Here is a 144,179-nt window from a genome sequence, read left to right as displayed (position 1 = left end):
CGGAGAAGGCGCTTGATCGCTTGGGATGGCCATTTATGTTTGAAACTATGAAGTCCTTTGGGACTTCGGGACCTTTCCTGACAGCTCTGCGTGGTCTTTACTCTAATCCGATGGCGGCGATTAAACTTCCGCACTCCACTTCTCCCCTGTTTCAGATTTGGAATGGTACGCGTCAGGGATGCCCCCTGTCCCCTCTTTTATTTGTGCTCTGTATTGAACCCCTTGCAGCTCAAATACGGCAATCCATAGATATAGCAGGGGTCAAGATACAAGATAAAGAGTTCAAAGTTTCCTTATTTGCAGATGACGTTCTCTTGACTATCACTAAACCTCATATCTCCCTTCCTACACTTACTGCTTTTCTTCATAGGTATGGGCGGCTTTCAGGTTATAAAACGAATACCACTAAGACGGAAGCGCTCCCTCTTAAAGAGGCTCTGTCACCAGATTTTGCAACCCCTATCTGCTATTGCAGCAGATAGGCGCTGCAATGTAGATTACAGTAACGTTTTTATTTTTAAAAAACGAGCATTTTTGGCCAAGTTATGACCATTTTTGTAGTTATGCAAATGAGGCTTGCAAAAGTCCAAGTGGGTGTGTTTAAAAGTAAAAGTCCAAGTGGGCGTGTATTATGTGCGTACATCGGGGCGTTTTTAATACTTTTACTAGCTGGGCGTTCTGATGAGAAGTATCATCCACTTCTCTTCAGAACGCCCAGCTTTTGGCAGTGCAGACACAGCCGTGTTCTCGAGAGATCACGCTGTGTCGACACTCACAGGTCCTGCATCGTGTCAGACGAGCGAGGACACCGGCACCAGAGGCTACAGTTGATTCTGCAGCAGCATCAGCGTTTGCAGGTAAGTAGCTACATCGACTTACCTGCTAACGCCGATGCTGCTGCAGAATCAACTGAAGCCTCTGGTGCCGATGTGTCCTCGCTCGTCTGACACGATGCAGGACCTGTGAGTGACGTCACAGCGTGATCTCTCGAGAACACGCTGTGTCTGCACTGCCAGAAGCTGGGCGTTCTGAAGAGAAGTGGATGATACTTCTCATCAGAACGCCCAGCTAGTAAAAGTATTAAAAACACCCCGATGTACGCACATAATACACGCCCACTTGGACTTTTACTTTTAAACACACCCACTTGGACTTTTGCAAGCCTCATTTGCATAACTACAAAAATGGTCATAACTTGGCCAAAAATGCTCGCTTTTTAAAAATAAAAACGTTACTGTAATCTACATTGCAGCGCCTATCTGCTGCAATAGCAGATAGGGGTTGCAAAATCTGGTGACAGAGCCTCTTTAATGTCCCACACCAAGAACTATTGCTCCTCAAACACAACTACACCTACAACTGAAAGGAGGCCTCCCTGACTTACTTGGGAGTAGAGATGAGCGAACTTATGAAAAGTTCGGTTCGGCTGGTTCGCCGAATTTCATGAAAAAGTTCGATTCGGACCGAACTAGTTCTGACCGAACCTGTAATATAAGAAAGCCCCTAAAAATCGTGTATAACACTGTTTAAAAGCCCTAGAAGCCCTGTATAACACTCTTAGGTCACCCATGAGTGTATCCAAGTACTTTTGAGCTGTCTTTAAGGCAAAGTTAGTGTCAAAGTTACGCCAACATGTATGGCTATAGGAAAACGGATGGGACACGGTGATAACTAACAGAAACCACTGCACTTGTGCATGTTGTATGCTTAATGCATTGTTAAAAAAGGTACAAAAATTAACTATTTTTGGCGGCAGATGCCTGCCAGGGTTCATACATATAAGGTGGTAAAAGAAGAAGCAATGGCTTTTGACAAGCCCTCAAAAAATTTACCCTTTATGGTGGCAGATGCCTGCCGGGGTTCATCCATACATGGATGTAAAAGCAACAAGCAATGGCTTTTGAGTGCAAGCCCTCCAAAAATGTACCCTTTTTATTGGCAGATGCCTGCCGGGGTTCATCCATACATGGATGTAAAAGCAACAAGCAATGGCTTTTCACAAGCCCTCCAGGCCTGCTTGTAGCAGACGGCAGTGGAGGTGTATTGGTGGTAGTAGAGGTAGCCAACGGACAGCAAGGGTGGTGGTAGTAGTAGTAGCAGCACATTTAACCCCTTAAGGACTGAGCCTGTTTTGGCCTTAAGGACACAGCCTATTTTTTCAAATCTGACATGTGTCACTTTATGTGGTAATAACTCCAGAATGCTTTTACCTAGCCAAGCGATTCTGAGATTGTTTTCTCGTGACACATTGGACTTTATGTTACTGGCAAAATTTGCTCGATACATTAAGTATTTAATTGTGAAAAACACCAAAATTTAGCGAAAAATTGCAAAAATTTGCATTTTTCTAAATTTATATGTATCGGCTTGTAAGACAGATAGTAATACCACACAAAATTGTTGCTAATTAACATCACCCATATGTCTACTTTAGATTGGCATCATTTTTTGAACATCCTTTTATTTTTCTATGACATCACAAGGCTTAGAACTTTAGCAGCAATTTCTCACATTTTCAAGAAAATGTCAAAAGGCTATTTTTACAGGGGCCAGTTCAGTTGTGAAGTGGATTTTAGGGCCTTATATATTAGAAACCCTCGATAAGTCACCCCATTTTAAAAATTTCACCCCTCAAAGTATTCAAAACAGCATTTAGAAAGTTTATTAACCCTTTAGATGTTTCACAGGAATTAAGGCAAAGTAGATGTGAAATGTTCAAATTTCTTTTTTTTTTTTGCAGAAATTCATTTTTCATCTATTTTTTTTGTAACACAGAAAGTTTTACCAGAGAAATGCAACTCAATATCTATTGCCCAGATTTTGCAGTTTTTAGAAATACCCCACATGTGGCCCTAGTGCACTTATTGACTGAAGCACCGGCCTCAGAAACAAAGGAGCACCTAGAGGATTTTGGGGCCTCCTTTTTATTAGAAAATATTTTAGGCTCCATGTCGGGTCTGAAAGGCTCTTGCGGCGCCAAAACAGTGGAAATCCCCCAAAAGTGACCCCATTTTGGAAACTACACCCCTTGAGGAAATTATCTAGGGGTATAGTTAGCATTTTGACCCCGCAGGTTTATTGCAGAAATTATTGGAAGTAGGCCGTGAAAATGAAAATCTACATTCTTTCAAAGAAAATGTAGGTTTAGCAAATTTTTTCTAATTTCCACAAGGACTAAAAGGAGAAAATGCACTACTACTTTTGTAAAGCAATTTCTCCCGAGTAAAACAATACCCCGCATGTGGTCATAAACGGCTGTTTGGACACACGGCGGAGCTTAGAAGGGAAAGACTGCCATTTGTCTTTTGGAGATCAAATTTAGCAGGAATGGTTTGCGGAGACCACGTCGCATTTGCAAAGCCCCTAAGGGACCAAAACAGTGAAAACACCAAAAAAGTGACTCCATTTAGGAAACTACACCCCTTGAAGAATCCATCTAGGGGTGTAGTGAGCATTTTGAAGCCACAGGAGTTTCATAGATTTTATTAGAATTGGGCAGTGAAGATAAAAAAAAAACATTTTTTTCCAATAAGACGTAGCTTTAGCTCAAAATTTTTCATTTTCTCAACAAATACAGGAATAAAAGAACCCCAACATTTGTAAAGCAACTTCTCTGGAGTACGGCAATGCCCAATTTGTGGTCATAAACGGCTGTTTGGGCATACGGCAAGGATCAGAAGAGAAGGAGTGCCATTTGGCTTTTGGAGCACAGATTTTGCTGGATTGGTTTCTTGACACCATGTCACTTTTGCAAAGCTCCTAAGGTACCAGTACAGTGGAAACTCCCCAAAAGTGACTCGATTCACGAAACTACACCCCTTGAGGAATTCATCTAGGGGTGTAGTGAGCATTTTGACCCCACAGGTGTTTCATAGATTTTATTAGAATTGGGCAGTGAAAATAAAAAAAATCCTTTTTCTTCAATAAGACGTAGTTTTAGCTGAAAATGTTTCATATTCTCAACAAATAAATGAAAAAAAGCACCCCAACACTTGTAAAGCAACTTCTCCTGTGTACGGCAATACCACATATGTGGTCATAAACTGCTGTTTGGGCACAGAGTAGGGCTCAGAAGGGAAGGAGCGCCATTTGGCTTTTGGAGTACAGATTTTGCTGGATTGGTTTCTGGGCGCTATGTCGCATTTGCAAAGTCCCTGTGGGACCAAAACAGTGGAAACCCCCCAGAAGTGACCCCATTTTGGAAACTACACCCCTCAAGGTATTCACCTAGGGCTGTAGTGAGCATATTAACCCCACAGGTGATTGGCAGAAATTGGTGTGCACTCGATATTGCAGAGTGAAAATGTTTTTTCAATAGATATGCCAATATGTGGCGCCCAGCTTTAAAATTGTTAAAAGGGTTCTCCCGGGTATGGCGATGCCATATATGTGGAAGTAAACTGCTGTTTGGGCACACTGTAGGGCTCAGAAGGGAGGTAGCGCCATTTGGCTTTTGGAGCGTGGATTTTGCTTGTAGTAGTTTTGTTTTGAGTCTTACTGGTGTTTCCGTTTATAATGTCGGGGTACATGTAAGGCGGGCGGAGTATATAAGGGGCATAGTCAGGTGGTATAGTGGGGTAAAAAAAAACAATAAAATAATCCATAGATGTGTGTTATGCTGTGACACAATCCTTTCTGCACAGGCCGGTGTCGCACTAATAAATGGTCTTTACTTATTCCCCTTTTGGTCCACACTCGGCACCTTTGAAGTTTGGGGAATTTTGCTGGGAAGTGTTGTCCTGGTATAATACGGGCACCGTCACTTCCAGCAGATATGTTTGGGCCCTCCCCTTCCTGGTTTCCTAATTTTAGGGCCCTTGATAATTCGCCACTTGAAACAGAAGAAATGTTCCCCTCGAGCCGGCACAACTACATATTTTTCTTTCCTCATTTATTGGTGCCTTGACTAATTTTATTTTTTCATAGACGTAGTGGTATGACGGCTGGTTTGTTGCGGGACGGGCTGTAGTTTTTATTGGTGCCATTTTGGGGTACATGCGACATTTTGATCACCTGTTATCCTTTTTTTTTTGGGAGGCAAGGTGACCAAAAAACATCAATTCTGGCATATTTTTTTAGTTTTTTTTTATACAGCGTTCACCACGCATTATAAATTACATGTTACTTTTATTCTGCAGGTCAGTCCGATTCCGGTGATACCTAATTTATAGCACTTTTTATGTTTTACAACTTTTTGCACAATAAAATAACTTTTGTAAAGAGAATGGATTTTTTCTGTCGCCAAATTGTGAGAGCCATAACGGTTTTAATTTTTCGTCGACGGAGCTGTATGAGGGCTTGTTTTTAGCGAGACGAGTTATAGTTTTTATAGGCACCATTTTTAGGTACATGCGACTTTTTGATCACTTTTTATTAAAATTTTTGGAAGACAAAGTGACCAAAAAATAGCAATTATGTCAGTATTTTTTAGTTATTTTTTTTACGGCGTTCACTGTGCGGAATAAATAACATAATATTTTTATAGTTCAGGTCGTTACGGTCGCTGCGATACCAAATATGTATGGCTTTATTATTTTTTTCAATAATTAATGACTTGATAAAGGAAAAAGGGCGATTGTGTTTTGTGTTATTATTTGAAACTTTTATTGTATGTTTTACAACTTTTATTTTTACTTTTTTTACACTTTTTTTTACACTTTTCTTTAGTCCCACTAGGGGACTTGAAGGTCCAACTGTTTGTTTGATGTTCTAATACATTGCACTACCTATGTAGTGCAATGTACTAGAACTGTCAGTTGTTCACTGACAGCAAGCCGATCAGGCTCCGCCTCCGGGCGGGGCCTAATCGGCTAACGTAATGGCAGATAGGAAGCCATTGTTAGGCATCCTGTTGCCATAGTAGCAGTCGCCAGCCTTGCCATTGCATGGCAAGGCTGCCGATTGCATACAAACCACTTTGATGCAGCGATTGCATTGAATCGCTGCATTGAAGGTGTTAATGGCAGGAATCGGAGCTAGCTCCGGTTCCTGCCGATAGATCGGGGTGTCCCCACCCACTGCTGATGACGCTGGCGCAGCTTCTGAGCCGGAAGCTGAGCCGGCGCCATCTTGCCGATGGTACCGGAAGCCTCCTGGGCCCCGCCGACGACGGGGCATAGGAGGATTCCGTTACAGGCTGATCGGGAGGTAAGCATTAGCCCTCCGATCGCCTTTGCAGCCACCGGCAACCCAGCGATCACGTTGCTGGGGTGCCGATGGCTATAAACTCCTCACATGCTGCGATCTCTATTGAACGCAGCTTGTGAGGGGTTAATCGGTCGGATCGGAGGCTAGCTCCGGTCCTGGCCGATACCTCAGGGTGCCAGCTGTAACATACAGCTGTCACCCGGCGGTGATGTCGCTGGCTCAGCTCCTGAGCCAGCTTCATCTCCATCACGTACAGTTACGTGGAGATGCGCGAAAAGGCCATCTCCCATCACGTAACTGTACGTGAAATGGCGCGAAGGGGTTAAACAGACTGGACAGCCACAGACAAAGCCCTGTGGTGGGGCAGGCCTGCTTGTAGCAGACGGCAGTGGAGGTGTATTGGTGGTAGTAGAGGTAGCCAACGGACAGCAAGGGTGGTGGTAGTAGTAGTAGCAGCACATTAAAACAGACTGGACAGTCACAGGACAAAGCCCTGTGGTGGGGCAGGCCTGCTTGTAGCAGACGGCAGTGGAGGTGTATTGGTGGTAGTAGAGGTAGCAAATGGACAGCAAGGGTTGGTGGTAGTAGTAGTAGCAGCACCTTAAAACAGACTGGACAGTCACAGACAAAGCCCTGTGGTGGGGCTGGCCTCAGGCCTGCTTGTAGCAGACGGCAGTGGAGGTGTATTGGTGGTAGTAGAGGTAGCCAACGGACAGCAAGGGTGGTGGTAGTAGTAGTAGCAGCACATTTAAACAGACTGGACAGTCACAGGACAAAGCCCTGTGGTGGGGCTGGCCTCAGGCCTGCTTGTAGCAGACGGCAGTGGAGGTGTATTGGTGGTAGTAGAGGTAGCCAACGGACAGCAAGGGTGATGGTAGTAGTAGTAGCAGCAGCACATTAAAACAGACTGGACAGTCACAGGACAAAGCCCTGTGGTGGGGCAGGCCTGCTTGTAGCAGACCGCAGTGGAGGTGTATTGGTGGTAGTAGAGGTAGCCAACGGACAGCAAGGGTGGTAGTAGTAGTAGCAGCACATTAAAACAGACTGGACAGTCACAGGACAAAGCCCTGTGGTGGGGCAGGCCTGCTTGTAGCAGACGGCAGTGGAGGTGTATTGGTGGTAGTAGAGGTAGCCAACGGACAGCAAGGGTGATGGTAGTAGTAGTAGCAGCAGCACATTAAAACAGACTGGACAGTCACAGGACAAAGCCCTGTGGTGGGGCAGGCCTGCTTGTAGCAGACCGCAGTGGAGGTGTATTGGTGGTAGTAGAGGTAGCCAACGGACAGCAAGGGTGGTAGTAGTAGTAGCAGCACATTAAAACAGACTGGACAGTCACAGGACAAAGCCCTGTGGTGGGGCAGGCCTGCTTGTAGCAGACGGCAGTGGAGGTGTATTGGTGGTAGTAGAGGTAGCCAACGGACAGCAAGGGTGGTAGTAGTAGTAGCAGCACATTAAAACAGACTGGACAGTCACAGACAAAGCCCTGTGGTGGGGCAGGCCTGCTTGTAGCAGACGGCACTGGGGGTGGATTGGGGGTAGAAGTAGTAGCAGCACCAACAGCGGCACATTAAAAAAAGAGTGGACAGGACAGAATCCCGTAGTAGCAGGCGGCAGTAGCAGGCGGCAGCAGCAATGTCAGATCTAATCAGTGGCATCAGGCACAGGGGTTTTAAAATCCTCACCGATCCACGCTTGATTCATTTTCAGAAATGTGAGATTTTCCAAGCTGTTGGCGGACAATCTTGTTCGCTTAGGGGTGACGAAGCCTCCTGCCGCGCTGAATACCCTTTCTGACGCTACACTGGAGGGTGGACAAGACAGTACACCCATGGCAAACTGGGCCAGTTCTTGCCAATGATCCAATCTGCTGACCCAGAAGTCCATGGGGTCTGGGATCAGGATTTCTGACGGAGAAAGGGCACAGTCCAGGTACGAGTGAACCTGGTTGTTTAGGTGCTGGTGATGGTGAACATCCCTTTGGTGACTATGATGTGTGTCAGGTCGGGATATTGGATGTAAAAATGTTGTCATCATATTTTCCAAACTGAATTGGCTGCTGCTGCTGCCGCCTATTGCAGAGGTAGCTCTGCCAGAGGCGGTGGAACGATGAGACAGTGGGGAGCGGAGAGTGTCCCCCCGGTCAGACATGCTTGCAGCAGGTGTTTGCCGTTTGAAAGCCGTGACAAGCTGGCTGCATAGCTTCTCTCGATAATAAGCCAATTTTGCCTCCCTCTCGGAAGGCGCAAAAATCTCCCCCATTCTGGCTTTATACCGAGGGTCTAAAAGTGTGGCTATCCAGTACTCATCTCTTTGCTTCATGCTAACAATACGACAGTCAGCGCGCAAGTAACGAAGCATACAGCTCGCCATCCTGGCCAGCGTTTCAGAGGGCCCGGTTGGTTCCATCTCCGCCCCATACTGCCATGGTTGTCCATCATCAAGGTCGTCGTCAGACTCGTCATCATCACTGTCATGTTGTGCGGCTGCCTCGTCCCCTATCCCTTCCTGTGATTCCATCTCCAAATCCAGCTGCTCTTTAGGTCCTGTTTCCTCATCTTCCTCCTCCTCCTCAACATCCATAGCCAGATGTGATCCTTCCTCCATCCTTTGCTGAATCATCGCTGTGAGCATTTGCTCCAGAATGAATATCAGCGGCATAACATCGTTCATTCCACTAGCGTCACGGCTCACAAATCGTGTGGCCTCTTCAAAGGGCCCCCGGAAGAAGCTGACTTAGTTCAGTGAAACGTACGTCGGGACTATACCGACTCTGATAGTAGGGAAAGATTACATAGAGGGAGAGATTAGCATAATGAAAATATAACATAAACTAATCCTACCGCATCTAGAGAATCGCTCATGACAGAGCGGGAACGAATGAGTGTAGTGGCGATTACACTGCACACCACTTAGCCGTTCTCACGGCTGAGACTCTGAATATTGCAGACATAATCCAGCTAGCAATTTTCCAGTCTCACTACCTAAGAGTGTTGACTGCTAACGGGCATTCTTGTCGGTCTATCCGAATGCAGCGAAAGCTGTTATCCCAGCACCTCTGCTTAACACAGATTGGAGCAGTAACGCTGGGAGAAAACATACTCGGTGAGCAGTCAGCTGCTCACTGAGACTTTACGTCTGTATAAACACAGTGATAGCCGTCATCCCTGCGCTGCTGCTCAACAATAAATCAGAGTGGCAACGCTGGGAGAAAATTACAATAACAACGCATTGGTGATCAGTCAGCTGCTCACTAGGCTGTCTGCCTGTTTAAACGCAGCGATAGTTGTCATCCCAGCACCTCTGCTCAACACAGATTGGAGCAGTAACACTGGGAGAAAACGTACTCGGGGAGCAGTTAGCTGCTCACTGAGACTTTACGTCTGTTTAAACACAGTGATAGCCGTCATCCCAGCGCTGCTGTTCAACAATAGATTGGAGTGGCAACGCTGGGAGAAAATCACACAATTAAAACGCATTGGTGATCAATCAGCTGCTCACTCAGACTGTCTGCCTGTCTAAACGCAACGATAGCTGTTAGGGTATGTGCACACACACTAATTACGTCCGTAATTGACGGACGTATTTCGGCCGCAAGTACCGGACCGAACACAGTGCAGGGAGCCGGGCTCCTAGCATCATAGTTATGTACGATGCTAGGAGTCCCTGCCTCTCTGCAGGACAACTGTCCCGTACTGTAATCGTGTTTTCAGTACGGGACAGTTGTCCTGCAGCGAGGCAGGGACTCCTAGCATCGTACATAAGTATGATGCTAGGAGCCCGGCTCCCTGCACTGTGTGGGGTCCGGGACTTGCGGCCGAAATACGTCCGTCAATTACGGACGTAATTAGTGTGTGTGCACATACCCTTAACCCTGCGCTGCTACTAAATTACAGATGCAGCTGGTAATCCTGGGCTGCTAATCATTTAAAGACCCGAGTGGCCACGCTGGGAGAGAATATATATATATAACAATATACTCAGTGACCAGTCAGCTGTTCACTGAGACAGAGCACGATTCCTTGCGGTGTGCATACGCAGGGTTTATAATAAATCCAATACAGACCCTTGCAGCACCACCTCTTCTATTTCCACTGAAGGAGAAAAGCTTCCAATAGCTTCCTTATCAGTGGAATTTGAAAACCAAGAAATACATAATATAATAAAATAAGGTTGAAAGACTTTATTAATAATAAAAATATTATAAATTGTGGCAATAAAAGGGGACATTGCACAGGACAAATCTTTTCCCTACTACATTAGTCGGTATCAATAAAACCATTGAAGGCGACATTAAACCCACCGTGCTCTACTTTTCCCTCTTTACCCATACCTACACTTTTTATTATTCAATAGGTGGTGTACACCAGAGCACGGAGGGACAATAAAAAATAAAAAATAAAAATATCAACAAAATTGGAGGCTCTTCTTCAACAATTCCTCTTCAAAGGGCCTCAAAACGCGACATGCGTCTCTAACCAGCTGCCAGTGCCTGAGCTCGAAATTACACTGGCTCCAAACGCTGCCCGTCTGCTGCATCAGGAAATCATTCACGGCTTTCCGCTGTTCGTACAGACGGTCCAACATGTGCAGGGTGGAATTCCAGCGTGTTGGAACGTCGCAAATCAGGCTGTGTTCTGGGAGATTGTTTTGACGCTGCAAGTCCAGGAGGGCGTACTTAAATGCATACGGACGTCTAAAGCGAACGCAAACCCTCCTGCACATGGCCAGCACACCCTTCAAACCAACATATGACTTTAAGAAGCGTGTTATGACCTGATTGATCACATGTGCCATGCAAGGAGCGTGTGTCAGGTGACCTAGACGCAGTGCAGTCACAACGTTCTTCCCGTTATCAGAGACAACATTGCCCAGTGTGAGTTTCAGAGGAGACAGCCAGCGTGCGATTTCCTCCTTGATGCACAGCAGCAGCTCCTGCCCTGTGTGGCTTTTCTCGCCCAGGCTCAGCAGGTGTAAGACAGCGTTGTGGCGCTTCACCTTGCACCTATGAAAAGAGGAGGGAGGAGGAGTGGAAGATACGCTGTGTCCTGTCGGGGACGGGAAGACCTCCATTGAGGAGGGCAAGGAGGAGGAGTAGGAGGAGGAGGATGGTAGGCGCCTGGTGTCCGGAGTTGAACCAGAAAGATACAAGCGTGGAGGTGGTAATGCCTGCCATTGCTGCGGTGGTGCATCGGACTGCAAAATATTGACCCAGTGGGCCGTGAAAGACATGTACTGTTCCTGCCCATAGTTGCTGCTCCACGTGTCGACGGTGGCATGTACCCTGCTGCACACGGATAATTGCAAGGACTGGCCCACCTTTTCCTCCACGTGCTTGTGCAAGGCAGGGACAGCTGTTTTGGAGAAGTAAGGGCGGCTAGGTATTCGCCACCTAGGCTGAGCGCAAGCCATCAATTGCTTGAAGCCGGCGGAGTCGACCAGGTGGTACGGCAGCGACTGCACCACCAACAACTTAGCCAGGTGTGAATTAAGCCGCACGACAAGTGGATGACTGGGTATATATTGTTGATTATTGGACAACGATTCCGTAATGGATAACTGACGGGACGTAGGAGGAGCACTAGATGACAGTTATGATGATGATGACAACGAGATGGTGGATAAGGCCTGGCTACTACTTAGATGACAGGGACTCGGAGCAGCAGCAGCAGCAGCAGCAGAGGGGTCTTCATTAGATGTACATGATGGTGGGGCATGTCGATTGTCCCACATGGCCTTGTGATGCCGCTCCATGTGTTTACGTAGAGCGGTAGTTCCTACATTGCTGCCCTGCACCACGCCTTACTTTCTGCTTGCAGATACGGCACTGTGCCATGTATTCGTCCTCCGGGCAGAGTACCGTAAAGAGGTAGTACCACGTCCACCACCACCACCACCACCCGAGCTTGCCCCTTGTCTGGCAGCCTTTTTTCGGGAGCCTACACCAGTAGCAGCAGTGTCGCCGTCACCGGCTCCTGAGCTGACCCTACCGCTGCAACGTTTTGCAGATTTACTTCTGCCCCTACCTCGGCTTTGCTGTTTATCACTGCCAGTGCCGCCACTACTACCCTCCTCCTCTGACGCCGTCATCACCTCGTCACCTGGTTCCCACGTCCTGTCTAAAACAACATCATCATAGCCCTCCTCATCATCCCCGCCACTTCTGTCACTGTGTTGTGAATGTGATGTGACATCATGGCGGGCTCCATGCCCCCCCTCATTACTGCGTCTGCCACCACGGCTACCACCAACACCCCCACTACCACAGCTATGCGTCTCGAACACCGCTTCCACATCCACCGCCGCAACACACTCCGTTGGCTGACTCGCGGAAAACAAATCATCATCACTATGTTGTTCAGTATCTTCCTTCGCACCCGAGGAGATGTCTCTTAGGACTCTCAGGAAAGATGGCTTCCCGCTAGGAAGGGGGAGTGAAGACATAGATGATGGAATGAAAACGCTAGAAATACTCATATTACTACTGTCACTGTGCCAAGGAACTGTAGAGGATCTGGAATCCAACGAAACCTGTCTTGAAGCCAGATCGTCAGAGTCTTCCTGCTGAGATGACCGCGAGCCAGCCAACCAGTCCACAATGGCCGTATTGTCTAAAATAACCCGCCCACCGGAGGAGATGGACAAGTCTGGCTTGCTGATACTGCTACTACTACCAGCAGGCACATGGCTGCTGCTACTAGTAGAACTGGGTACATGTCTTGTGCCAAAAATGCTGGTACTGGGTCTGGCACCAACAGATCCAACATTTGGACTGGAAGAGGACATGGCATGGGTGTTTTTTCCTCTACCCCGTCCTTTCACAACCTTTTTTTTACCAGACATTTCACTGCTGGAGTGCAGCAAGTTGAATCAAAACCCCTTCCCCTACTAGAGGAATGAGGCCCTTATAAAATATTATTTGGACTGGCTGAAAATGAGTGACTGTGAATAGGTGGCAGTCAGTGTATGCTGTGACTTGTATAATAGCACCAAAGGCACCGGCTGTACTTAATTAGCACATTGAATTAAACCCTTAGACAGAAATGAGGCCCTTTTAAATTGTTATTCGGACTGGCGGAAAATCAGTGACTCGTAAGGTGCCAGTCAGTCAGGGAATGCTGGGCGTTGTAGTACTACAAAGGCTGCCTGTATTGCAAGTTGGATGTTAACCCATGCAACGGGGATGAGCCCCTTATAAAAGCTTATTCACACACTGGCTTGGCAAATGGCAATGAATGAGAATTTCTATCAGCCACGGTGCACTCAGGGAATGCTGGGCGTTGTAGTACTACAGCTGCCTGCCTGGATTGTAAGTTGGATGTTAACCCATGCAACGGGGATGAGCCCCTTATAAAAGCTTATTCACACACTGGCTTGGCAAATGGCAATGAATGAGAATTTCTATCAGCCACGGTGCACTCAGGGAATGCTGGGCGTTGTAGTACTACAAAGGCTGCCTGTATTGCAAGTTGGATGTTAACCCATGCAACGGGGATGAGCCCCTTATAAAAGCTTATTCACACACTGGCTTGGCAAATGGCAATGAATGAGAATTTCTATCAGCCACGGTGCACTCAGGGAATGCTGGGCGTTGTAGTACTACTGATGCCTGCCTGGATTGCAAGTTGGATGTTAACCCATGCAACGGGGATGAGCCCCTTATAAAAGCTTATTCACACACTGGCTTGGCAAATGGAGAATTTGTATTGCAATTTGGATGTTGAGAGTAGAGTAGACTCCCGATGTAGTGGATGAGCCCCTTCGATTGCTGGATTCCTGGCTTTTAGATTCCTAAAGCTTTCCCTTACTGCACAGAGATGCTATCCCTACAGCTCCTGTCTCTAAAATGGCCGCTGAGCTCCGTGCATAGACTATTATTGCAGGCTTGAGCCCGCCCCTATGCTGCCTCCCGATTGGCTGGGAGAGCCGTTTGCAAGGCATTATGGGGTAGCCTGATGTCAGGTGATATTTTGAAATCCTCCATTTTAGACCTAACATGTGGCAGGCGCCAAAATGTAGCCGGGTTCGGTCAAAACCTGTTCGGCCGCACCCGGTGAAGTTCGGATTCGCTGCAAATCGAACTTTTCACGATGTTCGGACCGAACATGTTCGGTTCGGTTGTCCCGGTTCGCTCATCTCTACTTGGGAGTCCAGCTCACTCCCTCTTATACATCAGTTTACAAGGCTAATTTCCCTCCTCTTTTTGTAGAACTGCGTAGACTTATGGCCAGGTGGGGTCCCCTCCCCATGTCCTTTTTTGGATGCATTGCAGCGGTCAAAATGACTCTGCTCCCTAAATTATTGTACTTCCTTGAGACCCTACCAGTGGCAGTTCCTATGAGGGAACTGAGGACAATGCAGTCTTCCATCCTCAGGTTCATATGGCACTCCGGCAGACATAGAATCCCGAAATCGGTTTTATTGCCTAGTCGATCTGCAGGGGGTTGTCTGTTCCTGACATTGTGAAGTACTACTGGGCGTCCCATCTTCGACGCATTCCCTGTTGGGTGTCCCTATGGGCATACAACAAGTGGACTGAAATAGAGAAATTGTGGATGGCTCCTGTTCATCCAAACTCTTTGTTATGGGGTGACCCGCTGGTCTTGCCGTCTTCGTCTCTGTGGGGTCCCATGAACTTTCAACGGGAGGTATGGGCAGCTTGTAAACAACGCTTTCATTTGGCGTCGGGTTGTCCGCTTTTGACCTCGGTACTATATACTCCCACTATTCCAGAGGGTACTACCTCTCGAGTGGTCCAATTGTGGACGGGGGCAGAGGTATTCCACCTGGCCGATATGGTTTATCCTCATACGCTAGAGCTTCACCCGTTTTCATATTTCCAACAGCATCATAACATCCCCTCTTCTACATTTTTCCATTATCTCCAAATAAGACATTAGATGCAACAAACTTTCGGATCCAATCGCGTCACTACACCTACAAGCTTTGAAAAACTGTGTCGTCATACTACCACTACTAAAGGGCTTATATCCGCTATTTACACAATACTGCTGTCCCCGGATGACTCCCCTCCACCTGGGCCATAGATATATCTTAAAGTGAGAGACCCTGTTGAATAAATCCATCCCTTCCTCGTTGTGGCAGATCATCTGGTAACAAGCAGCTAAAACTTCCCTCTGTACTACATATAAAGAAAATCAATATAAAATTCTTATGTTTTGGTACCATACCCCTGCCCTCTTGCATGGCTTCAATCCAGGTAGCCCATCGGATTGTTGGCGATGCAGAGATTAGAGAGGAGACCTGTTCCATATTTTTGGAGCTGCTCCCTGGTGCAACAGTTTTGGCTGGAGGTTAGGAATTTGGCGGTGGCAGTGTTGCAGCAGGATATTCCTCTGGACCCTCTTCATTATCTCCTGAATGTCCCTCCTAGGTCCTTGGATAAACCATTAGCTCGACTTTTTCGGCAATTTCTCACTGCTGCTAAAACCCTGATTGCTTGGAAGTGGAGACGGACTACCCCTCCTTCTCACATCGACTTACTGACTAGAATTAGGGAAATTCACACTATGGAACATATGACGGCCTCACTTGACAATACGCTGGACAGGTTTAAAGTGGTGTGGGATCCGTGGGATAAGTATTGGCTACTGATATCTCTGAGTTAGTACTTTGATTGACCTTTTTTGTTTTCTTCCCCCCTCACTTTTGTCTTTTTTCCCGGTGTCTTGTTTTGTCTGATTGGATTTTCTAATATGTCAAATGGATTGTATGGCATGCCCATGCGTCCTTATGTCATGTGTGTATTTTGAAAACTTTCAATAAAAATACATTTGAAACCAAATTATACAGAGAACATAACACAAGTTTATTAACATGAAAAGACACTATCTACCCAAGTTTTATCCATACACTGCAAACGTTCAAAGTTATTTCCATTGGTGACACGGCAGATGTCTAGGCGGTAGTCCAGTTCTGCCCAGACGTGTGCCAGCATATCCTCGGATATGGACTCCACTGTTTCAGTGATGCCTTGTCTCTTGCCATGCAGTTTCTGTGGCTGGGAGGGGGGCAGATACACAGAGTTCTTGATGTAGCCCCACAGAATGAAGTCGCAGGGGGTTAGATCTGGCAATCGTGGAGGCCAGTGAATCAATGTTTCCGGCGCGGCCGATCCAATGTTCCGGTAGAGTTTCATTCAGGTATCATCGAACATCTAAAAAGAAATGTGGAGGTGCACCCTCCTGCTGATAGACTATGTTTGCCAGATCTCCCTCTATCTGTGGCATAAGCCATTCCTTTAACATGTCTAGGTAGCAGTGGCCAGTGACAGGATCCTCGACAAAAAAGAAGGGACCATAGACTTTGCACCTGCTCATTGCACAGAAAACGTTCACTTTGGGTGAGTCTCTCATGTGCTCGATAAGGACACATGGTTTTCCTGAGCACCAAATTCTAACGTTGTGGCGATTGACCCTCCCACTGAGGTGTAAGGTAGCCTCATCTCTGAACACTAGCCTGTCAGTAAATTTGTCTTCTTCCTGTCGTCCGGTTTTAACTCCTGAAGAAGATGTAATCTGTATGGCTTACAACGCAGACGTTTTCGGAAAATAGCCATACCGTGGTTTGTGGCACCTGTAGTGCCATACTAGTCAGTCTGGTCGACTTTCTTGGACTACACTCCTACACGATTCAAATCTTGTTCACTGTCTCCTCTGAAGTCTTTGGACGAGCTAAAAGTTTCCCATGACATAAACACCCAATGGTTTTGAATTGCTTCACCCAAAGCGAAATGCAGTTTCTATTCGGAGCACGTTTACCAAATTTATTCTGAACGTTTCGCTGTACTGTCACAACAGACCCCGTTCTTGCAAATTCCAACGGACACAAAAAAGCTTCGATGTCGCCATCTTTTGTCACACTATGTAAGCACATTTCAAATCTGGCTGTTGAAAATGAAAGCTGTACTGTGATTGGTTGCTATGGGTAACTAAGGCAGTTTTGCCTTGATTTTCAGTCACTGGCGATTTACCACTGATGTTACTTTAACCCCTTCCTGACATTTGACGTATGGGTACGCTATGGAAAGCTAGTGCTTCCCGCATTTTGCCGTATCCATACGCCAAATTCATGGCAACGGCTCAGAAGCTGAGCCGGTGCCATCATCGCCGGATGTCAGCGGTGTATTACAGCTGACATCCGGCTGTAATGGTGGGGACCGAAATTAGCTTAGATCCCCACCATTAACCCCTTATATGCAGCGCTCAAACACGATCGCTGTATTTAAGGTGTTTGCAGCTCATCGGAACCCCAGCAATAAAATTGCTGGGTTTCCGGTGGCTGCAATGGTTGCAATGGCCTAATACTGGCCTCCCGGTCTGCCTAGCACGGAAGCCGTTCAGGACCCGCCCTGCGGCGGAGCCTGAACAGCTGCCATAGCCACCGGCGTCATCAGCGGTGGATGTCAGCTGTATGTTACAGCTGACATCCACCTGTAATGGCAGGAACCGGAGCTAGCTCCGATCCCTGCCATTAACCCCTTCGATGCAGGCAACAGGAGACACAATGGCCTCCAGCTCTGCCATTACGGAAGCCGATTAGGCCCCGCCGGGAGGCGAAGCATAATCGGCTTGCTGTCAGTGAATAAATGACGGATCTAATACATTGCACTACGTAGTCCCCTAGTGGGACTTGAAAAAAAGTGTAAAAAAAAGCAAAAGTTTGAAAACATAATAAGGCCCCATGCACACGAACGTTTTTTTGCGTCCGCAATTCCCCCGAATATCCACGGGAGAACTGCAGACCCATTCATTTCTATGGGCCCATACACACTATCCGTGTTTTCACGGGTCCACGCATGTCCGCAAATCCGTGCCGCACAAACTCAGGACATGTCTTATTACTGCCCGCAAATTCGATGCGGACATGCCCATAGATGTCAATGGGCCCGTGGGAAATGCGAGTACACCTCCGTGTGTCAACCGCAGTTTGCGGATTTGCGGAAGTGTTGCTAGGCGACGACCAGGAATGAGTTCTGTCGTCATCCTGTTTTACATAGGCTTTTTTTTTTATCCGAATTTTGCGGATTACATACGGATGAACTGCGGATTACATACGAATGAACTGCGGAGGACATTTCACGGAACACGGTCCTGGAATTTGCGGACCAGAAAAACACTACGATCGTGTGCATGAGGCCTAAAAGTTTCAAATAATAAATAAAAACACAATCGCCCTGTTCCCTTATCAAGTACTTTATTATTGAAAAAAAAATAATAAACCATACGTATTTGGTATCGCCGCGACCGTAACAACCTGAGGTATAAAAATATATTATTTATTGCACGCGGTGAACAGCGTAAAAAAAAAACGTAAAAACTATACCAGAATTTCTGTTTTTTGGTCACTTTGCCCTACTAATATTGGAATAAAAAGTGATCAAAAAGTCGCACATTTCCAAAAACGGTACCTATAAAAACTTATAGCTCGTCTCGCAAAAAACAAGCCCCCATACAGCTCCGTCGACTAAAAGGATATTGTTCTCCGAAGTTGGCGACAGAAAAAATAGGATAAAAAATGATCAAAAAGTCGCATGTACCCCAAAATGGTACGGATAATAACTACAGCTCGTCCCGCAAAAAACAGTCCTCATACCACTACGTCTATATAAAAATAAAATTAGTTAAGGCTCCAATAAGTCAGGAAATAAAAAATATTCAGTTGTGCAGGTCCGAGGGGAACATTTCTTCTGTTTCAAGAGGCGATTTATCAAGGCCCTAAAATTAGGGAACCAGGAAGGGTAGGGCCCAAACATATCCGCTGGAAGCGACGGTGCCCGTATTATACCAGGATAACGCTTCCCAGCAATATTCCCCAAACTGCAAAGGTGCGGAGTGTGGACCAAAAGGGGGATAAGAAAGGACCATTTATCAGTGCGACACTGGCCTGTGCAGAGAGGATTGCTCCACAGCGTAACACACATCTATGGATTATTGTATTGTTTATCCCATTATTATACCACCTGACTATGCCGCTGATGTACTCTTCCCAGCTCACATATGCCCCACATTATAAACGGAAACACCAGTAAGACTCCAAACAAAACTACTACCAAGCAAAATCCACGCTCCAAAAGCCAAATGGCGTTACCTCCCTTCTGAACCCTACAGCGTGCCCAAACAGCTGTTTACTTCCACATATATGGCATCGCCATACCCGGGAGAATCCTTTTAAAAAAATTTGGTGTGTGTGTTCCCAGTGGCACAAGCTGGGCACGACATATTTGCCACTGAATTGGCATATCTAGTGAAAAAATTAAATTTTTACTTTGCACCTTCCGCAGCGCAATCATTTATGGAAAAGACATGTGGGGTGAAAATGCTCACTACACCCCTTAATAAATGCCTTGAGGGGTGTAGTTATCAAAATGGGGTCACTTTCATTTTATTATTTCACATCTGATCCCATCAATTGTGAACCAATACTTTGTAAATCGCCAAATTAGGCCTCTATATTACATGGTACTCTTTCACTCCTGAGCCCTGTCAAATGTCCAGGCAAAAGATTAGGGTCACATGTAGGGTGTTTCTAAAAAGGGAAACACTGCATAATAATTAGAGAGCTGTCTTGTCATGGTAGCAGAAGCTGGGCACCACATATTGGCATATCTATGGAAAAAATCCCATTTTCACTCTGCACACTAATTTCTACAAAACACCTGCGGAGTTAAAATGCTCACTACACCCCTAGGTGAATGCATTGAGGGGTATAGTTTCCAAAATGTGGTCACTTCTGGGGGGTTTCCACTGTTTTGGTCCCATAGGCGCCCAGAAACCAATCCAGCAAAATCTGCACTCCAAAAGCCAAATGCCGCTCCTTCCCTTCATAGCCCTACTGTGTGCCCAAACAGCAGTTTATGACCACATGTGGGGTATTGCCATACTCTGGAGAAATTGCTTTACAAATGTTGGGATATTTTTTTCCTTTATTTGTTGAGAAAATTAAACATTTTGAGCTAAAGCTGCGTCTTATTGAAGAAAAAGGATTGTTTTTATTTTCACTGCCCAATTCTAATAAATTCTATGAAACACCTGTGGGGTCAAAATGCTCACTACACCCCTAGATTAATTCCTCAAAGGGTGTAGTTTCCTAAATGAAGTCACTTTTTGAGCGTTTTCATTGTTTTGTCTCCTCAGGTGATTTGCAAATGTGACATGGCCTCCGCAAACAATTCCTGCTAAATGTGATCTTCAAAAGCCAAATAGCGCTCTTTCCCGTCTAAGCCCTGCTGTGTTTCCAAACAGCCGTTTATGACCACATGTGGGGTATTGTTTTACTCGGGAGAAATTGCTTTACAAATTTTGTGGTGCTTTTTCTCCTTCAGTCCTTGTGGAAATGAGAAAAATATTAGCTAAACCTACATTTTATTTGAAAAAATGTAGATTTTCATTTTCACGGCCTACTTCCAATAATTTCTGCAAAAAACCTGTGGGGTCAAAACGCTCACTATACCCCTAGATAATTTCCTCAATAGGTCTAGTTTCCAAAATGGGGTCACTTGTGGGGAGTTTCCACTGTTTTGTCCCCCAGGTGCTTTGTAATTGCGACATCGCCTCCGCAAACCATTCCTGCTAAATTTTAACTACAAAAGCCAAATGACGCTCTTTCCCTAGTAAGCCCTGCGTGTGTCCAAACAGCCGTTTATTGCCACATGTGGGGTATTGTTTTACTCAGGAGAAATTGCTTTACAAATTTTACAGTGCTTTTTCTCCTTCAGTCCTTGTGGAAATGAGAAAAAAGTTATCTAAACCTACATTTTCTTTGAAAAAACTTAGATTGTCATTTTCAGGGCCTACTTCCAATAATTTCTGTAAAAAACCGGTGCGGTCAAAATGCTCACTATACCCCTATATAATTTCCTCAATGGGTGTAGTTTCCAAAATGGGGTCACGTGTTCGGGGGTTTCCACTATTTTGTCCCGTCAGGGGCTTTGCAAATGTGACATGGCCTCCGCAAAGCATTCCTGCTAAATTTTAACTCCAAAAGCCAAATGGCGCTCTTTCCCTTCTAAGCCCTGCCAATTGTCCTAACAGCTGTTTATGACCACATGTGGGGTATTGTTTTACTCGGGAGAAATTGGTTTACAAATTTGCTTGCTTTTTCTCCTTTAGTCCTTTAGTCGCTAAACCTACATTTTATTTGAAAAAATGTAGATCTTAATTTTCAGGGCCTACTTCCAATAATTTCTGTAAAAAACCTGTGCGGTCAAAATACTCACAATAACCCTAGATAATTTCCTTGAGGTGTGTATTTTCTCAAATGGGGTCACTTTTGGGGGATTTCCACTGTTTTGGCACCGCAAGAGCCCTTCAAACCTGACATGGTGCCGAAAATATATTCTAATAAAAATAAGGCCCCAAAATCCACAAGTTGCTCCTTTGCTTCTGAGGCCGGTGCTTCAGTCCAGTATTACCCTAGGGCCACATGTGGGATATTTTCTAAAACTGCAGAACCTGGGCAATAAGTATTGAGTTGCATTTCTCTGGTAAAACTTTCTGTGTTACAAAAAAAATGTATTAAAAATTTATTTCTGCAAAAAAATATTACATTTGTAAAGTTCACCTCTACTTTGCTTTAATTCCTGTGAAAAGTCTGAAGGGTTAAGACATTTTTTAAATGCTGTTTTGAATACTTTGAGGGGTGAAGATTTTAAAATGGGGTGACTTTTTGGGGTTTTATAATATATAAGGCCCTCAAACCCACTTCACAACTGAACTGGCGCCTGTAAAAATAGCGGTTTGAAATTTTCTTGAAAATTTGAGAAATTGCTGCTAAAGTTGAAAGCCTTGTAACGTCCTAGAAAAAAAAAAGGATGTTCAAAAAACTTTGCCAATCTAAAGTAGACATATGGGAGATGTTAATTAGCAACAATTTTGTGTGGTATAACTGCCTGTCTTACAAGCAGATACATTTAAATTGCGAAAAATGCAAATTTTTGCACTTTTCACAGAATTTTAGTGTTTTTCACAATTAAATACTGAACGTATCGAGCAAATTTTGGCAGTAACATAAAGTCCAATGTGTCACGAGAAAACAGTCTCAGAATTGCTTGGATAGGTGAAAGCATTCTGAAGTTATTACCACATAAAGTGAAACATGTCAGATTTGAAAAATGAGGCTCTGTCAGGAAGGTCAAAAGTGGCCAAAGCGGGAAGGGGTTAACTACTTTTTCACCTTCCTTTTTGAATCACCTTGTACATCTGTATATAATACAGTTTAGCGTAGCGCAAGGGATTATTGATTGTGTAGTGTGTAAATACTTGTGGACTGTCTTACATCTCTTGCAGCTCCCTTACTGAGTCTTGGATTGGAAAAGGGACTTTTTGATTTATAGTTTGGTAATTATACACTACCATTCAAAAGTTTGGGGTCACCCAGACAATTTTGTGTTTTCCGTGAAAACTCACACTTATATTTATCAAATAAGTTGCAAAATGACTAGAAAATATAGTCACGACATTGACAAGGTTAGAAATAATGATTTTTATTTGAAATAATTATTTTCTCCTTCAAACTTTGCTTTCATCAAAGAATGCTCCATTTGCAGCAATTACAGCATTGCAGACCTTTGGCATTCTAGCTGTTAATTTGCTGAGGTAATCGGGAGAAATTTCACCCCATTCTTCCAGAAGCCCCTCCCACAAGTTGGATTGGCTTGATGGGCACTTCTTGCGTACCATACGGTCAAGCTGCTCCCACAACAGCTCTATGGGGTTGAGACCTGGTGACTGCGCTGGCCACTCCATTACAGATAGAATACAAGCTGCCTGCTTCTTCCCTAAATAGTTCTTGCATAATTTAAGGGTGTGCTTTGGGTCATTGTCCTGTTGTAGGATGAAATTGGCTCCAATCAAGCGCTGTCCACAGGGTATGGCATGGCGTTGCAAAATGGAGTGATAGCCTTCCTTATTCAAAATCCCTTTTACCTTGTACAAATCTCCCACTTTACCAGCACCAAAGCAACCCCAGACCATCACATTACCTCCACCATGCTTGACAGATGGCGTCAGGCACTCTTCCAGCATCTTTTCAGTTGTTCTGCGTCTCACAAATGTTCTTCTGTGTGATCCAAACACCTCAAACTTCGATTCGTCTGTCCATAACACTTTTTTCCAATCTTCCTCTGTCCAATGTCTGTGTGCTTTTGCCCATATTAATCTTTTCCTTTTATTAGCCAGTCTCAGATATGGCTTTTTCTTTGCCACTCTGCCCTGATGGCCAGCATCCCGCAGTCGCCTTTTCACTGTAGACATTGACACTGGCGTTTTGGGGGTACTATTTAATGAAGCTGCCAGTTGAGGACCTGTGAGGCGTCTATTTCTCAAACTAGAGACTCTAATGTACTTGTCTTGTTGCTTAGTTGTGCAGCGGGTCCTCCCACTTCTCTTTCTACTCTGGTTAGAGCCTGTTTGTGCTGTCCTCTGAAGGGAGTAGTACACACCGTTGTAGGAAATCTTCAGTTTCTTGGCAATTTCTCGCATGGAATAGCCTTCATTTCTAAGAACAAGAATAGACTGTCGAGTTTCACATGAAAGCTCTCTTTTTCTAGCCATTTTGAGAGTTTAATCGAACCCACAAATGTAATGCTCCAGATTCTGAACTAGCTCAAAGGAAGGTCCGTTTTATAGCTCCTCTAAACAGAAAAACTGTTTACAGCGGTGCTAACATAATTGCACAAGGGTTTTCAAGTGTTTTCTAATCATCCATTAGCCTTCTAACACAGTTAGCAAACACAATGTACCATTAGAACACTGGAGTGATGGTTGCTGGAAATGGGCCTCTATACACATATGTAGATATTGCATTAAAAAACAGACGTTTGCAGCTAGAATAGTCATTTAGCACATTAACAATGTATAGAGTGTATTTCTGATTAATTTAATGTTATCTTCATTGTAAAACACTTTCTTGCAAAAATAAGGAAATTTCTAAGTGACCCTAAACATTTGAACGGTAGTGTAATTATTCATGATGTGGGGCAGTAAAGAAGATGACAGACTCCCTATGCGCAGGCATGCTAATAAGAAAGGGGCTGGCTTGCTTGCTTACTTTGTATATTCACTTTGCCAGCCCCCTGAGGATCACATGCTTTAGACAAAAATAGAAAATAGAGACCTCCAGCTCACCTTATATAGCAGATGTAAGTCATCCGGCACGGATCCTCGTGTCGGCACACGATAAGTAAACAGTAGTAGAAACAAGGGGATTTGGATCCAGCGTGGGTTTGTTGGATAAAATGGAACAAGGTTCCAAGTTTAATGAAAAAATTTTTGTTCGATTAAAAATGAAGAGAGACACCAGGAAACACAAAGGGAATTGTGAAAAAGTGTGCAATCCTGGTAGTGTAGGAGAAGATATCCGTATTGGAGTGAAGCCTACGCGTTTCAAACGCTACACGCGTCCTTAGTCATGGCTGATGCTGACCTTCTGGTGTGTTTTGTCTGGGATATATATCCCCGTTTGCAGGTGTAGCTAATATATTTGATTGCATTCCTCTGAGTCATTGTTTCATACCCTTACAGGGTTGAAATGGTATACGTGTTTCATGATCGGCAGTGAAATCAAAGATAAATCATGATAATATGATAGGTTGAATTATTTAAATTTTAAGAGACTTACTATATCGTGGTTTTGTTTAAAATGATATACATATTATCGGCTCTAATTTGTCAGTGGACATGACTTCGGGTTCACTGAGTGATAATTTATGTTTGCGTTTCACAGTGCGTAGTAACCTTGGAACGCAATTCATATACATGACAGCCGCTGAAAGTAGAAGTCCAATTTAAGAGGTAAATGCAATAAACGAATATGAACATAGTTTCCTATATATAATGTCTAATTAAAGAATACATATCTTGGTATGATATCTTTATATAGCTTAGAATTTTTATTTGTGTCATAATTCAGTTTATAGAGAATGAGTAAGAAACATGTTAAATATCATTATTTGTTTGACAGTGTTGGTTCTGTCATACTAGTGCAATCTAGATATCTGTCTTTAATTGAGAAGGTCGGCATGCAATATAGATATCACAAGAAAAAGTATTGAATATCTTGAGAATTCAAGATGTTAGAGAGAGAAGAAGTTAGAATGCGTATATAGATACAGTGGTGTGTATATTGGGTGTGATAAATGTTAAAAAATGTACCGATACACAAAATCTATAACATGTATGATACATTGTTAAAAAATAGTAGTAGTAAGGTTCTTGACAAGAATAAGTGAATTTAATATATATATAATATGAGCAATGAAAAAACGAAAGTTGTAATTGTTTGACCCTTATATGAAGAGTGACCATTAGATAACATATTAGTTTATGAATATATAATTGAATATATTGTTGGGATAAAAGGTATACCAAGAATTGATTGTGAGATATGTAAGTTCTATGGTACATGAATGAAAGTGCCAAATATCCGGATATAAAAGAGAATATAGTTGGAAACATTTATTCAAATATTAAATTTGTGTCAATATTATATATTAGAGTCACATTGGGGATATTATTTAGTAATGAAGACTCAGGTCATTTCTAATATTTAGACCGTTGGGAAAACGTGTGTTTAGCATAAAAATCCAATACGCTTCGCGTTGATGGATTTTGTGTTGGAGGTCTCCCCCTCTTTTCGGTAAATGTACTTTTTCAATGGCTTGGCATTGGAAAGATTTGGTTGCTCTATTATGTTGATATATAAAGTGCTTTGCTGCGTTAGAAGTATTTACAATATTCTGGTTACGGATATAGCTCAAGTGCTCTAAAATTCTAGTTTTAAATTTTCTCCCTGTGCATCCAACATATTTTAAATTGCATTCTGTGCATTCAATAGTGTAAATAACCGCAGTTGAATTACAGTTTATATAATTCTGCACTATGAAACTGGTTGTGTTGTCTGCATTAGAAAAGGTTTTACTTGGGTGAGCATAGGTACAAGTTTTGCATGGATGATATCCGCATTTATAGAAGCCTTTACTTTCTAGCCAGGTCGTTTTCAACTCATCTGGTGAAAAAAATGATGGAGAGAGGGAACTACCCAGTGATGGAGCCTTTCGTGCGACTATTCTGACGCCATCTTGGAGGATGGAGTGTAAACTGTCGTCATCATGTAGAATGGGTAGGTATTTATTTATTATATGTTTGATTTCAGAAAATTGGTTGCTTTGTTGTAGTACCAATGTGGGTGTAACATGGTCAGGTTTTCTGGATTTTTTGGAATCATGGAGTAGGTGGTCTCTTTCTAATTTCGCGGTAATAGTGTTTGCTCTATCAAGTGACCAGTTTGAGTAGCCTCTGGTTTTTAATCTAGAATGTATTTGTTGTTGTTCAATATTAAATTGTTTGTCAGAACTGCAATTTCTTCTCGCCCTATGCATTTCTCCTACAGGGATGTTTATAATTGTTTTTTTCGAGTGGTTGCTGTTTGCATGCAAGATGGTGTTTGCGGAGGTCGGTTTACGGTGGGATTTGGATTCAATTATTTGGCCTTCTAATCCTTTCAATTCTAGATCTAAATAGACAATATCAGTTTTATTGTAGCTATGGGTAAATTTTAGATTGTGAACATTGTCGTTCATATAATCGAGAAATTTTGTAATGGTTGAAACTTCTCCTATCCATATAAACAGTAAATCGTCGATGTATCTTTTATACCATTCAATCTGATGTCCGAAGGGATTGTTGGTAGAGAAGATGGTATATTCCTCCCACCATGCCATCACTAAGTTTGCTATAGATGGGGAAAATTTCGCTCCCATAGAGACCCCACTGAGTTGTAGGTAAAATTGTTTGTTAAATTGAAAATAGTTGTGGGTCATGAGAAACATCAAAACTTGTAAAATGTATTCTTGAAACATTTTTGTATATGAGCTGTGATTAGCTAGGTGGTATTCTAAAGCACTATATGCTGTTTGATGGGGGATTGAAGTATATAATGATACTACATCGCAAGTGAGCCATGTGTATTCTTTTTTCCACATTTTTGATTGAAATGAGCATAAGACGTCTCTTGTATCTTTTAGGAATGCTGGTGTTTGTTGTACAATTGGCTGTAGTATTGAATCCAACCATTCAGATAATTTTTCTGAAATGGAGCCGATACCTGACACAATTGGGCGCATAGGTGGAGGTTTAATCTGTTTGTGGATTTTTGGGAGGGCATGGATTATGGGTATAACTGGCTGTTCAATATATATGTAATTAAACTCTTTCTGATTGATATGTCCATTGTTAAGGCCTTCATTTAACAGATGTTTCAGTTTAGTTTGGATTTTTTCAGTAGGGTTGGCACTTAATTTTCTGTATGTCTGTTCATCTGACAGGAGATTCAGTATTGACGCTTTGTAGTCTGATTTGTCCATGACAGCTATGCCTCCTCCCTTATCAGCCATTTTGATTGTGATTTGTTTGTTTTTTTGAAGTGATTTCATTGCATTCTTTAATCTTTGAGGAAGGTTTGAATTGTAATTACATTGTTTTGCTTTATTAGACAAAGTTAGGAGTTCTTTTTCCACTATTGTCTGAAAGGTGTTCATTGAGTCTGTCCTGGATTGGACTGGGTAATATTTGGTGTTGGTTGTGGAGAAGTTATTCGCTGTATTTACAGTATTGGTTGCTAAATTGCAGTTGTCTCTGAGAAGACTATCTAAACTGGCAATTGCTTGAAGTTCTTTGAAAGAAGAAAAAGTCAGATGTTGGTCACTAATGGTTTGTGGTGGTATAACAAGTGAATGAGAATTTTCCATAGTATGATGACCTGAATTCACTAAAATATCTTCAATCACATCCGTTTGTTCACTGTTAGGAGATTGCAATGTAATAGTGGAAATGTCAGATGGTATTGTAGAATCTCTTATGACAGAACTTGATAAAGAGGGTGAGATTGTATCTTGAGTTATAGTTTGTTGGTCAGAAATGAGAAAATGTCGTTTTATAGTAAGATTTCTGACAAATTTATTTATATCTAGAATGGTATGGAAGATATCAAAATTATTGTTGGGTGCAAAGTTTAGACCTAGAGATAAGACTTCACTTTGTGCTGGCGTCAATGTGATGGAAGATAAGTTGACTACATTGGGATTTATGGCTGGTATTTCCGTGATCGGAGGTGACGGCTCTGGTTTGGTTCCAGTTTTTCTGTGTTTCCTGCCGCCCCTCCTTCTTCGTTTTTTGAAAACGTGTAGTTATTGGAATCAGATCGATAGGTATATCTAGGGCGAGTTCTATAATTTTCATCTTCAGACTGTCCTTCCAGAGATTCCGGTTCGGTTGAGCTGAAGCTGACTCTATTCGATGTATCTCTTGATCTATTGTATTGTCGGATACCTCGGTTTTTGAGAATAGGTTTTGGCCTTAGTCGGTTTGAATCTCGTCTGTTCCAGTTGTACACTTGATTATTTTGATAGTCTCGTGTGTCTCTGATGAACTTGGTTTTTTTGGAATCTGCCAGAGATTGGTCTAATTTTTCGATGTATGCTGAAGTACGATTGTCCAGTAATATACGATCTGGTGAGCTGGGAAGGTCATCTATTTTGGTTCTGATTGTCAAAATTTTTTCTTCTAGTTCTGTAAGTTTAGTCTCTTCTTCCTTAGTAATAAGCTTCATCAATTTGATTGAGCATTCAGTGAGCGTCTGGTTCCATTCCTCGTTGAATTTTTCTGAATAGTTGAAGGTGGGCAATTTTTTAATTCTTAGGCCTCTTGGGATCATATCTTTCTCTATGTAGTTTCTGAGAGTAGTAAGGTCCCACCATATTTTGGCTTGATGAACTAGACACTTTTCCATTTCATGAAACAAATTATCCATATCATGATTATGCGTTTGTGCAATACCTTGGTTGCCGAAGACTTTGGCTGCCATTTGGGCTCGAGTTGATTGTGTGACATTGGTCATGTTGAGGGTATTTCGTTTTTTCACAATTGTATTTAAGATGGTTAGCTATTGTCACAGATTTACTAATACAATTATTAAAAACACAGAAAGTAATAGGCAAATGCAGCCACTGGATATATGTACTTCTTGTTTATACTTTAACTTGTATATGGTAATGTTTCAAGATAACTTCTCTTTTGACACTATTCACACAATAGTTAGATGCGTTATTTTCGGCAGTAAATATATAGTCCTGGTAATATGACGTATAAGTTAAGGCAGGCACGTGAGGCATAGACCGAGGGTGGATAGACAAAAATAGAAAATAGAGACCTCCAGCTCACCTTATATAGCAGATGTAAGTCATCCGGCACGGATCCTCGTGTCGGCACACGATAAGTAAACAGTAGTAGAAACAAGGGGATTTGGATCCAGCGTGGGTTTGTTGGATAAAATGGAACAAGGTTCCAAGTTTAATGAAAAAATTTTTGTTCGATTAAAAATGAAGAGAGACACCAGGAAACACAAAGGGAATTGTGAAAAAGTGTGCAATCCTGGTAGTGTAGGAGAAGATATCCGTATTGGAGTGAAGCCTACGCGTTTCAAACACTACACGCGTCCTTAGTCATGGCTGATGCTGACCTTCTGGTGTGTTTTGTCTGGGATATATATCCCCGTTTGCAGGTGTAGCTAATATATTTGATTGCATTCCTCTGAGTCATTGTTTCATACCCTTACAGGGTTGAAATGGTATACGTGTTTCATGATCGGCAGTGAAATCAAAGATAAATCATGATAATATGATAGGTTGAATTATTTAAATTTTAAGAGACTTACTATATCGTGGTTTTGTTTAAAATGATATACATATTATCGGCTCTAATTTGTCAGTGGACATGACTTCGGGTTCACTGAGTGATAATTTATGTTTGCGTTTCACAGTGCGTAGTAACCTTGGAACGCAATTCATATACATGACAGCCGCTGAAAGTAGAAGTCCAATTTAAGAGGTAAATGCAATAAACGAATATGAACATAGTTTCCTATATATAATGTCTAATTAAAGAATACATATCTTGGTATGATATCTTTATATAGCTTAGAATTTTTATTTGTGTCATAATTCAGTTTATAGAGAATGAGTAAGAAACATGTTAAATATCATTATTTGTTTGACAGTGTTGGTTCTGTCATACTAGTGCAATCTAGATATCTGTCTTTAATTGAGAAGGTCGGCATGCAATATAGATATCACAAGAAAAAGTATTGAATATCTTGAGAATTCAAGATGTTAGAGAGAGAAGAAGTTAGAATGCGTATATAGATACAGTGGTGTGTATATTGGGTGTGATAAATGTTAAAAAATGTACCGATACACAAAATCTATAACATGTATGATACATTGTTAAAAAATAGTAGTAGTAAGGTTCTTGACAAGAATAAGTGAATTTAATATATATATAATATGAGCAATGAAAAAACGAAAGTTGTAATTGTTTGACCCTTATATGAAGAGTGACCATTAGATAACATATTAGTTTATGAATATATAATTGAATATATTGTTGGGATAAAAGGTATACCAAGAATTGATTGTGAGATATGTAAGTTCTATGGTACATGAATGAAAGTGCCAAATATCCGGATATAAAAGAGAATATAGTTGGAAACATTTATTCAAATATTAAATTTGTGTCAATATTATATATTAGAGTCACATTGGGGATATTATTTAGTAATGAAGACTCAGGTCATTTCTAATATTTAGACCGTTGGGAAAACGTGTGTTTAGCATAAAAATCCAATACGCTTCGCGTTGATGGATTTTGTGTTGGAGGTCTCCCCCTCTTTTCGGTAAATGTACTTTTTCAATGGCTTGGCATTGGAAAGATTTGGTTGCTCTATTATGTTGATATATAAAGTGCTTTGCTGCGTTAGAAGTATTTACAATATTCTGGTTACGGATATAGCTCAAGTGCTCTAAAATTCTAGTTTTAAATTTTCTCCCTGTGCATCCAACATATTTTAAATTGCATTCTGTGCATTCAATAGTGTAAATAACCGCAGTTGAATTACAGTTTATATAATTCTGCACTATGAAACTGGTTGTGTTGTCTGCATTAGAAAAGGTTTTACTTGGGTGAGCATAGGTACAAGTTTTGCATGGATGATATCCGCATTTATAGAAGCCTTTACTTTCTAGCCAGGTCGTTTTCAACTCATCTGGTGAAAAAAATGATGGAGAGAGGGAACTACCCAGTGATGGAGCCTTTCGTGCGACTATTCTGACGCCATCTTGGAGGATGGAGTGTAAACTGTCGTCATCATGTAGAATGGGTAGGTATTTATTTATTATATGTTTGATTTCAGAAAATTGGTTGCTTTGTTGTAGTACCAATGTGGGTGTAACATGGTCAGGTTTTCTGGATTTTTTGGAATCATGGAGTAGGTGGTCTCTTTCTAATTTCGCGGTAATAGTGTTTGCTCTATCAAGTGACCAGTTTGAGTAGCCTCTGGTTTTTAATCTAGAATGTATTTGTTGTTGTTCAATATTAAATTGTTTGTCAGAACTGCAATTTCTTCTCGCCCTATGCATTTCTCCTACAGGGATGTTTATAATTGTTTTTTTCGAGTGGTTGCTGTTTGCATGCAAGATGGTGTTTGCGGAGGTCGGTTTACGGTGGGATTTGGATTCAATTATTTGGCCTTCTAATCCTTTCAATTCTAGATCTAAATAGACAATATCAGTTTTATTGTAGCTATGGGTAAATTTTAGATTGTGAACATTGTCGTTCATATAATCGAGAAATTTTGTAATGGTTGAAACTTCTCCTATCCATATAAACAGTAAATCGTCGATGTATCTTTTATACCATTCAATCTGATGTCCGAAGGGATTGTTGGTAGAGAAGATGGTATATTCCTCCCACCATGCCATCACTAAGTTTGCTATAGATGGGGAAAATTTCGCTCCCATAGAGACCCCACTGAGTTGTAGGTAAAATTGTTTGTTAAATTGAAAATAGTTGTGGGTCATGAGAAACATCAAAACTTGTAAAATGTATTCTTGAAACATTTTTGTATATGAGCTGTGATTAGCTAGGTGGTATTCTAAAGCACTATATGCTGTTTGATGGGGGATTGAAGTATATAATGATACTACATCGCAAGTGAGCCATGTGTATTCTTTTTTCCACATTTTTGATTGAAATGAGCATAAGACGTCTCTTGTATCTTTTAGGAATGCTGGTGTTTGTTGTACAATTGGCTGTAGTATTGAATCCAACCATTCAGATAATTTTTCTGAAATGGAGCCGATACCTGACACAATTGGGCGCATAGGTGGAGGTTTAATCTGTTTGTGGATTTTTGGGAGGGCATGGATTATGGGTATAACTGGCTGTTCAATATATATGTAATTAAACTCTTTCTGATTGATATGTCCATTGTTAAGGCCTTCATTTAACAGATGTTTCAGTTTAGTTTGGATTTTTTCAGTAGGGTTGGCACTTAATTTTCTGTATGTCTGTTCATCTGACAGGAGATTCAGTATTGACGCTTTGTAGTCTGATTTGTCCATGACAGCTATGCCTCCTCCCTTATCAGCCATTTTGATTGTGATTTGTTTGTTTTTTTGAAGTGATTTCATTGCATTCTTTAATCTTTGAGGAAGGTTTGAATTGTAATTACATTGTTTTGCTTTATTAGACAAAGTTAGGAGTTCTTTTTCCACTATTGTCTGAAAGGTGTTCATTGAGTCTGTCCTGGATTGGACTGGGTAATATTTGGTGTTGGTTGTGGAGAAGTTATTCGCTGTATTTACAGTATTGGTTGCTAAATTGCAGTTGTCTCTGAGAAGACTATCTAAACTGGCAATTGCTTGAAGTTCTTTGAAAGAAGAAAAAGTCAGATGTTGGTCACTAATGGTTTGTGGTGGTATAACAAGTGAATGAGAATTTTCCATAGTATGATGACCTGAATTCACTAAAATATCTTCAATCACATCCGTTTGTTCACTGTTAGGAGATTGCAATGTAATAGTGGAAATGTCAGATGGTATTGTAGAATCTCTTATGACAGAACTTGATAAAGAGGGTGAGATTGTATCTTGAGTTATAGTTTGTTGGTCAGAAATGAGAAAATGTCGTTTTATAGTAAGATTTCTGACAAATTTATTTATATCTAGAATGGTATGGAAGATATCAAAATTATTGTTGGGTGCAAAGTTTAGACCTAGAGATAAGACTTCACTTTGTGCTGGCGTCAATGTGATGGAAGATAAGTTGACTACATTGGGATTTATGGCTGGTATTTCCGTGATCGGAGGTGACGGCTCTGGTTTGGTTCCAGTTTTTCTGTGTTTCCTGCCGCCCCTCCTTCTTCGTTTTTTGAAAACGTGTAGTTATTGGAATCAGATCGATAGGTATATCTAGGGCGAGTTCTATAATTTTCATCTTCAGACTGTCCTTCCAGAGATTCCGGTTCGGTTGAGCTGAAGCTGACTCTATTCGATGTATCTCTTGATCTATTGTATTGTCGGATACCTCGGTTTTTGAGAATAGGTTTTGGCCTTAGTCGGTTTGAATCTCGTCTGTTCCAGTTGTACACTTGATTATTTTGATAGTCTCGTGTGTCTCTGATGAACTTGGTTTTTTTGGAATCTGCCAGAGATTGGTCTAATTTTTCGATGTATGCTGAAGTACGATTGTCCAGTAATATACGATCTGGTGAGCTGGGAAGGTCATCTATTTTGGTTCTGATTGTCAAAATTTTTTCTTCTAGTTCTGTAAGTTTAGTCTCTTCTTCCTTAGTAATAAGCTTCATCAATTTGATTGAGCATTCAGTGAGCGTCTGGTTCCATTCCTCGTTGAATTTTTCTGAATAGTTGAAGGTGGGCAATTTTTTAATTCTTAGGCCTCTTGGGATCATATCTTTCTCTATGTAGTTTCTGAGAGTAGTAAGGTCCCACCATATTTTGGCTTGATGAACTAGACACTTTTCCATTTCATGAAACAAATTATCCATATCATGATTATGCGTTTGTGCAATACCTTGGTTGCCGAAGACTTTGGCTGCCATTTGGGCTCGAGTTGATTGTGTGACATTGGTCATGTTGAGGGTATTTCGTTTTTTCACAATTGTATTTAAGATGGTTAGCTATTGTCACAGATTTACTAATACAATTATTAAAAACACAGAAAGTAATAGGCAAATGCAGCCACTGGATATATGTACTTCTTGTTTATACTTTAACTTGTATATGGTAATGTTTCAAGATAACTTCTCTTTTGACACTATTCACACAATAGTTAGATGCGTTATTTTCGGCAGTAAATATATAGTCCTGGTAATATGACGTATAAGTTAAGGCAGGCACGTGAGGCATAGACCGAGGGTGGATAGACAAAAATAGAAAATAGAGACCTCCAGCTCACCTTATATAGCAGATGTAAGTCATCCGGCACGGATCCTCGTGTCGGCACACGATAAGTAAACAGTAGTAGAAACAAGGGGATTTGGATCCAGCGTGGGTTTGTTGGATAAAATGGAACAAGGTTCCAAGTTTAATGAAAAAATTTTTGTTCGATTAAAAATGAAGAGAGACACCAGGAAACACAAAGGGAATTGTGAAAAAGTGTGCAATCCTGGTAGTGTAGGAGAAGATATCCGTATTGGAGTGAAGCCTACGCGTTTCAAACACTACACGCGTCCTTAGTCATGGCTGATGCTGACCTTCTGGTGTGTTTTGTCTGGGATATATATCCCCGTTTGCAGGTGTAGCTAATATATTTGATTGCATTCCTCTGAGTCATTGTTTCATACCCTTACAGGGTTGAAATGGTATACGTGTTTCATGATCGGCAGTGAAATCAAAGATAAATCATGATAATATGATAGGTTGAATTATTTAAATTTTAAGAGACTTACTATATCGTGGTTTTGTTTAAAATGATATACATATTATCGGCTCTAATTTGTCAGTGGACATGACTTCGGGTTCACTGAGTGATAATTTATGTTTGCGTTTCACAGTGCGTAGTAACCTTGGAACGCAATTCATATACATGACAGCCGCTGAAAGTAGAAGTCCAATTTAAGAGGTAAATGCAATAAACGAATATGAACATAGTTTCCTATATATAATGTCTAATTAAAGAATACATATCTTGGTATGATATCTTTATATAGCTTAGAATTTTTATTTGTGTCATAATTCAGTTTATAGAGAATGAGTAAGAAACATGTTAAATATCATTATTTGTTTGACAGTGTTGGTTCTGTCATACTAGTGCAATCTAGATATCTGTCTTTAATTGAGAAGGTCGGCATGCAATATAGATATCACAAGAAAAAGTATTGAATATCTTGAGAATTCAAGATGTTAGAGAGAGAAGAAGTTAGAATGCGTATATAGATACAGTGGTGTGTATATTGGGTGTGATAAATGTTAAAAAATGTACCGATACACAAAATCTATAACATGTATGATACATTGTTAAAAAATAGTAGTAGTAAGGTTCTTGACAAGAATAAGTGAATTTAATATATATATAATATGAGCAATGAAAAAACGAAAGTTGTAATTGTTTGACCCTTATATGAAGAGTGACCATTAGATAACATATTAGTTTATGAATATATAATTGAATATATTGTTGGGATAAAAGGTATACCAAGAATTGATTGTGAGATATGTAAGTTCTATGGTACATGAATGAAAGTGCCAAATATCCGGATATAAAAGAGAATATAGTTGGAAACATTTATTCAAATATTAAATTTGTGTCAATATTATATATTAGAGTCACATTGGGGATATTATTTAGTAATGAAGACTCAGGTCATTTCTAATATTTAGACCGTTGGGAAAACGTGTGTTTAGCATAAAAATCCAATACGCTTCGCGTTGATGGATTTTGTGTTGGAGGTCTCCCCCTCTTTTCGGTAAATGTACTTTTTCAATGGCTTGGCATTGGAAAGATTTGGTTGCTCTATTATGTTGATATATAAAGTGCTTTGCTGCGTTAGAAGTATTTACAATATTCTGGTTACGGATATAGCTCAAGTGCTCTAAAATTCTAGTTTTAAATTTTCTCCCTGTGCATCCAACATATTTTAAATTGCATTCTGTGCATTCAATAGTGTAAATAACCGCAGTTGAATTACAGTTTATATAATTCTGCACTATGAAACTGGTTGTGTTGTCTGCATTAGAAAAGGTTTTACTTGGGTGAGCATAGGTACAAGTTTTGCATGGATGATATCCGCATTTATAGAAGCCTTTACTTTCTAGCCAGGTCGTTTTCAACTCATCTGGTGAAAAAAATGATGGAGAGAGGGAACTACCCAGTGATGGAGCCTTTCGTGCGACTATTCTGACGCCATCTTGGAGGATGGAGTGTAAACTGTCGTCATCATGTAGAATGGGTAGGTATTTATTTATTATATGTTTGATTTCAGAAAATTGGTTGCTTTGTTGTAGTACCAATGTGGGTGTAACATGGTCAGGTTTTCTGGATTTTTTGGAATCATGGAGTAGGTGGTCTCTTTCTAATTTCGCGGTAATAGTGTTTGCTCTATCAAGTGACCAGTTTGAGTAGCCTCTGGTTTTTAATCTAGAATGTATTTGTTGTTGTTCAATATTAAATTGTTTGTCAGAACTGCAATTTCTTCTCGCCCTATGCATTTCTCCTACAGGGATGTTTATAATTGTTTTTTTCGAGTGGTTGCTGTTTGCATGCAAGATGGTGTTTGCGGAGGTCGGTTTACGGTGGGATTTGGATTCAATTATTTGGCCTTCTAATCCTTTCAATTCTAGATCTAAATAGACAATATCAGTTTTATTGTAGCTATGGGTAAATTTTAGATTGTGAACATTGTCGTTCATATAATCGAGAAATTTTGTAATGGTTGAAACTTCTCCTATCCATATAAACAGTAAATCGTCGATGTATCTTTTATACCATTCAATCTGATGTCCGAAGGGATTGTTGGTAGAGAAGATGGTATATTCCTCCCACCATGCCATCACTAAGTTTGCTATAGATGGGGAAAATTTCGCTCCCATAGAGACCCCACTGAGTTGTAGGTAAAATTGTTTGTTAAATTGAAAATAGTTGTGGGTCATGAGAAACATCAAAACTTGTAAAATGTATTCTTGAAACATTTTTGTATATGAGCTGTGATTAGCTAGGTGGTATTCTAAAGCACTATATGCTGTTTGATGGGGGATTGAAGTATATAATGATACTACATCGCAAGTGAGCCATGTGTATTCTTTTTTCCACATTTTTGATTGAAATGAGCATAAGACGTCTCTTGTATCTTTTAGGAATGCTGGTGTTTGTTGTACAATTGGCTGTAGTATTGAATCCAACCATTCAGATAATTTTTCTGAAATGGAGCCGATACCTGACACAATTGGGCGCATAGGTGGAGGTTTAATCTGTTTGTGGATTTTTGGGAGGGCATGGATTATGGGTATAACTGGCTGTTCAATATATATGTAATTAAACTCTTTCTGATTGATATGTCCATTGTTAAGGCCTTCATTTAACAGATGTTTCAGTTTAGTTTGGATTTTTTCAGTAGGGTTGGCACTTAATTTTCTGTATGTCTGTTCATCTGACAGGAGATTCAGTATTGACGCTTTGTAGTCTGATTTGTCCATGACAGCTATGCCTCCTCCCTTATCAGCCATTTTGATTGTGATTTGTTTGTTTTTTTGAAGTGATTTCATTGCATTCTTTAATCTTTGAGGAAGGTTTGAATTGTAATTACATTGTTTTGCTTTATTAGACAAAGTTAGGAGTTCTTTTTCCACTATTGTCTGAAAGGTGTTCATTGAGTCTGTCCTGGATTGGACTGGGTAATATTTGGTGTTGGTTGTGGAGAAGTTATTCGCTGTATTTACAGTATTGGTTGCTAAATTGCAGTTGTCTCTGAGAAGACTATCTAAACTGGCAATTGCTTGAAGTTCTTTGAAAGAAGAAAAAGTCAGATGTTGGTCACTAATGGTTTGTGGTGGTATAACAAGTGAATGAGAATTTTCCATAGTATGATGACCTGAATTCACTAAAATATCTTCAATCACATCCGTTTGTTCACTGTTAGGAGATTGCAATGTAATAGTGGAAATGTCAGATGGTATTGTAGAATCTCTTATGACAGAACTTGATAAAGAGGGTGAGATTGTATCTTGAGTTATAGTTTGTTGGTCAGAAATGAGAAAATGTCGTTTTATAGTAAGATTTCTGACAAATTTATTTATATCTAGAATGGTATGGAAGATATCAAAATTATTGTTGGGTGCAAAGTTTAGACCTAGAGATAAGACTTCACTTTGTGCTGGCGTCAATGTGATGGAAGATAAGTTGACTACATTGGGATTTATGGCTGGTATTTCCGTGATCGGAGGTGACGGCTCTGGTTTGGTTCCAGTTTTTCTGTGTTTCCTGCCGCCCCTCCTTCTTCGTTTTTTGAAAACGTGTAGTTATTGGAATCAGATCGATAGGTATATCTAGGGCGAGTTCTATAATTTTCATCTTCAGACTGTCCTTCCAGAGATTCCGGTTCGGTTGAGCTGAAGCTGACTCTATTCGATGTATCTCTTGATCTATTGTATTGTCGGATACCTCGGTTTTTGAGAATAGGTTTTGGCCTTAGTCGGTTTGAATCTCGTCTGTTCCAGTTGTACACTTGATTATTTTGATAGTCTCGTGTGTCTCTGATGAACTTGGTTTTTTTGGAATCTGCCAGAGATTGGTCTAATTTTTCGATGTATGCTGAAGTACGATTGTCCAGTAATATACGATCTGGTGAGCTGGGAAGGTCATCTATTTTGGTTCTGATTGTCAAAATTTTTTCTTCTAGTTCTGTAAGTTTAGTCTCTTCTTCCTTAGTAATAAGCTTCATCAATTTGATTGAGCATTCAGTGAGCGTCTGGTTCCATTCCTCGTTGAATTTTTCTGAATAGTTGAAGGTGGGCAATTTTTTAATTCTTAGGCCTCTTGGGATCATATCTTTCTCTATGTAGTTTCTGAGAGTAGTAAGGTCCCACCATATTTTGGCTTGATGAACTAGACACTTTTCCATTTCATGAAACAAATTATCCATATCATGATTATGCGTTTGTGCAATACCTTGGTTGCCGAAGACTTTGGCTGCCATTTGGGCTCGAGTTGATTGTGTGACATTGGTCATGTTGAGGGTATTTCGTTTTTTCACAATTGTATTTAAGATGGTTAGCTATTGTCACAGATTTACTAATACAATTATTAAAAACACAGAAAGTAATAGGCAAATGCAGCCACTGGATATATGTACTTCTTGTTTATACTTTAACTTGTATATGGTAATGTTTCAAGATAACTTCTCTTTTGACACTATTCACACAATAGTTAGATGCGTTATTTTCGGCAGTAAATATATAGTCCTGGTAATATGACGTATAAGTTAAGGCAGACACGTGAGGCATAGACCGAGGGTGGATAGACAAAAATAGAAAATAGAGACCTCCAGCTCACCTTATATAGCAGATGTAAGTCATCCGGCACGGATCCTCGTGTCGGCACACGATAAGTAAACAGTAGTAGAAACAAGGGGATTTGGATCCAGCGTGGGTTTGTTGGATAAAATGGAACAAGGTTCCAAGTTTAATGAAAAAATTTTTGTTCGATTAAAAATGAAGAGAGACACCAGGAAACACAAAGGGAATTGTGAAAAAGTGTGCAATCCTGGTAGTGTAGGAGAAGATATCCGTATTGGAGTGAAGCCTACGCGTTTCAAACGCTACACGCGTCCTTAGTCATGGCTGATGCTGACCTTCTGGTGTGTTTTGTCTGGGATATATATCCCCGTTTGCAGGTGTAGCTAATATATTTGATTGCATTCCTCTGAGTCATTGTTTCATACCCTTACAGGGTTGAAATGGTATACGTGTTTCATGATCGGCAGTGAAATCAAAGATAAATCATGATAATATGATAGGTTGAATTATTTAAATTTTAAGAGACTTACTATATCGTGGTTTTGTTTAAAATGATATACATATTATCGGCTCTAATTTGTCAGTGGACATGACTTCGGGTTCACTGAGTGATAATTTATGTTTGCGTTTCACAGTGCGTAGTAACCTTGGAACGCAATTCATATACATGACAGCCGCTGAAAGTAGAAGTCCAATTTAAGAGGTAAATGCAATAAACGAATATGAACATAGTTTCCTATATATAATGTCTAATTAAAGAATACATATCTTGGTATGATATCTTTATATAGCTTAGAATTTTTATTTGTGTCATAATTCAGTTTATAGAGAATGAGTAAGAAACATGTTAAATATCATTATTTGTTTGACAGTGTTGGTTCTGTCATACTAGTGCAATCTAGATATCTGTCTTTAATTGAGAAGGTCGGCATGCAATATAGATATCACAAGAAAAAGTATTGAATATCTTGAGAATTCAAGATGTTAGAGAGAGAAGAAGTTAGAATGCGTATATAGATACAGTGGTGTGTATATTGGGTGTGATAAATGTTAAAAAATGTACCGATACACAAAATCTATAACATGTATGATACATTGTTAAAAAATAGTAGTAGTAAGGTTCTTGACAAGAATAAGTGAATTTAATATATATATAATATGAGCAATGAAAAAACGAAAGTTGTAATTGTTTGACCCTTATATGAAGAGTGACCATTAGATAACATATTAGTTTATGAATATATAATTGAATATATTGTTGGGATAAAAGGTATACCAAGAATTGATTGTGAGATATGTAAGTTCTATGGTACATGAATGAAAGTGCCAAATATCCGGATATAAAAGAGAATATAGTTGGAAACATTTATTCAAATATTAAATTTGTGTCAATATTATATATTAGAGTCACATTGGGGATATTATTTAGTAATGAAGACTCAGGTCATTTCTAATATTTAGACCGTTGGGAAAACGTGTGTTTAGCATAAAAATCCAATACGCTTCGCGTTGATGGATTTTGTGTTGGAGGTCTCCCCCTCTTTTCGGTAAATGTACTTTTTCAATGGCTTGGCATTGGAAAGATTTGGTTGCTCTATTATGTTGATATATAAAGTGCTTTGCTGCGTTAGAAGTATTTACAATATTCTGGTTACGGATATAGCTCAAGTGCTCTAAAATTCTAGTTTTAAATTTTCTCCCTGTGCATCCAACATATTTTAAATTGCATTCTGTGCATTCAATAGTGTAAATAACCGCAGTTGAATTACAGTTTATATAATTCTGCACTATGAAACTGGTTGTGTTGTCTGCATTAGAAAAGGTTTTACTTGGGTGAGCATAGGTACAAGTTTTGCATGGATGATATCCGCATTTATAGAAGCCTTTACTTTCTAGCCAGGTCGTTTTCAACTCATCTGGTGAAAAAAATGATGGAGAGAGGGAACTACCCAGTGATGGAGCCTTTCGTGCGACTATTCTGACGCCATCTTGGAGGATGGAGTGTAAACTGTCGTCATCATGTAGAATGGGTAGGTATTTATTTATTATATGTTTGATTTCAGAAAATTGGTTGCTTTGTTGTAGTACCAATGTGGGTGTAACATGGTCAGGTTTTCTGGATTTTTTGGAATCATGGAGTAGGTGGTCTCTTTCTAATTTCGCGGTAATAGTGTTTGCTCTATCAAGTGACCAGTTTGAGTAGCCTCTGGTTTTTAATCTAGAATGTATTTGTTGTTGTTCAATATTAAATTGTTTGTCAGAACTGCAATTTCTTCTCGTCCTATGCATTTCTCCTACAGGGATGTTTATAATTGTTTTTTTCGAGTGGTTGCTGTTTGCATGCAAGATGGTGTTTGCGGAGGTCGGTTTACGGTGGGATTTGGATTCAATTATTTGGCCTTCTAATCCTTTCAATTCTAGATCTAAATAGACAATATCAGTTTTATTGTAGCTATGGGTAAATTTTAGATTGTGAACATTGTCGTTCATATAATCGAGAAATTTTGTAATGGTTGAAACTTCTCCTATCCATATAAACAGTAAATCGTCGATGTATCTTTTATACCATTCAATCTGATGTCCGAAGGGATTGTTGGTAGAGAAGATGGTATATTCCTCCCACCATGCCATCACTAAGTTTGCTATAGATGGGGAAAATTTCGCTCCCATAGAGACCCCACTGAGTTGTAGGTAAAATTGTTTGTTAAATTGAAAATAGTTGTGGGTCATGAGAAACATCAAAACTTGTAAAATGTATTCTTGAAACATTTTTGTATATGAGCTGTGATTAGCTAGGTGGTATTCTAAAGCACTATATGCTGTTTGATGGGGGATTGAAGTATATAATGATACTACATCGCAAGTGAGCCATGTGTATTCTTTTTTCCACATTTTTGATTGAAATGAGCATAAGACGTCTCTTGTATCTTTTAGGAATGCTGGTGTTTGTTGTACAATTGGCTGTAGTATTGAATCCAACCATTCAGATAATTTTTCTGAAATGGAGCCGATACCTGACACAATTGGGCGCATAGGTGGAGGTTTAATCTGTTTGTGGATTTTTGGGAGGGCATGGATTATGGGTATAACTGGCTGTTCAATATATATGTAATTAAACTCTTTCTGATTGATATGTCCATTGTTAAGGCCTTCATTTAACAGATGTTTCAGTTTAGTTTGGATTTTTTCAGTAGGGTTGGCACTTAATTTTCTGTATGTCTGTTCATCTGACAGGAGATTCAGTATTGACGCTTTGTAGTCTGATTTGTCCATGACAGCTATGCCTCCTCCCTTATCAGCCATTTTGATTGTGATTTGTTTGTTTTTTTGAAGTGATTTCATTGCATTCTTTAATCTTTGAGGAAGGTTTGAATTGTAATTACATTGTTTTGCTTTATTAGACAAAGTTAGGAGTTCTTTTTCCACTATTGTCTGAAAGGTGTTCATTGAGTCTGTCCTGGATTGGACTGGGTAATATTTGGTGTTGGTTGTGGAGAAGTTATTCGCTGTATTTACAGTATTGGTTGCTAAATTGCAGTTGTCTCTGAGAAGACTATCTAAACTGGCAATTGCTTGAAGTTCTTTGAAAGAAGAAAAAGTCAGATGTTGGTCACTAATGGTTTGTGGTGGTATAACAAGTGAATGAGAATTTTCCATAGTATGATGACCTGAATTCACTAAAATATCTTCAATCACATCCGTTTGTTCACTGTTAGGAGATTGCAATGTAATAGTGGAAATGTCAGATGGTATTGTAGAATCTCTTATGACAGAACTTGATAAAGAGGGTGAGATTGTATCTTGAGTTATAGTTTGTTGGTCAGAAATGAGAAAATGTCGTTTTATAGTAAGATTTCTGACAAATTTATTTATATCTAGAATGGTATGGAAGATATCAAAATTATTGTTGGGTGCAAAGTTTAGACCTAGAGATAAGACTTCACTTTGTGCTGGCGTCAATGTGATGGAAGATAAGTTGACTACATTGGGATTTATGGCTGGTATTTCCGTGATCGGAGGTGACGGCTCTGGTTTGGTTCCAGTTTTTCTGTGTTTCCTGCCGCCCCTCCTTCTTCGTTTTTTGAAAACGTGTAGTTATTGGAATCAGATCGATAGGTATATCTAGGGCGAGTTCTATAATTTTCATCTTCAGACTGTCCTTCCAGAGATTCCGGTTCGGTTGAGCTGAAGCTGACTCTATTCGATGTATCTCTTGATCTATTGTATTGTCGGATACCTCGGTTTTTGAGAATAGGTTTTGGCCTTAGTCGGTTTGAATCTCGTCTGTTCCAGTTGTACACTTGATTATTTTGATAGTCTCGTGTGTCTCTGATGAACTTGGTTTTTTTGGAATCTGCCAGAGATTGGTCTAATTTTTCGATGTATGCTGAAGTACGATTGTCCAGTAATATACGATCTGGTGAGCTGGGAAGGTCATCTATTTTGGTTCTGATTGTCAAAATTTTTTCTTCTAGTTCTGTAAGTTTAGTCTCTTCTTCCTTAGTAATAAGCTTCATCAATTTGATTGAGCATTCAGTGAGCGTCTGGTTCCATTCCTCGTTGAATTTTTCTGAATAGTTGAAGGTGGGCAATTTTTTAATTCTTAGGCCTCTTGGGATCATATCTTTCTCTATGTAGTTTCTGAGAGTAGTAAGGTCCCACCATATTTTGGCTTGATGAACTAGACACTTTTCCATTTCATGAAACAAATTATCCATATCATGATTATGCGTTTGTGCAATACCTTGGTTGCCGAAGACTTTGGCTGCCATTTGGGCTCGAGTTGATTGTGTGACATTGGTCATGTTGAGGGTATTTCGTTTTTTCACAATTGTATTTAAGATGGTTAGCTATTGTCACAGATTTACTAATACAATTATTAAAAACACAGAAAGTAATAGGCAAATGCAGCCACTGGATATATGTACTTCTTGTTTATACTTTAACTTGTATATGGTAATGTTTCAAGATAACTTCTCTTTTGACACTATTCACACAATAGTTAGATGCGTTATTTTCGGCAGTAAATATATAGTCCTGGTAATATGACGTATAAGTTAAGGCAGGCACGTGAGGCATAGACCGAGGGTGGATAGACAAAAATAGAAAATAGAGACCTCCAGCTCACCTTATATAGCAGATGTAAGTCATCCGGCACGGATCCTCGTGTCGGCACACGATAAGTAAACAGTAGTAGAAACAAGGGGATTTGGATCCAGCGTGGGTTTGTTGGATAAAATGGAACAAGGTTCCAAGTTTAATGAAAAAATTTTTGTTCGATTAAAAATGAAGAGAGACACCAGGAAACACAAAGGGAATTGTGAAAAAGTGTGCAATCCTGGTAGTGTAGGAGAAGATATCCGTATTGGAGTGAAGCCTACGCGTTTCAAACGCTACACGCGTCCTTAGTCATGGCTGATGCTGACCTTCTGGTGTGTTTTGTCTGGGATATATATCCCCGTTTGCAGGTGTAGCTAATATATTTGATTGCATTCCTCTGAGTCATTGTTTCATACCCTTACAGGGTTGAAATGGTATACGTGTTTCATGATCGGCAGTGAAATCAAAGATAAATCATGATAATATGATAGGTTGAATTATTTAAATTTTAAGAGACTTACTATATCGTGGTTTTGTTTAAAATGATATACATATTATCGGCTCTAATTTGTCAGTGGACATGACTTCGGGTTCACTGAGTGATAATTTATGTTTGCGTTTCACAGTGCGTAGTAACCTTGGAACGCAATTCATATACATGACAGCCGCTGAAAGTAGAAGTCCAATTTAAGAGGTAAATGCAATAAACGAATATGAACATAGTTTCCTATATATAATGTCTAATTAAAGAATACATATCTTGGTATGATATCTTTATATAGCTTAGAATTTTTATTTGTGTCATAATTCAGTTTATAGAGAATGAGTAAGAAACATGTTAAATATCATTATTTGTTTGACAGTGTTGGTTCTGTCATACTAGTGCAATCTAGATATCTGTCTTTAATTGAGAAGGTCGGCATGCAATATAGATATCACAAGAAAAAGTATTGAATATCTTGAGAATTCAAGATGTTAGAGAGAGAAGAAGTTAGAATGCGTATATAGATACAGTGGTGTGTATATTGGGTGTGATAAATGTTAAAAAATGTACCGATACACAAAATCTATAACATGTATGATACATTGTTAAAAAATAGTAGTAGTAAGGTTCTTGACAAGAATAAGTGAATTTAATATATATATAATATGAGCAATGAAAAAACGAAAGTTGTAATTGTTTGACCCTTATATGAAGAGTGACCATTAGATAACATATTAGTTTATGAATATATAATTGAATATATTGTTGGGATAAAAGGTATACCAAGAATTGATTGTGAGATATGTAAGTTCTATGGTACATGAATGAAAGTGCCAAATATCCGGATATAAAAGAGAATATAGTTGGAAACATTTATTCAAATATTAAATTTGTGTCAATATTATATATTAGAGTCACATTGGGGATATTATTTAGTAATGAAGACTCAGGTCATTTCTAATATTTAGACCGTTGGGAAAACGTGTGTTTAGCATAAAAATCCAATACGCTTCGCGTTGATGGATTTTGTGTTGGAGGTCTCCCCCTCTTTTCGGTAAATGTACTTTTTCAATGGCTTGGCATTGGAAAGATTTGGTTGCTCTATTATGTTGATATATAAAGTGCTTTGCTGCGTTAGAAGTATTTACAATATTCTGGTTACGGATATAGCTCAAGTGCTCTAAAATTCTAGTTTTAAATTTTCTCCCTGTGCATCCAACATATTTTAAATTGCATTCTGTGCATTCAATAGTGTAAATAACCGCAGTTGAATTACAGTTTATATAATTCTGCACTATGAAACTGGTTGTGTTGTCTGCATTAGAAAAGGTTTTACTTGGGTGAGCATAGGTACAAGTTTTGCATGGATGATATCCGCATTTATAGAAGCCTTTACTTTCTAGCCAGGTCGTTTTCAACTCATCTGGTGAAAAAAATGATGGAGAGAGGGAACTACCCAGTGATGGAGCCTTTCGTGCGACTATTCTGACGCCATCTTGGAGGATGGAGTGTAAACTGTCGTCATCATGTAGAATGGGTAGGTATTTATTTATTATATGTTTGATTTCAGAAAATTGGTTGCTTTGTTGTAGTACCAATGTGGGTGTAACATGGTCAGGTTTTCTGGATTTTTTGGAATCATGGAGTAGGTGGTCTCTTTCTAATTTCGCGGTAATAGTGTTTGCTCTATCAAGTGACCAGTTTGAGTAGCCTCTGGTTTTTAATCTAGAATGTATTTGTTGTTGTTCAATATTAAATTGTTTGTCAGAACTGCAATTTCTTCTCGCCCTATGCATTTCTCCTACAGGGATGTTTATAATTGTTTTTTTCGAGTGGTTGCTGTTTGCATGCAAGATGGTGTTTGCGGAGGTCGGTTTACGGTGGGATTTGGATTCAATTATTTGGCCTTCTAATCCTTTCAATTCTAGATCTAAATAGACAATATCAGTTTTATTGTAGCTATGGGTAAATTTTAGATTGTGAACATTGTCGTTCATATAATCGAGAAATTTTGTAATGGTTGAAACTTCTCCTATCCATATAAACAGTAAATCGTCGATGTATCTTTTATACCATTCAATCTGATGTCCGAAGGGATTGTTGGTAGAGAAGATGGTATATTCCTCCCACCATGCCATCACTAAGTTTGCTATAGATGGGGAAAATTTCGCTCCCATAGAGACCCCACTGAGTTGTAGGTAAAATTGTTTGTTAAATTGAAAATAGTTGTGGGTCATGAGAAACATCAAAACTTGTAAAATGTATTCTTGAAACATTTTTGTATATGAGCTGTGATTAGCTAGGTGGTATTCTAAAGCACTATATGCTGTTTGATGGGGGATTGAAGTATATAATGATACTACATCGCAAGTGAGCCATGTGTATTCTTTTTTCCACATTTTTGATTGAAATGAGCATAAGACGTCTCTTGTATCTTTTAGGAATGCTGGTGTTTGTTGTACAATTGGCTGTAGTATTGAATCCAACCATTCAGATAATTTTTCTGAAATGGAGCCGATACCTGACACAATTGGGCGCATAGGTGGAGGTTTAATCTGTTTGTGGATTTTTGGGAGGGCATGGATTATGGGTATAACTGGCTGTTCAATATATATGTAATTAAACTCTTTCTGATTGATATGTCCATTGTTAAGGCCTTCATTTAACAGATGTTTCAGTTTAGTTTGGATTTTTTCAGTAGGGTTGGCACTTAATTTTCTGTATGTCTGTTCATCTGACAGGAGATTCAGTATTGACGCTTTGTAGTCTGATTTGTCCATGACAGCTATGCCTCCTCCCTTATCAGCCATTTTGATTGTGATTTGTTTGTTTTTTTGAAGTGATTTCATTGCATTCTTTAATCTTTGAGGAAGGTTTGAATTGTAATTACATTGTTTTGCTTTATTAGACAAAGTTAGGAGTTCTTTTTCCACTATTGTCTGAAAGGTGTTCATTGAGTCTGTCCTGGATTGGACTGGGTAATATTTGGTGTTGGTTGTGGAGAAGTTATTCGCTGTATTTACAGTATTGGTTGCTAAATTGCAGTTGTCTCTGAGAAGACTATCTAAACTGGCAATTGCTTGAAGTTCTTTGAAAGAAGAAAAAGTCAGATGTTGGTCACTAATGGTTTGTGGTGGTATAACAAGTGAATGAGAATTTTCCATAGTATGATGACCTGAATTCACTAAAATATCTTCAATCACATCCGTTTGTTCACTGTTAGGAGATTGCAATGTAATAGTGGAAATGTCAGATGGTATTGTAGAATCTCTTATGACAGAACTTGATAAAGAGGGTGAGATTGTATCTTGAGTTATAGTTTGTTGGTCAGAAATGAGAAAATGTCGTTTTATAGTAAGATTTCTGACAAATTTATTTATATCTAGAATGGTATGGAAGATATCAAAATTATTGTTGGGTGCAAAGTTTAGACCTAGAGATAAGACTTCACTTTGTGCTGGCGTCAATGTGATGGAAGATAAGTTGACTACATTGGGATTTATGGCTGGTATTTCCGTGATCGGAGGTGACGGCTCTGGTTTGGTTCCAGTTTTTCTGTGTTTCCTGCCGCCCCTCCTTCTTCGTTTTTTGAAAACGTGTAGTTATTGGAATCAGATCGATAGGTATATCTAGGGCGAGTTCTATAATTTTCATCTTCAGACTGTCCTTCCAGAGATTCCGGTTCGGTTGAGCTGAAGCTGACTCTATTCGATGTATCTCTTGATCTATTGTATTGTCGGATACCTCGGTTTTTGAGAATAGGTTTTGGCCTTAGTCGGTTTGAATCTCGTCTGTTCCAGTTGTACACTTGATTATTTTGATAGTCTCGTGTGTCTCTGATGAACTTGGTTTTTTTGGAATCTGCCAGAGATTGGTCTAATTTTTCGATGTATGCTGAAGTACGATTGTCCAGTAATATACGATCTGGTGAGCTGGGAAGGTCATCTATTTTGGTTCTGATTGTCAAAATTTTTTCTTCTAGTTCTGTAAGTTTAGTCTCTTCTTCCTTAGTAATAAGCTTCATCAATTTGATTGAGCATTCAGTGAGCGTCTGGTTCCATTCCTCGTTGAATTTTTCTGAATAGTTGAAGGTGGGCAATTTTTTAATTCTTAGGCCTCTTGGGATCATATCTTTCTCTATGTAGTTTCTGAGAGTAGTAAGGTCCCACCATATTTTGGCTTGATGAACTAGACACTTTTCCATTTCATGAAACAAATTATCCATATCATGATTATGCGTTTGTGCAATACCTTGGTTGCCGAAGACTTTGGCTGCCATTTGGGCTCGAGTTGATTGTGTGACATTGGTCATGTTGAGGGTATTTCGTTTTTTCACAATTGTATTTAAGATGGTTAGCTATTGTCACAGATTTACTAATACAATTATTAAAAACACAGAAAGTAATAGGCAAATGCAGCCACTGGATATATGTACTTCTTGTTTATACTTTAACTTGTATATGGTAATGTTTCAAGATAACTTCTCTTTTGACACTATTCACACAATAGTTAGATGCGTTATTTTCGGCAGTAAATATATAGTCCTGGTAATATGACGTATAAGTTAAGGCAGGCACGTGAGGCATAGACCGAGGGTGGATAGACAAAAATAGAAAATAGAGACCTCCAGCTCACCTTATATAGCAGATGTAAGTCATCCGGCACGGATCCTCGTGTCGGCACACGATAAGTAAACAGTAGTAGAAACAAGGGGATTTGGATCCAGCGTGGGTTTGTTGGATAAAATGGAACAAGGTTCCAAGTTTAATGAAAAAATTTTTGTTCGATTAAAAATGAAGAGAGACACCAGGAAACACAAAGGGAATTGTGAAAAAGTGTGCAATCCTGGTAGTGTAGGAGAAGATATCCGTATTGGAGTGAAGCCTACGCGTTTCAAACGCTACACGCGTCCTTAGTCATGGCTGATGCTGACCTTCTGGTGTGTTTTGTCTGGGATATATATCCCCGTTTGCAGGTGTAGCTAATATATTTGATTGCATTCCTCTGAGTCATTGTTTCATACCCTTACAGGGTTGAAATGGTATACGTGTTTCATGATCGGCAGTGAAATCAAAGATAAATCATGATAATATGATAGGTTGAATTATTTAAATTTTAAGAGACTTACTATATCGTGGTTTTGTTTAAAATGATATACATATTATCGGCTCTAATTTGTCAGTGGACATGACTTCGGGTTCACTGAGTGATAATTTATGTTTGCGTTTCACAGTGCGTAGTAACCTTGGAACGCAATTCATATACATGACAGCCGCTGAAAGTAGAAGTCCAATTTAAGAGGTAAATGCAATAAACGAATATGAACATAGTTTCCTATATATAATGTCTAATTAAAGAATACATATCTTGGTATGATATCTTTATATAGCTTAGAATTTTTATTTGTGTCATAATTCAGTTTATAGAGAATGAGTAAGAAACATGTTAAATATCATTATTTGTTTGACAGTGTTGGTTCTGTCATACTAGTGCAATCTAGATATCTGTCTTTAATTGAGAAGGTCGGCATGCAATATAGATATCACAAGAAAAAGTATTGAATATCTTGAGAATTCAAGATGTTAGAGAGAGAAGAAGTTAGAATGCGTATATAGATACAGTGGTGTGTATATTGGGTGTGATAAATGTTAAAAAATGTACCGATACACAAAATCTATAACATGTATGATACATTGTTAAAAAATAGTAGTAGTAAGGTTCTTGACAAGAATAAGTGAATTTAATATATATATAATATGAGCAATGAAAAAACGAAAGTTGTAATTGTTTGACCCTTATATGAAGAGTGACCATTAGATAACATATTAGTTTATGAATATATAATTGAATATATTGTTGGGATAAAAGGTATACCAAGAATTGATTGTGAGATATGTAAGTTCTATGGTACATGAATGAAAGTGCCAAATATCCGGATATAAAAGAGAATATAGTTGGAAACATTTATTCAAATATTAAATTTGTGTCAATATTATATATTAGAGTCACATTGGGGATATTATTTAGTAATGAAGACTCAGGTCATTTCTAATATTTAGACCGTTGGGAAAACGTGTGTTTAGCATAAAAATCCAATACGCTTCGCGTTGATGGATTTTGTGTTGGAGGTCTCCCCCTCTTTTCGGTAAATGTACTTTTTCAATGGCTTGGCATTGGAAAGATTTGGTTGCTCTATTATGTTGATATATAAAGTGCTTTGCTGCGTTAGAAGTATTTACAATATTCTGGTTACGGATATAGCTCAAGTGCTCTAAAATTCTAGTTTTAAATTTTCTCCCTGTGCATCCAACATATTTTAAATTGCATTCTGTGCATTCAATAGTGTAAATAACCGCAGTTGAATTACAGTTTATATAATTCTGCACTATGAAACTGGTTGTGTTGTCTGCATTAGAAAAGGTTTTACTTGGGTGAGCATAGGTACAAGTTTTGCATGGATGATATCCGCATTTATAGAAGCCTTTACTTTCTAGCCAGGTCGTTTTCAACTCATCTGGTGAAAAAAATGATGGAGAGAGGGAACTACCCAGTGATGGAGCCTTTCGTGCGACTATTCTGACGCCATCTTGGAGGATGGAGTGTAAACTGTCGTCATCATGTAGAATGGGTAGGTATTTATTTATTATATGTTTGATTTCAGAAAATTGGTTGCTTTGTTGTAGTACCAATGTGGGTGTAACATGGTCAGGTTTTCTGGATTTTTTGGAATCATGGAGTAGGTGGTCTCTTTCTAATTTCGCGGTAATAGTGTTTGCTCTATCAAGTGACCAGTTTGAGTAGCCTCTGGTTTTTAATCTAGAATGTATTTGTTGTTGTTCAATATTAAATTGTTTGTCAGAACTGCAATTTCTTCTCGCCCTATGCATTTCTCCTACAGGGATGTTTATAATTGTTTTTTTCGAGTGGTTGCTGTTTGCATGCAAGATGGTGTTTGCGGAGGTCGGTTTACGGTGGGATTTGGATTCAATTATTTGGCCTTCTAATCCTTTCAATTCTAGATCTAAATAGACAATATCAGTTTTATTGTAGCTATGGGTAAATTTTAGATTGTGAACATTGTCGTTCATATAATCGAGAAATTTTGTAATGGTTGAAACTTCTCCTATCCATATAAACAGTAAATCGTCGATGTATCTTTTATACCATTCAATCTGATGTCCGAAGGGATTGTTGGTAGAGAAGATGGTATATTCCTCCCACCATGCCATCACTAAGTTTGCTATAGATGGGGAAAATTTCGCTCCCATAGAGACCCCACTGAGTTGTAGGTAAAATTGTTTGTTAAATTGAAAATAGTTGTGGGTCATGAGAAACATCAAAACTTGTAAAATGTATTCTTGAAACATTTTTGTATATGAGCTGTGATTAGCTAGGTGGTATTCTAAAGCACTATATGCTGTTTGATGGGGGATTGAAGTATATAATGATACTACATCGCAAGTGAGCCATGTGTATTCTTTTTTCCACATTTTTGATTGAAATGAGCATAAGACGTCTCTTGTATCTTTTAGGAATGCTGGTGTTTGTTGTACAATTGGCTGTAGTATTGAATCCAACCATTCAGATAATTTTTCTGAAATGGAGCCGATACCTGACACAATTGGGCGCATAGGTGGAGGTTTAATCTGTTTGTGGATTTTTGGGAGGGCATGGATTATGGGTATAACTGGCTGTTCAATATATATGTAATTAAACTCTTTCTGATTGGTATGTCCATTGTTAAGGCCTTCATTTAACAGATGTTTCAGTTTAGTTTGGATTTTTTCAGTAGGGTTGGCACTTAATTTTCTGTATGTCTGTTCATCTGACAGGAGATTCAGTATTGACGCTTTGTAGTCTGATTTGTCCATGACAGCTATGCCTCCTCCCTTATCAGCCATTTTGATTGTGATTTGTTTGTTTTTTTGAAGTGATTTCATTGCATTCTTTAATCTTTGAGGAAGGTTTGAATTGTAATTACATTGTTTTGCTTTATTAGACAAAGTTAGGAGTTCTTTTTCCACTATTGTCTGAAAGGTGTTCATTGAGTCTGTCCTGGATTGGACTGGGTAATATTTGGTGTTGGTTGTGGAGAAGTTATTCGCTGTATTTACAGTATTGGTTGCTAAATTGCAGTTGTCTCTGAGAAGACTATCTAAACTGGCAATTGCTTGAAGTTCTTTGAAAGAAGAAAAAGTCAGATGTTGGTCACTAATGGTTTGTGGTGGTATAACAAGTGAATGAGAATTTTCCATAGTATGATGACCTGAATTCACTAAAATATCTTCAATCACATCCGTTTGTTCACTGTTAGGAGATTGCAATGTAATAGTGGAAATGTCAGATGGTATTGTAGAATCTCTTATGACAGAACTTGATAAAGAGGGTGAGATTGTATCTTGAGTTATAGTTTGTTGGTCAGAAATGAGAAAATGTCGTTTTATAGTAAGATTTCTGACAAATTTATTTATATCTAGAATGGTATGGAAGATATCAAAATTATTGTTGGGTGCAAAGTTTAGACCTAGAGATAAGACTTCACTTTGTGCTGGCGTCAATGTGATGGAAGATAAGTTGACTACATTGGGATTTATGGCTGGTATTTCCGTGATCGGAGGTGACGGCTCTGGTTTGGTTCCAGTTTTTCTGTGTTTCCTGCCGCCCCTCCTTCTTCGTTTTTTGAAAACGTGTAGTTATTGGAATCAGATCGATAGGTATATCTAGGGCGAGTTCTATAATTTTCATCTTCAGACTGTCCTTCCAGAGATTCCGGTTCGGTTGAGCTGAAGCTGACTCTATTCGATGTATCTCTTGATCTATTGTATTGTCGGATACCTCGGTTTTTGAGAATAGGTTTTGGCCTTACTACTACTATTTTTTAACAATGTATCATACATGTTATAGATTTTGTGTATCGGTACATTTTTTAACATTTATCACACCCAATATACACACCACTGTATCTATATACGCATTCTAACTTCTTCTCTCTCTAACATCTTGAATTCTCAAGATATTCAATACTTTTTCTTGTGATATCTATATTGCATGCCGACCTTCTCAATTAAAGACAGATATCTAGATTGCACTAGTATGACAGAACCAACACTGTCAAACAAATAATGATATTTAACATGTTTCTTACTCATTCTCTATAAACTGAATTATGACACAAATAAAAATTCTAAGCTATATAAAGATATCATACCAAGATATGTATTCTTTAATTAGACATTATATATAGGAAACTATGTTCATATTCGTTTATTGCATTTACCTCTTAAATTGGACTTCTACTTTCAGCGGCTGTCATGTATATGAATTGCGTTCCAAGGTTACTACGCACTGTGAAACGCAAACATAAATTATCACTCAATGAACCCGAAGTCATGTCCACTGACAAATTAGAGCCGATAATATGTATATCATTTTAAACAAAACCACGATATAGTAAGTCTCTTAAAATTTAAATAATTCAACCTATCATATTATCATGATTTATCTTTGATTTCACTGCCGATCATGAAACACGTATACCATTTCAACCCTGTAAGGGTATGAAACAATGACTCAGAGGAATGCAATCAAATATATTAGCTACACCTGCAAACGGGGATATATATCCCAGACAAAACACACCAGAAGGTCAGCATCAGCCATGACTAAGGACGCGTGTAGCGTTTGAAACGCGTAGGCTTCACTCCAATACGGATATCTTCTCCTACACTACCAGGATTGCACACTTTTTCACAATTCCCTTTGTGTTTCCTGGTGTCTCTCTTCATTTTTAATCGAACAAAAATTTTTTCATTAAACTTGGAACCTTGTTCCATTTTATCCAACAAACCCACGCTGGATCCAAATCCCCTTGTTTCTACTACTGATCACATGCTTTGATGATGTGCCAACAAAGCGAGATGGGAGACTGGTCTTGGTCAGGTGAGTATGTATCGGCGCGTCATCGATGCAGAAAGAACGACGGGACTTCTGTTAACAGGCTGGAGCAGTGGCCTGCTGCAAGTGACTTCAGTGCGGCATTCTGAGTCCGGGATACGTGGTAAATTTCAGCCACCTGGACAGATAAATTTGACCAACCCATTACTACTTCAACCAGCACTAGAAGCCAGTGAATTTGCCACCTTTAACACCGATACACCCACAACTGCTGCAACTTACATACTTTCACCTGCCAGAGAATCTGCTGCTCCTTATTTCAATATTACCACACACCTAAAAAGAGAAGGAAAAATTAAGGCAAACAACGGAGATAAGAGGGAGAAACAACCGTTTGTGCAGAGCCATAATATGGCACCCATAGAAGTCTATCGGGTCCTGCTGCATCTCTCTTTGCCTGATTTATGCAGAAAAATACAGAGGTTTATTTATGATTGTTTTATGCAGAATCCGTCAGGAAAATAATAATGGCATGTTCCATCAGATGCCATATGACGGAGGTGTGCTCCCCTAGACACATTGCTTGTAAAGAAGAATATATCTGCAATGCGGCAACATATGGTGGCACACAGTATGCCTTCTTCTCCACAGTATGGAGTCGAGCTCCCGTGCAAAAAAAACAACAAACAAAAACCTCCGTAGAACTTCATAAGTGGGAATATCTTAATCCATGGCTCCCATTGATTCACAAAGAGTATATTCTTCCCTTTTAAACTGGACAATTTAAATTCGTTACGAATAAACGTATTTACTCTTGCTTCCTGAGCTTTTACAGATGGGGAATCTGGTGAAAGTCACCTTCCTGCTATTTCTAACCTGGCTAAAAATAATGATTGACAGATCGGAATGGGGTTACTTCCTATTTGCCGTATCATGGAAACATCACCCAGAAAATACACCCTAAGATCCCAAGGAATGGTACTAAAAAAATATTTTCTAAGTAAGAAATGATCTCAATCCAGTATTTACCAAGTTTTGGGCATCGCCATGTGAGATGTATGCAATAGGCTTCCGGGCCCAGGCATTTGGGACAACTGTCAGATTGTCTTAAAACATGTTTTTTTAGAAAGGTAGCTGAACAATATAAATGTTTACATTTTATGATTACTGTTTGAGGGTACCTTAGGAATTTGTTGATACACTGTAGACCAGAAATCATCTGGTTGTGCACCTATATCTACCTCCCATCTTTTCCACGATTTGTAATTGTTAGAATAGAAGTGGCTCATGAGTAACTTATACAACCTCCCGATTACTCCCCTCTTAGTGACCACCCCTAACATTAAGTGCAATGTGCCCCTTTTTTCCATAGAAATGTAATTTTTTCGTTGTGAACAATCATAGGCAGATCTTAGCTGTAAATATTGAAGAAAATCTCCAATTAGACAATCCATACTGTAGCGTCCATGGCCGCGGACCGTCGGGTTTACTCAACCCCCCGGCGGCCGCAGCCTTGAATCTGTGAGCGCTGGCTCGCATCTCCTTCCCAAGAGACACCAGCGTTCACTTCTGCTCCGGTCCACTGTGTCCCGTATGGTGCACGCACACGTCTGTGCCCGGCCTAAAAGGGCCAGCGCGCGCACAAATGGAATCATCATCATCAACTGCCCATGATTCCCTGGACTATAAAAAGGGCCTTGCCCTTCTGATCTTTGCCTGAGCGTTGTTAGTGTTCCCATGTCAGTCTTGCAAATGGTCCCTTAGTGTTATCCTGTTCCTGTTGTTACCCGTGCCCTGTTACCTATATCCTGTATCCCGTGCTGTGTTCCTGTGCCTGTTAGTGTTGGAGTCATGTCCCACTGCACCAGCTGTCGTCTGCCACTTCCAGTGTCTCCTGCCACATCCAGTGCCTCCTGCCACGTCCAGTGCCATCTGCCACGTTCAGTGTCATCTGCCACGTCCAGTGTGATCCGCCACGTCTGGCGCAATCTGCTGCATGTGCTGTCATCCGCCATGTCTGGCGTAACATGCTGCATCCATCTCCATCCATGCCAAAGCTTCGGCCACTGTCTGGACTATTCAGGTACCCTAGTGCAGGACTTTGTATTGCTGGAGTACTCTGTTGATTGGCCAGCTGCCTCCCCGCTACAGCGGTACGGTCTAGTGGGTCCACATACCCACAGGCCAGTACGCTCAGGCCATGGACGTTGTTGGTCAACCTGAGACCTTGACGACACAAGCCATGCTGGCCGAGATGCAAGACCTTCAGTCACGGCAAGACCAACTCCTCCTGTCGGTGAACACCATTGCACATCAGCTGGTTGCCAAAACCACAGTCGTCACCGCACCTATTCCTGCTGTTCCTCCTGCTACACTTCCTGTCTGTACCAGTGCCGATCCCCTAATCTTCTTGCCGCTACCTCCTCGCTATGACGGAGAAACGTGGACCTGCCTGGGGATTTGTGAATCAGTGCCAGATCCACTTCAGACTACATGCCAGGGCCTTCTCTTCTGATGACACAAGGATCGCCTTCATAGTCTCACTGGCAAAGCCCTGGCATTGGCAAACCCTCTGTGGGAACATCAGGGACCAGAGACCCGTCTATTGCAGTGCTTTTAACGGACTTTTCGTTCGATATTTGAGGAACCTGGGAAAGTTTCTACTGCTGCTGCATCTCTGTTGACCCACACCAGAGAGACCTCTCCGTGGGCAAGTATGCCATTCAGTTTCCTATCCTGGCTGCTGAACTGACCTGGAACAATGAGGCTTTGGTGGCCACATTCTGGCAGGGACTGTCTTTTGGGATTAAAGAAGAGCTGGCCTCTCACGATTTGCTACCTACACTAGACGATCTCATCCTACTAGCCACCCGGGTTGATATGAGGATCCGGGAGCGTTAACCAGAGAGGTTCTCCGGGAGAGAGGATTTCCTAGGCTGGCTTCTACTTTCCAGCAATCCCTACTGTCCTCTTCAGTCGTTCCACCAAAGGAGCCTATGCAGATGGACCAAGCCAAATTGTCCACCCAGGAGAGACAATGCAGACGCACTTCAGGACTTTGTCTGTATTGCGGCCTCGGAGGCCATGTTGTGCGTTTGTGTCCCCAGAGGCCAGAGAGACCCCAGTGCCTAGGATTAGTTGGAGAGATGACCCTAGGCAGAATGGTACCAGATAAAATATTCAATTCCAAGGTGACCATTCCTGTGACCATAGTGTCTGGCGAGAGGATGCACTGTGTTTCTGCCTATCTGGACTCCAGGTCCGCGGCAAACTGCATCCAAAAGGAGCTAGTGGATCATCTCCAGTTGCCCACAGTTCCCCTGGAGACATCTTTGGCTGTTGCCTCGGTGAATGGACTGCCGCTCTCCGATCCGATTGTATCTAAGACCAAGCCGCTGAAGCTCCAAGTTGGAGGCCTTCATTCGGAACTAATTTAGTTTCTTGTTTTGCCCAAAGCCATCAATCCTGTTCTGCTGGGCCTGCCTTGGCTTCGACTGCATGCCCCACTCCTGGACTGGAATTCCGGAGAGGTGCTCCAATGGGCCTCTAAATGTCTCAATCGCTGTCTGTTGCAGATCCATCTTGTCCAGCCTCCTCTGCGTCAGTCATTGGCAGGATTACCCCCTCATTTCGCTCAGTTTGCAGTTATCTTCAGCAAGAGCCAGGCTGAGACGCCTCCACATCAGACTTATGACTGCCCCATTTAACTGGTTCTAAATGCTTCTCTTCCCCGTGGACGGGTATATCCTCTCTCCTTGTCAGAGATGCTATCCATGTCGGCCTATATCAAGGAGAATTTGGTGAGAGGTTCCATACGACAGTCTTCCTCCCTGGCCAGGGCCGGGTTCTTCTTCGTTAAAAAGACAAACGGGGGGGACTTCCGGTTCCGGCGCTGGGATGTAAAGAAGGAGGTAGGTGAGCTCCCGGAACCCTGATCCCCTGACCCTCTGCTGCCAGACACCCACAAGTGAGACACTCCTCAGCAGATAGCTGGAGGAGCAGAGATAGGGAGCGGAGGTTGTATGGAGCGATACCTCATTCGGAGCGGCAGCCGTGATTCCACCCGCTCGGCCGGACAAAATTTGCAGAGCGCGGCCTCATCCAAGATGGTGGCGCCGCAACAGACCTCGCTTCCACAGAGCAGGCCACAAAGCCCGGCACACTCGGACGATCATATATCCATGTCAGCTGCAGCTGAATTACATCTAGACTACAGACAACTGGCGAAAGAGGTTGCAAATCGCCTGGCCCTTGATATTAGGGACTCACTAATAGCCACTGTGACGACGACTCTGCAGCAGATCCAGACTGAGGTAACCTCACATGGCAATCGACTTGACGAGCTGGAACAGCGAGTTGGCTTACTGGAAGATGAATCAGCAGGGGCTCATACCTACATTAGAGATCTGATTCGAGATAATACCAAACTCAAAGACCGTTTGGAGGATCTCGAGAATCGCTCCAGGAGAAACAAACTCAGGATTGTCGGTCTGCCTGAGCATATTAAACCACTACACCTACAGGGAATCTGAAACGAAACTTCCAGAAGTGCTGGGGCTGACCAGATCTTGTAGGGTGGAAAGGGCGCATAGTGTGAGTCCTCCTGTATCAGTAGCCACTACAAAAGGAGCGACGCAAACCAGACCAAGGAAGGTGATCGTGCGTTACATGATTACAATGATAAAGTGGAACTCTTACACTCCTTCAGAAACTGTAATACCCCTTTGTATTTTCGAGGTGAAAAAATAATTTTGTTCGCGGATTATTCGGCGGAAGTCACACGTCGACAAAGAGCCTTTGGGGAAGTATGCACCACTCTTTACAAGCACAAAATCAAATTCCAGCTCCAATACCCGGCCACTTTGAAGATTACGCAGACGGATGGATCCATTCAGGTATTCCACACACTGGAAGAGGCGGCAATTTTTGTAGACAAGAATCTCGGAACTGAGAATCCCAGAACAATGGCCGCAATGAACACGAGTCAAGGACTTGGGGCAATTGACCCCCCCCCCATTGTCGGTATCTCCCTCCCGAGACTGCTCCTGGTCTGAGATAGCTCGCATATCATCACCGAAACAACAACGGGCAGGGATGTCTAAGACTGGGTTCACACTGAGTTTTTTGCAGACGGAAAATCTGCCTCAAAATTCAGTTTGGAAGTTTGAGGCAGATTTTCCTCTGCCTGCACGCCGATCTTCGCAGCGTTTTTAGCCCATGGCCAATGAGCGCCGCGTGCATAAAACGCTGCGAAATACGCTTTCTCTGCCTCCCATTGATGTGAATGGGAGGTCAGAGGTGTAATCGCGCGAAGATAGTGCATGCCCCTTCTTTCTCCTGCGAGCTGGTTTTACCGCTCGCTGGAGAAAACCGCCCCCGCCTCCCATTGAAATCAATGGGAGGCATTTTCGCCTGTTTTCTAGATAGTTTTGCGGAGCGGTTTCCATGCCAAAAAACTCATTAAAAAACTCAGAGTGAACCCAGCCTAAGACTCCACAACGCCAACACTCGGATAAGCTGATTGCGACGACACCGGACTGATAAGTACATCTTGTCCTGTTGAATGATCGCACTATGACTCCGCCTTATACATTACGGTAGCTTTATATTTTGCGTTTTCCTTGAAGGGGTTCCAGTTCTATTATACATCTGCACATGTACATGCACTGTTTTGTTTTCCTGATAGATTGGCTCCTGGGCGTGCGAGATTATTCAGTTGTCGAGCAGGCCCCGGAAACTGACAACCATAACTAGTATATGCGGGGGAGGGGGAAGGGTCACAGCCCAGAAAAAAGTCATGCATGCCGAAATAATTCCTGTATGACAGAGAAAGAAGCAGACATTTCTGGTTGTGTATTATGTTTTAATCTGTTATGCTACAGTTTTTTTTATGTTTTTGTATAACATTGTTGTAATGTTGGGAGCAAACTGGAGCAGATATAACCGAGTGGCAATCATAGTAGAGGGGTGCTCGCGCCCAGACATAGATCTATATGAAAGGACGTTGTCGATCCTTTTTGCAAAACATAGAGTATGCATCTGACCTCTTGGAACGTAAAGGGGCTCCGTTCCCCAAATAAACGGATGATGGTACTTCGACATCTAAAGAAACTTCATACTGATATCGCTCTCCTACAGGAGACTCATCTGGAGGAGAGTTACTTCCACCGCATGAAAAAATTGTGGGTGGGCTCAGTATACGGCTCTTCAGCTTGTGGCCGTAAGGCAGGAGTACTCCTTCTGATCAATAGAAACCTGGTACATGAGGTGCTACACATAGATTTGGACAAAGAGGGACATCTGCTCCATGTTGTTCTTAGCACCCCTTGCGGGTTTTAAGCATTTATAACGTGTATGGACCCAATACTGATAATGTTTCCTTTTATGGTAGACTAGAACAATCCTTGCTCTCAGACACTGTAATACATAAACTAGTGGGGGGTGACTTTAACTCTGTTCTGGACCATAGAGAAGATAGATGCTCACCCAGGATTCAAGGCCATGATGCTATCCCTTTATTGGAGAGTACTCAACTAATAGACCCATGGAGGATAGGTAACCCAGATGAATAGGAATTTACTCACTACTCCCATGCCCAACATTCTTGGTCCAGGATAGATTATTTTTTCATGACTCAATCCTTACAGCAAAGGTTGGGGTCCTCTACTATAGGAGACCTGGTGATCTCTGATCATGCCCCCATAATGCTATCTCTTAAGGAAGTATATCCGAGAGGTTCTGATTTTATATGGTGATTTCCGTCTCACTTGGCTTCTGACTACTCATTTGTACGGTCGTTACGGGGTTGGTGGCTGGAATACGCTTCAGCGAATGAAGAACATAGGGCCAGCTCGTCACTTTTCTGGGATACTGCCAAAGCAGTGCTGAGGGGTAGGATACTATCATATTCCGTGAGCAAAAAAAGGGAAATAACACAAAAATTGAATACCTCTAGCACCACACTGAGGAACGCTTACACAGTTTACCTTACACACTCAACGTTAGAGGCTAGACGGGCTTGGATACAGGCTAAAAAAACCTTTGACAAGTGGGCTTCCCAGAAAGAACTACTCCATAGCCATGAGTTTGAAGCTACGATACATAGATATGGTAATAAGGCGGGAAAGTTGTTGGCTAATGTGGCTCGGGGAAAACGCCCAACACAACACATAGCAAAACTACGAGATTCTACCGGAAATGACACTAGTGATCTTTCACGTATTAATGCCATTCTGTCTCGATTTTATGACGAACTATATTCGGATGACTCTCCACCACAGTTGAATAATACATTATTAGACAAAACCACTCTACCTACCATCTCAGAAGATCAGCTACAAATACTAAATGCACAGGTTACTAGGGAGGAACTAGATGTGGCTATTTGGAACCTGAAAAACGCTAAGGCGTCTGACCCAGATGGCATGACTTGAGAATTTTTAAAGCCTTGAGGGAACAGGTGACTGAGACTCTAGTATCTCTATTCAATAATGCTCTGGGAAGTGAAAGACTACCACCATCGGCGGAAACGTCGTATGTTAAACTTTTGTTAAAACCTGGAAAGGATCGCCTACTGCCTGGGTCGAATCGGCCTATATTACTTGTCATGTCCGTGGCTGCGGGCCATCAGATTCACTATCCTCCTGACGGCCGCAGCCATGGGTCTGCGAGCGCTGGCCCCAGTCTCCTCAGGAGACGCCAGCGCTCACTTCCACTCACCTCGGCCGGGTCCCGTAGGTGCACCGGACTTTTATGTGTAATCCGCCCATGAGTGCCCTGGAATATAAGAAGGGCCCAGCCCCTTGCTTCTATGCCTGAGCGTTGTTTCTTGTATCCTAGTTTGTCTAAGCAAATGGTCTCCTAGTGTTTTCCAGTTCTCAGTGTCCCCTGTATCCCGTGCTATCCTGGTTAAGTACCGTGCTGTGCTGTAGTCTTGCTGTGCTGTATTCCACGCCTGTCCTGCTACTTCACGCCTGACGTCTACCTGCTGCCTAGTCCCAGCCGAGCCTGCCTTGCTACTGTCCGAGCTGCCACAGGTACCCTATACGAACTATAGACTGTGACCTGCGCCCTGTTAGCCAGCTGCCATACCGCCAAGGCGGTACGGCCCAGTGGGTCCACGAACCCAACGTAACATCACTCATCAACGTGGACTCTAAACTTCTCTCTAAGATCATAGCGGATAGGTTGGCGAATATAATGCCTCATCTCATAGCCCCGAACAGGTAGGGTTTATTACAGGTAGATCCGCAGTCACTAATCTCAGGACGGTACTGGCAGTATTGGATAGAGTGCATCTGTAATGTCGGGGTAAGGAAACAGACAAGTGAGCCCTAATCTACCCGCCACTCAGTCCCTGCCTACTTGCAACGACCCGCCCTAGGCGACGGGGTACAACTGGGCGACGGTTCCTACGCTCAATAGGTGCCCGACAGACAAGGGTACACAGAAGCAAGGGAAAAGGGGCAGTTGCACACGGCAACACCGCGAGCAACAAGAGAGGTGAACGAGCCGAGCCAAACCAGGAGTGTACGAGGTACCAAACGCAGAGCAGGAGAGTAGTGAACAAGCCGAGTCAAACCAGGAGTGTACGAGGTACCAAACGCAGAGCACGAGAGTAGTCAGTAAGCCAGGGTCGATATGAAGCAGGGTCAAATGGTTAAAGAAGCTGCAGCAGGGCCAGGAAACAAAACAAGAATCACAAGCAAGGAGGAACAGGAAAGGCAGGTATAAATAGACAGAGGGCGGGAGCTATCTCCGTCTGGCCAGGCTGTGATAGGCTCTCCCACTCCTAAGCCTGCCATCCTGAGTGGTGGAAGATGGAGTCAGTCTCACAGACATAGAAGCAGGTGCAGGCTGATTACCTATGGGCGTGGATACAGACGCTGTGCCTGGCAGATCCTTAACAGTACCCCCCCTTTTATGAGGGGCCACCGGACCCTTTCTAGATGGACCTGGTTTATTGGGGAAACGAAGGTGGAACCTCCTGAACAATACCCCAGCGTGAACATCCCGGGCGGGTACCCAAGTCCTCTCCTCAGGCCCGTATCCTCTCCAATGGACCAGGTACTGGAGGGAGCCTTGGACCATCTTGCTGTCCACAATCTTGGCCACCTCGAATTATACCCCCTCAGGGGTGAGAACGGGGACAGGAGGTTTCCTCGAGGGAGCCAAGGACGGGGAACAGCGTTTAAGGAGGGAGGCATGAAACACGTCGTGTATTCGAAAAGATGGGGGCAACTCCAGTCGGAAGGAGACAGGATTGAGGACTTCAATGACCTTGTACGGCCCTATAAACCGGGGAGCAAACTTCTTGGACGGGACTTTAAGGCGCAAGTTCTTAGACGATAGCCACACCAGATCCCCGACCACAAGCAAGGGGTTAGCAGAACGTCTTTTATCTGCCTGAGTTTTTTGTATGCTCTGGGACGCCTCTAGGTTCTTCTGAACCTGGGCCCAGACTGTGCACAGTTCCCGATGAACGACCTCTACCTCGGGATTGTTGGAACTACCAGGTGAAACGGAGGAGAACCGTGGATTAAACACAAAATTACAGAAAAAGGAGGAGACCCCTGACGAGTTACTGACCCGGTTATTAAGGGAAAATTCGGCGAGGGGAATGAATGAGACCCAATCATATTGACAGTCAGAGATAAAACACCTTAAATATTGTCCTAGAGACTGATTAGTCCTCTCGGTTTGGCCATTAGTTTCAGGATGGAAGGCAGAGGAGAAGGACAGATCAATCTCCAACTTTTTACAGAAGGCTCTCCAAAACAAAGAAACAAATTGTACCCCTCTGTCAGAAACAATATTGACAGGGACCCCATGGAGATGCAGGATGTGTTTGACAAACAAGGTAGCTAAAGTCTTAGCATTGGGTCGTTTTTTGAGGGGCACAAAGTGGCACATCTTACTGAAGTGGTCTACTACAACCCACACCACCGACTTGCCTTGAGATGGAGGCAAATCGGTGATAAAATCCATGGAGATATGGGTCCAAGGTCCCTGGGGAATGGGCAAAGAACGTAGTAAGCCCGCTGGTCGGGACCTGGGAGTCTTGGACCTAGCACAAACCTCACAAGCGGCGACGTAGGCCTTAACGTCTTTAGGCAACCCAGGCCACCAATAGTTTCTGGCAATGAGGTGCTTGGTACCCAGGATGCCTGGATGACCAGATAGTGCGGAGTCATGATTTTCCCTAAGTACCCTTAGCCGGAATTGCAGGGGAACAAACAGCTTGTTCTCAGGAAGGTTCCTGGGAGCTGAACCTTGATCAGCAGCAATTACAGAGACTAAATCAGAATCAATAGAGGAAATGATTATACCTGGAGGCAAAATACAAGCAGGATCTTCCTCCGAAGGAGGGCTGGCCATGAAGCTACGCGACAGTGCATCAGCCTTAATATTTTTAGACCCAGCCCTATAGGTAACCAAAAAATTGAATCTGGTAAAAAATAACGCCCATCGAGCTTGTCTCGGGTTTAGCCTCCGGGCAGATTCTAGGAAAACCAGATTCTTGTGGTCGGTAAGGACCGTTACCTGGTGCCTAGCCCCCTCCAGGAAGTGGCGCCACTCTTCAAATGCCCATTTAATGGCTAAGAGTTCGCGGTTGCCAATATCATAGTTACTCTCAGTGGGCGAAAACTTCCTGGAGAAGTAGGCACAGGGACGGAGATGGGTGAGGGACCTGGTACCCTGGGACAAGACAGCCCCCACTCCCACCTCGGACGCGTCAACCTCCACGAAAAATGGCTCCATTTGGTTGGGCTGAACCAACACCGGGGCCGAGATAAAGCACTTCTTAAGGACCTCAAAAGCCTGGACAGCCTCAGGAGGCCAGCAGAGGAGATCAGCACCCTTGTGAGTGAGGTCCGTAAGAGGCTTAGCGATGACCGAGAAGTTAGCAATAAATCTCCTGTAATAATTAGCGAACCCCAAGAAGCACTGTAACGCCTTCAGGGAGGCAGGTTGGACCCATTGCGCCACAGCCTGGACCTTGGCGGGGTCCATGCGGAATTCATGAGGAGTGAGGATTTGACCCAAAAATTGTATCTCCTGCACCCCAAACACACATTTTTCGGTCTTCGCAAACAGTTTGTTTTCCCGAAGGAACTGGAGCACCTTCCTAACATGCTCAATGTGGGAGGACCAGTCCTTGGAAAACACAAGTATGTCATCAAGGTACACTACAAGAAATACCCCCAGGTAATCTCTTAAAATCTCATTTATGAAATTCTGGAAGACCGCGGGAGCATTACACAACCCAAAGGGCATGACGAGGTATTCGAAATGACCTTCGGGCGTGTTAAACGCAGTCTTCCACTCATCCCCCTCTTTGATGCGGATAAGGTTATACGCCCCCCGTAGATCAAACTTAGAGAACCATTGGGCCCCCTGAACCTGATTAAAGAGATCAGGAATCAAAGGAAGGGGATACTGGTTCCTTACAGTGACCTTATTCAAGTTACGGTAGTCAATGCATGGCCTAAGACCACCATCCTTCTTCCCTACGAAGAAGAAGCCAGCACCTACCGGAGACGTAGAGGGGCGAATGTAACCCTTGGCCAGGCATTCCTGCATATACTCTCTCATGGCTTCATGTTCGGGACAAGAGAGATTAAATATCCTACCCTTAAGGAGCTTAGCTCCTGGTACCAAATCGATAGCGCAATCGTATTCTCTATGAGGAGGTAACACTTCGGAGGCCTCCTTAGAGAAAACATCAGCAAAGTCCTGAACAAACTCAGGTAGCGTGTTCACCTCCTCAGGGGGAGAAATAGAATTAACAGAAAAACATGACGTCAAGCATTCATTACCCCATTTGGTAAGATCCCCAGTATTCCAGTCAAACGTGGGATTATGCAACTGCAACCAGGGAAGGCCTAAAACCAAATCGGACGATAATCCCTGCATCAACAGTACAGAGCACTGCTCCAAATGCATGGAGCCCACAAGGAGTTCAAAAACAGGGGTATGCTGTGTAAAATAACCATTAGCAAGAGGAGTGGAGTCGATACCCACTACCGCGACAGGTTTAGGCAAATCAATCAAAGGCATAGCTAGAGACATAGCAAATTCCACAGACATGATATTAGCAGACGACCCTGAATCCACGAAGGCACTGCCGGTAGCAGACCTACCACCAAAAGAGACCTGAAAGGGAAGCAAGATTTTATTACGTTTCATATTTACGGGAAATACCTGTGCGCCCAAGTGACCTCCCCGATGATCACTTAGGCGCGGAAGTTTTCCGGCTGCTTATTCTTACGCCTAGGACAGGTGTTCACTTGATGCTTGTCATCCCCACAATAGAAGCAGAGACCATTCTTCCTGCGGAACTCTCTACGTTGTTGGGGGGACACGGAGGCCCCGAGTTGCATAGGTACCTCCGAGTCTTCCGTGGAAGAACGAAGCAACGGAACCTCGGGAGGCATCATGGGGGAGTCAGAGGAGAAAACACAAAAACGTTCACGTTGTCGTTCCCTGAGACGTTGGTCAAGTCGTACCGCTAAAGCCATAACCTGGTCTAGGGAGTCAGAAGAGGGATAGCTAACTAGCAGGTCTTTCAGGGCGTTCGACAGACCCAACCTAAACTGGCACCTTAAGGCAGGGTCATTCCACCGAGACGCTACGCACCACTTCCTAAAGTCAGAGCAATACTCCTCAACAGGTCTCTTACCCTGACGTAAGGTCACCAGCTGACTCTCGGCAAAGGCAGTCCTGTCAGTCTCGTCATAAATCAGTCCAAGAGCAGAAAAGATCAACGGAGGAAAGTTCAGGGGCGTCAGGAGCCAAGGAGAAGGCCCATTTTTGGGGCCCTTCCTGGAGCCGGGACATAATTATACCCACCCGCTGGCTCTCAGAACCTGAGGAGTGGGGCTTTAACCGAAAATAGAGCCTACAACTCTCCCGAAAGGAGAGAAAAGTCTTCCGGTCCCCTGAGAACCGGTCAGGCAACTTGAGGTGGGGTTCAAGAGGTGAGGTGAGGGGCACTACCATGGTAGCATCAGGCTGGTTGACCCTCTGAGCCAGGGCCTGGACCTGTAGGGAGAGACCCTGCATTTGCTGAACCAGGGTCTCAAGGGGGTCCATAGTAGTGTGAGGGACCAGGGTAGAGTAGGTATATGGGCTTGTGATTATGTAATGTCGGGGTAAGGAAACAGACAAGTGAGCCCTAATCTACCCGCCACTCAGTCCCTGCCTACTTGCAACGACCCGCCCTAGGCGACGGGGTACAACTGGGTGACGGTCCCTACGCTCAATAGGTGCCCGACAGACAAACAGACAAGGGTACACAGAAGCAAGGGAAAAGGGGCAGTTGCCCACGGCAACACCGCGAGCAACAAGAGAGGTGAACGAGCTGAGTCAAACCAGGAGTGTACGAGGTACCAAACGCAGAGCAGGAGAGTAGTGAACAAGCCGAGTCAAACCAGGAGTGTACGAGGTACCAATCGCAGAGCAGGAGAGTAGTCAGTAAGCCAGGGTCGATATGAAGCAGGGTCAAATGGTTAAAGAAGCTGCAGCAGGGCCAGGAAACAAAACAAGAATCACAAGCAAGGAGGAACAGGAAAGGCAGGTATAAATAGACAGAGGGCGGGAGCTATCTCCGTCTGGCCAGGCTGTGATAGGCTCTCCCACTCCTAAGCCTGCCATCCTGAGTGGTGGAAGATGGAGTCAGTCTCACAGACATAGAAGCAGGTGCAGGCTGATTACCTATGGGCGTGGATACAGACGCTGTGCCTGGCAGATCCTTAACAGCATCATTGCCCATTACCTAATGAGCACCCAGCCCTACTTTTATTAGACGCGGAGAAAGCTTTTGACAATGTCAGATGGAAATGGTTGGATGCTGTCCTGGATAAAGTGGGGATAACTGGGGCATTCAGAACTTTATTACACCACATCTACAAGGTCCCGAAAGCTAGAATCTACACAACTAGTTTCCTCTCCCAACCATTTCGTTTATACAAAGGTTCTAAGCATTTGTCATGGCGCGGGGTGTGGACCCACTGGGCCGTACCGCATAGCGGAGTAGCAGCTGGCCAACAAGGTACAAAACAATGTCTATAGTTCTGAACGGGTACCTGAGGCAATGTAGACAGTGGCAGGAGGACGACTTGACTTTCACAGCAGGTGACGCCGCGGGTGCAGCGGGAAGACACGACTTGACTTTCACAGCAGGTAACGATAGCATGGGATACAGGATACAGGCAGCAGGAACAGGTAACACTGGAAACTGGAAAACACTGGGAGACAAACTAGGGTATACAACAACGCTCAGGCAAGGAACCAGTGGGCAGAGCCCCTTTTTATAGTCCTGCAGCCATTTGGGCTGATAATTGATCTTAGACAGCTGGACGTATACTGGCCCTTTAAGGCTGTGCACGTGCGGGCGGGCGCACCCTGCGGGAAACAGTACGAGGACCCGGAAGAGAGTGCCAGCGTCTCCCAGGAGGTAGCGGACGCCGAGAAGAGAGATGTCCATCAGGTACGTCAAGGGGTGAGTTTGAACGACGACCCCCGGCCATGGACGTAACAGCAGGGGTGCCCGTTGTCCCCTTTACTATTCAACCTGGCATTTGGAGCTTCTAGCTAGATACCTGGCCTCGTCTGACTTGTTTAGGGGCATATTGGTAGGGAAGACAGAGGTCAAGGAAACGTTATTTGCGGATGACATACTTGTATTACTTGCAAATCCCTCGCAGAATGTCCCGATTATTTTCCTACACAAATTTGGGAGTTACTCAGGATATAAAGTCAACACATCAAAATATCAGCTGTTGAATCTAATACCACAGGATTCCAAACATAGACGACTGCTAAATACACTAGACGTTGAGATTGCACAGTCTAATATTACATACCTGGGTATCCCTTTATGATCTGAACTATCCTCCACTGATTCATGACATTCAGGCTGATCTTCTGAGATGGCACAGCTTACCTCTCCCACTATTCGGTAGGTGCTGTTTGGTCAAAATGTCGGGCCTCGCGAAATTGTTGTATCCACTAGAGACCATCCCCTTACTGATTAAACGCGAAGATATTACTGCAATTAACTCGTCCTTTACCAAATTTATTTGGAGGGGACGGAAACCGAGAATAGCGCTTACAAAACTCATGCTGAGAAAAGAAGAGGGAGGTATTAATTTTCCTAACATTCGAGGCTATAACCTGGCGTGTTTGAGTAGACACCTACTGGATTGGAAGCATGGTGCAATGCATCATTTTAACACCATGCTGGAAAGACAGCTGGCAGAGCCATGGGACCTCATGGCACTGGTACACACAGCCTTTTCTTCTTTCCCTCCAGCCATTAAGAGGTCATCTCTTTTGCGAGATACCATTATTACATGGAAAATATTTCGCAAACACTATGGTCTATCGTATCAGATCTCACAACACATGCCTTTGTGGAAACACCCAGACTTTGAAGCGGGAAGATCCTGTAAATTATTGTCATATTGGAGGGTGGGATAGTGACATTGGGTAATATCCTTCATGAGCAGGAGGAGAGGTGGATGTCCTTACAGGAAATTTAGTCCAAGTTTAATCTCGGACATCAACAGTATTTGCAATATTACCAAATAATAGTATATTGTAAAACTAAAATTATTAATATAGTTAGTGAAATACCATCTAACCTGTTTGATTCCTGGTTCATGGGCTCTCATAGGAGATCCATATCGCTACTTTACAGAATTTTAAGACCGTTACTATTGAAGATGTCCCCTAAGCAGGCCTTTGGGAGATGGGAAACACTGTTCAGTATGCCAGGTATCAAAAAACATATTGAAATGAGGTTGGTAGATTTCAGGGCTCATATTATTAACGAGAAGTGGAGGGAAACCCATCTGAACATCATTTATCAGGCAATTTATGTGTTTACTTTACCCCCCACCACAATCAAACCCGATAGGAAAACTTCTTGTCCTAGGTGCAATGCTTCACGATCAGACATGTATCATGGTTTTTGGGACTGCCCATACATACAACCATTTTGGAAGGAGATGGCTTCCTTACTGCAATAAGTGAGTAACTTTAGGGGGGTCTTGGGACCAATGGAAGTTCTTTTTCATGTGCAACATGATGGAGAACTGGAAGATGCGGAAGTGACACACCTTCCACCCATAGCACATGTCACACTTATGATTGCAAAGCAATGTCTCCTTCAGAACTGGTTGATGGCAGATATCCCGAACCAAAGTTTAGTAATCCAAGGGATAAGGAAATTGTTCTATTATGGCCCCATGCACATGACCATATTTTTTCCCTCCCGTAAATACAGGTCCTTTGTCACCCGTATTTAACCAGCATTTACGGAACCGTGCTCATAAATACGGGTCCGTAGTCACCCGTATTTACGGACCCGTTTTCTCTGCTTCTCTTTACACGTAGAAAGAGATATTGCACTGCACTAATCGGCAGCTCCTTCTCTCTATCCAGCACTGATAGAGAGAAGAGGCTGCTGATCAGTGCTGGATAGAGAGAAGGGGCCACTGATGCGAATCCAGCATGCAAGATCAGCGGGAAGGTAGAGAGGCAGGAGAGCGGGTGAGTATTCCAAGGTCGGAGGAGGCGGCTTCAGAGAGGACAGCGTCGGTGGCTCACGTCAGCATGCACGCTGACTAGCTCCGCTGTGATATCGAGAGCTGGCAGTTTGTCAGACGGCAAAATTACACTTGAATGTTAGTTTATTATTATTATTATTATTATTATTATCAACCAATATGGCTGCACTTCCCTGTTGTCCCTTTTGCAGAAATGGCCTCTGCGACATGTAAAATAATTTCAATATCTCTGCAAGAAAAAAGTCAAAGGGGGAATTTACGAAGCACTCTAGTGTAGAAAATGCTCTTTATATTAAAGGATATGTACACATTTGAAATCAGTTTGTTTTTTTAAATAAAAATGTGTATCAGTCTGTTTGGTGCAACTTTCTACATCCTTTTTTATTAAAAATTATTTTTACTTGTTGAGAAACAGCTGCTTTGTATCCTGTATACAGAGCAGCTGTATCATGCGCTGAGACCTGAATCTGTCAGGTCAGCGGGTCCTGCATGGGACTCTTGGGTAATGTATGCACGATAATATATTGTTTTACGAATAGTTTTAACTTGTACGTCTATGGACATTAATAAAATATATATTTATTGATTATATTCCTCTGCATTAGTTCTTTTTTTTAATGGTGGTTATCATTTGCAGGCTGCACAGACTTTACATATAGTTAGACCGGCCCTGTTTATTGAATTTGGTGTAGTTTATTATATTGGTGTAAAAATAAAATGTATAACTATAGGTTAAACAATGACCACCCCTTTTCAGTTTAAAGATACCCCAGTGATCGCTGTGGGTTTGGCTTTAGAAACTCAAGCTATAACAAAAATTTAATTTAGTATTACATTCCAGAGATTCAAACAAATGGCGGTAGTTCCAGGTCCACCAGAGTGAGAGCTGTCCTTTGCTAGCAGGTCTTTTGCTTTGAGGTTATACGTTCACACGGCTTATCTTCAGCCGTTTTTCGGGCCACTGAACGCCTGCAAACATCTGCCTATTGATTTCAATGGGAAAAACAGCGTAATTTCCCATGGGGCGTTCTTTACGTGGCCGTTTTTAAAAGCGGCGTGTAAAAAAAACGCCCCGTAAAAAATAAGTGCATGTCACTTCTTGAGCCGTTTTTGGAGCTGTTTTTCATTGTCTCAATAGAAAAACAGCTCCAAAAACGTCCGTAAAAAATGCATCAAAAAACGCCTGATGCATAAATAACGGCTGTAAATCAGAGGCGGTTTTCCCTTCATAACAGCTCCATATTTTACAGCCGTTTTTTGTTAAGCGTGTGAATATAGCCTTACTATTAGAGAGGGTCCCAAGGATCATTTATATTGTCCATAAGCCCTATCATTGCAGTTATTTATTTACAACCATCCGTCTTTTTGATTGTATCCTTACATGAATTTACAAATCTTTAGTTATAAAAAAAAGTAATTTAATATATAATATAAAGGATTGTTGTCTGTACCCAAAGTTACACTTCATTTGTGTCAAATTTCTGTGTTTTTATTATATGTTTGTGTTCTTAGATTATGTATCATAGGAATCTCTGTCTTTTAGTGCATATTCTGTGTGATGATTATTATTATTGTAGCTGCTTTTGTCATTTTTAGATTTAGAAATGTGTTTGAAAATATTATATATATTATGGTACTAAATAAGTATGCAGATTTGATCAATGTTGAGCACGCTATCCAATGCTGTTCTGCAGTGTGATCTAGTTCTCTTCTTATTGTGGCCTATACAGCTTTTTGTCATTGCTGCTGATTTTGTAGGGTTTTAGTGTTGTATTTTCCATTGTTATTATGAAAGCTGTCTGTGTGCTCCACGTTGATAGATGTCCTGCATGTGGTGGAGTCACATCCTGTCATGGCTGCTTCAACAGGTGTACATGTGTGTGAGGCCGCTGAATCCTATGATGAGGTGAGGTTTCCATTCTTTAAGTTTGTCTTGGGAAAAGCTAGGACTGATTCTTTGTTCATCCGCTTCTGTAATAGGAGTTTAGAATAATATATCACATACAACCGGGGAAGCAGGGGCTGTCTTCTCATTAAAGATCATAATGTACCTTACTACTTCACTCTTAAGCCACTAGGACATGGGCTCTAGAATTTTTGTTCAAAAATTGTTACAATAATCATACATAGTAGGACGAATGAGCACAGATTTGATCATACTAGTAGTGCAGTTCAATTGGAAAAGTCAGATTACGATCAATGGTGCTTGCTTTGGTGCTGGTAAGGTGGGAATCTTACACATGGTGCAAAGAATAATGCAGCGGAGAGGTCAACGTCATAATCACCTTTAGTCCATTTGATAGGTGAATATTTCATTATACCGCAAGGCGACGATCTGAGGCTTGCGTCTTAGCTATGCAGAAACTATTTAGTGAAGAAGCTGAGTATTTGTAGATTTCGTTTAGTAAATCAGTAGTAAAAAAAACTAATCAGTTGTAGGTTACATTGTAAGATAGAGCAATTCTATAAGTATATTCTGAAATTCTGAATAATTTGACATATGATATTCTTGATACAATTTTGTATTACCATTAATGTCTTATGGGTCATAACATATAGGTATCCATTAAAAAATAACTATAACTTTCAATAATTGTTAATGGCCAGTTTATTATGACCAGTAGGACATTTTATGCTATGTTTATTATGCTGATATTACTGGGAGGTATAAGAAGGTGAATGGGAAATAATTCAGCAATAACCAGTGTTTAATACAAGACATTTTGGTCAAATTGCGGGATCTCACCAAGTTTGAAGACAAGAGGATTTTGGATGAAACTCTGGTATGAACAAAAAAACAAACTGCGGCACTTTAATTGCTCCAGCAAACATTTTCAGAGAATTTACCGTATAGACTGAGCGCAATGTTTGTGCTTATAAATGATACTAAAATTGAGAGTTGTTAGACTTGTACATGCAGAAAGACCTATAAGGGTATGTTCACACGGCTGTAAACGCCCGAAAAACTGCCAAAAAACATCTGCCCATTGATTTCAATGGGAAAATGGCGTTCTGTTCCGACGGAGCGTTTTTCCGCGTAAATAAATGGGCGCAAGAAAGAAGTGCAGATCACTTCTTGGGACGTTTATGGAGCGGTTTTTCATTGACTCTGTTGAAAAAAGCTCCAAAAACGGCCGTAAAAAATTCACCGAAAATCGCGAGTGGCTTAAAAAACGTCTGAAAATCAGGTGCTGTTTTCCCTTGAAAACAGCTCCGTAATTTGAGACGTTTTTGAGTTTGTGTGTGAACATACCCTAACAGTCACTTGACATATAATCTAAAGTCTGCCTTTGAATATATAGAATAATGGCAGACATAATAAATTATTAAGATGGGCCATAATAAACGGTGTTCATAATAAACTGATCACTAAGTATTTACATGGTTCATTTGGAATTTTAGTAATAAGGCGCACTTGGTTCTGGTGGGCCCATAGTGCGAATGCGAATTAGTTCTCCTGTGGGTTTGGAGACATGTTTGCCTTTGTGATAAACCAGAGTCCCCTGAATAACAGTTGCCACAACTTGTCCCCAAAGCAGAAATCCTAGGTACGGGGTGAGCTGTAAAACACAAGAGCAGTATAAGAGTCTACTTTTAGTTTAAGGTAAGACAAATGTAAGACCAACTATACTACAGTAAACTAGGGCAATGAAACTACCACTTATTTGCCTGTTCATCTAGATAAAATTTACTGAACAGGATATGCCATAAATGTCTCCACTGGCCGCCAATTCCAGGCGGGAGCTATGTGGAGAGTTGGCCATGCATGTACACGGCTCTCTTCATTATGCTCTATGGGAGTTACAGAAACAGCCAACTCCACTGAGTCAACACCTGGAATTGTCATCCATCAGAAAGGTTGGGTTACAGAAACAGCCAACTCCACTGAGTCAACACCTGGAATTGTCATCCATCAGAAAGTTTGGGTGTCCCCTGGTCTCGAGGTGCGGGTCCCAGGTGGGACCCGGATCTATTAGAAATTTATGGCGTATCCTGTAGATATGCCATAAATGTGTGACATGGGTAAATGTCTGACATGGGTATAACCCTTTAAAGTGACCATATGCATTACAGTCCCATTCAAGTCTGTGAAGGACCTTCAGCTTTAGCTTGGAGATCCAAAGATCTCAGTGCTAAGAGCGCCCTGCTGTCTTCTAGTGATGCAAACCTCTGATGTGTCTCTATGTCACAAGTTGTTTAGAAGTTAAGAGTCACAACGTAGCCACAATGCAGGCAATAATGTGGGTTAGCTGGCATTTCACCATGGAACGCCAGCTTACCCACAATATTGCGAGTGAGTCGACCTGCATTGATTGGCATGTCACAGCATATCTGAGGCTATACTAAATAAGGGAACATGTCTGTTACCTGGAATTTTTAGAGCGTTGCAGATTTAGGACATTAATACAGTGAATAATAGTCTTGCGTCAAAACAATATAAATACCCTCCAAAGAACCTATCTACACGGACAAGCATTGCCCATTCCTATCAAACATCTTCTCTTATTATAATGTGGTCTATATGTAGGATATTTTATGTATCATAAAGAAAACATTCTGAACTAGAGACAAATGACATAAATAGCTATTAACACCACTATACCTTGTTCTTATGATGAATATTCTTCTCTTGCACCTAGAAAACAACAGAGAAATACAATAATAAGAAATTGTATATGCAGATAGCTCATAGAGAAAAATGGCGCTGGGTAACTCCAATCAGGACAGATGTTTTCCATCTCCTTCCCATGACCCTTTATGCCAATTCCCTCCACCCTTGTTTGCTAACATTGCAGTGTCTATGAGGAAGGGAGTCCTTCACAAGTTCCCCTTACTGAAAAGCAGAGGGGACGGGACTAACCTTGACAGAGCCCTCTCTCACCTGCCCCATAGCAGCCACATGGGTTGCCGCTATGGTACGTACGCCTTTGAGATAGAAATCTCATTATTATCAAAACAGCATCAAGTTGACTGTATATGTAATGAGGCCTAGTGGATTTTCTGCTTGCATATGAATCAGCCAGAACTGCATCATCTATTAATTATTAATATGGAATGATATATAAATAAGGAATATATGCTGTATATATTTCTAACAACTTCCTCTCCTAACTTCTGAAAGATGGTACCCATTCAACTGATGTGGACGTTCATGTTCTAATTCCCTACATACAGAGTTGTATAGAGAATTTGCAGAAATTTATTTTAGTACATACTATTTTACTTACCTGAAACTCACTATCTGGATCCCAGATGACCAGGTCAGCATCGTACCCTTTTTTAATGGCTCCCTTACGATCTCCCAGGCCGCATAATTTGGCTGGGTTGCTGCTCAACAAGCGAGATACATCTGCCAATGAAAACCCTCGAATCCTTGCAGAGGTCCAGAAAAGTGACAGCCCTTATGGAAGGTAGACAAGTGTATATCATAATGGAACAAGGAAAGTGAAGCTGTTGTCTTTCATATGGGGTATTCTTTCTTCACAAAATGACTATCTTGACTAACATAACTTCTTCTGATACAACTGAGGGACTTCTGAGGCCAATGATTGGATAGAGCGATCATTGTGGGTATATGGTCGCAGCATCACTGCAGCCATGTCAACAAACTGCGTCGGGGAGGACCGGAGTGGGCATGCTGAAACGCTCAAGGTATTTGTCAGTTGAGTAAAGGCTGTTTTATTGCATCCCCCCCCTTGACCAGATTTTGGATGAACTCGGAAAACCCCTTTAACAACATAGCCCCGCGGTTTCCATGATGAAAAGTTGTTTACATTTTCTAATGTACTCTGTGTAACAAATTCCCATTGTTTTCAAGATCTCTACTTATAGGCATTGAATTGGAACTTTGGCTGTTTACTCCCTGGTCATGTGACGATCACACAGGAGATCATTACATTTACATTACAGCTATAAGATAGATGTTTTGTAACTAGCCATGCACCTGTGTGAGCATCACATGATCATCATCATTATTGTCTGAATGTAAACGATGAGCTAGTAAGTCATAGAATACAAGAAGCATTTAAAATGAAGGGAATACTCACCTAGTTGTAGAGAGGAAATCCCTCCCCAGGCCTTCAGGAAATCTCCGTCTGGTAGGTGCTTGAGGTTTGGTGTGCATGGTGAGTGATCAGATACCACCATGTCTATGTTGCCCTGCAGAAGTGCATTCCATAGTGCCTCCTAGTGGTAAAGTTATGTATTCCGTATAGTTACTATTTTCACACATACTGGAAGTACATATTTAATAAAAACCCGTAACAAATAAACAATAAGACTGAAATAATATCAATTTCAATTGGAAAGGTTTTTCATCTTTAGATTTGAAAATGTAAAAATATAACAATTTAACAACAAAATCACAATCTTACTTCTCTTTCAAAGACTCTGTTCATGAGGTTTCGTTGTTTTTACAAAGAAATGTAAAGAAGCATTTTCATTAATTTCCCCCTTATGTTATTCAGTTTTTTCGGATGGCAAATGCCACCAGTTGGCATCAGCCAGAACAGTGTAGTTATGTACTAATATTTTTATCTTTACCATTGAAGTCAATGGAACAACGGTTCCTAATGGAAGGCATATGTCGCCATGCGTTATACTTTTTGTTTTAATATTTTATTAAATTAGGGGAGTGACACTAGTGTGAACAAAGCTTATAAGTTGCTTTATGAATGTTCTATAGTTTACATTATAACTTAGAACGTATGAACCTGGTACTAGTACGGCTTTATTTATTATATAAGGAAAATTAAATGTTTGTTCCATTTGACTGATGATGTCTAAGAAAGAATGACCATACCTTATTGCTATGTCCTCTCACAGGTGGGCAGCACTTATAGTATGTCGCTCCAGGGGGTATGTTTTCAGCACTCAGGGCCAGGTAATGGTGCGTTGTCTCTGCAGTGATAGGCGCCCCGATCTTTTTTGCTTTCCTGATGATGGGGAGTGATTGTGCTGATGAGAGGTGTACAATGTGACAGCGGACTCTGGAAAGATTTGTTGGGTTTTGTGTAAGCGACATTTTATTACGTTCGGAAACACTCTGTAATGTAGCATTCATTAGAATTTTTCTTTTTAATGCTAACACACATCACGTATTTCACATGAGCCAATAAAAAAACACCTCAAAAACTAAACAGGTAATTTGGCGTTATCAAAGTATTTACCAAATACTAACTTGTACTGTAGACAAAGATCAGCCACCATCTCAACCGCTGCGACTTCCATGTGATCTGGACGTGAGGCCAGAAAAGTTTCATACTGTGTAGGGTCTAAAAAATATTAACTTATTTAATATGTTAACACATAAGGGTTTGCTTTCTTGTCATGACTTTAGTGTATGGTCCAAAAGTATTTCTGCAACTTTTACTAGAGATTATTTTGTTTTATAGATTCAAACGTTTTAGCTATAAACATTTTTTTGCCACTGTTGTTGAATAAAATTTTTAGGCCCTGTTCACACGGCTGATTTTTTGCAGCAGCATATTCCGCCACAACATTCTGCCTCCCATTTATTTCAATGGGAGTCGGACGTTTCTTTTTCCCGCTAGCTAATTTTTTCAGCTAGCGGGGAAAAAGAACCATCCTATTGGGCGGATTCCGCCGGAACCTCCTATTGAAGACAATGGGAGGAGGAATCTTCCTGCCAATGGCAGGAATAATTCTGCGGCAGATTTTGGCCGCCACGCAAAATCCGCCGTGTGAACTGACCCTTACCTTGGAATACAGCACCATACAATATTTTTTGCACTAGTAAAGGACATAATTGCAGTGCCATTAATCCATTGCTAGTCTCAGAGGAGGATTCTATTGTGTTATTGTGTGGTTGTTCCCTATTAGGGTATGTTCACACGCAGTGACCAGAAACGTCTGAAAATACGGAGCTGTTTTCAGGCGAAAACAGCTCCTGATTCTCAGACTTTTTTTAACAACTCGCGTTTTTCACTGCGTTTTTTACGACCTTTTTTGGAGCGGTTTTTCAATGGAGTCAATGAAAAACGCCACCAAAAACGTGCCAAAAAGTGTCCTGCACTTCTTTTGACGAGCCATCATTTTACGCGCCGTATTTTGACAGCGACACGTAAAATAAGGGTATGTTCACACGGCAAAATTTCAGACGTATACGAGGCGTATTATGCCTCATTTTACGTCTGAAAATAGGGCTCCAATACGTCGGCAAACATCTGCCCATTCATTTGAATGGGTTTGCCGACGTACTGTGCAGATGACCTGTTATTTACGCATCGTCGTTTGACAAACGACGACGCGTAAAAATACAGCCTCATCAAAAGAAGTGCAGGACACTTCTTTGGACGTTTTTGGAGCTGTTTTCTCATAGACTCCAATGAAAACAGCTCCAAAAACGGACGTAAAAATGCAGCGAAAACGGCGTGAAAACGCAGCGAAAAATGCGAGTTGGTAAAAAAACGTCTGAAAAGCAGGGTCTGTTTTCCCTTGAAAACAGCTCTGGATTTTCAGACGTTTTTGTTGACTACGTGTGAACATACCCTAAAGGCTCGTGGGAACAGAACATCGTAAAACCCATTGCAGGCAATGGGCAGATGTTTGTAGGCGTATTAGGGGCGTTTTTTCAGGTGTAATTGGAGGCGTAAAATGCCCGTGTGAACATACCCTTACCGATCACCTCTAAGTTCACAACAAAGCGGCTGTATCTCAAAAAGTTAAAATATTTTTTAATAAAGTATTTGGAAAGTTGCACAAAACACACTGATAGATATTTTTTTTAAAAAAAACAAAAACTATTTTCAGAGGTGTACATAGCCTTTAATTTTTGTTTACATTTCTATTTATTTCATAGCAATGTTGGCTTCTTACCGCCAGTGACTGGGGCACTTCTTGTATCTTCAAGTTCAGCATGAAACTTTAAAAACAAAAGAAATATCCTTAACTTCCATGTACTTGAGGAGGATTCGCACAGGGACACAAATTAACACCATTACATTAATGAAGAGACCTTTGTAAAACACATTCTATTGCTGTGATTTGGCTGCGATTAGCAGTCATAGTTTCATTAAATAAGTAGTTCATTTGCAGACTCTATTGCAAATTCCATCAGATTTGACAGGAAGATTCGCACTGCATGTAGGGTAATTCTTCCCATCAAAACTATGAACACCACAACAGCACTTCCGGGCGCTACAGTAGTAAAATAAATGAATGAAAACAGAAAAGCACCATGTGCTTTTCTGTTTGTAAACATAAAACCAGAGTGTCATAATGATGGCGGCTGCGCGAAAATCACGCAGCCATGCACCATATGCTGATGCCACACAAACCTTTTGCGCGCACAAAACGCAGCGTTTTTTGCGCGCGCAAAACGGACATGTCTGTGTGAATAAGGCCTTACTCTGCTTTATATCTTGAGATCTACGAACACTTCAGACGTAGCAGAATTCAGCAGACCCTGTCCGCATCAATGCCGCACATAATCAGCATGGCAGATTCCGTTGCGGATTTGGCTAAAATGTTAAGTAAAATGCTAAGGATTTGTCGTTGCGGCTTCAGGTGCAGATCACACCCTGCTCTCTTTCAAACATTCCATCCCAGTCTGGGTATAGACCTCGACACACATAGGTCCAGCCAGAATGATGAAATATCCTGTTCCTGAAAGCAATCCGCAACGCAACACACATAACATCTGCGGATTTCATTGTGTAATTTTGAAACTCCATTGAAGTCAATGGAGAAATTCTGCAACAAGTACGCATCAAGTCTGCAACAGACAGTGCATGTTGCAGACACAAAATTCCGCACCGCACCCTATGGTCCGCAGCGGAGTTTTCTGCAACGTCTGCACGAAGATAACTAAAAAGGTGTGGAAACCAATGGACAGACTGTCTGCTGCGGATTTCCACTGCGGACTGTCCGCAGCGGAATTCCACAGCAATTCCGCCACGTCTGAACGTGCCTTTAGGGTAAGGCCACACGGTGCGTCGTTGACGCAGTCAACTGCATGCGTTTTTTTTGTCTCTGTAAGGCCGGATTCACACGAGCGTGTGCGTTTTGCGCGCGCAAAATGTCCATAACAGCTCCGTGTGTCAGCAGCGTATGATGCGCGGCTGCGTGATTTTCGCGCAGCCGCCATCATTATGACACTCTGTTTGTATGTTTGTAAACAGAAAAGCACGTGGTGCTTTTCTGTTTTCATTCATAGTTTTACTGCTGTTGCGCGAGTCACGCGCGTCAAGCGGAAGTGCTTCCGTGAGCTGTGCGCGATTTTCACGCACCCATTGACTTCAATGGGTGCGTGATGAGCGAAAACGCACAAATATAGGACATGTCGGGAGTTTTACGCAGCGGTCACATGCTGCGTGAAAATCACTGACAGTCTGAACAGCCCCATAGACTAACATAGGTCAGTGAGAGGCGCGTGAAAATCACGCGAGTTGCACGGACGTATTACACGTTCGTCTGAATAAGCCCTAATGCTGCAGTTCTGTTGCGTGTTTAACCCCTTCCCGACATTTGACGTATCCATATGCCAAAGTCGGGTAGGGGAAGTATGGAACGGGCTCACGGAGTAACATACAGCCGACACTTCAGAGTAAGTCCCGCTCGTTTAACTCGTTAAATGCTGCGGTCAATACCGACCGCAGCATTTAAATCGTTAGAAAGAGGGGGGCGGCCCCCTCTAACAGCTCATCGCACCCCCCGCAACGCAATCGCGGGGGGTCGATGGTTGCTATGGCTGCCTGGGGGCCTAATGAAGGCCCCCAGGTTCGCCATCTTTGTGCACCTATTAATCCCTGCCCCCGGCAGGGCTTAATAGTTGCCTGTCAGAATCACAATATACTGCAATAAATTAGTATTGCAGTATATCGTACAAGCGATCTAACGATCACTGGTTGAAGCCCCCTAGGGGGACTAATAAAAAAAAGTAAAAATGGGTTAAATAAAGTTATTTTTTATCTAAAAAAATAAATAAAAATTAAAAGTTAAAAAACCCCCCTTTTCCCCCTAGAGCCTAGTAAAAAAATTAATAAATAAACATAATTGGTATCGCCGCATCCGTAAAAGTCTGAACTATTACAATATATCATTAATTAACCCACACAGTGGACGCCGTAAAATAAATAAATAATTGTAAACGCCAGAATCTTTTTGGTCACCTCATCTCCTACAAAAATTTAAACAAAAAGTGATCAAAATGTCGCATGTGCACCAAAATGGTATTATTAAAAACTACAGCTTATCCCGCAAAAAATAAGCCCTCATACCACTTAATCGACGGAAAAAGAAAAAAGTTTTGGCTCTCGGAATTTGGCGACACAAAGTAAGTTTTCTTTTTTACACTTAGGTTTTTACTTGAAAAAGTAGTAAAATATAGAAAAAACTATATATATTTGGTATCGCCGTAATCGTATTGACCCACAGAATAAAGTTAACATGTTGTTTTAATTGCACAGTGAATTCCGTAAAAACGACGCGCAAAAAGCAATGGAGGAATCGCTGTTTTTTTTTCTACCCCACATATCATTTTTTTCCCCGTTTCCTAGTACATTATATGGCAAAGTAAATGGTGCTACGAAAAACTACAACACGTCCCGCAAATATATAGCACTCATAAGACTATATCGACGGAAAAATAAAGAAGTTAAGGCTTTTGGAAGGTGGTGAGGAAAAAACGAAAATAAAAATCTGAAAAAGGGTTGCGGCGGGAAGGGGTTAAAGGAAGTAATTGATGGACATAGTATTCACTTGGGTTGAAGTTTGTTAGGCGCTTCCTGTATATAGTTAATTACAGGGCATTGCAGAACTGTCAGCAAAAACGCAAGCAGTTCAGCAACAACTTTGGCAGCGCGGTCATTAACCACATGCGGTCGGACATTATGAAGATGCAGTTAAGGGCCTGTTCACATCAGCGTTGGCTTTCCGTTCCGGGGTTTCCGTCGGAGGTTTCCGTCGGGTGAATCCTGCAACGGAAAGTCAAACTGAAACCACAGCTTCCGTTTCAGTCACCATTGATATCAATGACGAAGCACCAGCGAAACGCGCGTCGGGTCTGGCAGCGGTCTCCCCTCCCGGTCCTGATCTCCTGCTAATTTTCCACTGCGTAGGTGTAGGTATACTGCTCACCATTTGCCTATGACTGCACTTTGCATGTATTTTATTAGGTATCTATCTGTGCAAATGTACTATGCTTAGCACCTGCCTAAGAACATTGATTTATGCACTTTAGCTTTTTGTGGGATCTTTTGACCAGTTTAACATCTGGGGGGCCAGGCTGCTTTTATGTTCGGATTCCATCTCTTTATGAGTGTTCACTCTTTTTACTGTGTATAGTTGTTAAGTGTTTTTTCTGTCTCTAATTGACTGAAATAAAGATTGTTTGTAATTTTGCAAGTACTTGGTCATGACTTGTTTATTTTTCTTGTTTACATTGTAATATAATAGCAGCAGTCTGTCCATAACAAAAATGTCACCATTGACTTTAAAAACGCAACATAAACGCAACGTGGCCGCACCGTGTGGCCTTACCCTTACACTATTGCCTTTATGCATTATCGTCATATTTTTTCCCCAAAATACAAATACCCCGTCCACGCTAAATACAAGCTGCCTTTGTGGACTTTTGGTGTGTCACTAGTATAGTACATATTGTGTACTTATATCTGTTCTCCAGAGTCCATGTAATTTTTCTTTTATCATTTAAAAAAAAAAAAAAATCTTGGTAAATTTCAATAAGCACTAGGCTGTTCCAACATACTGTATACCCATAAGGGATATGGTAATACGGTACAACGAGCATTTACTGCAATGTAATGCGCAGGGCCAGATTAAGGCTGGGTTCACACATAGCGTTTTGCTGTGTTATTCATGGTGTTTTCTAAAGTGAAATATATAAAACACTACATACAAAGGATTTTCGTTTGTGGTGTTCCTGTGGCATTTTTGGGGTTAGTGGAATTTTTTTTACATTTTTATTAAATACAGCATGCTCTTAGTATGGCATTTTTCTGCTTTTTTCCCCATAGGGTTCTCTATAGGGCTTCAAAAGCTCAAGAAAAAACAATGTTCAGAATATTACAAAATAAAAGATGCCATCAAAAACTCATACAGAAAGCAAACAAAAAGCTTGAAATTCATGGTGTTTTTTACAAGCCTTTAAAAAACGCTGGAAAATGTGTGTGTGTGTGTGTGTGTGTGCGTGTGTGCGCGTGTTCGTGTGTGTGTGTGTGTGTGTGCGCGTGCGCGTGTGTGTGTGTGTGTGTGTGTGTGTGTGTGTGTGTGTGTGAAGGCCTTAGGGTGTTTATGGTATGAAACAATTCTTTTTTGGGGTCCCCTCCAAAAAGCCCAGTTGTGGTTGTAGATTTCTAATATAGAGCATGACATGTCACAGCACATTTTTACACTCTTCTGATCGATTAGCCACACTCACAAAACCTATAGTTTATATTTCATAGCACCATACAAATCCCATAAAGTGTGAACATAAGAATGTCCCTGACAACCCCCAGAGCTGGCTTTAGGTTAGATAGCATCATTGTTTTGGTATCCCCTCCTTCCCCCTGCACTGTCATATAGGAGAAAAAAAGCAGCAAAGTGTTATTCCCCCCAGGTAGTATCTCTCACGCTCACCCAGGTATCACTTCTTCTCCCTCTCCCAGATATCATCTCTTCTACTCTCCCCCCACACAGCTATTATTTCCTCCCTATGTATCACCTCCCTTCTCTCAGGTATCATCTCTCCCATAGGTATCATTTCTCCCCCTCCCCTAGGTATCATCTCCCCTCCCTAGGTTTCACTTCTTCACCCAGTATCACCTCCCCCTCAGGTATCATCTATCCCCCCAGTCAGAAATCATCTCCCCACTCAGTAGATGGCCATTGCATGGCATAGATGGCAGTCTTCTCCAGCCTTTTGCACCATATCCCTTCTCCACACTTACAGTAACCATCAGCAACTCTTACCGATGGCTCTGACAGCTCCTACACCTTATCACCAGAGAGAGGAGACAGGATTCCTCTCACATGTTACACAGTAGAGGAGCCATCAGAGAGTCGGTAGGGACTGCTGATGGCTCCTGCATGTACCAAGAACAGGTGCAGAGCCATCAGAAGCTCTTACCTACGTCTCTAATGGCTCCTCTGCTTTATAATATGTGAGCCATGTGGCAGCGCAGGAGCTGCCCGAGCCATTGGTAAGAGTTTCTGACCGCTCTTGCAAGGACTACTTAGTAAATTTAGGAGAAGGTATATGGTACCACTGGAGAAATTTTCTTAAAGGTGCCTGGAAGCCTCCATTTTGGCAGCAACGGTGCCCCGTGTACTGGGAACGGGGTGATGGGCCCTGTTCAGCCACACAGGTGGCACACCTCTAATTCCGGCCTTGATGACATCATCATCAGCTACGTCACCCATTACATGATCACCCATTCTGGGGTATTAGAGGGGACACACACATCAGGCAAAACATAAGGAAAATTGTGACGTCATCACGAACACTAGGGACTCACCACACAATGTCCCTGACAATAGCCTGTAGTGGTGGGGTCACCCCATCAGCAGTAGAGTCACCCCATCAGCAGTGGGGTCACCAAGACAGTGACATTGGCCGTTGTGAAAACATAATTGCGGGTTTATAATTTGCTGTGGAGCCTGCCGGGTTCAACCACCAAAGTTATCTAGTAGTTGTGGGTCCTAATGCACAATTTATAGCCTTTGATGCCAGCACGTGTGACGTCATGTCTGTGGCGACATTACCTGCTATGAATTAAAGGAAGCTAATGCAAGGCTTAAAGGCTATGTATTCTTTTGAAAGTTTTTTTTTAAATTAAATCAATGTTTTATGTGATTCTAAAAAAAAATGTAAATTGACTGTGTATATATATCCTCTAAACACAGAAGCTTTATTGTTCGCTATCAGTCAATTTAGTCAGTTCAGCTGATTTGACGGTTTGGCTGAGAGCGGGTCCTGTATGTGTTTAAGGGCCCATTCACACGAGCGTGAATAACGTCCGTGTACTGCACGTGGAAATCAAGCACAGTACACGGACCTATTGATTTCACTGGGGCCGTTCACAGATGTGTGAGTTTTCACGTAGTGAAAGTCACTGCATGTCCTATATTGGTGCAATTTCACGCACCTATGCGCTCATTGAAGTCAATGGGAGCGTAAAACCACACACCGCACACGGATGCACATCCGTGTGCGGTGCGTGATTTGCGCATCAATTAGTTTGGAAGAAAAAAAAAAGGTGTGCTTTGCGAATGCGTGAAAAACGCATGCCACTTGCAAAGCACACTGATGCATAACGCAACACACACGGACCAGATTTCTGCGCGTTTTTCACGAGCGTGAGTCTGATACGCTCGTGTAAATGTAGCCTAACACACAGCATCACAATAAAATCAATCACATCTAAGAATCTGGTCCGTGTGTGTTGCGTTATGCATCAGTGTGCTTTGCGAGTGGCATGCATTTTTCAAGCACTCGCAGAACACATATTTTTTGTTTTCAAACTAATTGATGCGCAAATCATGAACCACACACGGATGTGCATCCGTGTGCGGTGCATGGTTTTCACTCACTCATTGACTTCAATGGGCGCGTAGGTGCGTGAAAACGCACCAAGATAGGACATGCAGTGAGTTTCCTGCAGCGGACTCTCGCTCCGTGAAAACTCTCGCTGCGTGAAGACTCACGCATGTGTGAACGGCCCCATTGAAATCAATGGGTCCGTGTGCTGTGCGTTATTTCCATGCACAGCACACGGATGTTATTCATGCTTGTGTGAATGGGCCCTAAGTTGATGAACTTAGATGTAATCGATATTATTTTGATCCTGTGTATTAGAGACACACAGGACCCTCTCTCAGCCGAGCCGCTTCTCTGACGGATTCGCTGATAGCGAACAATATAACTTCTATGTATCCTCTATACATAGAAGCTGTATCAGAAGAACTAAGCTAAATTTAAAACAAAAGTCAATTTAAAAAATGTTTGAAATCATATAAAACATTGATTTAACAAAGAAAACAAAAAAAAAAAACACTTTCAATGGTGTACATAGCCTTTAATTTACAATGCCAGCACCACTTGTAATGTCACTGCATGCCACTCCCCACCTTTGACATCATCACCTGTGGCATCACCACTCGTTTTGGGACCTTAAAAGGATATATTGCTGACATTGTCAATTATGACATTATTACCCTAGTGACCTCATTTTATGCATTGGTACCCCATAGTGAATCCACTAGTCTATTTCCCTGACACACCCAAACTCTGATAACATCCTCGGCAGGGATATCTCCAAGGCAGTGACATTGGCCCTCACAACATCACACCTGTATCATCATTATCCACTAAATAGAGCCTGAAAAAGGAAGCACCATGCCTCTGGCATGGGTCATCCTTGTTCCTGGGTGCAATTGCCACAGCTGTGGGCCCCAGTGATCAATTTATAGGGCTGGCACCCCTTGTGATGCAGCTTGCATTGCCCATTTTAACCTCATCACCCCAGTGATATCATCATAAGCAATAGTACCCTACAGGGAATACAGCAGCCTATTCACTGATAACACCCAACCCTGCTAACGTCATTAGCAGTGATGTCTCCAAGGCAGTAATATCGGCCCGCATGACATCACGCTCATGTCATTATTACACAATATGGAGCCTTAAAAAGGTAGCACCATTCCTCTAGCATGATCCACACTTGTTCCTGGGTGCAGGGGCTTAAACTGTCTGATGGCTGTGTTCCCAGTGCTCTATTTACAGGGCCGGCACCGCTTGTGATGTCACTGCCCACCATGCCCCTAACTAGATCACCACCAGATCACCTGACAGTGCCAACTATCACATCACCAATCTGTGGCATCCCTACATTCAATGGTGCCCTACAGGAGAGCCACTAGCCAAAGTCTCAGACAACCCACTAATGACGTCATCATTGGTGACATTACCAGGCAGTGCCATCGACCTCCATGACGTCACCTGCTATGGAGCCTTATTGGCTATGCACACCATTGCAACTTTCTAAATAGACTTCATTATAAATATCCTATCATTTTGCTGCAATAGAGTCTGAGAAACTCCTTTACATGGCTGGCTCTGGTGCTGCTTCTGACATAGTTGCTGAAAGTACACAGCTTCTGTCTGCTTTCCGGTAAGGGCTGACTTCATCTATCTGCCTAAGGCCCCATGCACACAAACGTATTTTTTTCCTCCCGTAAATATTGGCGTAAATACGGGTCCATTGTCACACGTATTCGACCCGTATTCCAGCAGTATTTACGGACCCGTACCCGTAAATACGGGTCCGGTGTCACCAGTATTCCACCGGTATTTACGGACCCGTTTTCACTGCACTAATCGGCAGCCCCTTCTCTCTATCAGGATAGAGAGAAGGGGCAGCCCTTTCGGGCAGAGTTTCCGCAGCGTTTGAAAGTAAAAAAAAAGTTCATACGTACCCCACGTCTTGGTGACGCATCCCTCTTTTGACATCCAGTCCGACACGGCAGTCCATGTGACCACTGCAGCCTGTGATCAACCTGTGATTGGCCTGTGATTGGCTGCGGCGGTCACATGGGATGAAACGTCATCCCGGGAGGCCAGACTGGAGGAAGAAGAAGAAAAAGAAGAGTTCTGGGTAAGTTAACTTTTAATACTATTAACTCCAGCAGTAGTCACTGTCCCGGGTGCTGAAAAAGTTACTGCCAATCAGTTAACTCTTTCAGCACCCTGGACAGTGACTATCCCCTGACGTCGCCTAGCAACGCTCCCATAATTACGGGTGCACACACGTAGCCACCCGTAATTACGGGAGCCCCATAGACTTCTATGGGCCTGCCCATGCCGTTATTACAACCTGAAATAGGACATGTTCTATATTTTTCAACGGCACAGGCACCCGTGGCCAATAAAAGTCATTGGGCCCGTAATTACGGGCCGTAATTACGGCTCGTAATTATGGGCGTTTTTACGTTCGTGTGCATGAGGCCTTACTAAGAGCCTGCTCTCCATGCTGCACAGTGTGAGGTAGGTAGGAGATCATCAGGGATGGGAGCAGGCTGTATCACAGTGTAGAAATGGAGGAAAGCGACCACGGCAGAGTCTGGGGATCACATACTCCGTCAGCATGGAGTGTACAGGGGAGTAGAAATAGACTGTATTAGAAGGGGAAAGCAGTAAAGAAATGAACCTGTACTACTACATGAGGGCTAGTGAAGGCAGCAGCATCCTGGACTTACAGACCTCGCATCCAGCATGTATTACTGGGAGGGACAAGCCCACATAAGGAAAGCCAGAAACTAGGAGCAGGTTGTAAACTGCATATCAGGGGGTCTGATGATGAATCAAGGAATGGAAATTACAGCCTGAAACTTAGTGCAGCTTTTTTAACTGCAGGTCTCCACAGCATGCCACACCACCCACCTGTGACATCATCACCCGTTTAGGGGCCTTAAATGGGACATGTCTGTCAATATCACTGACATTATCCATTATGACATCAACAGATCTCCTTTTTTCTGTCTCCTCTCCTGGTTGCTCTCTGTATAGTGTAGTAACTGCCGAGCAGCCAATCAGAGTGTTTATTCATTCTGGTTCTGTGTATGTATAGCATCTCACCATTGGTAAGTTTGACAGCGAACTAGTGAGCATAGGCTTCACTCTCGTACACTGCCTGTCAGGAATAGCCTGCAGAGCACAATATGACAGTCTTTCTCTGTATTGTGGGTTAGTTTCATCCAGAATAAGCATTGGATTGAATAAAGAGTATTTGTTAGGAGCTTAAAAGTGTCCGGGGTAAAGCATCAATGACGATCTGGCCCTGGTAATGTGTAGCATCATGTTGGAATGTGGCCATGATGATGCATTATTTCTTGTGGCTGAGGAAGTTACTATAGAATACATACGTTCAAGGTCGTTATGTTGGTGCTCTAGGCATTGTGTGATTACAGGCTAATTGCCAAAGTGCTATGATCATAGGTGTGCTCTATTACCCGACAACCCTTCCTCCATTATATTAAAGGAGAACTCTCAGAACATGTAAAACGTCATTTTCTTTCCTTATACCTGAGCTGTATATATAGAGATTGAAGAGGCAGGCCCTCTACGAGAAAAACACCTTCTCAAGTCTTCCTATGATAATATATCTGCCTCTGTGCTCCAGCAAATTCAGCTTTATCGTATGGCGGTTGTGTGGATTCACTATTTAATTTATTTACAAAGTTCCCTAAGGGCAGAAAATACTATTTTGCTCTCTATCCCATAAAATGTTACCTTTATTCAATATATCTGAAATGAGAAATAAAGAAAGGAGTTTAAAGGGTAACTAAGCTTTCTAAAAACTTCTGAAATGTCAGAAGCCTTGATTGGTGGGGATTTGAGCACTGGGACCCCAACTGATCGCTAAAACGAAGTGAAGAAAGCGCTCTGGTGAGCGCAGGGCTGCTTAGTTTCTGATTGGATTTTCCCGAGCGCTTCTGCCATTTATTTTGTTTTAGCGATTGGTGGGGGTCTCAGTGCCTAGACCACCACCGATCAAAACTTCTGACATGTCAGAAGTTTTTTTGAAAGTTTAGTTACCCTTTAAGGTGGAGAAAGGGTTAGTAATATTGTATGTGGAAATCTATGCAGTAAATTTCTAAATGTACATATTTTTTTTAAATCTAAAAAGGTCAAAAATTCTGCAATGATTATAGATTATTTCATAATGTATGTTTGTAGGGTTCGGTGCTTTATTTCTCTGTTATTGAGCTGGAAATCCACTCTGTCCCTCCCCCAGCCATAAGTGATAAAATTCAGGCTGCCTGAACTGCCTGCAGCCACCACTAGGGGGAACTCACTGCATTCAGATTTATTCAACTCCCATTGAACTCAATACGGTCTGTATACATCTGAATATAAGGAGCTCCCCCTATCTGCGTGGGAGGGAGGAGAAATGTATTATGTAAGTTTATGGCTATGTGGCGGCTTCTCCACAGCAGTGAGCGCCCTGCATCTGAGTGTGTCTTCTCGGCCTCTTGTTATAGCTGAAGTTACGCCTATGTATCGTAGTAGATTGAAAACAAGCTTTTGTTTAGATCAGTAGAATAGAATATCTTTTTCATTATATCTGTAACTTAACACATTTACTAGAAAAATAAATACTAATTGCCTTTATAGATATAAAATATAAGCATCTGTTTGGATGTAACAAATAATTGCTCATCAAATGCAAAAAGATTGTGAGAGCTACACACTGCTGATAAATGAGAAGTAAGTATCCTCACAGTCTGGTATAAAGCTGTATATTTACATGACAGCTGGAGAGTCAGTGACAGGAGCATTAACTGGAGAACATTAATATGCAAATGGATCACTGTCATCTTCTGGCAAAATCTTGCACACCCTGTGCATGTAATAAACACACAGACTGTATTATTGAAGAAGTTCTTCTCTTAATAGTATTTTTCTAAAAATATGGTTCGCTTAGAAGCATGAGAAAAACATAATTTGAATATTGCCAAGCCCCTTTGCCCCTTCTATTGCCCTCACCCTTGACAGGACCCCTGAGATAGAGCCCATCCACAAGTATGGAACCTGGAGATAAAAAGGGGACAATCTTCTGGTTTGCTGTCTTCCGAATGACAAGATCTAGAGGGCAGCTTTGGGTCTAATGGTCTTCTGCCCCTAATTATGGGTATGTCAAGAGTTACCATTTGGCATAAGCCTCTAATGGGAGCTGCTAGGAAGCCTGTTAATTGCTCTCCTAGTCACTCCCATTATATGCTCTCTACCCTGGCATCTAAACGTCCGGGAACCCTGGCTGGCACAAGTGATGTCCACTTCTGGTTGCTGTCCAGCAAGTTACTCAGCCTAATTTAAGGATGTAAATCTCTCACTTTATGTTAGAGACACCAGAACCTCCAGTCTGGTACACATACAGTGGAAAAAGGGGGAATCTGTTCCTTCCGTTCTTTTGTGTTTAATCTTATAAAGGATGCACCTAAGAAAGTCACCCCTGAGCCAAGAAATAGGGAGTATGGCATATATAAAAGTTGTCATCCTCTTACCCTAAGCCCATGTTTGAATGAAAATCTATTGGCTGAATTTCTCTTGCCATTTAAGAACTCAAAGTGTTATTCCCATCTGGGACATTTATGGCATATCCACCAGATATGCCATAAATGTGGTTCTCAGCTTTGGGACCCCATCTATCGTGAAAATGGGGGTCATCTGGCCCCTGTCCTGACCAACACATCCAGGCGGAAAATAAATGGAGCGATGGATCTGGTGGACGTCCACCATCTCACCAGGGAAGATGGGTGACCTCCATTCTCGAGAATGGGACCTGTGTCTATCACATTTATGGCATATCATGTGGATATGTCATAAAGGCCATAGATGGGATTACCCCATTAAAGAGGTTATATAAGGAAAGAAAGGATGGGGCCACTCATATCTATATGCAGTGTCTGGTATTGCAGCTGATCCCCATTCACGTTATCTATTAAATGACCTAATAAACACATGCTAACACTGCATGCTACCCCAATCACTGAGCCACCCTCCCCAAAAACTTTTATTCATGGTGATGCTACAAAACACGCCCTGTATGTAAACAATGTGGTCTTCTGCGCTGAATGGCCGATGTAATATGTGGCCACATCTCTGGCAGTTTTCAGATAAATGTGCTGCTGATGCAGCTATATACAGATGTAGCCATCTTTATCTTGACTGATAACTTGCTGAAGCGTGATATCACACAACAAAAACCATCAAGTTAATGTTTCTTGTCACTGTGTATTTAATGCATTAAAAGTCAAGATAAAGATGGCTACATCTGTAGTCCTACTCGACCAATCAGCAGAGTGGGCTGCTGGAATATAGGACACAGAATAGAGGCCCTAAGTTGAAGGGGTCAAATTCCCTTTAACTCTTAATTTTCCAGCTTCTATTCAACAGACTACAACACTTGAGCTAATCCTAATTTTATTCTTACTAAGAATATTTTGCTATTTGGGGACAACTTTTGTATCAGCTCAGAGGGACTGACATAGGCAGTCCCTGTGCCCCCAGCAACGCCAATCTTTATCTGGGCTGGTGGCTGGACCAAGTGGTCCTCTTAGACAGCTTTGTATCATATACCTCGATGATATTTTGATAATATGGGATGACTCAGTTGACCAATTCAACCAATTCGTCAATACTCTAAACATAAACGGATTGGGTTTATTCTTTACCTTGGAGATACATGAGAAATCAATTAACTTTCAAGACATAACTATTACCAAAATGGAAAGGGGTAATTTGACAACAACCCTATTTCACAAATCAACGGCAACAAACAGCCTCCTAGCATGGGATAGTCACCATCCAGCTAGTCTAAAAAGGGGGATCCCCAAGGGACAATATCTTAGATTGAGAAGAAACTGTTCGGACTTGGGGGACTTTATGGATAAGTCTAAGCAATTGCGCCAAAGATTCATAACAAGAGGTAATACAGATAATGCATTATGATATGCATCCCTCAATGTTTTATCTAAAAATATAACTAGTTTATTGGTCCCAAAAAAATCAATGGAGGTGGAGACATCAGCCTCGATCAGAATAGTGGGAACCTATGTTAATAGACATAGGCAGATTAGAAATATCTCGTGGGGCGTAAGTCTGAGCTCCGCTCCTAGCCTCAGATAAAGCGGCTCACAGCTACTCTTAAAGGTCGGGCACCGACACCAAAACTTACCCGGAGACTCCTGAAGCAGCTACAAAGCAGCAGGGATGGTGAGAGGAAGATCTAAACCGGCTGTCCCGGTGAAACTCACGTCCTTCTATCCTCCGGCGGGAAACTCACAAAATGGCGCCGGCCACCCTCTGCAGGAAGTCGCTCCGGTCCTAGGAGCTCCTATCCTCTCCCAGGCAGAACAATGCACAGCAGGCAGTTCAAATGTGGAAGGCACCTCAAGCACACCAGACAAGCTGTATGCACTGGATTTCAGGTCAGTCTCTCTCCCTCCTAGTCTGCCCAATCTGGGGAAATCTAGGGAAAGCAGCCCTTCTGAGGAATCAGCCATCACCTTATCTAATATGAGGAGTTTATTGTCAGAATTAAGGACATCCATGCAAAACGATTTCCAAACTGCCTTTACCACACTGTCTAAGGACATTAGAGATATTGGTGAATGCACAGCTCATCTTGAAACAAGAATGGATGAATTCTCCTCTGCTTTTAACACTTTAGTGGACGCTCAAAATGAGACAGATGAAGACATGCTAGCAGTAAAATTAAAATTGGCTGATTTGGAGGACCGCTCCAGAAGGAACAACATTCGTTTCCGCGGTATACCTGAATCCATCATGCCAGCGCAACTCAGAGAGTTCCTGATCGATTATTTTTCTGCTTTAGTGCCAGAGGCAGATCAAAGAGATTTGATGATTGATAGAGTACACAGATTGCCAAAACCCAAACATCTACCGCAAACAACGCCAAGAGATGTTCTGGCAAGAATCCATTTTTATCAAACAAAAGAGGCCATCTTGAAGTCGGCGTTTAAAAATAACGATATCCCTGAGCGGTTTGTGGGCATCTCGTTGTACGCGGATTTATCACCAACCACTATGAATCGCAGAAGAGAATTTGCGCCTTTCACAAAGCATCTACGTGACCAAGAAATTCCCTATAAATGGGGATACCCGGTCAAGCTTCTCATCACGAAAAATGGATCCACTCATGTCCTCCACACACCCAAAGAAGCGGCGTCTCTTCTAGCAAAATGGTTTCCCGACTTTCAGCCTCGAGATCAACAATTGATGACGAAAAAGAAACCACCGGTATTATCCCAGGAATGGACACAGGTTGGATCTCCTAAGAAACCCTGAGTCCAATCTGATTGGAAATGGAGGAGAAAGGTCCAGCAAGAATTTTGGACCCCCTGTTGACTCCAGAATAAGGAATACACATTGTTGTCCGGTATCCTTTTTGATAATTTAATTGCTGCAGGTTGTACTGTGCCTTTAAATCACCATGTGGGCTAGGCAGGCACTAATGTTACACGTGTTGTGTCACTACCCCCCCATGAGGCCAACTACCTTTACAAGGAGTTGGCTAAATTTATTTGAACATATTGTCATATGTGTTCTCAGGTTTTTATGTTACAAGGTATCACTACTGCTTGACAAGAAAAATACATCATGTACATATTGTCTTTCATGTCGGGGAATAACGGGGACGACTGGTCCTCACTCACATAATAATACTCAAGGAGGGGAGATATTTAAAGATCAGGTATGCTACAAGAGTACACAGTATCGATCGTCCTTAATGTATAATGGTCTTTAAAATATCATCTTTGAATGTAAAGGGCCTTAATAGTCCATTCAAATGCTCTCTCATGTGAAAAGAGTGTAAAATGCTTAAATGTGATGTGTTTTGTGCACAAGAGACGCACCTCCTGGGAAAAGACATTCACAGGCTTAAAAATGCACAATTCCCCAATATTTTTTGCACCCCTAACTCAGGCAAAAAAAAGGGGACGTTGATTGCTATCAAAAATTCTTTGGCCTTTCAACTTACGATAAATGTGATAGGTTTGTAATCATACAGTGCCTTATTAATAATGAGAAATACACTTTGGTCTCACTATATGCTCCTAATAAGCACCAAGGTAGATTTCTCAAACGTCTACTTAAACTAATTGAGAATAATCAATTTGGTTCCCTAATATTATGTGGGGACTTCAATAAAGTACTGAATCCTCAACTAGACAAAAGTAGGAGCAAACCAAAAGAAAAAAACACGGATATCTATAATATTTTATTCAGGGGAAATCTCTATGACACATGGAGAATTTGTAATGCCTCAGAAAGAGACTATACTTTTTTCTCTCACCCCCACAAATGCTATTCCAGAATTGATTTTATTATTGCCGATCAATGGTTATTACAGCGGGTAAACAACCCTAGCGTCGGGACAATCACTTGGTCGGACCACGCCCCGGTCTCTATCTCTATTAACGAGCAATATAATCGAGTTCCCACCTCCCCCTGGCGCATAAATAACTCCTTACTAAACAAAGAGGAATACAATGCACAGATACACAAAGCGTTGACTGACTTTTTCTAAATTAATAAACCGGATGATACATCCACCTTTAACAACTGGTGCGCACACAAAGCGGTAATTAGAGGCCACCTTATCAAAATTGCGGCAACAGCGAAGAAAATAAGACTAGCTAAAACAGAAGAATTGCTGCTTAAAATTAAGAAATTAGAAGATCTTAATAAAAAGAGAACCACGAGAGGTCTAACAATCGAATTAAAACAATTAAGAACACAACTTCACCAATTGTTATACCATAAGTGTGAATACGCCCTGAGAAGGAGCAGAATGATCTATTACTGGCAGGGTAATAAGGCCGGGAAGATGTTAGCTAACAAATTTAAAAACAAAACATTGAAGGCTAAAATACCCTATATTATTAAACCATCAGGGGATAAAATCTTAAACCCACAGTGGATAGCTGAAGCCTTTACTGAATACTATGGCCATTTATACAATTTAAACAAGGATCCTCTCACCAAACAACCTACGCAGCAACTTATAGATGGCTTTCTAGATTCGGTCAAATTACCGTCGATCCCGAGTAACCAAATGACACTCCTTAATGCACATTTCACATTATCAGAGGTACAGAATGTCATTAAACAACTCAAGATTAATAAATCTCCCGGACCAGACGGTCTAACAAACGAATATTATAAACAGTTCTCTCAGATTATCGCTCTCACCTAGTATCGATGTTCAATCAGGCCACCACATCCGGACGTTTTCCTAAAGAAATGCTACAAGCACTAATAATTACCCTCCCGAAACCCGGCAAATCTCCTGACAGACCCGAAAATTTTAGACCAATTTCTTTGCTAAACTGCGACTTGAAAATATATTCAAAAGTATTGGCCAACAGGCTGGTCGATATCCTTCCTTCTCTAATTAATATTGACCAAGTGGGATTTATTAAAAATAGACAGACAGTAGATGGAACTAGGAGACTAATCAATATCCTTCACTATGCAGAAACACATAACATCCCTTCTCTGCTCCTATCACTAGACGCAGAGAAGGCCTTTGATAGGATCCACTGGGGTTATCTAAAATCGGTTCTGGATAAAATAGAAATAGTGAACCCGTTTGGAAGAGCCATTTTAGCTCTATATTCCGGTCCTTCCGCCTCAGTATACTCAGCCGGCTTTTTATCCTCACGCTTTGACATTACAAATGGAACAAGACAGGGATGCCCCATGTCCCCTTTAATTTTTGCTCTATTAATGGAACCTCTGGCTGAGAAAATAAGGTCTTCTAGTTCAATATCCGGCATCACAATAGGGAAAGAGGAACACCGTATAGGTTTGTTCGCGGATGATGTAATAATAATATGCTCTTCCCCAATTACATCTCTTCCAGAAATAAGTAAAGTATTAGCAGACTTTAGTAATGCGTCTTATTACAAAATAAACACTTCTAAGTCACAAATTCCCCCAGAAAATGGTAGCACAACTTAAAGCTTCATTCCCCTTCAAATGGGTGAAGGACGCCCTTCCTTATCTAGGGGTTAACCTAGCATTTCCAGTCTCAAAATTGTTTGACCAAAATTACATTCCTCTCCACAAGAAAATCAATGAGGACCTACATAATTATAAACACCATGGTGTTTCTTGGTTAGGCAGAATTGCTGCCATCAAAATGTTAACTCTTCCTAAGATTCTCTATACTTTTAGGAATGTTCCCATATTTGTGACAAACGCTTTCATAACTAAACTGCAATCCATCTTAATGAGATTCATATTGGGAAAAACCAAACCAAGAGTTAAAGCAGATATTCTTTACAGACCCATGCGAGAGGGAGGATTGGGATGCCCCACTCTGTTACAATACTACAGAGCCTCTATCCTCGACCAATTAAAATCGTTATGGTCACAGGATGTCTCTAAACACTGGGTATCCATTGAATCATCTGTATTGGGAAGGTCCTCCTTAGCAATCTCTCTATCTGCATCCTCTTTATTTGGGAACCATATGAGGTCTACACATCCTACAATAAGGGCTATCACGGAGTTATGGCACAACCTAGTTATTAAACATAGCTTGTTTTCTACGGATTATGGGAAATCTAGTATTGCACTACTGATGGCTCTCATTCCAGATCTTGACATCTCAACATGGATGGCTAATGGATTACTCCACATGTCTGATTTATGGGAAAATGACATGCTGGTACCCTTTCAAACTCTGACCCAAATGTACAATATTCATAAACATGACTTTTATAAATATCTACAAATTAGGCATGCACTAACATCCATACCCAAGCCTCTTCCAGCATCAGAATCCAAATTAAGCAAATGGTTAGCAACTAACTCATCCTCCAGAGGTAATATTTCCCAGTGTTATAAATTTTTACTAAACTCCTTCCCAAACGACTTGCATATATACAAACAAAAGTGGGCACATGATCTGGATGTCATTATATCTGACGATCAATGGAACTCGGCCTTTTATGCTGTCTCATCGATCTCCAGATGTACTAATCATATTGAAACAGCCAGAAAACTCTTATATAGATGGTACCTCACCCCGGTGAAACTTCACAAATTTTACAAAGAATCAAAAGAATGCTGGAGATGTAGTAATACAGGCACAATGCTGCACATCTGGTGGGAGTGTCCATATATCCTGGAATTGTGGAGAAAAATGGGACGCTTTCTGTCACATATATGTGGTTACTCAATTATTCTAGATGCCCCATTATGCCTATTGGCAATTGATGCTGACAAATTTGATCGCACCCACAGAGCAGTTATCCTACACACTATTATAGTGACAAGATTCAAAATAGCAAAATACTGGAAAACCAATAAACTCCCGTCTTTGTCAGAAATTATTCAGGGAATAAACAACAACTGCTGGTTTGAATCTATGATCGCCTCTTCCTTAAATAAAAAAAAGTTCATTTGACAACATGTGGGATGTGTGGACCTCTAGTCAGTATTGTAACGCGATACACTAAATTTATGGATATACACACCTCTTAACCCTATAGTGATGTGCAAAATACCTTTGAGACTCTCTGATGTATTCCCTTATACATTGTTTTATTGTTCATAATGATTTATTGTACACAAAGCTATGATACTGTATTGATACCTTTGTTATGTTAAGTTATGTAAAATTATTTCTATTTTTACTACGTTATGTTATCTTAGTAAGCTTTGTTTCTGCTTACTTGTATGTACGATTTGAAAAACTCAATAAAAACAAATGTGATAAAAAAAAAAAAGAAATATCTTTCATAAGTTTTTGGGGATTTTAGCTGCTGCTACAGATCTTAACCCTTTCACGACCAAGGACGAAAATGCACGTCCTGGTCGGCTGCTAGTTCCCGCTCCAGGACGTGCATTTTCGTCCGCATTTCAAACTGTCACTCTGTGTAAACACAGAGTGACAGACCCGCGCTGACAGCTGTCCTAGACAGCTGAGACATCAGTCTTGCCGGACAGCGGACCATCGCCGCTGCTTTCGGCAGTTAACCCCTTAAGTGCGGCGACGGATTGCCGTCGCCGCATTTAAGTGGTTTGAAGCACATCGGCAGCCCCCACGAAGTGATCGTGGGGGCTACCGATGCTTGTCACGGCAATCGGAGGTCAGATAATGACCTCCGGGTTGCCATGCACGGAAGCCTCGGAGGAACAGCCTCCGGCCGTTCCTCCTCTGCTTCCTGTCAGTGTGACAGCACGTCACAATGACAGTTAGAGTACATTACACTACGTGTGTAGTGTAATGTACTCTAGCAGCGATCAAAGCTGCAAGACTAAGTGTCCCCTAGTGGGACAAGTTAAAAAAGTAAAAAAAAGTAATAAAAATGTTTAAAAAAAAGTGTAAAAATAAAAGTTATAAGTTCTATAAACAGAAAATGCTTTTTTTTCCTATAATAAGACTTTTATTATAGAAAAAAAATGAACACGTTAAAAAAGTACACATATTTGGTATCCCCGCGTTCGTAACGACCCCAACTATAAAACTATAATGTTATTTTTCCCGCACAATGAACACCCCAAAAAAAATCAATAAAAAACGACGACAGAATCGCAATTTTTTTGGTCACCACCCCTCCCAAAATAAAGAATAAAAAGTGATCAAAAAGTCGCATGTTCCCAAAAATAGTACCAATAAAAACTTCTATCCGTCCCGCAAAAAACAAGCCCTTACACAGCTTTTTTGACTAAAAAATAGAAAAATTATGGCTCTCAGAATATGGTGACACAGAATTTTTTTTTTTTATAAATAAGTCATTTTATTGCGCAAACGCTAAAAAAAAGGACCAAACCTATATACATATGGTATCGCCGTAATCGTACCAACCCCCAGAATAAAGTAAAAATGTCATTTATAGCGTACGGTGAGCGCCGCAAAAAGAAAACCTAAAAAACGGTGTCAGAATTCCTGTTTTTTACTCAGGATTGCAAAAAAATTGAACAAAAAGTGATAAAAAAAAAAATCACACGTACCCCAAAATGGTACCAATGAAAACTACAGATTGTCCTGCAACAAATAAGCCCTCGCAGCTCCGGTGGTGAAAAAATAAAAAAGTTCTGGCTTTCAGAATATGGCGATGCAAAATGTTCCAAAAGTGGATAAGATCGGGCGCCATTTATCAGTGCGACACCAGTCACATATCTATGAAATATTATTTATTTACCCCATTATTGTACCCTCTTATTATGCCCTGATGTACCCCGCACAGATTACATATACCCTGATGTACCCCGCACAGATTACACATGCCCCCCACATTATAAACTGAAATACCAGCGAAACCGAAAACAGAAAAACTACCAAGCAAAATCTGCGCTCCAAAAGCAAAATGGCGCTCCCTCCCTTCTGAGCCCTGCAGCGTGCCCAAGCAGCAGTTTGCGCCCACACATACGGTGTCGCCATACCCGAGAGAACCCGCTTAATGTTTTATGAGGTATTTGTCTTCTGTGGCACACACTGGGCACAACATATAATGCACTAAAATGGCATATCAGTGGAAAATTGCAATTTTCACTTTGAACCATCCGCTGCGCATTAACCCCTTTTTTTTAAACATCACAATAGAAAAAAATGCATGGAATTAGGGTTAGAGGAATCTGATATGGAAGGTCTCTCGGCCCTTGAGGGGTTACTAGAGGAATCTGGACGCACTCCAGGTGTAGGTCCCTTCACCAACCTTAAAATGAAGAGTAGGAAACTGCCACCTATAGGAGATTTTACTAATGTGGATTTATTTGTGGATATGGTGGGAGATGAGATTAAAAGTCTCAGTCAGGATAGCAGGGGAATGGATAATAACTTGTCTTGGTCTGAACGACTAGCTCTGACCACTTTAGAGAAAAAACAGAATATTGTTCTCAAAGCATCTGATAAAGGTGGGAACATTGTGGTCATGAGCAGGGATGGTTATAAGAGGATGTGTGAGGACATTTTATTTAACCATGACTGCTATACCATTCTAAAGGATAACCCTACAGCATTATTCAAGAAAGAGTTGCTGAGCATTTTGAGTGATGCAAAGAGCAGATCCTTGATTAGTGCAGGTGAGTTTGGGTTCCTATACCCACAATTTCCTGTTATGGCGTGTTTCTATAGCCTGCCCAAAATCCATAAAGGATATCCTCCCTTACGTGGCAGACCTATTGTTTCAGGCATAAATAATTTAACTCAAAATGTGAGTACGTATGTTGACCAAGTGTTGCGCCCCTTTGTTTTGAGTCTCACATCATATGTGCGTGACACAATGGATGTCCTGAAACAGATTGATGGTATTTCCCTGGAGAAAGATACAATCTTGGCTAGTCTGGATGTCGAGGCGTTGTATTCATCCATACCGCACAAATGTGGTTATAAAGCAGTCGAGTACTATCTGGGATCTAGAGGTACTCAGTTTGCAGCTCATAACCAGTTTGTCATGCAGCTATTACAGTTTGTTCTTGAAAGAAATGTATTTATTTTTGAAGACAAAATTTTCCATCAGAAATGTGGTACTGCAATGGGGAGTCCTGCTGCTCCCACCTATGCAAATTTATTTCTTGGCTGGTGGGAGGAGACAATTGTCTTTGGGGACAAATTTGCCAATTGGACTTCATCCGTTGGATTATGGATTAGATATATTGATGACGTGTTGATCCTCTGGAACTCTACAGCGGTTGAGTTCCATAACTTTGTAGCAGCCCTCAACAAGAATGATGTGGGACTTAAATTCACATGTGAGATCAGTGAGAAAGAATTGTCTTTTTTAGATCTGAAAATCACAAAAACAGTAGAAGGCACTATCCACACTAAGGTACATAGGAAAGAAACAGCAACAAATAGTTTCCTGCAATGGAATAGCTGTCATCCGTACTCCCTCAAAAGTGGCATTCCAAAAGGCCAATTTATGAGAGTACGTAGGAATTGTAGTTCTATGGGTGATTTTGAGTTCCAGGCCAAGGAGCTCAAAACAAGGTTGAAGGACAGAGGTTTCCCCGAGAGGGTTATCAGGAAGGCCTATGAGGGAGCAAGGGATGCTGATAGGCAATGTCTTCTGGTTCCTAAAAAACGGAAAGAAGAACAGGTCACGAGACTCATAGGCACCTATGATTCCAAACAAAATGACATTATGCAGATACTGAACAGGTATTGGCGTATTCTCAGTTCTGATGTAGATCTAGCAGATCAGATCACACAGAGGCCGTCTGTCACGTATCGAAGAGGGAAAAATATAAGGGACAGAGTCATGCATAGCTGTTTTGACCCCATTTCACCTAGGGGCACGTGGCTGGACAGACAAATACCAGGCACCTTTAGGTGTGGTAGCTGTAAAGCCTGTGATTTCATTTTTAAAGGTAATAGCTTCACTAGCGTCACTACACAGAAACAATACACTATCCGGGATTATGTCAATTGTAAGACCGCGGGAGTGGTCTACCTAATCACATGTCCATGCCCCCTAAATTATGTGGGAAAAACAGCACGACAATTTCGTCGCCGTATTAGGGAGCATGTTGGAGATATTGTCCATGATAGGGACACCCCTATATCTAGGCATGTGCATGCCAAACACCAAGGCCAGGCAGCATGTTTAAAGTTTCAAGCTATTGAACTTGTTAGACCCCCCAAAAGAGGAGGAGATTGGGATAACCTGATTTTACGCAAAGAAGCACAATGGATCCACAGACTGGAATGCATACATCCAGCAGGTTTAAATGAGCAGACTAATTATACATGTTTTATCTAACACTCCTTATGGGCGGCCTATCTCTTTTGGGTTGCCCATGGGGTGGGTGAGTTCATTATTTGCCCAACATACTTAGGTTTGAGATGGCCCTGTTGGTCTACCGTTTTATAACGGAGATCGCCTGTCGGTCCCGCATGTCATGAGGGATCGTATATTCTTATCCACCCTACATGTGATTAATTACTTTTTAGTTGCTTGGTGAGGTAGCCTACTTGCGGTGTTTAACTGTCCCGCGAGATTTACTTATTATCTATTATCGTGTAGCGCTTACCTTCTCGTGTATTGGCAGTCTGGGCGACTTGTCCTTGGCTTCTACTGCGCCTGCGCGTGCGGATTGATGCGGCCGATGATGACCCCTGGTTGTCAGCTGACGGCGGGGGGTCACATGGGCAGGTGTCACTAATCGTTAGGGTGCGGGGATTGGTCAGTTCATGTTTTGCCGCTAGAATACGAGGGGTGGAGTTAAGCGTTTATAGTAACGTAGCGCCTGCAATGAAGTATGCCGTTGACATCAATACGTGCATCTTGCCGTGACGCACAGCAGAATATCTGCTGTTGAAGATTTTTATCGCTGGTGTGAAGACCAGAGTTACCAAGATACGGACCCCTGAGGATGAGTACCTGAAACGCGTAGGGTCGTTGCATTGTTTATGGAATGTTTGCATTAGGGATAGTCATATTGTGTTACACCCAGCACTAGGAGACCCGAATTATTCGGACACCTGTGCTTTATTTTGGGATTGTACTACTGATGTGCCCTGGATATATGCTGTTTCCAGACAAAATACTGTTACAAACACCGAGTTATATGTATCATAATGACTCAGTGTTTTCTGTTTAATACGTTTTTTAATAATCACGGTGGGGCTTATGTCACAGTGGTGTGTTACCCCTGTTTTTAACAAGTTACTATTAAAAGTTATTTTTTACTTTATTGTTACTTCAGTGAACCAACCCCTTTGCGCACTATGACTTAATTGCCTGTCATGGTGCGGTGGTTGATGTATGGAGCCGGCTCACATGCTGAGCCCGCTCCATACGCTACGGGTGTCGGCTGTGTATTACAGCAGGCCCCCTCGGTACTAACGGACAGGTACAGCGATCGCTCTGTTACAGAAGCCTGTAAGAATAACAATACACTGCAATACATTAGTATTGCAGTGTATTGTACCAGCGATCCAATGATCGCTGGATCAAGTCCCCTAAGGGGATTGATTAATAAAATGTGTAGAAGAATTATAGTTATTAGTAGTGAGATTTTTTTTTTGAAAGTTAAAAAAACAAAACACCTTTTCGCATTTTTCTTCTAAAGTAATGTAAAAAAATGAACAAAATTGTAAAAGTCCGAACTATTACAATATACCATTATTTAATTTGCACAGTGCACACCTTAAAAAAATTTAATAATTGAAACCGCCAAAATCTCAGTTTTTTTTTGTCACCTTCGCTCTAAAAGAAAAATGTAATACAACTTTTGAATCACTTTTTATGTACCAAAAAATGGTACCAATAAAACCTGCAGCTCCTCCCGCAAGAAATAAGCCCGCACACCGCCCTATTGATGGAAAAATAAAAAAGTTATGGCTCTTGGAAAGCGGGGAGGGAAAATCTAAAATAAGAAAGCAAAAACTGGATCAGTCCTGAAAGGGTTAATTCATTTCTAATGAAAAAACGTATGACCACATGTGGGGTATTTCCGTACTCGGGAGAAATTGCTTTATAAAAAATGGTTGTTTTTTTCCTCCTTTATCCCTTGTGAAAATTAGAAAATTCAACATTTTAGTGGAAAAAATTTTGATATTAATTTTCGCGCCCTAATTCTAATAAACTCTGCAAAAGACCCGTGGGGTGTAAATGCTCACTATACCCCTAGAAAAATTCCTTGAAGGTTTTTCCAAAATGGGATCACTTTTGGGGGGTTTCCCCTGTTTTGGTCCCTCCAGTGCATTGCAAATGCGACATGGCAACGAAAACCATTCCAGCAAAATCATAAATCCAAATGGCGCTCCTTCCCTTCTGAGCCCTGCTGTGGGTCCAAACAGCAGTTTATTACCACATATGGGGTATTGTCGTAATCGGGAGACATTGCTTTACAAATGTTGGGGTGCATTTTCTTCGTTATTCCTTGTAAATAATAAAAATTTCTATGTTGTTTCAGAAAAAAAGTACATTTTAATTTTTACAGACTAATTCCAATATATTTAGCGAAAAACCTGTGTGGTCAAAATGCTAACTATACCCCTAGATAAATACCTTAAGGGGTCTAGTTTTCGAAATGGGGTCGTTTATGGGGAGTTTCTATTGTTCTGGCAGCTCAAAGCCTCTCCAAATGTACAGTGGGGCCTAAAACATTTTCAAGCAAAATAGGAGTCCTGAAAGCCTCCGGGTGCTCCCTTCTTTTGGGGCCCTGCCGTGTGTCCAAACAACGCATTAGGGCCACAATGTGGGTATTTTTGAAAACAGGAGAAAGAGGGTGATAGATTTTGGGGTGTGTTTCTTCATTTTCATGTTCGCTTTACAAAGAAATCGGTCTTCAAACAAATACTTTTATGAAAAAAGTGAAATTATTTTCTTTTTCACCTGATATGCATTAAATTTAGCAAAGAACTGTGGGGTCAAAATAATTACTATACCCCTAAATAATTACGTTATGGGGTCTAGTTTTCTAAATGGGGTCGTTTATGGGGAGTTTCTATTGTTCTGGCAGCTCAAAGCCTCTCCAAATGTACAGTGGGGCCTAAAACATTTTCAAGCAAAATAGGAGTCCTGAAAGCCTCCGGGTGCTCCCTCCCTTTCGGGCCCTGTCGTGTGTCCAAGCAATGCATTAGGGTCACAATGGGGGCATTTTTGAAAACAGGAGAAACAGGGTGATATATTTTGGGGTGTGTTTCTTCATTCTCATGGTCGCTTTACACAGAAATCGGTCTTCAAAGTGATACTTTTATGAAAAAAGTGTTTTTTGTTTTTTTTTCACCTGCTATGCATTAAATTTAGCAAAAAACTGTGGGGTCAAAGTACGCACTACACCCCTAGATAAATACCTTAAGCGGTCTAGTTTTCTAAATGGGGTCGTTTATGGGGAGTTTCTATCGCTCTGGTAGCTCAAAACCTCTCCAAATGTACAGTGGGGCCTAAAACATTTTCAAGCAAAATAGGAGTCCTGAAAGCCTCCGGGTGCTCCCTCCCTTTCGGGCCCTGTCGTGTGTCCAAGCAATGCATTAGGGTCACAATGGGGGCATTTTTGAAAACAGGAGAAACAGGGTGATAGATTTTGGGGTGTGTTTCTTCATTCTCATGGTCACTTTACACAGAAATCGGTCTTCAAAGTGATACTTTTATGAAAAAAGTGAAATTTAATTTTATTACGCCTGCTTTGCATGAATTCTTACAAAAAAACTGTGGGGTCAAAATACTTACAACACCCCTTAATAAATACCTTAAGGGGTGTAGTTTTCAAAATGGGGTCACTTGTGGGGGTTTCCACCATTCTGACAGCTATGAGCCTCTGAAAACCTGGCTTGGTGCAGGAAAACAAAATGTACTTCAAAATGTATAAAATTATTACTAAATTTGTAAGTCTTCCAAATTGCTCAAAAAAAACTTTTTTTTTTCAAAAGTGCTGCCAAAATAGAGTAAAGAGATGGAAATATATATTTAATTAAAAAAATTGTGCAGTATGTGTGTACATATGTGACATATTGCAGTTAAAAATAGGGAAAAATGATCATTTTTACAAAATTTCTTCAATTTCTCTATTTTTTAATTAATTTCCGCAAATCGTATCAGTCTACTTTTACCACTAAAATAAAGTACAACATGTGACAAAAAAACAATGTCAGAATTACTTGGATATTCAAAACTTTCACAGAGTTATTCTCTGATAAAGTCAGACATACCAGATTTGACAAATCTGGCTTGGTCATTAAGGTACAAACATGCCCGGTCATTAAGGAGTTAATAAAGCAATCGCCCCATACCCACTGATCACTTTTAGAAGGGGTAAGAACCTCCAGTATCGTCTAGTCCATAGTTATTTTAACGAGTGTTTACCACTGATTAGATGGCTCCCCGACATACCAACAGGAAAACATTCAAATGCGGATCCTGTAAAGCATGTAAGTGCAAAGCAAAAAGTAAAATATTCCGGAGTGCAGTGGCAGGACAAATATTGATCAACAGAGAATTAGGAAATTGCAGATCGAAGGGGGTCGTCTACATGGCCACATGCACTTTCCCACTAAATTATGTGGGCAAAACAATCTGGGAATTTCGGAGAAGAATCCTGGATCATATTGGAAATATTCGTAAAGAAGAGGACCCATGTCTAGCAAGACATATATGAGAGAAGTGGCGTAACTACCGCTAAAGCAGCCGTAGCGGCTGCTACGGGGCTCGCAGCATGAGGGGGCCCGTGCCACCCGCCTGCATGGCCCCCCCCCATGGCCGGAGGCTCCGCTAGCAGCTGCTATGGCTGCTACAGCGCGACGCCACTGAAGGGGTTGTTCCTACAAAAGACATGCATCCCCTATCCACTGGATAGGGGATACATGTGTGATCGCTGGGAAGCCCAGCGATAAGGAGAACGGGGGACCGAAAGTCCCCCGAAGTTCTACAGGGGGGATTTGGGGCTGTATGGCATTATCTACAGGGGGGGCTGTATGGTGTTATCTACAGGGGGGGCTGTATGGCGTTATCTACAGGGGGGGCTGTATGGTGTTATCTACAGGGGGGGCTGTATGGCGTTATCTACAGGGGGGCTGTATGGCGCTATCTACAGAGGGGGCTGTATGGCGTTATCTACAGTGGGGCTGTAAGGCGTTATCTACAGGGGGCTGTGTATGGTGCTATCTATAGGGGGCGCTGTGTGCTGGAATCTATAGGGAGGCACTATCTACAAGGGGGTGGGGGTTGTGTGATACCCAGCAGAGGGGGGGTCCCAGTCAAAAGTTTGCTTTGGGGCCCAGTCTTTCCTAGTTACGCCCCTGTACGAGAGGTACATAACAACAATGAAGAAGAAATCACATTTCAGACTATAGAGGTGATTAGACCCTTCATTCGTGGAGGTAATCTAGACAGACTCCTACTCCCAAAGGAATGTAGGTGGATTTAGAAATTAAAAACATTACACCCGGATTGAATTAATGATTATATGTCATTCACAAGCTTTATATAAGTCCACAGATACAGACACAGGTCTGAACTCATCCCATTTCCCATGCATGAAGCAGATTATCTATGGGGGATAGAAGAATTATCTTTATAACTATAGGACAAGATAGTCCTTACATACTGAAATCAGAGTGTCCGTATTATAAACCCCAGGGCATTGGTGACTAATAAAAATTATAGCTTGCACACACCGCATCTTAAAAAAAACTCAGCGAGAATGAATACAACACTTTACAGTTAAATTTGTATCAAGTGAATATGATTTCTTGACATTCTTTCCTTTTAGGACATAAAACTGTAGCCATCTTTATCTTGACTTTTAACGCATAAAATACACAGCGCCAAGAAATTATAACTTTTTTATTGGCTTTTGGTGTGTGATATCACGCCGCAGCAATTTATCAGTCACGATAAAGATGGCTACATCCATAATTGTATTTATATTGCAGTGAGCTAGTACAACACCTGCATATAACTGATCGTGTAAGCATCAAAACCAGGACACATTGATTTTATACATTAAGGCCAGAATTTCATTTACAGTTTTGATGCAGTTTTTGTGGCAGTTTTTGGCTCAGTTTTTTAGCCAAACCCAGAAGAGGACACAAAATAAAGGAGATGCATCAGTCTTTTCTTTATACAGGGTGGGCCATTTATATGGATACAGCTAAATAAAATGGGAATGGTTGGTGATATTAACTTCCTGTTTGTGGCACATTAGTATATGGGAGGGGGGAAACTTTTCAAGCTGGGTGTTGACCATGGCGGCCATTTTGAAGTTGGCCATTTTGTATCCAACTTTAGTTTTTTCAATGGAAAGAGGGTTATGTGACACATCAAACTTATCGAGAATTTCACAAGAAAAACAATGGTGTGCTTGGTTTTAACATTACTTTATTCTTACAAGAGTTATTTACAAGTTTCTGATAAAGATAGTGGGGCCATTCTTCATCAATGGAAACCTCAAGGCCATGGGATATCTGAAATTGCTACATGATGATGTGTTTCCCTCTTTATGCACTGAAGCTGGCACGTTCCCTGAGTTTTTCCAGCAAGATGATGCACCACCACATTATGGGTGTCAGGTCCGAGCATTCCTAGATGAACAGTTTCCTGGAAAGTGGATTGGTCGTCGTGGGCCAGTTGAATGGCCCCCTAGGTCTCCCGATCTGACCCCCTTAGACTTTTATCTTTGGGGTCATCTGAAGGCAATTGTCTATGCTGTGAAGATACGAGATGTGCAGCAACTGAAACTACGGATACTAGAAGCCTGTGCTAGCATTTCTTCTGCGGTGTTGCTATCAGTGTGTGAAGAGTGGGAGAAGAGGGTTGCATTGACAATCCAACACAATGGGCAGCACTTTGAACACATTTTATAAGTGGTCAGAAACTTGTAAATAACTCATGAAAGAATAAAGTAACGTTAAAACCAAGCACACCATTGTTTTTCTTGTGAAATTCTCGATAAGTTTGATGTGTCACATGACCCTCTTTCCATTGAAAAAACGAAAGTTGGATACAAAATGGCCGACTTCAAAATGGCCGCCATGGTCAACACCCAGCTTGAAAAGTTTCCCCCCTCCCATATACTAATGTGCCATAAACAGGAAGTTAATATCACCAACCATTCCCATTTTATTTAGGTGTATCCATATAAATGGCCCACCCTGTACATTTCCTTCCTTTTGGATCCACTTCTGGCTGAGCCAAATTCTGCACCAAAAACGGCATCAAAACTGAGTGTGTGAGCGTAACCTTAAGGTGCATTTAGAGGAGACGTTTTTGGCCACACGGTAAAAAGGCATCAAATCTGTGTGTGTGATCATGGCCTAATAGTTACTTTTGCAAACCAAGCCATAGAGTACTAACCAGTAAAACACTGTTCGTCCCCTGTAGTTCAGACATAGCTGAGTGTAAATCCATTAGACTGGCATGGGGGAATTCTGGGACCCCACTGTTGATAAGGAAGCACTTAAATCCTGCAACACCAGCATGTAACATAGGTATCAGCTCCACCTTTAACAGAAGGTACGAGGCAATTAGAAAAAACATTACTTATCTACATAAACACTTAGGAAGAATCTGCAACAGGGAGGTACACTATGGGACTATGTGTGCCATATTGTGGATCATACAACATGGATACTTAAAGGGGCTTTCCAGGGAAACTGGGTCTCATGCCGGGCAGCGCACGAGCACTGAGGATTTTTATTGATGAGAGGCAAATGGGGCGGGCTTTGAGGCGTAATCAAAGAATTAAACAGGGCGGGCATTGAGGAGACTGTGGACCAATAGGATGCCTCAAACCTTGGTATACGTCGGAAGTCCCGGGTTTGAGGCAACCTATTGGTCCACAGCCTCCTCAATGTTCACTCTGTTCATTCTTTGTTTCTGCTTCAATAGCAGCACCAATTACATTTTTCAGTTATGATGGGGTACATATATTTAGGGTACATATATTTAGGGATGATGGGGATTACATTAGATATCTAAGGTGTGGTCACAGGATTCTGTGACCGCACCTCAGATAAAGCAGGTGGGCAGGATAAACTAAAGGGGAAGGGAGAACTAGTGTTGAGGGCCAATAGACACATAGAGGGGAGCGGAATAATTAGTAAAGAACAGCCCTGTGTCGTTACGTATGTCAGTGAGGTATCCACACAGGACTGAGTGCATTCTAACTCAGCATCGGCAGAGATGATTCCAGAGTAATCATGATCTGCCGCTAGCTCCATCCACTATCCGCTATCTCGGTCCACTCTCTACTTATTGATAGATGTCTCCTTATCCACAGTAAGGGCTTATTCACACGAACGTAGGGAAACTCGGAAGTGAAAAACAGCCGTTTTTCACGTCCAAGTTTCACCCGTATGGGACCCGCTTTCACGGATCCCTTTAGACTTGAGTCTTGGAGGGATCCGTGAAAACGGAAGAAAATAGGACATGTTCTATTTTTCAACGTACCCTTCACATGGTCTGTTGAAACAATGGCCGTGTGAACGTCCCCATTGAAATACATGCGTCCGTGTGACGGCCGTTGTTTTAACGGCCATCACACGGACGTATTGCAACTTTCTTGTGAATAAGCCCTAATAAAGAGACATCTGTCAAACAGCAGAAATTGGGCGGTTCATTACAGGTACCCTTTAAATAGTGGAATTAAAAACTACAACTCCTGCAAAAAACAAGTACGTAAAAAAAGTTATGGCTTTTGCAATGAGAGGAGGAAAAACGAAATTGAAAAACTTAAAATGGCTGCTGCGCCAATGGGTTAAAGGATTTGGATAAAGAGTCAACAGAAAATCGGAGCCCCGACTGCTATAAATATAAATTAGCACAGAATTTTGGACCTGTTCAAATAAAAAAAAATTTGTTAAGGATGGACATTCACATTAACCTTAGTGATGTTCCACTTTTCTGTCAATAAATTGTGAAAGGGATGGTCATACATAGTAGTGTATATTTGATCATATAATGGCTTAAAGGGGTTGTCTCAAGATTAAATGTTATCCCCTAACCACAGGATAGGTGATAACATGCTGATCGGTGGGGGTCTGACCGCTGAGATCCTCACCAATCACGAAAACGGGGGTATTACTCCTCCGAATCAATGGAGTGGCAGGTCGTATATGCGCCCTGCTGCACTATTCATTCTCTAATGCACTGCCGGAGATAGACGATTTCTGTACTCAGTTAACTCCAGCAGTCCCATAGACAGTGAATTGAGTGTCAGTGCGCATGTGCGACCTGCCGCTCCATTCATTAAGGTTAAACAGGACCCTCGTGATTGTTGGGGTACCAGTGGTTGGACCCCCACCGATCAATAATTTATCACTTATCCTGTGGTTAGCAGATAAACTTTTAATCTATTTTTATCCACTGGAAGTAAACAATGAGGGTTTCTATTGGATGACAGTAAAGAAAGATCTTAGAAACCATGAGGAATTGATGCAAAAAGTATATTGGAAAATTGTATAAATTTTAGTTATACAAAATATAAAATGTATTTACTGAAATTATAATACTCCTTTAACTTCTTAGTGACATCTGCCGTACATGTACGGTAGAGGTGAAAACTGCTAAAAATGCAGAGAACAAGTCATATAATGGCCAGAAATAGTGTTATGTAAACACACACGACAGTTTATTCTGAAAAGTCATCTGAAAGGTTAGGTACGTATTACGGGATTAAGTGTCCATAGAGATAATAGTCTTGTAGCAAGATAATATTCTTACCTGATTATCCGGAATCACCCCTCCCCAAAATGCCACATCCACATAGCATTGTCCTCGAGCAGCCTGAAGTTTGGTGTGGAAATTGCCCACAGTTGTCGTAGGCGGGAGACTGTTTCTGCCAACACAGAAAAAGATGCTATGTATGTTGTGCTGTACAAATACCGTTCCCCCACAATCTCTCATTTTAACCTAGATTCTCCTGACATTCATTTGAGTCCCTTCCAATGAAACATGTGAATGTACTCACATACTCTCCAACTAGCTCAATCCAGGTCCCTACTATACAGTAACTGCAGTTAGATTATGGGTTCTTCTAGCCATTACCTCAACCATCAAAGTCGATGCATTTACCTTTAAATTCAGATACTTTTACATTTTTGGGAAATGATTCCTCTGGATATTTTATTTTCCATATAATCTGACATTTATTTAAGACACGTGAGAAGATGCTATATTACAATTGACGTCTTAACTTTTTTTAGTGCCCTGTTAAGCTGTATTTCAGGAAATTTTACTTAGAAGTGAATGAGTATGTATCTGAATGAGTCTAAGGGGTGTATCTATCTGAATGAGTCTAAGGGGTGTATGTATCTGAATGAGTCTAAGGGGTGTATCTATCTGAATGAGTCTAAGGGGTGTTTCTATCTGAATGAGTCTAAGGGGTGTATCTATCTGAATGAGTCTAAGGGGTGTATCTATCTGAATGAGTCTAAGGGGTGTATCTATCTGAATGAGTCTAAGGGGTGTATCTATCTGAATGAGTCTAAGGGGTGTATCTATCTGAATTAGTCTAAAGGCTAGAGCTTTATTAATTATTGCACAGTAGTGAATGGAGGGTCACATGGCAGACCGATCAGCTCTCAGCTTGTAAAGGAAGCTTCTATATTATGTATTATAAAGGGGCTGACCCCTAATGAATATTTATGAGCAGACATTTTTATTAAAATACACAGATGCAATTCAGGAGGATCACAGTGTGAGAAGTAGTACATAGTACAAAATATATCTTTATATCATTCTAACATTATTTGGGAAAAAAAGCATTTTGGTGACCGATACTGTTGGCCAGTTCCTTTCATCTGTGAATTTAGATTTGAATAATCTCTTCTTTTATGGCATTCTAGCTCTCCAACCACCCACTAATGGGATGACTTAAAAAAAAAATTAATGAAAGACTTTTTCCAAACTCTTCTCAAAGTGCAATGATAAAATAACCTGCTGTTAACTACACTGTAAACCACATATTCTTTAAAGTGGACATGTGAGATTTTTATGCTTCCCTGTCTGAGGGCAGAGTGAAGTAGTGACAGACACGCTGATTTCACTTGCAGTAGTTGTTGAACACTTACAGTTTATATTTGTGGTACATGGCCATGGGTCCATTGATATGCGTGATTCACGCTCACCCGCCCTCCAGCCGCTGATTGACACAGTTCTCCCTATTCACAGTAAGGGCATGTTCACACGGCCTAAACGTCCGAAAAACTGCCAAAAAATCGTAAGCAGAACGCCTTCAAACATCTGCCCACTGATTGAATGGGAAAAATGGCGTTCTGTTCCGACGGGCAGTGTTTTTATGCGGCCGTTATGAAAAACGACCGCGAAAAATAAGTGCAGGTCACTTCTTCGGACGTTTTTGGAGCTGTTTTTCATAGACTCTATAGAAAACAGCTCCAAAAAACGTCCAAAAAAAAACGCAGCGAAAATCGCGAGTGGCTTAAAAAAACCGTCTGATTTTCAGATGTTTTTTAAGCCACTCGCGATTTTCGCTGCGTTTTTTCAGACGTTTTTGAGTTTGCGTGTGAACATACCCTTAGGCCTCATTCACACGACAGGGTTTCCCGGCTGGGTGCCGGCCGTTCATAAATCGGCCGGCACCCGGCTGCATTAGGAATAATAGACCCCTAATGGGGCTATTCACACGACCAATTTTTTGACATGCTCTATTTTCGGCCAGGTACCCGGCCGCCCGGCTCCCATAGAAGTCTATGGGGCCGGGTAATACACGGCCATCACCGGAATGTGTCCCGAGTGATGGCCGGGTTTTCCATCGCTTGCGCTCTATCTCCTCCTCCTCACAGCGCAGAGTGCATGTGAGGAGGAGGAGTTGATGCCATTCGGACGAATGGCTGTACGCTGTACACTGTGTGGCAGGGCCGGGGTGTACAGCAGGTGGAGGGAGCACTGCGCTGGCTCCCTTCCCCTGCTTGTTTTAAAAGCGCCCTGGCCCGGCGACACCTTCCATGGCATCGCTAGCAGCTGCTGCTGCTGCGGCTGCTACTACTGTAGCGACGCCACTATAGCAGAGCAAGGAGGTATCTCCCCGCTCTGCTATGTGCTAGCCCCACTTTAGCTCCTTGAAGGAGCGGAATCCCCGTGTTTTCGGGGATTCCGCTCCTGGACAGAGCGCTTGATGTCTCTGTCCATATCTGGGCAGTGACATCAGGGGAAATTCCTGAAGCGGAATCCCCGAACACATGGGGATTCCCCTTCAGGAGTTGCCGCTGATGTCACTGTCCAGATCTGCCCGGCCCGGAATGGATGCAAAACTTTATGCAAACCGGCCGGGCAAAATGGCCAATTTTACCGGCCGACACTCGGGCTCGGGCGGGACCCTGTCGTGTGAATCCCGCCTAATAGGGAGAAATGTGTCAATCAGCAACCTGAGAGCGGGGGAGCGTGAATATCATGCATATCAATGGACTCATCACCCGCAGCACTGGCCACACGCACCAAATATAAACTGTGGGGCAGATTTATTCATAAGCCAGTCTTATGCACTGGAGTAAGATGCAACATATTTATTTAGAGGCAAACACCTGTTAATAAATGTGTAGCACCTTTCCGCTGGCCGTGTGCCTTTATGTTGAATGGCCGAGAGCCGCAATTGTGGCGTAATGAATGCGCCTCATCCCCATCACATAATTTTTTTTTAAAATATACAATTACCTAAAACTCCTCTTCTCCCCACCGGGTCCCCTTCGGCTCACTCTTCTTGCCGTTCTTATGCAAGGTACTGATGTCGTGCAACGTCTATACCTAGCAATCAATGTCATTAGTGCCTATGTGACGCAGCACTCAATGTCAGCAGTACCTATGTGACGCAGCGCTCAATGTCATCAGTACCTATGCGACGCAGCAGTCAATGTCATCAGTACATATGCGACGCAGCAGTCAATGTCATCAGTACCAATGCGACGCAGCAGTCAATGTCATAAGTACCAATGTGACGAGGCACTCAATGTCATCAGTACCTATGTGACGCAGCACTCAATGTCATCAGTACCTATGTAACGCAGTGCTCAATGTCATCAGTACCTATGCGACACAGTGCTCAATGTCATCAGTACCTATGTAACGCAGTGCTCAATGTCATCAGTACCTATGCGACACAGCACTCAATGTCATCAGTACCTATGTGACGCAGCACTGAATGTCATCAGTACCTATGTGACGCAGCACTCAATGTCATCAGTACCTATGCGACGCAGCACTCAATGTCATCAGTACCTATGTGACGCAGCACTCAATGTCATCAGTACCTATGCGACGCAGCAGTCAATGTCATCAGTACCTATGTGACGCAGCACTCAATGTCATCAGTACCTATGTGACGCAGCACTCAATGTCATCAGTACCTATGCGAAGCAGCAGTCAATGTCATCAGTCCCTTTGCGACGCAGCAGTCCATGTCATCAGTACCTATGTGACGCAGCACTCAATGTCATCAGTACCTATGTGACGCAGCACTCAATGTCATCAGTACCTATGTGACGCAGCACTGAATGTCATCAGTACCTATGTGACGCAGCACTCAATGCCATCAGTACCTATGCGACACAGCAGTCAATGTCATCAGTACCTATGTAACGTAGCACTCAATGTCATCAGTACCTATGCGACGCAGCAGTCAATGTCATCAGTACCTATGTGACGCAGCACTGAATGTCATCAGTACCTATGTAACGCAGCATTCAATGTCATCAGTACCTATGTGACGCAGCACTCAATGTCATCAGTACCTATGCGACGCAGCAGTCAATGTCATCAGTACCTATGTGACGCAGCACTGAATGTCATCAGTACCTATGTGACGCAGCATTCAATGTCATCAGTACCTATGTGACGCAGCACTCAATGTTATCAGTACCTATGTAACGCAGCACTCAATGTTATCAGTACCTATGTAACGTAGCACTCAATGTAATCAGCACCTATGTAACGCAGCACTCAATGTTATCTGTACCCATGTGACGCGGTGCTGATGACATTGAGTGCTGCGTTGCATAGGTATAGACACTGCCCGACATCAGTACCTTGAATGAGCTGCGGCATGATAAGGAGCCAGAGGGGACACGATGGGGAGAATAGAAGAAAAGCGGTGGGGTAATTATAAATATATATTTTATTAAGTGTGATGGGGAAGGGGGGTAGTCAGATCGGGGGGCAGGGTACGGGGCCCAGCATGAGTCTTCACCTTGCTACGCCCCACAGACTGTAATCTAGGAGCTGGAGTAGATTTCTGATATAATTTACACCAGTTTTTTGGTGTAAATTATAAGAATTTTGTCAGGTTGATCTGGGCCCCCGCCCCCTTTTGTGAAGCAACGCCCCTTTCCACAAAATTGGTGAGGTCAGAGTAAAATGGCCAAAAGTCGCAATTTGCATCTCAAATTGGGACTTTTGGGTCTTTTTGCAACTTTTCTACGCCCAAAAAAGTTGTAGGAAGGTTGATAAATCCCCGGTAGAAACTGCTCAAATACAAAGTGACAGACTGCTGAAATCACTACTTCAGGCCCCGTGCACATGACCGTGAAAAATCTCCATAATTGGGGACCGCAGTACGGTCCGCAATTGTGGACCTGCCCTGTTCTATTTGCCGTGAACATATTTCCGTATCGCTACGGAAGGGTGTCCGTGCCAGGAATTATGGAGCATGTCCTACTTTTCTTTTTTTAGGGCCCGTGCTCGGCACGAAAATGCGGGCTGTGATTACAGACACGGCTGTGTGCATGAGGCCTTATGCTGCTCTCAAAGAGGAAAACATAAAAATCTGACAGATACCTTTTAAAGGCAGTTACAGTATCTTTTATGCTGAGTAAATAAATGGAAATATTGGGGAGATTTTTTATTACTAGTGCTGTAATTAAAGGTGCAACAGTCTGTACCCCAGGACATTGTCCGCACTGTTGATGAATGTGTCGTAGGTTGGACCTGGCTTTGTTTTTCGAACACTTTTCTAGTTAAAGCTAAGTGCTTAGCTCCCGACACTATATTTTATTAAAGCTGCCCGATTATCTGTGCATTACTGGACCTTTAAATTAAGTTTAGTTAAAGCAGTCATTGTTTGTACCAGGTATTCCCCATGGATTTTTCATTATATGTATGGAAATATATATATTTATATATATACAGCTTTGTCACAGAGCTTGTAAAAATTCATAGTTAGACTTTTCTGTCGACTAATAATACAATAAGGCCTGAGGCATAAACTGCCCTCACACAACAGTCGCCAATATATTAATCTCCACCTCTACAACAGGCTGCACTCCAACAAATGACAAAGATGAGCAGGTAAATAGCAGGAGACGTCTGGACTGTGCAAAGTCTTTACAAAAGTTAGGCTTAGTGTATAGACTTGGGGCAGAAATTGGTTTCAGGCATATCAGGGGACATGTATTAAGAATGTTATTTGTGAACATTACTTTTGTTTGCCATGCTGCTGAAAACCCAGTTATCTATGACTTGCCATTGTACAGCACTTACATACATTGCTTTCTCAGTAACAATGGTTTCAGCTTACAATATTTTCAATTTACAATGGCTTTTCCAGTACAGGCTGGACCCGGCAGAATGCCATAGGGGGAGGCCACCATGATCAGGGATGTTAGGAAGGGAAGGAGTTAAGGAGTTAGGGGTGTGGTTAGGAGGGGGCGGATGTGAGGGGGGCGGATGTGAGGGGGGCGAGGTCAGTTTACTTAAGGGTAGGAGAGGGAAAGGCGTCGCCATCTTTAGTAACAGCACAGGGAAGCTTGTAGCAGCACAGGGAAGCTTGTCCAGGATTTGACAATGGATGCACTACTTACCCAGCTCCGGGCAGCAGTAGCAGAACGAGGCATGGCCTGGCTAGCGGAGGGGCTGGGGCTTTCCGGCCCGCTGTCTGGGGCTCCGAGCTCGGCGGTGAGCGGACGAGGAGAGGAAGATGGGGAGCCCCCTGGTTCAGGGGCGAGTACGGAGGACGCGGCCGTGTTTGGATCTGGGGCGCAGGCGGTGCCGTCCTCTCCTCCCCGGCGGCGGTCACGTCGCACGAGGCCTCCGGAGAGGTTGAGCCCGGAAGTGATGCCACGAGCCAGGCGCAGGGTAAGGAGCCCCACGAGGGACCCTCCAGGCCGGGCCCCTCGCTCGGCTGCCGTGAGCAGGACGGCCTGGTCTGAGAGGAATCCTGGAAGCCGGCCTGGCTCAGCGGAGGTGGTAGGGCAGGCGCCCATGCATCCGGGACCTCCCTCTGCCTCCAGACGACGGGACCCAGGACTTGCGGTGGGCCGTGCTGGCGATGCTCCAGTCGGGCGGCCCACCTGTACCCAGGATGATGCAACCAATTCCAGGCGTGTGCCACGGTCGGTGGTGACACGGCGGGCAGGAGGGCGGCTACCTGCGGGCCGCAGGGTGGTCGAGCCCCCCAACAGACGGGCGGAGAGGCCCAGTTCATCGGCGCAGTTACGGAGCGCTCCATCAGAAGGTCGGGGATGTCATGCATGCGGCGCTTGTCCTGGCCCGTCTGGGCAGGATGAAGTGGACGACCGTGAGTTCGGTGACCAAGAGGGACGTCTGGATGGATCCTTCGCCCCGGCTGGTGGGGACACAGCACCTGCGCAGCCCGGTGAGTCGCTGTCTCCTACTTTTTCATTGCCTGCTGTATTTCGGTCCCCAGGGGTAGGGGGTGGGGGTTCACTTTTGCCTACGGGATTGCCGGGGTGTAGCGGGGGGATTACAGGAAGTACGGGTGGTGGGGGTGAGATTCAGGAATTGTTGTGTTGTGTGCGTGACCTTTTGGCGCGATGCGGAGGGGGGGCGATAGGTTCTCCATCCCCGGTTGCAGCTTGGGTGGGGCCGTCGGGGCCTGCAGTGGTGGATAGCACGCTATGGGGAGCTGGGGTAGTGTCTAGGGAATCGGGCGTGGCAGTGTCGGTGCAGACAGAAATGGATGTGGCAGTGGATGAGGTGCGGTTGGACGATAAGGCGAAGGGCGAGGTCTATGTTTGTTTTGAGGGCCCATTGGGGGCGCATCTGAAACCGGAAGTAAGGGAAAAGATATGGAGGGATGAATATGTGGAAATTTTTTCATTGTTGCCGTTGGAGAAGTTCAATTTAGATAAAGGGAAGTGGTTGGAAAGCAAGAAGGAGAAGGAGGAAAAACGTCGGTATCGATTGATTCCCCAAACTTTTGTTAATTGGTTGCAGGCTTTTGCTATTTTGGCAAGCGACATTGTTCCGGCCTCTTCTGTTATATGGATGCTATCGGAGAGGCTCATCGAGTTTACGGCGGGCAGACGTGGCTGCGCTATGATGAGCAGTTCCGGCAGCGGAAGGCAGTGAGACCTGACATTAGGTGGGATAACAAAGACATAGGGTTATGGTTGCGGGTCATGGCTCCAGTGCGTTTTGGCCAGTCCTTTCAAGGGGGTGGGGCCGGGGTGGCCGGCCCCTCATTGCCTTCGGGGGGGGGGAGCAGGGGGGGCAGGAGGAAAATCCGGGTTCTGCTGGCAGTTTAATGAGGGCCAGTGTAAGTTCGGATCGGGTTGTAAGTTCAAACATAGCTGCTCCTCCTGCGGGGGGATCTCTCACGGAGCGGTTAAATGTTTTCGGAAGGGAAAAGGACGAGGGGCCGGGGGCGCTAGTCAAGGGCCGGACACCGGTGAGGTGGGAAGACATGGAGCCCTTTCTAAATAGGTACCCTGATAGGTCCAGGGCAAGTTTGTTGTTGGATGGTTTTCGGGTTGGTTTCCGGATCCCTGCCCCTGCTCACAAGGTGCCGTTTACCTTGCGTAGTTTGCGTTCAGCGTTGCAGTATCCAGGGGTAGTAGGGGATAAGTTGCGGAAGGAGGTGGAGTTGGGGCGCATGGCAGGTCCGTTTGAGAGTTGCCCTTTACCAGAGCTGGTGGTGTCACCACTGGGGGTGGTGCCTAAGAAGGAGCCGAATAAGTTTAGGCTCATACATCATTTATCTTACCCGAGGGGGCGATCGGTTAATGATGGGATTTCTCCGGAACTTTGCTCGGTGGCTTACACGTCGTTTGATGCGGCAGTTGCGTGGGTGCGCCGCTATGGTGTGGGTGCATTAATGGCAAAAACGGATATTGAGTCGGCCTTTCGCCTCCTCCCTGTGCATCCTGACAGCATACGGCTGTTAGGATGTTATTGGGACGGGGCTTATTTTGTGGATCGCTGCCTCCCTATGGGGTGTTCTATTTCCTGTGCCTATTTTGAGGCTTTTAGTTCTTTCCTGGAGTGGGTGGTTTGTGAGGTTGCGGGGGTCTCATCGGTCATACATTACTTGGATGATTTCCTGTGTGTTGGTCCAGGCGGGTCTTCGGTTTGTGCTACGTTGTTGAACACGATAGAGTGGGTGGCAAAGAGGTTCGGTGTGCCTTTGGCCCAGGACAAAACGGAGGGACCTAGCTCCTGTCTGGTCTTTTTAGGAATCACCATTGATTCTTTGAGGATGGAGTGTCGGCTCCCGGAAGATAAATTGGTAGCGTTACGGGCGGAGGTGGACCGGGCTAGACATTTGCGTAAGATCACGTTACGTGCTTTACAGTCATTATTGGGTAAGCTTAACTTTGCTTGCAGGATTATGGCCATGGGCCGGATTTTCAGCAGGCGGCTGTCGGGAGCGACGGCTGGGGTGACAGCCCCTCATCATTTCATTCGTCTGACACAGACGCTGAGGGCAGATTTGGCAGTTTGGTTTGAGTTTTTGCATCGTTATAATGGGAGGTCCTTGATCATGGTCCCGGTGGTTGACAGCGTGGATTGGGAGCTGTTTACAGATGCTGCGGGGGGCGTGGGATTTGGGGCTTACTGCAAGGGTCAGTGGTGCGCGGCGCGGTGGCCTGAGGAATGGGCGGAGCTGGGTTTGGTGAAGAACCTGGCATTCCTAGAGCTGTTTCCCATAGTAGTGGCGGTGGAAATTTGGAGTGTGAGGTTTCGGGACAGCAAGGTACGGTTCCATTGTGACAACTTGGGCGTAGTGGGGGCCATTAACAACGTGTCAGCGTCATCCCCCCCGGTCGTCCGGCTTTTGAGGCACCTTGTTTTACGTTGCTTGTCTTTGAACGCTTGGGTTGTGGCGGTTCATGTGCCAGGGATCAAAAATGACATCGCAGATTCTCTTTCTCGCTTGCAGTGGGAGCGGTTCAGGATGGTGGCTCCGGACGCGGAGGAGGACGGGATCGCTTGCCCGGAATGGTTGTGGGGGCTGGGTTACGAGCCGCAGGAGGTTTGATTCAGGCTTCGCTTGCGCAGGGTACTTGGGCTGCTTATGATTCGGCGTGGCGGGAGTGGGAGAGTTGGTTGGCAGTTCTGGAGGGTGTAGTGACGGATGAGGATCGGGTGGTGGCGTTGTTAGTTTTTCTGGGGCAAGTCTCTATCGCGGGCTGGTCAGTGTCCAAGGTGAATCGTTTTGTGGCAGCCCTGGCTTTTGGTTTTAAGGTCCGGGGGTACACGGATGTTACAAAAAGTTTTTGGGTTGGCCAGGCCCTGAGGGGGTACAGGAGAGGGAGGATGTTGCCGGATCGGCGGCGCCCTGTGTCGTTTATGTTGTTGGAACAGTTGTGGGGGGTGTTGTGTGACATTTGTTTTTCCAGCTACGAGGTGACCCTGTATAGGTTGGCATTCTCGTGGGCATTTTTTGGGGCCCTGAGGGTCGGGGAGCTGGTGGCTCCCAGCACAAGGAGACCTGGGGGGTTGAGAATGGAAGATGTGTTGGTAACGGATCGGAGTGTGGAATTCTGGATCCGGCGGTCTAAGACGGATCAAGGGGGTCGGGGTAAGAGAGTGGTGTTGGGGGTGGCCAAGGGGGTCAGGATGTGCCCGGTCGCCTGCTTTGCGGGGTTCAGAGAGGTCTCAACGGTGCGTAGGGGACAGTTGTTGTGTCATGAGGATGGGTCCTTTATGTCCCGGTATCAGTTTACGTGGGTTTTTCGTAGGTGTCTGCGGAAGTTGGGACTGGAGGAGGCGTTGTTTTCCCCCCATTCTTTTCGGATTGGGGCAGCGACGGAGGCGGTGGCATGGGGGTTGGGTGAGGAAGTGGTAAAGCAGATAGGTCGATGGGATTCCCGCCGCTTCCAGCTGTATGTGCGCCCTCAGTTTATATGATAGTCCAGTCGTAATCCCTCCTTCTCTACACTCCCTCCGGCTCCCCTCATCGTTTTTCTCTCCTCCTCCATGTTTCACTTGCATCCTTACTCGTTTTGTTAATCAGTGGTTTTATTTTTCAGGACCCGCGGGCCGATTGGTGTGGATCGTCGGGCATTCCTACGTTCATTGGGGGGCGGAGCGGGCGGATGTTCGTCCAGACGGGCGGCAGTTGGGTTTTCGGCGGGAGGATGTAGTCGTGCGGTGGCTGGGGAGTAGGGGGATGCTGTGGAGTCGGGTGTTGCCGGACGTGCATCGGTTTGCGCTGATGGACAGGGCCCCGGATGTCTTGGTGTTACATGTCGGGGGTAACGATTTGGGTAGTCGTCCTTTTCGGGAATTGATCAGGGATATAAAATACGATCTACTCAGGTTATGGTCCGTTTTCCCGGCTATTAAGGTGGTGTGGTCAGAGATTGTCCCGCGGAAGGTTTGGCGGCATGCTAGATCGGTGCAGCGGTTGAATAAAGCCAGGGTTAAGGTTAATCGGGCAGTTTCGGGTTTCGTGGTGAGAAATGGGGGGGTCTTCGTGCGTCATTATGACTTCGAGGATGGCCAGGGTAATTATTGGCTAGGTGATGGTGTGCACCTGACGGCCGTGGGGATCGACCTGTGGACTCTGCGCCTGCAGGAAGGTATCGAAAGGGCCCTCTCGTTGGGTGGGGGCTCGCATACTTAAAGGTGTCTAAGTATGTTCGTGTGGCGGATTGGGGGTCCTTGGAGTTGGTGGTAAATTACTGTGGGGGGGGGGGGATTCATAGGGGGTATGGTCCCTCCCCAATTTATTATGGTTGGTAGTCTGCTCAATTTGGGCTCCTGCTGGGTGGTGTCCCGAGGAGTGGTCAATTAGGGCTCCCGCTGGGTGGTGTCCCGGGGAGTGGTCAATTTGGGCTCCCGCTGGGTGGTGTCCCGGGGAGTGGTTGCGGTTGAGGTCAGCCAACTGCAGGTATAACGGTGCCCCTGAGCCAGTAGGGTGACGGCTGGGAGTAAAATACTATGCAGGTGGGCTGTTTCGTGACAGACTTTTGTAGCTCCAAGGACTCCCCTTCCATTGTTATTATTATTTGTAAATTGTTGTTCTTGATGTTTGTTTGTAAATAAAATGGCTGCTGTGGCCAAATTTATCCAACCCAAGTGTCTGAGTCTTATTAGAGGGACAGGGGGTTTGGGAAAAGGTATGGCCATTAATGGGGAAGGTGAGTAGGTGAAGCCACTTCCCCCCCCGGTAGGAGTGTACGCACTCTACAGTCCCCTGATCATGGGCTATCATAGTTTGAAACCAGATTTAACTCAGGCCTCATTCACACGGCAGGGTTTCCCGGCCGGGTGCCGGCCGTTCATAAATCGGCCGGCACCCGGCTGCATTAGGAATAATAGACCCCTAATGGGGCTATTCACACGACCGATTTTTTGACGGCCGGGAAAACCGGCCGTCAAAAATAGGACATGCTCTATCTTCGCCCGGGTACCCGGCCGCCCGGCTCCCATAGAAGTCTATGGGGCCGGGTAATACACGGCCATCACCGGGATGTGTCCCGAGTGATGGCCGGGTTTTCCGGAGCTTGCTCTCTATCTCCTCCTCTGTGCCTCGGTGCTTTTACTGTGTGTGGTGTGTGCTGAGTGTCGTGAAAGGGACTGACTGAAAATAAAAAGAACTAGGAGGTAGTGGTTGCTGCCCTATCTGTAGAAAATGTTTGGAGTGGAGTGGAGCTCAGTGCACAGTTAAAGGGGTTTGCCCTTCTTTAACATTTATGGCATATCCACAGGATATGCCATAAATGTCCGATAGATGTGGGTCCCACCTCTGGGAACTGCGCCTTTCTCTAGAACGGGGCCCTCTAAACCCCGTTCTGCCTTTCTCGGCTCCCGCTGCTTTCCTGGTCGGGAGTTACAAAAACAGCAAAGCTTGCTGAGCTATGCTGTTTCTGTTACTCCCTAAGGCTGGGTTCACACACCCTATTTACGGACGTAATTTGGGCGTTTTAACCTCAAATTACGTCCGAAAATACGGCTCCAATGCGCCAGCAAACATCTGCCCATTCATTTGAATGGGCTTCACGATGTTCTGTGCCGACGGTCATTTTTTTACGTGCCGCTGTCAAAAGACGGCACGTAAAAAAGACGCCCGCGTCAAAGAAGTGCCTGTCACTTCTTGGGATGTAATTGGAGCCGTTTTCCATTGACACCATAGAAAAACAGCTCCAATTACGTCCGTAATGGACGCAGCGAAAAGCGCCGGCAACTTGCCATTACGTCTGAAATTCAGGAGCTGTTTTCTCCTGAAAACAGCTCCGTGATTTCAGCCGTAATGGACGCTGCCGTGTGAACATACCCTTAGAAGTGATTAGCCGTTACGGAAGCAGCGTAGCACTGCAGCACATGCTTCCGTAACTGCAATTCACGTAGCTTTGCTGTTTTTGTAACTCCCGACCATCTAATCAGGAAGTGGCCGGAAAGCAGCGGGAGCCGAGAAAGGCAGAACAGGGTTTAGGAGGCCCATTCTAGACATAGGTGCGGGTCCCAGAGGTGGGACCCGCTTCCATCAGGCGTTTATGGCATATCCTGTGGATATGCCATAAATGTCCAACCCTTTAGGGTATGTTCACACATACTATTTACGGACGTAATTCGGGCGTTTTAGCCCCGAATTACGTCCGAAAATGCGCCTCAATAGCGTCGGCAAACATCTGCCCATTCATTTGAATGGGTCTTACGATGTTCTGTTCTTACGGTCATTTTTTTTACGCCCCGCTGTCAAAAGGCGGGCGTAAAAAAGACGCCCGCGTCAAAGAAGTGCCTGTCACTTCTTGGGACGTAATTGGAGCCGTTATTCATTGACTCCAATGAAAAGCAGCTCCAGTTACGTCCGTATTGGACGCGGCGTTCAAGCGCCTGCACATGCCGTTACGGCTGAAATGACAGGGCTGTTTTCTCCTGAAAACAGCCCCGTAATTTCGGCCATTATGGACGCTGTAGTGTGAACATACCCTTAAAGTTTTCACTCACTTTGTGGTCACCACACTGTGGTGGCCTCCTCAAGCACTCTATGGGTGCCACCCCCACTTCACCACCACAAGTACACTTATTTTATTATTGGTTTACTACTTTGGTTATAGTATTTTGCTGTATAAATTAAGTTTACTCATACTAGTGTATTGGTTATTAGAATTGCAAGTATTTATTAAAAAAAATAAAAAAATTCTGTCATCACTTCCTCGGTTAAGCACTAATGCATTCCTATAGGTGAAGTGTTGCAAGTTAGTCCTGCTTGATAAGTGACAGTGTAATGAGCAAGATAAAGTCATTATAAGTTAGTTATGAGTGCTTTGTGTTATACTCAGTTATTAGATATGGAAATTATTTACATTATTTATGTTTGTTACTTGTGTTCTAAACTAGGAATAAAACATGCAATATAGATTTGTATAGTTTTAAAGGCGCACGGGCGTGGTTAGGTTATGGGTGGCATAGGCACATTGTTTGCACGGGGGCCCTCTGCAGTCTGTCTCCGCCTCTGAATAATTCAATATAGTCACCAATCCTCATGTGTTTGTTCTTCCATGCTGTGACCTGTAGTTCTACTGTATACTCCAGTCCTATACCTGAGAGGGGTGAGAAACATGCTGCTTGTGTTTCAATTGATATGTCGGTATCTATTTTAATCCTGCGAATATATTAAAAACAATCTTCTGAAGCGTGTGCATTGTAGTGCTCTACTATTTTTTTATTTATTCATAGCCACAGGTTCTCTAAAACGGTCTACGCACAGGTATAAGACTGGAGTATGCAGTGGAACTACAGGTCACAGCAGTGGCGTAACTACCGCGGTAGCAGCAGTAGCGGCTGCTACGGGGCCCGGGGCTTGAGGGGGCCCGGTGGCGCCGCTAGCAGCCGTTATGGCTACTACAGCGGTAGCGTCGCTACTGTGGGGCCCGCGACGCCGAGCCTTACACAGGCCCTCTCATGCCTGTAGGTGTCGCTAGCACCGGAGGGGGCCCCAGTGCTAGCGGCAGCCAAATACATGTATTAGCACTGAATGGCCGGGCATGTTCCGTGCCTGACCATCCAGTGCCTTACAATGACACTGATTGGCTAGCGGCGCGATGACATCATCGCGCCGCTTCCATGCTTAGAAGGTGCTGATTGGCGGGGCAAGTCATTCTGCCCCGCCAATCAGCGTCATTGGAGGACGCTCGTTCAGCTCCTGCAGACATGCTCAGAAGAGAGCATGTCTGCATCGCCAGTGAACAGCGTGGGAACCGGAGAATGTGAGTATGTCAAGTTTTTGTTTTTTTCCCCTCATAAAAATGTGAATGGCATTATCTATAGTGGGGGGGGGGGGGTCATCTTTATGTGGGCTATTATATATAGGGTTCTATATGTGGGGCAGTAGCTACAGGGGGGTCTATATGTGGGGGTGTGGGCCACTATATACAGGGGGCTCTATATGTGGGCCATTATATACAGGGGGCTCTATATGTGGGCCACTATATACAGGGGGGGTCTATATGTTTGCCACTATATACAGGGGGCTCTATATGTGAGCCATTATATACAGGGGGCTCTATATGTGGGCCACTATATACAGGGGGGTCTATATGTGGGCCACTATATACAGGGGGGGCGTTACCTGTGGGGCACTAGCAACAGGGTGGCTATATGTAGTGCACAGTCTACAGGGGTGGGCTATATGTGGGACACTATATACAGGGGGAGCTATATGTGAGACACTATGTACAGAGGTGGGCTATACGTGGAGCAAGAACTATAGGGGAAGCTATATGTAGGGCAGCACCGTGGCTCAGTGGTTAGCACTATTGCCTTGCAGCTCTGGAGTCCATATGTGGGCACTATCTATAGGGGCTTCTATGTAGGTCACTATCTACAGGGGCCACGTTGTGTGTTTGTGACAGTTATATTTAGATGTGTTGAGAATTTTAACTTTGTTTACAGGTGCAGAAATGTTTTAAAAGTGAGAAGCTGAAGACATCTGAACGGAAAACTGCAGAAATGGGTCATGGCCGGTAGAAATCCATCATAGATGTCTGAACCGGAGGGAGAAGAAAAGAACTAGAATCTGAGACGTCACCGGTGAGTCACTTAATGTAAATGTTTATTCTGCCTCTAATCAGTATTGTAGTCACTGTATGATCTGCAGCGAGATGATGGTGGTATGATTTTTTTTGTGAAACCGCATCTCCCAGCATATCCTTATCATTGTTCAGGCCATGCTGGGAGCTGTAGTTTTACGCCGTACAAACCTATACGCAGTGGCGTAACTACCGCTATAGCAGCCGTAGCGACTTCTACAGGGCCTGCAGCATGAGGGGGCCCGTGCCACCCGCCGGCACGGCCCCCTCCCATGGCAGCAGGCTCCGCTAGCAGCCGCAATGGCTGCTACAGCACGACGCCACTGAAGGGGTTGTTCCTACATAAGACATGTATCCCCTAATCACAGGATAGGGGATACATGTGTGATCGCTGGCAGCGATGAGGAGAACGGGGGACCGAAAGTCCCCCCTAAGTTCTCCATGACAAACCTCGGACTTCCGGGGTCTGTGTCGGCAGCTCCGTAGAAATGAATGGAGCGCCGGTCGCGCTTGTGCGCATGCGTGACTAGCGCTCCTTTCATTTTTATTGAGCTGCGCAGACGCCGGAAGTCCGAAGTTAGTCATGGAGAACTTCGGGGGACTTTCGGTCCCCCATTCTCCTTATCGCTGCCAGCGATCACACATGTATCCCCTATCCTGTGGATAGGGGATGCATGTCTTTTGTAGGACAAACTATAGGCCGTTTTTTTTGGGGGGGGGGTACATTGCGTTATCTACAGAGTAGGCTGTATGGCATTATCTACAGGGGGGGCTGTATGGCATTCTCTACAGGGGGGACTGTATGGCGTTATCTACAGGGGGGCTGTATGGCGTTATCTACAGAGGGGGTCTGTATGGCGTTATCTACAGGGGGGCTGTATGGCGTTATCTGCAGGGGGCTGTGTATGGTGCTATCTATAGGGGGGCGCTGTGTGGTGGAATCTATAGGGAGGCACTATCTACAAAGGGGGGGGGGGTTGCGTGATACCCAGCAGAGGGGGGGCCCTAGTCAAAAGTTTGCTATGGGGCCCAGTCTTTCCTAGTTACGCCCCTGGGTCACAGCATGGTGGAACAAACACACGAGGATTTGTGACTATATTGAACCATTACAAAAATTTTCCTGTTAGTTAATAGTGGACTTCTTATGAAAGATTTAGTTATATATTGTCTGTTTTATTGCATAATAGAGCAGAAGAGCAGCAGAGTATTTTATATTGAGGAACTTGGACTACGTTCTAAAGACTACCAGCTCGGCTATACCAGCTTTACCTGTGCTTAAATTTTGTTAAGGACTCTAATTTCATAAGATAAAAAATGTGATACTTTTTTGCGCCATTTAGTAAAAAAAAATGTATACTGCGGGGTATGCAGTTTTTTGAACATTGAAGCTTATGTCATCTCACGCCATTTATCTCAGGATACGTCAAGCTAAGGGCTTATTCAGACAAACGGGATATACGTCCGTGCAACGCGCGTGATTTTCCTGCGTGTCGCACGGACCTATATTAGTCTATGGGACCGTGCAGACAGTTGCGTGATTTTTAGGCAGCGTGAGTCCGCTGCGAAAAAGTCACGACATGACCGTTCTTTGGGCGTATTTCGTGCATCACGCACCCATTGAAGTCAATGGGTGCGTGAAAATCACGCATGCCACACGGAAGCACTTCCGTGGGACGAGCGTGATTCGCGCAACAGCTGTCAAACTATGAATGAAAACAGAAAAGCACCACGTGCTTTTCTGTTTACAAACATCCAAACGGAGTGTCATAACGATTCGCGTTACAGTTGTTAAAGAAGTGAAGGGAAACACTTCTTTACTGTTTCGTAACATAAAAATGGAGTGTCATAATGATGCCGGCTGCGTGAAAATCACGCAGCCACGCACCATATACAGATGTCACACTGAATGTTTGCGCGCGCAAAACGCAGCGTTTTTTGCATGCGCAAAACGGACAAGTTTGTGTGATTAAGGCCTAAGAGGTATATTTTACTAATTATGAAAATTTGCCCAGGTTTTTACAATGTTCAGCGATATTTCCACAGATCCAATCCCCTTGGTTATCAAGGTATGCATTCTCAAGACAGTGACGTAGATAAATGGCATTACCACAAATAAAATGGCCTCTTGTTATGAGTATGTTTGATCGTACTTTCCTTACAGTGGCATATCTACAATGGTTGTAATTCCTCCAGCAGCAGCTGACATTGTGGCAGTCCTGTAACCCTCCCAGGAAGTGCGCCCTGGTTCATTAACATGAACGTGTGGGTCTATGATGCCAGCCATGACAACAAGTTCCCCGACATCCAGCAACTGTTCAATAAAAAATATAAAGTTATAAGAATTATTCATGTCAAGGTTAAAGGTCCATTCACACTTTGCGGTTGAGGTGCAGTACGAAACGCATAGTAAAACCACATCTTAATTTGAAGTGATTTTCGATGCGATTGCGTTTTCAACAGCATTGAAAAATTAACTAAATTGAGGTAAAAATATTTACGTTTTTCAGATGCAGTTCTAACCTCACCTCAACCGCAATGTGTAAATGGACCCTTAGGCTATGTTCACACGGGGTATTTTGCCGAGTTTTTTGACGCGGAAACCGCGTTGCAAAACTCGGCAGAAACGGCCCGAGAACGCCTCCCATTGATTTCAATGGGAGGCATCGGCGTCTTTTTCCCGCGAGCAGTAAAACTGCCTCGCGGGAAAAAGAAGCGACATGCCCTATCTTCGGGCGCTTCCGCCTCCGACCTCCCATTGACTTCAATGGGAGGCAGGAGAAAGCGTATTTCTCGCTGTTTTATGCCCGCGGCGCTCAATGGCCGCGGGCGAAAAACGGCGCGATAATTGCCGCGAAAATCGGCGTGCATGGAGAGGAATATCTGCCTCAAAGTTCCAAACGGAATTTTGAGGCAGATATTCCTCCCCCAAAATACTCCGTGTGAACATAGCCTTAGTCTTCTACACAACCATCTCACTATCTATTTTGCCTAAGATTCATGTAAATATTTGAAAAGCTCCACTTTATCCATATTATTATTTTGATTTACATTTTCTCAAAATGTTAAAACTCAAAGGGATCAACTATGTCATTATTATTTGAGACTTTAACTATTTACTTCTACCTGCAAGTAGAACTGTTCATATGTACTTTCCTGTGTTTCAACTGTTTAACAAAGACATATTGAAACAGAAAAACTCCCCTTTACAAAGAGTGACATATTTGATCAATACTGCTCCCTACAAATTAGGCCCCATGCACAAGAGCGTGATCGGTCCGTGATATACTGTCCGCAGGTCGGCCGCATGTCTCGGGCCGAGCACAGTGCAGGGAGCCGGACTCCTAGCGTCATACTTATCTATGACGCTATGTGTCACTGCCTCTCCGCCGAACTACTGTCCCGTACTGAAAACATGATTACAGTGCGGGACATAGATTTATACTAATGAGTTACTGTTTCTATGGTAGTTACAGCAGAGGAAGCGTGATCTCGCAAGATCTCGCTGTAAATGACAGGTTACAACGAGATCACGCTTCCTCTGCTGTAACTACCATAGAAACAGTAACGAAGTGCAGAGATTGTGAATAGACATCCCGTGGAATGTCTATTCACTGTCTAAACACTTCAGTATTGTTAATGTGTTAGTATAAGACAGCACATAAGGATCTAGCAGGATCCCTATGCGCTGAGTAAATGAATGGAGAGGAGTGCATGAGGCTGATTGGTCAGCGTCATACACTCCCCTGTACAATGCCCACTTGCTCTAAAGTAAAAATACGCCCACTTGGGCATTAAGCAACTCATTAGCATAAATCTAAAATCGCTAATAAAGTGGTAAAAATAGATCGTTTTTTAAAATAAAAAGCACTGCTATCACCTACATTATAGCACCGATCTCCTTATGTATGAGATAGGGCACTTATAATGTGGTGACAGAGCCTCTTTAAAGAGGTTGTCTTGGGACTCCCCTCTTAGTCACAGCAGAGAGTAGAATAGAACATCTCTCTCTGGAGGACCCAGCTCTCACGTGTATTACACTGACAGTCAATTAATTTCATTAGGTACCATGTAATGCTTAAAGGGATTGTCCAAGATTAGGAAAACATGGCTGCTTTTTTCCGGAAACAGCACCGCAACTGTTTACAGGTTGTGTCTAGTATTTCAGCTCAGCTTTATTGACTTCAATGGAGCCAAGCTGTTTCTGGAATAAAGCAGCCTTTTTAATCTTGGACAACCTCTTTAATTTCTCCTGCAGCATACAGATGTAGCCATCTTTACCTTGACTTTTAAAGCATTAAATAAACAACGGCTAGATCTCTTATCTTGACTTTTTCAATAACTTTTCAATGGCTTTTGTTGTGTGATATCACGCTGCAGCAAGTTATCAGAATCAAGTTAAAGATGGCTACATCTGTACATAAGTGGAGGGACTCTACATTGTAGATCACAATGTTGAGACACGAATCTGAAAGTGACAAACTGCATGTTGCTTCCTTATGTATAAAAGAAAACCAGCAACATTATTACATCTCAAAATGTCCATCCAAAAATGCAGGACACCTTAAGACCGCTCATTCCACTCAGGAACGCCTCCAAATCACATAGAAATACCTCTTTTCATGCTAGCTGATCGGTTCGGGGTCTGGGTATCCGACCCCCACCGATCATACACTGATGACCTATCCTGTGGATAGGTCAGCAGTATGAAAAACCGCCCCCTGCCTGGACAACCCATTTAATAAGTTGGCCCATTTCACGCCATGGTTTGCAGGACAGTCCCGCATATTAAAAGGCTGTTGTGAACTATGCCAGATTAGATTTTTCTGATCCGCAAGCTTTGAGCTTTCAGATTACTTACTGTTTTGTGTCACTCTGTGATAATATTGATTCCTACGTACGTGACAAATTAGAGTAAAAAGTACTTACATTGCATAGTCACCATGGGTATTACCTGTGATCCACTTGGCTGTACTTTTCCCCAAGGTAGAATATTACTGATCTTGCCATCAGTGATGATGATATCAGCAGCGGATATGGTGTTGCCTGTTACCACTCTTTTACTCCTTACGATGTTCATCTTTGATCCTAATGTTGCATTTATACTTCCTATGGCACAGCAGTAACAGATTGGTTAGTAGCATACGGCTTAGGTCTCCCTCACAAAGGTCCATGATCTTAAGTACATGTTCAGTATAGGATTTACATCGTAGGAGTCTGTAGGTATAAGATGCTCTGAGATAACATTTTTATCAGCCAATATAAATGTAGCAGAGACAGGGCCAGCACTGCATGAATACCAAAACTTTTACCAGGGATGATCGAGCGTCTCGTGCCATATGGCTTATTTGTTTATTATGAGAAATCTGTACAGCCCAAAACTTTAGTCTCTCCAGACTGTTAGGGCATGACCACACATGGCGGAATTCCTCCGCAACTGTCCGCATCAATGCCGCACCTAATCCGGGTTGCGGATTACGGCTGCGGATCTGCACAAAATGTGCAGAAAATTGATGCGGACTAGCTGCTGCGGACTGCGGGAAAAGTGCTTCCCTTCTCCCTATCAGTGCAGGATAGAGAGAAGGGACAGCACTTTCCCTAGTGAAAGTAAAAGAAATTCATACTTACCGCCCGTTGTCTTTATGACGCGTCCCTCCTTCGGCATCCAGCCCGACCTCCCTGGATGACGCGCCAGTCCATGTGACCGCTGCAGCCTGTGCTTGGCCTGTGATTGGCTGCAGCCGTCACTTACTCTGAAACGTCATCCTGGGAGGCCGGACTGGAGACAGAAACAGGGAGTTCTCGGTAAGTACGAACTTCATTTTTTTTTACAGATACATGTATATTGAGATCGGTAGTCACTGTCCCGGGTGCAGAAACAGTTACTGCCGATCGCTTAACTCTTTCAGCACCCTGGACAGTGACTATTTACTGACGTCTCCTAGCAACGCTCCCGTCATTACGGGAGCCCCATTGACTTCCTCAGTCTGGCTGTAGACCTAGAAATACATAGGTCCAGCCAGAATGAAGAAATGTCAAGTAAAAAAAGCAAGACGCATCCGCAGCACACATGACATGTGCATGACAGCTGCGGACTTCATTGCGGAACTTTGAATCTCCATTGAAGTCAATGGAGAAATTCCGCCATGAGTCCGCCACTGCTCCGCAACAGACAGAGCATGCTGCGGACACCAAATTCCGCTCCGCAGCCTATGCTCCGCAGCGGAATTGTACGCATCGTGTAAACGAACACTGCGAAATTAAAGTGAAAGTCAATGTAGAAACGGCTCCGCTGCGGATTAACGCTGCGGAGTGTCCGCAGCGGAATTTAAGTGCAATTCCGCCATGTGTGAACCCGCCCTTAGGATCTGATTCTACATTTATTGTGGTCATCGACTTAATTGACCATTTATTAGCAGTAAACCCATGCCATCCCAGTCAGTAGTTTTGAAGACGATTTCAACTTATATCATAAAAATGACCAGATAATAGTAAATAAAAAATTAGAGCAATTGTAAAGTTTGGTAATTCTGATTTTTTATTTGTAGAGATACTGTATATATCCTATATCCTCATAGCCATTTTTTATATAGTGACAACAGGAAGTGCAGCCATATTGGAAAAACCGCAACCAACAGAGATTTTTGTCAGTATGCACTACATATCAATAACATGTGTTTCCACCAATTTCAGAAAAACTATATTTAAGAGTGACAACCAATATGGGAGCACTTACTACTGTCAATCCCAAAAACCTGTAGCTACGGCATTTCATGTTAAAAAATTATTTTGATTTATTCAAGTATTATTAAAACATGTTACAAAAGTGAAAGTCCAGAAATAATGCAAGATTGCTTACGCTTACTCGTTTTGAATCCTAAGGTTCTTGGTCACAGCAAGGTAAGATGCATAAGGAACCTTGCATTATTTCTGAGCTTTTATTTAACATGTAACATGTTTTAATAATAATTGAATAAATCAGAAGAATTTTTTTGGCGTTTTTGGGATTGAGTAAACCTTCTGCAAACCAGCAGCTTTCCGTTATTTGAAAACAAGGAATGGGATACAATATACTGAGTATGTAAAGTGGTGAGCTAGATTCTTTTTTACTTACTACTGTCACTTTTGCAAAAATGTCCGCCACAAGAATAAAGAAAAAAAAATAAGCTTATCACTCTAAGTGAAAAAAATAAAATAAAAAAAGTCCAAACTTTGACTGTAATACTAACTTCTCATTTGTTAAAGGGGTTTTCCACTAGTGGATGACTGATGACCTATCCACCGGATAGCCAGGACTCACCGGTACGTCCCGGTGCCTTAAAGCACTGCAATACAGGACGTACTGGTGCGTCCTGGTGCGGCAAGGGGTTAAACGGTCAAAGCTCCGGTCATGGAATAGCGGCCGAATGCCAGACCCTCCCTTCTGAGCCCTACAGTGCGCCCAAACAGCAGTTTACGTCCACATATATGCCATACCCAGGAGAACCTGCTTAACAGCTTGATGTATTTGTCTTCAGTGGCATGAACTGGGCACAACTTATTGTGCACTAAAATGGCATAGACCTGTGGAAAATTGCACATCCACTGATCGTTCATTTCTAATAAAAAAAAACTACCTGTGGGGTCAAAATGCCCACTACACCCCTTAAAAATGACTTGAGGGGTGCAGTTTCCTGCGAAAATCACCAAAATAGGCCTCACATGCGCATTTGATCTTTCACTCCTGAGCCCTGTCATATGTCCAGGCAAATGATAAATGTCTTGAGACGTGTAGTTTACAAAATGGGGTAACTTCTCAGGGTTTTACACTCTACTCTGGTACCTAAGGGAGCTCTGCAAATACGTCATGGCACCTGTACACCAGTACAGCAAAATCTGCGCTCTAAAAGCCAAATGGGGCTCCTTCCATTTTGAGCTCTGTCATGTGCCCAAACACCAGTTTAGGGCCACACATTCGGTATTGCCGTACTCGGGAGAAATTGGGTAACAAATTGTGTGTTGTTTTTACCCCTTGTGAAAATGAAAAATTGGGAGCAAAACTACATATTTTTGGGAAAAAAATATTTTTTCATTTTCACTGCCTAATTCTAATACAATCTATAAAACACCTGTGGGATCAAAATGCTCACTACACCCCTAGATGATTACCCTGAGGGGTCTAGTTTCCAAAATAGAGTCACTTTTCACGGGTTTCTACTGTACTGGTACCTGTGCTCTGCAAATGCGACATGGCACCCAAAAACCAATCAAGCAAAATCTACATGCCAAGTAGCTTCACGATTGTTGGGGTGCTTTTTCTCCTTTATTCCTTGTGCAAATAAAAACAATTCAACATTTTAGTGGAAAGAATGTAGATTTTAATTTTCACTGCCTAATTCCAATAAATTCAGCAAAAAAACAGTGGGGTCAAAATGCTCACTATACCGCTAGATAAATTCCATGGGGGATGTACTTTCTCAAATGGGGTCACTTTTGCAGGGTTTGCACTGTTTTAGCCCCTCAGGGGCTTTGCAAATGTGACATGGCACCGCAAACCATTCCAGCAAAACTTGAGCTCCAAAAGTCAAATGGTGCTCCTTACTTTCTAAGCCCTGCCGTGTGTCCAAACAGCAGTTTTACCACCACATATGGGGTATTGGTGTGCTCAGAAGGGTTTGCTTTACAAATGTTGGGGTGCTTTTTCTACTTAATCTATTGTGAAAATGAAAAAATATGAGCTAAAACTACATTTTCAATTTCACAGCATAATTCCAATAAATTCAGGAAAAACTTGTGGGGTCAAAATGCTAACTATACCTCTAGAAATACCTCTAGAAATATTCCTTGAGGGGTGTAGTTTCCAAAATGGCGTCACTTTTGGGGGGTTTCCACTGTTTTGGTCCCTCCAGGGCGTTGCAAACACGACATGGCACTGAAAACTATTCCAGTCAAATCTGCTCTCCAAAATCCAAATGGTGCTCCTTACACATTTTGGGGTGCTTTTTCTATTTATTCCTTGTAAAAATTAAAAATGTCTAAGTTTTTTCAGAAAAAAGTAGATTTTCATTGTTTACAGACTAATAACAATAAGTTTAGCAAAAAAAAACCTGTGGGGTCAAAATGCTAACTATACCACTAGATACATTTCTTAAGGGGTGTAGTTTTCAAAATAGGGTCACTTTTGGGGGGTTTCCACTGTTTTGGCACCACAAGACCTCTTCAAACCTGACATGGGGGTATATTCTTAAAAAAGAGGAGGCCCCAAAATCCACTAGGTGCTCCTTTACTTCTGAGGCCGGTGTTTCAGTCCATTAGGATACTAGGGCCATATGTGGGACATTTCTAAAAACTGCAGAATCTGGGAAATAAATATTGAGTTGCGTTTCTCTGGTAAAACTTTCTGTATTAAAGAAAAAAATGTATAACCAATGAATTTTGGGGAAAAATAAAAATAATTTTACATTTCACCTCTACTCTGCTTTAACTCGTGTGAAAAGCCTAAAGGGTTAAGAAATTTTCTAAATGCTGTTTTGAATACTTTGATGGGTGCAGTTTTTTTTAAATGGGGTGACTTATGGGGGTTTGTATTGTATTGTATGGGCCTCTCAAAGCCACACCAGAACTGAACTGGTCCCTGAAAAAAATAACCTTTTGAAATTTTCTTGAAAATGTAAGAAATTTCTGCTAAAGTTCTAAGCCTTGTAACGTCCTAGAAAAGTAAAAGGATGTTAAAAAAAAACGATGCCAATCTAAAGTAGACATATGGGAAATTTTAATTAGCAACTATTTTTTGTGGTATAACTATTTGTGTTACAAGCAGATACATTTAAATTGATAAAAATGCAAATTTTTGCAATTTTTCACAAAATTTTGGTGTTCTTCCCAATTAAATACTGAATACAATTAAATACTGAATGTATCGACCAAATTTTACCAGTACCATAAAGTCCAATATGTCAAAAGAAAACAGTCTCAGAATCGCTTGGATAGGTAAAAGCATTGCAAAGTTATTACTCTGTCAGGAAGGTCAAAAGTGGCCACTGCGGGAAGGGGTTAAAGAGATACAATGTTTACAGGATCCTGTACTCACATCACAGAAATAAATACACTTGAGAATATATATTAAAAATTGCAAAAACTATTTAGAACTTTATAAAGCAATGTATAAAAAGGAACACATATAGGAGGAATACATAAAGAACGAACACATAGAGGATGAATACATAAAGGAGGAATACATAGAGAAATGCATATTGCTGCAGCCAGTGAATCTGTAAAGATTGTAATCTCTGTTTCCTATTACCTGGTTTTGTTTTCATAGACATAGTGATCTCACAGTGCGGTTCAGTTTTATCTGTGTCCTTTGATATCTCTTCTATTTATAGGTGTGTTTGATGACTTGATTTCTCCCCAGTGAAAGCTTTTTCTCCTTGGATTTCTGGCTACCTTTCGGCTATATCAGTGTCACTTTTGTCCCTAGGACTCCCCCAGTAATCTTTGCTCTCTGACCAGTGTCAGTGCTATTAATGTTTTTCTTTCCTGTCCTGTTTGCTGACCCTAATAATTGTTGCAATACTCATTCCCTCTCAGTCTGCTCATTCTCCCTATGTAAAGATTAATTATTGACTTCCTCAGCAGAGGCCAACATGGACATTATTATCCAGGGTGTAGTTGAATTTACCTAACCTATCATTTATAATCTGAAACTATAGTACAATATATACAATCTTATATACTCAGAGATCAGATTGGTTGGTATCTTGACACAATCAGAGAATGTATTTAAGGGGCTTTCTGGTTTTATGTAAATAATGCTAAGGCTCTGTCCACACCTGCGTCAGAGCACTATTTTTCTCATCAAAACTATGGAAACCACGACCGAACAAATCCACAGGATATGCCATAAATGTATGATAGATGCGGATACCACCTCTCGGACCCGCTCCTATCTATAAAGCGGGGCCCTGACCCCTGTCCTACATTTTGACGCTGTCTCTGGGCTTTAGCTACTGACTGATAAGGTGGCCGTGTTTTCGAGATACAGTCGAGAGCGATTTGCTACGCGATTTACGCAACTCTCTTAGGCTTTGTTCACACAGTGCAGATTTGCTGTCGATTTTGCCAGTATTTTTTAAGCCAAAACCAGGAATGGAACCTAAACAGAAGATATATATAATGGAAGGCATTATAGGTCTGGATCCAATTCTGGTTTTCGTTTAAAAAAATGCATTCAAAATCTGCAGCAAATTTGCACTGTATGAATAAGGCCTTAGAAGTAAATGGGAGTTTCCGGAAAAAACGTAGCACATATTGACTACATTACACAGTAGATACACTATTCCTATACCACACACTATATATATATATATATATATATATATATATATATATATACACAAACATCACACACTATATACACTATACATTAGTGTTGTCATTTTTTGTCTGCTGTATTTCTGCAGTCACAGGTGTTCTTGCACCTGCATACATTTTGTATCATTTAGTTTGAATGTTCTCTCTCTCTCTCTCTCTCTCTCTCTCTCTCTCTCTCTCTCTCTCTCTCTCTCTCTCTCTCTCTCTCTCTCTCTCTCTCTCTCTCTCTCTCTCTCTCTCTCTCTCTCTCTCTCTCTCTCTCTCTCTCTCTCTCTCTCTCTCTCTCTCTCTCTCTCTCTCTCTCTCTCGTTTGATTTGCTGCTCCGATTAGGCGGGCTGGTGGGCTCGGTTTGTTCTTCCTAATACGAGGCACGGCTCTTTTTTGGAGTTCTGGCTTGCGTTTTTCTGTGTTCTTAGGCTGGGGAAATTAGTGTCCCCCAGCACGTTGCGCCGGGTGGTCTTTAAGTGGATGATGTAGATTTTTACGATGATCGGCTGTAATTTCGCTTTCCTCGCTCTAAGACAGATCAGCTGGGAAAGGGGAAGAGGGTGGTGCTTTTCGAGGTGCCTGGGGTGTGTGTCTGTCCCGTCAGTTGTCTTCGGTCTTTCGATACTGGTGATCATGGACTGGGGACACCTCTTTTGCGGCATGCGGACGGTTCTTCCTTGTCTCGTTCTTAGTTTAGTGCGGTTTTTAAACAGTTTTTCGCACGTGGGGGTATTAACGTGATAGATTTCTCTTCCCATTCTTTCTGCATAGGTGCGGCCACTGAGGTGGGGTCTGAACGCTGACGGGGTTAGGCGTATTGGTTAGTGGGAATCTTTGCGGTTCTGCTTGTATGTACATCCTCATCTTATGCAAAAGTCCCCCCACCTCTGAGCATGCAGATTCTCCTGAAAACAGCTCCGTGATTTTAGCCGTAATGGACGCTGCCGTGTGAACATACCCTAAGTGTGTAGTGCTTGTTTTTATCCGTTTTCTGTCTTTCTCTAAACAACTTTTGGTAGGGGTGCCCTGAGGAAATTACATTTTTCCAGTGGTGCCTCGAGTCGGAAAAGGTTGGGAAACGCTGTACTAGGCTACAGGATCACACTGGCCTGCACAAGGATCCCATCGTGGAGCAGCTCAGTTCATTGTGAGAACAGGGCCTAGGTGGGTGCATTTGTTTTTTGGTTTGGGGGCACTGTCCACGAGGGGGGAGGTGGGGGGCTGTATGACATGATCTACAAGGAGGAGGTGGGGGATTATGGCACTGTCTACAGGGAGGCTGTATATGGCACAATCTACAGGGGGCACTATCTACATGGGTGGGGCTGTGTGTGGCAGCAAGGGGAGGGGGCATTATACTGTGTGGGACCACTAAGCAGACATTATACTGAGTAGGGGTACTACAGGGGGCAATATACTGTGTGTGGCACTTAGGGGGCATAATACTGTGTGGGCACAATTAGAGGACAAAATACTGTGTCCTTGAAGGGGTTATAATGTATTATATTATGAAATATTATTATACTGTATGGGGGGGCACTAAAGGGGCATTATACTGTGTGGCGGCAGTATATAGGGCATTATATTGTTGGGGGCATTATACTTTTTTTATGGGGCATTTTTTTTATGATGGGGTGGGGCACCGAAAGATAATTTTGCACGGGGCATCATCTCTACTAAGGCCGGCCCTGGTGCCAGGGGCGTAGCTAGGGGGGGCAGGCGGGGCATGTGCCCCGGGCGCAGTTCAGAGGGGGGCGCCAGCGCCACCTCCTCCTGCACTATAATTGTACCTGTGTCGCAAGGACACAGGTACAATTAGAAGCAATGAATGACCGGGCACGTTCCGTGCCCGGCCATTCAGAGCCTTTCCACGAATGAAGCGACTGGTACCTTTTGTACCAGTGACGCTTCCGTCGATGAAGGGCGCTGACTGACTGACAGGGAAAGTCATCCTGCCCAGCCAATCAGCGCCTTTCATAGACGCTGTGTTCAACCCCCTGGAGACCTGCGCAGAAGAGAGCAGGTCTCCATGGCTGCCGGACGGCGTGGGAGCGGGAATAAGGTGAGTTTGAAATTTTTTTAATTTTATTTTTTAATTGTAATAGAAGTGTGTGTCTGTATCTGCGGGGGGGGGGGGGGGGGACTTTGTCTACACGGGGGACTTTATCTACGGTGGGGGGGGACTTTATCTACGGGGGGGGTGTCTATCTACAGGGGAACTATATCTACAGGGCTGGGCTATATACAGGGGGACTATATCTACAGGGGGGCTATATACTGGAGTGGGCTGTCTATAGAGCACCATGTACAGGAGTGGGCTATATAGTATATAGCCCCCTGTAGATATAGCCCACCCCTGTATATGGTGCTCCATAGATAGCCCACCCCAGTATATAGCCCCCCCTGTAGATATAGTCGCCCTGTATATAGCCCAGCCCTGTAGATATAGCCCCCCTGTAGATATAGGCCCCCTGTAGATATATTCCCCCTGTATATAGCCCACCCCTTTATATAGCCCCCCTCTGTAGATATAGCCCCCCTGTGTATAGCCCACCCCTGTAGATATAGCCCCCCCTGTGTATAGCCCACCCCTGTATATAGCCCCCCTGTGTATAGCCCAGCCCTGTAGATATGGTCCCCCTGTAGATATGGTCCCCCTGTAGATATGGTCCCCCTGTAGATATGGTCCCCCTGTAGATAGCCCACCCCTGTATATAGTCCCCCTGTAGATAGATATAGCCCACCCCTGTATATAGTCCCCCTGTAGATATAGCCCACCCCTGTATATAGTATCCCACAAATAGCTCCCCCTATAGTGCTCCACAGAAAGCCCACCCCTGTATATAGCCCCCTTGTACATATAGTCCACCCCTGTATATAGTGCTCCACAGATAGCCCACCCTTGTATATAGTATATACAGGGGTGGGCTATCTGTGGAGCACTATATACAGGGGTGGACTATCTAGTGGAGCACTATATACAGGGGTGGACTATATGTACAAGGGGGGGCTATATACAGGGGTGGGCTATCTGTGAAACACTATATACAGGGGTGCACTATATGTGGAGCACTATATACAGGGGTGGGCTATATCTACAGGGGGGCTACATACATGGTTGGGCTATCTGTAGAGCTCTATATACAGGGGTCGGCTATATCTACAGGGGGCTATATACAGGGGTGGGCTATCTGTAGAGCACTATAGGGGGAGTTATTTGTGGGACACTATATACAGGGGTGGTCTATATGGGGGCACTATCTACAGGGGCTCTATGTCAGGCACTATCTACAGGGGGCTCTATGGCAGGCACTATCTAGAGGGGGCACAGTGTGTGTATGGGACATGGTGTATGGTGCTATTATAATTAGAGGTGCAGTGTATGGCGCTATTATATTTAGGGGCATAGTGTGTGGTATAATGATAACTTTATCTTTATTTATAGGTGCAGAAATGTTGGAAAAGTGAGAAGCTGAAGACATCTGAGCGGCAAACTGCAGAAATGGGCTGTGACCGGGAGAAGTCATCATAGAGGTCTGGACCGGATGGAGAGAAAGAACTAGAATCTGAGACGTCACCGGTGAGTCACTTAATGTAAATGTTCATTCTGCCTCTAATCAGTAATGTAGTCACTGTATGATCTGCAGCGAGATGATGGCTGGTATGATTATGATGGGATTTATTTTTTGTGAAACAGCAACTCCCAGCATATCCTTACCATTGTTCGGGCCATGGTGGGAGCTGTAGTTTTACGCCGTACACACCTATACGGCAGGGGTTGCACTAAATTGAGCTGTATTTGTGCTGGTGTTGTATATATGTAGTGAGCTTGCTTCTGGGGCTGTATATATGTACTGAGCTTGGTTCTGGTGTTGTGTATAGAACCATATTGCTTGTGAAATGTACAAATAATTTTATGCTCGCGTTACATAAAAAGAAATGACACGTCGATTGGTAGAGAAAACAAACACGGCGAGGGGGAAGGAGATGTCGGGAAAGAGGTTGGGGGGGGGGCGCCAAACTGAATCTTTGCCCCGGGTGCTGGAGAACCTAGCTACGCCTCTGCTGGTGCACAGCAGCACAGAGG

General features: G+C 42.7%; 1 protein-coding gene across 3 annotated transcripts; it reads right to left on the bottom strand.

Moving 5' to 3' along the window:
- Nucleotides 1-74,168: 74,168 nt before the first annotated feature.
- LOC142759306 (allantoinase, mitochondrial-like) lies at nt 74,169-139,256 on the bottom strand. 3 transcript variants are annotated; one of them, XM_075861352.1, is made up of 13 exons: nt 139,034-139,256; nt 137,548-137,745; nt 133,706-133,860; nt 130,914-131,065; nt 113,249-113,363; nt 110,882-111,028; nt 80,417-80,462; nt 78,759-78,852; nt 78,381-78,567; nt 77,626-77,764; nt 76,807-76,979; nt 76,182-76,214; nt 74,169-75,138 (listed from the first exon to the last, which is right to left on the bottom strand). In XM_075861352.1, exons 1-13 carry the CDS (start codon nt 139,053-139,055, stop codon nt 74,977-74,979), a joined length of 1,623 nt encoding a protein of 540 aa, XP_075717467.1. In that variant the 5' UTR covers nt 139,056-139,256; the 3' UTR covers nt 74,169-74,976. The 3 variants fall into 3 exon arrangements, with proteins under 3 accessions (XP_075717467.1, XP_075717468.1, XP_075717469.1); XM_075861353.1 differs by having other exon boundaries at nt 137,560-137,745; nt 139,034-139,255; XM_075861354.1 differs by lacking the exon at nt 137,548-137,745 and having other exon boundaries at nt 139,034-139,254.
- Between the last annotated feature and the right edge of the window lie 4,923 nt (nt 139,257-144,179).

The sequence above is a fragment of the Rhinoderma darwinii genome, chromosome 4, assembly GCF_050947455.1.
Source record: "Rhinoderma darwinii isolate aRhiDar2 chromosome 4, aRhiDar2.hap1, whole genome shotgun sequence".
NCBI lineage: Eukaryota > Metazoa > Chordata > Amphibia > Anura > Rhinodermatidae > Rhinoderma > Rhinoderma darwinii.
Note: the sequence above shows the minus strand (reverse complement) of the source record. Positions and strands in the feature narration are given on the sequence as shown.

Excerpts from the sequence above, each read along its gene's own strand:
- LOC142759306 (XM_075861352.1), bottom strand. The coding sequence starts at position 139,055 with ATGTCTATGAAAACAAAACCAG. Across the intron at positions 113,364-130,913 it reads ACCATTGTAGATATGCCACT|AAACAGTCTCCCGCCTACGA; the intron begins GTAAGGAAAGTA and ends CTGTGTTGGCAG. Across the intron at positions 78,853-80,416 it reads AAGTGCCCCAGTCACTGGCG|ACCCTACACAGTATGAAACT; the intron begins GTAAGAAGCCAA and ends AATATTTTTTAG.